The sequence below is a fragment of the Phyllobates terribilis genome, unplaced genomic scaffold, assembly GCF_046119375.1.
Source record: "Phyllobates terribilis strain yellow unplaced genomic scaffold, ASM4611937v1 Scaffold_4__5_contigs__length_816908805, whole genome shotgun sequence".
Taxonomy (NCBI): domain Eukaryota; kingdom Metazoa; phylum Chordata; class Amphibia; order Anura; family Dendrobatidae; genus Phyllobates; species Phyllobates terribilis.
Window position 1 is genome coordinate 569,525,426 of NW_027362764.1, and position 144,179 is coordinate 569,669,604.

Genomic DNA, 144,179 nt, shown 5'->3' on the forward strand with positions numbered 1-144,179 from the left:
TCAGCGTTCCATTATACATGTGGCCAGAAGGGTAGGAGGCTCACTGTAGCTCTGCTCTCTACCCTATATTTTAAATGATCCCCGATGAACGCCTTGATTTGACACAGAGGGGGGGAAACGCATCGGGATCCTATATGGATTTGTATTAAACTGAATGCAATCAATGTTTGATGGTGTACCCATCAGGGCTGGCGTCACCACCCGGTGAACCCGGGCAAGTGCTGGGGCCCAGGACAAACAGGGGGGCCCACTCGCCATTGGGGACACCAGCATGCTATGAGCAAGGGAGTCGTGGGGCCAACCACCCCCCGCATCGTACTTTCAACTGTTTCGGCATCCTGGATACAGGGCACAGGTTACTGCATACAGCTGAAGACAATGATGGGAGAGGGAGCAGTCAGCGCCTCTCCCATCATTGCGCCCTCTTTGCTGAGCAGTGCAGAGTGTCAGAAGATGCTGAGGAGACTGGGGGAACGGGGAAAGGTGAATATTTGATTATTTATTTTTTATGTATGGAGCATTATATGGGGCCCATTATACTGTATGGAGCACTATGTGGTGCCCATAATACTGTATGGAGGCTTATACTGTCCGGTCCAAAATGAGAAGTCTGTAGTCACTGTGTGACTGCAGACTTTTGAAACCCCCCAGCACACACACTGTCCACTGCAAGGATTGGCCGGTTGCTGAGGTATTGTATAATTTACAATAGATATCGCTCATGTAATGTAGGAAGGGAAATGCATGACAAGTATCAGCAGTTATCTCTACTGTCTTTCCTTCACTACTCGCTCTTGTACCAAATACAAGTTATCCAGGACTTGACAAAGAATACTTTGAAGGATCTAAGAGAACTATGACCACAGTATTATGGCATATCACCAGAGAATTATCATAATATGCAAAACTCTGAAATGGAATCATTTGGGCAGCACGGTGGCTCAGTGGTTAGCACTGCAGCCTTGCAGCGCTGGGGTCCGGGGTTCAAATCCCACCAAGGGCAACATCTGTAAGGAGTTTTTATGTTCTCCCAGTGTTTGCGTAATTTATATCCTTTGTTAAGACGCCAACTATAACATGGAAATTCTTTGCAATCTATAGTAGTCATAATATTAAATAAAAAGCTCCCTGAAATGCAGTTCTTTAAATTTTATCAATTTTCCATTTGTTTTGGGTTTTTTGTGGGATTGTATGATGGCTAGTTAAGAGCTTGGTTGCAGAGTCTCTATTTAGTCAGGGGAGAGTTTGCAGTTGTACCTGGACCCTAGAGCCTATAAGACCAATATTACTAAAGACTCACGTTATTTAGGAACCCTGTTGGAGAATTTGCATTATGGCCAACAAACTTCTTGCTATGCCACTGTCTGCAGCTCAGATAACCAGAAGGGACAGAAACAGTAAAGTTCTCAAAGGGTTTATCCCATCCTATTTGTTATGGATTTCACAGCTTCTGAGCTAGCCAACTTACTGACTGCTGTGGACTGACCACTTCTGTTTGACTGTCAGTACAGATCAATGACTACAGCGGCTGCTGGCATGAACTGTACACATTCTGATGCTGCTATATGGAGCAACCTTACCTCTGCCGCATCAATAAGTAAGATAGTGTCACACGGGAGTTTTTCATTAATAGTTTAACATTTAAGAAGGTATTGTCTCTCTCAGATAAAATAAAAAAATAACTATAAAAAAATAGCATATACTCATCTCCTTGGTTGCTGCTGTTCCAGTGATGTTGGCAATTGTTTCCTAGAGGACACTTCCATCAGATGGAACAGTTATGTCTGACAAATTTGTGAAGGCTGCAGCCCGTCAGTGGAAGACAAAACTGATGAACAGCAGTGCTCACGTGACCACTGCCAGACACAGAACCCACATTCACTGGAATGGCCCCAGTCTGGGAGGGGAGTATATCTATTTTTTTTGTTTTTTTATCTGCGTAACTATAGCATTTAAAATGAGGGTTGTCCAGCTGCAGTGACCAGCCAAAAAACAAAATTAGCAATATTTTAGGAACAGGGAACATTTTAATATATAGTAAATTGCAAAGCAAACAATATCCATCATCAATTCAAATGGGACTAATCACTTTAATATAAAAGGACTTTCCAAGACACTATACCTGCAATTTTAGACAATAGTTCATGTTCTGTTATCTTTATGTATACAACTTGGTTATTAAACTGGCCTATTCCATGAAAAGGTAGTCCGAATGGTTTATCATGCAAAAACTTTTTAATTTCTTTCTTACTCTGCAACATAGCAGAGATAGCTCTACAAAACAGAATAATAGCAGATATTGTGAAGACAATCATAAAAAGAGGAAGTATTCAACGATTTTTAAATCTTACTTTCCACCTGCACTACTTATTTTTGAGCCCTTTGCATAATTTGCCCCCCATTGTTTATATCCTAACAAACAGCCCCCAATAGCTTCTGGTAGCATAACAGTTTCATGTAATGATTTACTACATGTGAAATATTGGTTTCACTGTCAAGAATAGTTCAAAAAAGAAAATTATATATACGGTACATAAGCACATACAAATCAACCATCATCTTTAAAATTAAACCCTTCTAATACTGCATTCAGTAGGTGCCCTTCGTGCTGGCAAAACCATTCTACTTACCTCTTGGACGGTCACCATTCCCCTCACAGAACGGAGTTCCGCTATAGTCATTAAAAATAAAAATAAAAAGTCCCATAACAACTGCAGCCTTCACTGTTGTGAAAGAGTGGAAGTTTTGATTGGTGAAGTCCGCTATGACAGATTAATGAAGTCTTCAGTGGATTAGCAGCTATTGATTGGCGGCAAATGACCGTGTCACATGACCAACGGGGTGGACAGAGGAATGGTGCTGGTCTGGGAAGTATGTAAATCATTTTTTGTATTGTGTGATGGCGATGAAATATGAAACAAAATATAATGTGGACTATTCATCTTTCTTCTCTTCTTACAGGTATATATTTTTCACTGCTTGTGTGATCTATCCTGAAAACTGCCTTGTATCTCCATGCAATGCTCTGCAGCCTATCAATTTCTGGTATATATTTTTTCACTCCTCTACGTTTTTTGTATTCCATGATACTTAAAGGTCATCACACTTACTTTAAGAGTTTATGATCCATGCGAGTTTGTTAGTCTGTTTTTTTTTGGTTTTTTTTCCCCTGCACTTTATGGTCTCCTGTTGTCTTTTAAGCTAGTGATTGATTGCTAACGAGTTAAATCTGTGTAGATCTAAGCAGATACGTCCCTATATATTGAGACTTAGTTAAGGGGCAGCATTTATGCGGGGGCATTTATGCATATAGCATTTATGCATACTTTATCGAAGTGGCATAATTTATCAAAGTGCCCTGGCAGTTAGAAAATGGCAGTTGGACAGGGCAGGAGATCGGTAAGACATGCAAGACAAACAAACAAACTTGCTTCCAGGTCATGTTCTTGGAAAACACTATTCACCATTTGTATCTGTGCCATTTATTTTCTGGTTGCTACAATCATACACATTCACCGTTCTCCCACAAATGCGGCACACTTCATCCATATTAATCCCTCTCTCCTCTCTTCTCCTATGTACAGTTGTCATGCTCTCTTCACAATGTTATACCACGCAGATCCATTCATTCCCACCATACAACGCAGGAAACGCTCTCACAAATCAATCATCTGCTCACTCTCTGTATCTTCCTTCTGTTAGTCGCAGGTGATATTTCTCCCAACCCAGGACCCTCCAGTTATAATAACACTAACTCTTTCCCTGTTACATTCAGAAACCCTGCTAATCTCATTAATATTCCCTGCATATCTTCTGTCTCATTCAACTGTGCCCTTTGGAATGCACGCTCAGCTTGTAATAAACTCTCTTACATCATGACTTTTTCCTCTCTAATTCCCTCAACCTTCTGGCTCTCACTGAAACCTGGATCCAGCAGTCGGACACCACCGCCGCTGCAACGCTCTCCTATGGTGGCTTACATTTCTCTCATACCCCGCGACCTGACAACAGATCAGGTGGAGGTGTTGGTCTGCTTCTTTCAACAAAATGTACTTTTCAGGTTATCCCCCCTGTACCCTCCCTTATCTTCTCGTCCTTTGAGGCCCACACAGTCAGACTCTACCGGCCCTTTTCCCTGCGAGTGGCGGTTGTCTATCGCCCCCCAGGTCCCCCCCGTCAATTCCTGGATCACTTTGCTGCCTGGCTTCCAAATTTTCTATCCTGCGACATCCCCACGATAATCATGGGAGACTTTAACATCCCAATTGGCGATCCTCTTTCCCCATCTGCCACGCATCTTTTATCACTAACCTCCTCCTTCGGCCTTTCACAGCTTGATAATTCTCCTACACATGAAGACGGGAACACATTGGACCTGATCTTCTCCCGGCTTTGCTCAGTACATGACTTTACTAACTCTCCCCTTCCACTCTCTGACCATAATCTTCTTTCATTCTATGTCAAGAACTGTGACTCTACTCAAGACACTCCCACCGTCCACACTTATAGAAATTTAGGCGCCATTAACACCCAGAAATTTATAAAAAGGTTGCAATCATCATTGGCCCCAATCTCCTCCCTCTCATGTCCCGACTCTGCATTGAAGCATTATAACAAAATAATGCTATGCTCCCTGGATGAAGCCGCACCTCCTACGCAAAGAACAATTCGGCATAGACGGCGACAACCCTGGCACACGCCTCAAACACGTCTTCTCCAGAGGTACTCCAGGTGCGCTGAACGGCTGTGGAGAAAATCAAATCTGCCCGAAGATTTCCTCCACTATAAATTTATGCTGAAAACATATAACTCTGCCCTTCACCTCTCCAAACAAACCTACTTTAACAACCTCATAATCTCACTTTCCAATAATCCTAAACGACTCTTTGACACGTTTCATTCTCTCCTCAATCAAACAGCACAGGCCCCGACCACCGACCTCAGCACTGACGATCTGGCCAATTATTTCAAAGAAAAAATTGACCATATCCGACAGGAAATTTTCTCCCAATCCCCAAATGTTATGCATGCTCCCCCCCGCCACATTGTATCTTGCTCATTTTCTGACTTCGAACCAGTCACGGAAGATGAAGTGATCAGGCTCCTTGCATCTTCTCGCCCTACCACCTGCACCAGTGACCCTATTCCCTCACATCTCCTTCAGTCCCTTGCTCCAGCTGTCACCACTCACCTAACTAAAATTTTCAACCTTTCCCTCTCATCTGGTATCTTTCCCTCTTCTTTTAAACACGCCAGCATACAACCATTACTTAAAAAAACATCCCTCGACCAGAACTGCACGGCCAACTACAGACCTGTTTCCAATCTTCCCTTTATCTCTAAAGTCCTGGAACGTCTGGTCCATTCCCGTCTAATCCGCTATCTCTCAGACAACTCTCTTCTTGACCCTTTACAATCTGGTTTCCGCTCTTTACATTCTACTGAAACTGCTCTCACTAAAGTCTCTAATGATCTACTAACAGCTAAATCTAATGGTCACTACTCCCTGCTGATTCTCCTGGATCTCTCTGCAGCATTCGACACTGTGGATCACCAGCTCCTCCTCACTATGCTCCGCACTATTGGCCTCAAGGACATTGTTCTCTCCTGGTTCTCCTCCTATCTCTCTGACCGCTCCTTCTCTGTGTCTTTTGCCGGCTCCTCCTCCTCCCTACTTCCTCTTACTGTCGGGGTTCCTCAAGGATCAGTCCTAGGCCCCCTTCTTTTCTCCTTATACACCGCTCCTATTGGACAAACAATCAGTAGATTCGGTTTTCAGTTCCATCTCTATGCTGATGACACCCAATTATACACCTCTGCTCCGGACATCACCTCTGCATTACTACAAAAGACCAGTGATTGTCTTTCTGCTGTGTCTAACACTATGTCCTCCCTCTACCTAAAACTGAATCTGTCAAAAACTGAACTACTCGTCTTTCCTCCCTCCACTAACCTACCTGTGCCCGATATTGCCATTTCTGTTTGTGGCTCCACCATTACTCCCCAGCAACAAGCCCGCTGTCTTGGGGTCATTTTTGGTTCAGATCTTTCTTTCACTCCTCACATCAATTCACTCGCTCGTTCATGTCATCTACACCTCAAAAACATCTCAAGAATCAGGACTTTTCTCACCTTTGACTCGGCAAAAACTCTTACTGTAGCTCTTATTCATTCTCGTCTTGACTATTGCAACGCTCTACTTATCGGTCTCCCTCTTACTAAACTCTCCCCTCTCCAATCCGTCCTGAACGCAGCAGCCAGGATCATATTCCTCGCCAACCGCTACTCAGATGCCTCTTCCCTGTGCCAGTCATTGCATTGGTTGCCCATCCAATATAGAGTTCATTTTAAACTCATCACGCTTACCCACAAAGCGCTCCATGCTTCAGTACCCCCCTACATCTCCTCCCTCGTCTCAGTCTACCACCCTACACGTGCCCTCCGTTCTGCAAATGACTTGAAACTAAAATCCTCCATAATCCGAACTTCCCACTCCCGTCTCCAAGATTTCTCGCGTGCTGCGCCAATTCTCTGGAATGCACTACCCAGGACAGTTCGATTAATTCCCAATACCCACAGTTTCAAGCGAACCCTAAAAACACATTTCTTTAGACTGGCGTATCACCTAAACACACTTTGTCCATCCCAGCTTTCCCCCATATTAAAATCTTCTTCAACTTCGGGTTCAAACCAACCATGCACATAAAAGCCTCTGTCAGGACTGCACACATACTGGCTGGCGACCAGTCAATGTATTATTATTTATCCTATTCAGTATATCAAGGCTGCATTATACAATATATGTACTTTTTACCTTTTGTGTCTCCCCCACTTTCTCATAGACTGTAAGCTCGCGAGCAGGGCCCTCACTCCTTTCGATATGAGATATGCTTATTCTGTATTGTCTGTACAAGTCCCCCCTAAAATTTGTAAAGTGCTGCGGAATATGTTGGCGCTATAAAAATAAACTATTATTATTATTATTATTATTCCTGCCAAATAAATTGAATGTAAGGGACTTCTGAACCCCTGCTTTTCCCTACTCTGTTTGTCTTCCTTCCCCTGCAGTGATATCAAAACTTATACATTTGTAGTACAGAAGATGGCAGTTAAAGATCAGCACCTGTCTCCACCTCTGCTTGTTGTACTTAAAAGTGGTTCATGGAGAATTGTTATAAAATAAACAAACAATACACAATTTATATATATTTTTTTTATAAAATACCTGTATTTAGCAAAAAAGGTATGCTTTATCTTGTGCACTCTGTCAGGATTTTAAAGATGGCAGCTGCCATAAATCAGTGACATTCAGAGGAGACGCAGTAGGACGGGCTGTGTAAAGAACATCTGCTCTAGACATGCGTCGGGTCAGAGCAGCGTCCTGTCAAGCATCCTGAACTCGCGTTCCTCTGTTTAGTCAACCTGACAGCACACTGAACAGAGTGGACTAAAGGAGAAGATAAACACCATTCATTAATGGGGTTGTTTTTGTTTTTGTTTTGTTTTTTGTTTTTTTACTGCAATGAAGACAATTTCCCTTATGAAGTAATCTGCATAAAGTGTTTATCTTTCCATGCTGGGCAAAATTATAAAAATGTTTATTTACCAGAAGACATACAGTAGTTGTAGATTTATTGCATTAAAAAGAAAGGTACAAATAATTTTACTATTTTAGTTAATGAAAATTGAAATAATTTTGCATGATTGTGACTGTAAAAATTGCAATATAAAAACACTATCATATTAAATTTCAACCTTTGGTAAAAGCAAATGCCAAAAAAGTCCGAGTGCTCTTTGCAACTCTAGTACTAAAAATAGTTTTACGATCTGAAACATTCAAGTGTAACAATTATTGTAAAAAATATAGAAAAAAAAAATGAGAAAGAGAGCAAATGCTTTATAACTGCATTTTATTACAGCTTTATTACAAAGTAAAGTTGAAAAAGACAAGTCTGAGGGATGGCAAAGGTCAACTGAGGAATGGCAAAGAAGAGTGGAAAGGGTTATAGGTAAATATAAAATGCATGACCCATTCTGCCCTAAAGAGCAAGTTTTTTTCTCCTGTCAATCAATTGGATCAACATTCAGAACAAGAATTTTATACTTTTACATAAAGTATTAAAGGGAGTCTGTCACCACATTTGACCTATATAAACTATTAATATGGGCATACAGGGTATAGAATGCTGAAAAATAGGATACCTGTATGCCTCATATCCGATGTCTTGTTGCTGAGAAATCATCTTTTAATCACTTTATTAAAATTACCTCTTTCAGGATATGAGGACGAAGTTGCCTGGAAGATAATATTTATTTTAAAAATAGAAGGGGAGTTACCAGTGTGATGTGTGATGGCCGCTCTCTGCTCTCCTGATCTCACTGCAGAGCTGTGTGTGATTATAACTGACTTCCATCTCACATGCAGACAGTGGTGCAATACAACAAGAGAGCTGCAAAAAATGTGTTGTTTGCAAGAACACAAAGTTAATTTCTCCTGTTCTGTGTTAGTTACATGTCTCACTGGTAATTCCCCCTTCATATAAAATAAGCTCTGGATGCAGAATTATCTTCAAGGCAACATCCTCCCCAGAGCCTGGAAGAGGTAATTTACATATAAGAAAAACATGGATTTCTCTAGAATAAAACATCAGATCACAAATATCAAGGAATCATTTTATTCAGCTTCCTATGACCTATAGACGGCTTAAAAGGATTGATCCTACTGACAGATGCCCTTTAAGGTTTTTAGAAGAAAATTAACCTCTTTTTGAAATCATTGACGGTTCTCGCTGTTATCAGCTACCGAGGTATGCTTTTCCAAAGATTAATAGTTTTCATGATAAGAAAGACTTGCCTCCTTTGGAAACCATTTTATCTCCAAATGGAGGGAGCGTTACTGTCACGGGTGTGTTGCCACGAAGATCGTCACGAGTACACAGCCTGACTTCTCGCAGCTGACTTGTTGGTGCTTTGTGTTTTCTCGGCAGTGTAGGAGTTAATTCTCTCTCTCTCTCTGGGCTAGCTGAGGTCCAGCCTCGCCCAGCTGCAATCAATGCTTCTTTAGTGAGACTCCTTTATATTCCTGCAGGTCTGTTTGGGAGGTGTCGGTGAAAGCTTTTCATTCAGACTTACAGAGCGGATCGTGGTGTTTGGAGTTGCTGAGATAAGTGTATTTGGAAGTGTTTTTTCCCTTTCCTCGCTTTATCATTTATCTCCTTTCCCGTTGGTGTTCCCTCTGTTGTAGTTGTGTAGAAGTTGTATGCAAGGTGGTTTTGTTTTTTCCCTTGTACTGTCTCGTTCGTCTAAATACGGTGTGTGGGCATATTATTTCTGGTTCCCTATTGTTGTGATCGGGGTCCTTCTCAGGACTAGATTACTTAGGTGCAGGGATCCTCAGGAGGTAGGGGTTACGCTGGCGGCCTGGACCTCTGTACCTTTAACAGTACCTCCAGGTTGAGGGGTTAGTCAGGGTCCCAGCTTAGGGTCAGCTTAGGCCCCCTACCTCCAGTATTCTGTGACAGTGTGACATTTTCACCGACCCACTTAGTTTTCTCCAGCTACCATGGATCCAGTAGCCGGTCTAGCTCGGCAGTTGCAGAGTTTGTCCATGGGGCTGGCGGACGTTAAGTCCAAGGTTTTGCATCCTCTGGAGCAAGCCGGACCAGAACCTAAAGTAGCTCTCCCTGACAAGTTCACTGGGGGGCGGGACAAGTTTTTTGTTTTCCGGGAGGCATGCAAATTGTACTTTCGGCTGCGGCCTCGGTCATCGGGCAGTGAAGAACAAAGGGTGGGAATTGTCATCTCGCTCCTACAAGGGGACCCTCAATCTTGGGCGTTCTCTCTTCCCCCAAGCTCCCCGGTTCTCCAGTCAGTGGATAGGTTTTTCGCTGCTCTGGGACTCGTATATGATGACCCAGATCGGATCTCCCTTGCTGAGTCTAAGTTACGTAGGATTCAGCAGGGAGATCGTCCGGCGGAGGAATTCTGTTCGGAGTTCCGTAGGTGGGCCACGGACACCCAGTGGAATGACCCGGCTCTTAGGAGCCAGTTTTGTCATGGTTTATCCGACAAATTACAGGATGTGTTGGCACAGTATGACTCTCCCGCGTCACTGGAAGCCGCTATGGCCCTTGCTATTCGTGTTGACAGACGGCTTCGGGAGAGGTGCGGGATAACTCTACCCCCTGTAATGTCTCCACCTCCTACAAGGTCCCCTCATATGGTGGTTCCCCTGGTCAGTCCGGAGGAGCCTATGCAATTAGGAGGGACATCATTTCGGGGAAGGGGACCGGTGGTGTGCCATAAGACAGGAAGGTGTTTCCTCTGCGGGAAAAAGGGACATTTTATTGGGGGGTGTCCATCCCGTCCCTTGCAGAGTAAAGAGTCGTCGAAAAAACTGTTGATCCCAGGTTGTGTGGTGGACGGCAATCTGGGAGTAGGTATTTCGTCCCTAGGTTCGTCTCAGTTTCTCGTACCGGCGGAGGTGGTGGTGGGTACGAGAACTGAGAGGATATCTGTTCTTCTGGATAGTGGGGCCGGGGCTAATCTGGTTGATGCTCGGTTTGCCCGGGTTCAAGGTATGCGATTGAGTGAGTTGGCTAAACCCATCCCCATATTCTCGATCGATGCCAGGCCTCTCGGTCAGGGAAGTTTTTTGCAAGCTGTGCATGGTGTAAAACTTCAAGTGGGGGCAATACATAAAGAACTGTTGTCTTGCTACGTGTTGGAGGGTCTTCCCACTCCTATAGTGTTGGGCCTTCCTTGGTTAGCTAAGCATAACCCGGTTATTAATTGGCAAACCAGAGAGATAAGCCAATGGAGTAAATTCTGTAATAAAAACTGCATGAACACGGTCATCGGTGCGGTTACTCCTTGGGTCTTACCTCCATTTCTGGCGGACTTTGAGGATGTATTCTCGGAGAATGGGTGTCAGGAACTACCTCCTCATCGCGAGTATGACTGTTCTGTAAAACTGCTCCCTGAGGCCAAGTTACCTAAAGCTAGGTTGTATAACCTTTCTGGTCCTGAGAGGCAGGCCATGAAGGATTATATTTCTGAAAGTCTGGCTAAGGGGCATATTAGACCTTCATCTTCACCGGTGGCCGCGGGGTTCTTCTTTGTTAAGAAGAAAGATGGAGGCCTACGCCCTTGCCTGGATTTCCGTGAACTTAATCGGATTACGGTCCGAGATCCGTATCCGCTCCCACTTATTCCCGATCTCTTTAATCAGATCGTGGGCGCCAAATGGTTCTCTAAGTTGGATCTCAGGGGGGCGTACAATCTGATTAGGATGAAGGAGGGGGATGAGTGGAAGACGGCTTTTAACACTCCGGAGGGGCATTATGAGAACCTTGTCATGCCATTCGGTCTGACTAATGCCCCGGCGGTGTTTTAACACTTTGTTAATGATATTTTTCGCCACCTGGTGGGACAGTTTGTTGTCATATATCTGGATGATATCTTAATTTACTCGCCGGATCTGGTGTCTCATCAGGAGCACGTTAGACAGGTGTTACAGATCTTGCGGGATAATAAACTGTATGCCAAGTGGGAAAAGTGTGTGTTCGCCGTACAGGAACTCCAGTTTTTAGGCTTCCTGGTTTCAGCGTCCGGTTTTCGTATGGACCCTGGGAAAGTGCGGGCAGTTCTTGAGTGGGATCGGCCGGAGAATCTTAAGGCACTACAACGTTTCCTGGGGTTTGCTAACTATTACCGGAAGTTCATTCGTAATTTCTCGTCCATGGTTAAGCCTCTCACAGACATGACTAAAAAGGGGACGGATTTTTCTAGGTGGTCTGACAAGGCTTGTCAAGCATTCTCCTCCTTGAAAAAATGTTTTGCCTCGGCACCCATACTCATTCAACCTGATGCGTCTCAGCCATTCTTTGTAGAGGTAGACGCTTCCGAGGTAGGGGTGGGAGCAGTATTGTCACAGGGTTCGTCCCCTGGTAAGTGGCATCCGTGCGCCTTTTTCTCTAAAAAGTTGTCGTCCGCTGAGAGGAATTACGATGTCGGCAATAGGGAACTCTTGGCCATTAAGTTAGCTTTTGAGGAGTGGCGCCATTTTTTGGAGGGGGCAGTTCATCCGGTCACCGTCATCACCGATCACAAGAACCTGCTATATCTGGAGTCCGCTAAACGTCTGAATCCCAGACAAGCTAGGTGGTCATTGTTTTTTACCAGGTTTAATTTCGTCGTTACATATCGTCCTGGGTCTAAAAATGTAAAGGCGGATGCCTTATCTCGCAGTTTCCCTGGGGCCGGGAATACGGACGACCCGATTCCTATTCTTCAGGAGGGGGTGGTGGTTTCGGCAGTATGCTCTGAGCTGGAGGAGGAGATATTGGAGGCTCAGGGGGACGCCCCTGTTGGACCTTCGGGGAGACTGTTCGTTCCAGATCAGTTGCGACAAAAGGTGATCGAGGCACACCATAACTCAGTTTTTGCAGGACACCCGGGGAGTAAAGCAACTGTGGATCTCCTCTCGCGTCGGTTTTGGTGGCCTAACTTACATAAAGAGGTGGTAACTTTTGTCGCGTCCTGTGGGGTTTGTGCGCGCTCTAAGACCTCACATACCCGTCCGTCTGGGGCCCTCTTACCTTTGAAGATCCCGGAGCGTCCTTGGACTCATCTGTCTATGGACTTTATTACGGACCTCCCTCCGTCTTCGGGTAAAACGGTCATACTCGTTGTAGTGGACAGGTTCAGCAAGATGGCACATTTTATCGCTCTTCCGGCTCTCCCTAATGCGAAAACTCTTGCGCAGGTGTTCATTGGGGAGATTGTGAGGCTTCACGGGGTACCCTCCGAGGTGGTGTCTGATCGGGGGTCTCAGTTTGTGTCCAAGTTCTGGAAGGCGTTTTGTGCTCGGCGGGGGATGCATTTGTCATTCTCGTCGGCTTTTCATCCTCAGACCAATGGTCAGACGGAACGTATGAACCAGAGCTTGGAGACATATCTTCGGTGTTTTGTGTCAGAGAACCAGGAGGACTGGGCTTCTTTCTTACCTCTGGCAGAGTTTGCTCTCAATAATAGGCGGAGCGAGTCCACTGGTAAGTCCCCGTTTTTTGGGGCATATGGTTTTCACCCCCAGTTTTGTACTTTCAGTAGGGGGGGCTCTTCGGGGGTTCCGGAGGAGGAACGATTTTCCTCATCTCTCGCTTCAGTATGGAGAGGGGTGCTGAAGAATCTGAATACTATGGGGAACCGATACAAACGTATGGCTGATAGGAGGAGAGTGTCTGGTCCGGACCTAAGTGTGAACGATCAGGTATGGTTGTCTACCAGGAATATTAAACTTAAGGTTCCCTCCTGGAAACTGGGTCCCAGGTTCATCGGGCCGTACAGAATCAGTTCTGTTATTAATCCGGTGGCATTCCGTCTTGACCTCCCCCCTACGTTTAAAATTCACAACGTGTTTCACAGATCATTGCTTAAGAGGTATGTGGCGCCGGTGGTACCGTCACCTTTACCTCCCCCTCCTGTGGTTGTCAATGGTAACTTGGAGTTCCAGGTATCGAGGGTCATTGATTCACGCTTTAATCGCCGGTCCCTTCAGTACTTGGTTCATTGGAAGGGGTATGGTCCTGAGGAGAGGATGTGGGTTCCTGCATCGGATATTAACGCAGACCGATTAGTTCGGGCCTTCCACTCGACTCACCCGGATAAACCTGGCCCTGAGGGTCCGGAGGCCCCTCGTAGAAGGGGGGGTACTGTCACGGGTGTGTTGCCACGAAGATCGTCACGAGTACACAGCCTGACTTCTCGCAGCTGACTTGTTGGTGCTTTGTGTTTTCTCGGCAGTGTAGGAGTTAATTCTCTCTCTCTCTCTGGGCTAGCTGAGGTCCAGCCTCGCCCAGCTGCAATCAATGCTTCTTTAGTGAGACTCCTTTATATTCCTGCAGGTCTGTTTGGGAGGTGTCGGTGAAAGCTTTTCATTCAGACTTACAGAGCGGATCGTGGTGTTTGGAGTTGCTGAGATAAGTGTATTTGGAAGTGTTTTTTCCCTTTCCTCGCTTTATCATTTATCTCCTTTCCCGTTGGTGTTCCCTCTGTTGTAGTTGTGTAGAAGTTGTATGCAAGGTGGTTTTGGTTTTTCCCTTGTACTGTCTCGTTCGTCTAAATACTGTGTGTGGGCATATTATTTCTGGTTCCCTATTGTTGTGATCGGGGTCCTTCTCAGGACTAGATTACTTAGGTGCAGGGATCCTCAGGAGGTAGGGGTTACGCTGGCGGCCTGGACCTCTGTACCTTTAACAGTACCTCCAGGTTGAGGGGTTAGTCAGGGTCCCAGCTTAGGGTCAGCTTAGGCCCCCTACCTCCAGTATTCTGTGACAGTGTGACATTTACATGAAACATCCATTGTCCATATTTTTTGGTCTACTTATATATTTGCACAAGTTAATCATGTCACCGTTTTTTGGCTCTTTTCAAAATTAAATAAATGTAATTCTTTTAAATGTTTCCTCTTAAAAAGGACCTTTCTCCAAAATTTTCATGCTGAACTGGACACACAATGTAAAAGGGTCGGCAGAATGGAAAAAAAGTTTTTGTTTTTAATTTGCTTCTCGTTGTGGATTTATTTGCAATCAAAGTATTTGACACCTAATGAGTTATTTTTTTAAAAAAAATTGGTGTCATCAGGCAGTTTTCACCGTGGGTGTGTACTTGTTCTCCCTGTAAGCAAGCTGCAACACAAAGGAATCATTGGTCAGAATCATACAGGGAGAATAAGTACATGCTTTCAGGGAAAACTCTGATAATACCTACTTGGACTTTAAAAAAAAAAGAAAAAAAGGTAATCCAAGTGGGTGTAATCCAAGATTTCACTGGGGAATGTATTTATTCTCAATATGTGATGCTGACCAATGATGCCTTGGAGTGTTGGTGACTGCTTATGATTGATCAGCATACAAGGAGAACAGTACATGTCCACGGTAAAAATTGTTTGATAACATCAACTTAAAAAGTTAACTCATTAGGATCCAAATATTTTGATTGCTAATATCTATGAAACAGAGAGGCAAAATTAAAAAGAAAAAAAAGAAAAAAAGTTTTATTCTGCCCAGTAGCCAATATTACATCTTGTGTCCAGTCCAACTTGAAAAATTTGGATAAAAAGTCCTGTTCAAAAGGGTAACCCTCCGTAATTTAAGTAATTTATGCACTGCAGAGCTGGCTGTCAATCCAAGTAACGGGGTGTGCTTAGTAGAGATGAGTGGATAAGGCAAAATTCTAATTAGTTTGTATGGGGTTTTTTGAGAAATTCGAATTGCAAAGAAGTTCTAATAAAACGCAAGATGTAAAAAAAAAACAAAAAAAAACGCACACTTATACTTACCCTCCGCTCCTCACCACATCTTCAGATTGCCACCGCTTGTATGGAAATGCCCATACCATTAGTTTTGACATGACCTGGGAGGGTTTGTCGCATGCGCACAAGGTCAAGGCATATACTAAATTCATGACACAATGACTTTTTGTGTGTTTTGTGCAGAACTTTCCAAGCCTCCTTAGCGCAAAATGTCCTGGCCCATTGTGAGAAGATTTCAGCTTAAGAATCGGCAATCAGAAAAGGTGTGATGCGGTGGGGTTGTAGAGGTCAATGGTAATGAGTGTATAAAGGAATTCTTTGTTGTTTTTTTTTGTTTGTTTGTTTTTTTTAACATTTTGTTGAGCTTTTATGGCTCACAAAAATGGCCATTAAATCCGCACGGAAGGGAATTAGAAAAAAATAAATAAAAATTTTTGAATGCGGGTTTTTGTAAAATTCAAATAAAATTTAATTTTATTTGAATTTATGCGCTCATTTATAGTGCTTGCCGACGCAACTCAACGTGCTGCCAGCAGAGTAGCCACACTGGCATGCCGGTGTTGCAGAAAGCCAGGAACACAAGGGAAGAAGAAGGTTAATTTTCTCCTAGGTGCTGCATTTTTAGCATGGAAGATGGGCACCGTTCTAACACCATTAACCTGAAAGATATCTGATTAATCTGCAGACTAATAGAGTAATAAAAAAGGACAGGTTCCCTTTAACTATTTTGGAATTTATTCCTGAAACCACTTTGGATCACTGTTGTAGGTTGATCCATAGTAGAGAATTCTTTTTATTTTTTTTAAACTCTGTACACTTGAACCAGAAGGTTTAAATGAAAGAATAGAAAATAAAAGGATACCACTTATTCCCTTTATAACTTTGTGAGAATAATCTAATAATTTTTTTATTTTATGCCATTCTCAATATGTATTTCTGTATTCTGTTTCTAACAAAGTTTGTAAACACTTTTACGATATACTATGTGCTAGTTTTGACAAGCATTTATATAGTTTGGCGTTGTAACCCCATTAGCTCTTATTTTTTTAAACATAGCAAGCTTTCGAGACAGCTCAGGTCTCTTCTTCAGGCTGATTAATGACACCAAATCTGAAAACACATACATATATACATAGGCAAAAGAAGAAGAAGAAAAAAAGGGGGGGGGGGGGGGAATCAGTGCTATGTGCTGTCGTAAATACGACAGGTGACGTAAAGCAGAGTCAGGCTAGGGAGGGGGAGAGGAGCTGGGAAAGTGAAAGCTAGATTCTAAGATAGGCGGAACAAATTGTATTATTGGTATATGGTTAGTAACTAGTGTTGAGCCACCCCCGTAGTGTTCGAGTTCGGTTCGGTTCGTCGAACACCCGTGTGTTCGCCGAACTGTTCGTCGAACTGTTCGTCGAACACCTTCAAACACCGTTAAAACCAATGGCAGGCAAACAAAAACACATAGAAACACATAGAAAACACCTTCAAAGGTGTCCAAAAGCTGACAAACTGCTCAGAAGACACAACTAACACATGGAAAAGTGACAAGTACATATAGTCATGCGAAAAGAAAAGAGGTGGAGGAGTAAAAGGAGGGGGAGACACAGATATAGGCATGTCATGCCCTTCTAAAATCCAAAAAGTGAGAAGCCGACACGTTCAGTCCGCTCCTGCCCGTGCCACCTCCGTGTCGCCGGGTTTGTGCCAGAGCCGCGGTGAACCCTGACGGCCAGCCCATCTCTCCCAATACTGGTGCCTGTCCGCTGGTGGGTCGAGCGAGCCCCCCTGTGGTGGAGGCAGCTCTAAGCTTTTTAATTTAAATTGTCTCTCTAATTTGAATAAATACACTTTAAATCCATTTACAAGGATCTATTGGAGGGCAAGTCTCATGCCAGCAGCCGCGTAATTCCAGCTCCAGTAGCGTCCACTAAAGCTGCTGCAGTTAAAAAGCTTTTATAAGGATCGAGCTCGGCTGTCCACCGCAAGGCATCCTACTGCCAGTCCGAGCCCCTATGCCTTGGGGTGCCTCCTGATGCTCTTCACTGAGTATCCCGTGGTCCCGAAGCATTTCCTTTGAAAAAATGAAGTGTCCAAACTACAGGTGGTGTAGCTTGCTTAACAGCCGGGATAATCCACTGACTAGCAGACCCTGCTACTAGGCACAAAGTATTTCCTGGGCTAGATGCAGTTAAAAATTTGTAATTAGATACTCTCGTTGGATGCTGAGAAAGCATTCCATAGAGTCTCCTGGCACGCCATATATGATTCTCTTAAAAAGCTTGGGGTAGGGGTCTAGGGGACCCTTTTATAGCCAAAATCACGGCCCTGTATCGCAATACGTCACCTAGGCTGAAGATAAATGGAACTGTAGCACCCTGAGGGCTCGGTTGCTACAGAGGTATTGCACCTCACCCAGAGGTGTGATATCTCACTCTCAGGTAAGGATGTAGTGTGGATCAGGACCCGACACCTGCATGCATTACACCACATTGCCGTGGGGCAGGGCGACCAATATGCCCCTGAGATGGGCACGGCAGTCCCTGTCACTGGCTGGAGTGGGGGGAGGGAACACTGAGGAAGGGGAACCTTGTAGTGCAGGAGCAGGGAGGAAGCAGTTCCTGGGTGCATTGAGAAGGGAGTATAAAAGGTGGGCACCATCTTAGTTCAGTGCAGAGAAGTCTGAGCAGAAGTGGCAGGGAGCAGGGGCTCTGCATGAGCTCTGCTCCGGAGGCGGGCCTAGTAACAGAGGCCCAGGCCTGGAAGAGGGAGAAGGAAGGAAGAGGAGCGGAGAAGGCTCCAGGAACGAGGAACGAAGGGATCTCAGGGGTGCGGACGGGCGAGTCGCCACCGCACGCCCGAATCCACCTGCGTGGAGGGGTCAGGCCAAAGGGGGAGACCGGTCCCCGAAACTAGTGGAGGCAGGAAACGACCCTCAGCTAGAAACAGGAGGCTGTGACATTTTATGTGGCGCAGCCCCTCGCTACACCCGCTAGGAAGGCACCACATAGGGTCAGGGAAACTGGCGCCAAGTTTACCAAGAGGAGGCCCGAGGCAGCCGGACAGAAGGGTTGGTAAGAAAGGCCAGACAAAGGACACACAAAGGGGGTCCTGTGAAGCACTCCAAAGTTATCTGGGAGTTGTCTGAGCCCCTCACCTGGTGAGCACAGTACGACGTGGGCAGCCGTTACCTGCAGACGTGGTCTGGATAATAAGAACTGTGAGTAAAGGCCCTGGACTGCATCACTGACTCCGTGTCATTACTGCTGCTGCCCTGCACCATCACCCCCATCCTCCGCATACACTGCCCTGAGGCTATACTCCTCCCGTGGGGAGTTATGCTACGCTCTGCTGCACCCACAACACCAGCCTCAGCGGTCTGCCCTGGAGCGGCGGTTCACTCTGACCGCAATCCACGGGTGGCGTAGTCGGACATTTAAACATCAAAACCACATAAATAGTTCCGCCACTGGTTTGACCGCCCTGAGCCACGGAACCGGGTTGCCGCCACGGAGACTACAACCACCAGCATCCACCAAAAAGGGTCCGGCTCCGGGTGTCCCAAGGCCCAGGGGGCGCGTCAGAACATTTTCATCACCTTTCACAATCACCAATGGGACAAGGCAGGGATGTTCTCTGTCCCCTCTCTTATACATCCTAGTGACGGAGCACCTGCTCTCATCAATTCGCCATAACCCCAATATTAGGTGGATTGAGGTGGGAGGCACCGAGTACAAGTGCTCTCTATTTGCTGATGATGTCCTAGTATATATCACTCAATCACATATATCCATCCATGCTGTTATGGCTGAAATAGAGATCACTTTGTTACATGGTCAAATTTTAAAATCAATGCAGCGAAGTCTGAGGCCCTCGATGTCTCCCTCCCCAAATCCATATAGGATTCCATCCAGTCCAACTTTCCCTTTGCCTGGCCCTCACAGGGTATCAAATACTTAGGAATTCCTATTCATAGAGACCTCTCCCATCTATGTTATCTTAATTTTGGGCCCTTTATTGAACAACTCCATACAGACCACGGTTGGCAAGTTAGAACTGTAAGATTCACTACGTGAACCACTGGTGTTTTGTGGAAAAGCACATGTACACTGTGTTCCAAATTATTATGCAAAAAGTGTTTAGGAGTGATAAGGGAAGAATTTGTTTGTTTGTCAGTTAAACTCATTGATGGTGATGTGTGTCAGGGCTCTTTATATCACTGTAAGCAATTGCAGACACCTGTGCTAATTAGTTTGGCAGGTGTGTCCAATGAAAGGCAAGACTACTTAAGAAGGCTGTCTCACATTATTAAGCAGCCTACATTTTCTGCCAAAATGGGAAAGAAAAAGGATGTGTCGGCTGCTTAGAAGCAACAAATTGTGGAGTGTTTAGGTCAAGGCATGACTACAATCAACATTGTGCGATGATCAGGATGAAGTGTCTTGGCAATCAAGAAGTATGTAGCTGATTCACAGTACACACGTGTGCGTGCTGATAAGGGCAAATTGAGGACTCTTTCCTACAGGCAATTACGTCAGGTTGAAAGAGCAGCGGCAAAAAAGCCTTGTCATAGCAGCAGACAAGTTTTTGAAGCTGCTTGTGCCTCCAACGTCCCCCGAACAACAAGATGCAGGGTCCTTCAGAGGTTTGCAGCTGTGCATACGCCATCCTGTCGACCTCCTCTATCCACTTCACACAAGCAGAAACGGCTCCAGTGGGCCAAACATTACATGAAGACTGATTTCAAAACTGTTTTGTTCACGGATGAGTGCCATGCAGCGCTCGATGGTCCAGATGGATGGAGTGGAGGATGGCTGGTTGATGGACACCCCACGCAAACACGGCTACAGCGCCAACAAGGAGGAGGTGGAGTAATGTTTTGGGCTGGAATCATGGGGAGAGAGATTGTCGGCCCCTTTAGGATCCCTGAAGGCGCTAAAGATGAACTCCATAATGTATGTGGATTTTCTCAAACAGCACTTCCTGCCATGGTTCAAGAAGAAGAACCGTGTATTTCACAGCAAGATCATTTTTCTGCATGATAATGCACCATCTCATGCTGCACATAAAACATCTGCATCTCTGGCTGATATGGGCATAAAAGGGGACAAACTTATGGTGTGACCCCCATGCTCCCCTGACCTCTACCCCATTCAGAACCTTTGGAGCATCATTAAAAGGAGTGTCTATGATGGCGGGAGGCAGTTCACATCTAAGCAACAGCTCTGGGAGGGTATTCTGTCCTCATGCAAAACAATTGAAGCAGAAACCATCCAAAACCTGACATTCAATGGACGAGAGAGTTCAGAAGCTCCTTTCGAACAAGGGGTCCTATGTGAAAATGTAACATCACCTAGAATAAAGTTTTGAGTTGAAAACTGTTTGATTTCAGTTTCTAACAACCTGCTAATGCTTATAATTTCAAAAATGACCATTTTTTTGGTCTTTATTAAAATGAAAAGGTTGATCGAAAAGTTTGGGGGATCTAAGAGTGTGGCAACCCAGTAGTCATGATTACTTCGAATTCTGACAATATGAGGGTCATGCCGCAGGTAGTGCAGCAAGAAGGCACTTATGTGTCTTGCGCATCTCGGAGCCCCAAAATTATTTTCCGGGCTAGATGCAGCTAAAAATTATTATTAATTTTAAATCTGGTGAAGCTTTAGTATAGATGGCCTAATAGGATCAGTGCTGCACACTGCTACAAAGCCCAAATTATTTTCCAGTCAAGATACAGATAAACATGATTAGTAATTTTAAATCTGGTGGAGCTTATTATAGATGGCCTAATAGAATCAGTGCTGCACACTGCTACAAAGCCCAAATTATTTTCCAGCCAAGATACAGATAAACATGATTAGTAATTTGAAAGCTTAAAACGGTTGGTAGGGTGATTTTAACCAATCATCAAGCTTTTACTCTCCCCAGGATGACACAGGGGTAGAAAAGTCGTTTCGGATCCATGATTTGTTCATCTTTATGAACGCGAGTCTGTCTACATTATCAGTGGAGAGCCGCGTGCGCTTATCTGTCAGCACACCACCAGCAGCACTGAACACACGTTCAGACAGAACGCTGGCTGCGGGGCATGACAAGATCTCCAAGGCGTAAGTGGCTAGCTCCGGCCATTTATCCAGATTGGAAGCCCAAAAAGAGCAAGGGTCCAGTGACACAGTCGTGGCTTCAATGTTTACTTGGAGATACTCCTGTACCATCGTCTCTAGGCGTTGACTATGTGTCAGACTTCTTGTCTCCTGTGGCCTTGCAAAGGATGGGCTAAAAAAGTGGTGAAATGATTCCGCAAAATTGATGTTACCAGCAGATACTGTGGTTCTGTTACGGTTTGAGTGCTTAACACTTGACGGTCCCACGGTTGGCAAGTTGGAACTGTGAGATTCACTACGTGCACCACTGGTATTTTGTGGAAAAGCACATGTAAGATTCTGCAACAGTCTCTGCTGATACTCCTGCATGCGTGCATCCCTTTCTATGGCAGGAATAATTTCTGCAAATTTACTTTGGTACCGGGGATCTAACAGTGTGGCAACCCAGTAGTCAGGATTATTTCTAATTCTCACAATTCGAGGGTCATGTTGCAGGTAGTGCAGCAAGAAGGCACTCATGTGTGTTGCGCATCCAGGAGCACCAAGTCCCTGTTGTGTTGGTGGCGAGGTAACAATCATGCTTCCTTCCTCTGTCCTCTCCCCCCAACCTCGCACAACAGAAATGTGATCAAGGTCTCCCTCATCTGATGAGTCTTCCATCAGTTCGTCCTCCACTTCTTCCTGGGCTCCTGCACCTTCCTCACTAGTTTGGCTGCTACCATGCGCCCTGGTAAAACCATCTCCCCCACCCTCACATGCCTGCCGCCTTGGTGCTGCCGACCGTGTGGACCTTGCAGATGTTAGCCCTTCCGCATACAACTCCTCCTCCTCTACTTCCTCCACCTCCTCTTGTGCCACCACCTGACTCCGAATTCTGTTTAACATGTGCTCCAGCATGTAAATCACTGGAATAGTCATGCTGATAATGGCATCGTCAGCACTAAACATCTTCGTCGCCATTTCAAAACTGTGCAGAAGGGTGCATAGGTCCCTGATCTGAGACCACTCCTCCAGCGTGATTTGCCCCACCTCTGGATCTCGTTGGCCCAGGCTATACGTCAGAACGTATTGCACCAGGGCTTGTCGGTGCTGCCACAGTCGCTGCAACATGTGCAGAGTTGAATTCCACCGGGTAGGCACATCGCATTTTAGCCGGTGAAGTGGCAGGCCCAACGACTTCTGTAGAGATGTAAGTCGCTGAGCTGCGGGATGCGAACGGCGGAAGTGAGCACACAGCGACCGTGCCCTCTGCAGAAGGCCATCTAGTCTGGGATAGTGGGCTAAAAATTGCTGGACAACCAGGTTCAACACGTGAGCCATACAAGGCACGTGTGTGACATTGCCCCGGTGAAGGGCCGCACCCAGGTTTGCAGCATTGTCGCACACGGCCTTCCCTGGTTTCAGGTCCAGTGGAGACAACCATTCATGAAATTGGTTCTCCAGAGCTGACCACAACTCCTCAGCTGTGTGACTCACATTTCCCAGACATTTCAATGTAAAAACCACCTGATGACGTTGAGCCCTACTGCCAGCATAGTAAGGAGGTGTGCAGGATCCCTTCTGCGCAGTTAGAAAGCTTGTGGCATGACCAGACAGGCTTTGGGTGCAGGTGGAAGACCGAGAGGAGGTTGAGGAGGCAGAAGCAGTGGAGGAACTTTGACATAAAGAGGATTGACGCACAACTCGTGGGGACGGCAAGACTTGGACAGCAGCCCCTTGTCCTGCTGTCACCATAGTTACCCAGTGCCCAGTCAGCGACATGTAACGCCCCTGTCCATGCCTACTCGTCCAAGTGTCTGTGGTGAAATGCACCCTGTCACACACAGAGTTTCTCAAAGAAGCGGTGATGTTGTGTGCGACATGCTGGTGGAGCGCAGGCACACCTTTCTTTGAGAAGTAGTGCCGACTGGGCATCTGGTACTGGGGCACTGCGACGGACATAAGGTCTCGAAAATCCTCTGTGTCCACCAGGCGGAAAGGCAGCATTTCTGTAGCCAAGAACTTGCAGATGGTGAAATTCAACCTCTTAGCTTTCTCATGGCTAGGAGGAAATGGTCTTTTACTTGTCCACATCTGAGGGACCGAGGGCTGGCTATTGTGCTTAGACGGGGTTGATAAGGGTGTCCCCGGCAAACTGCCGGTCTGTGAGGAAGATGCAGGCGGACATGTTAGGTTGCCTTGATCCAAAGGTGGTGCTATCGATGTCAGACAGCGCTCAACACCAGCTGGTGTTACCACCTCCAAAGAAAATGATGACCTGCCAATCACGCTGGCTGTTGCGGGTAAAGAGGTGGCAGGTCTGCGCCCCAAAACAGGTGTGACTGCTGTCCCCCCAGTCACAGAGGATGAAGAGGCCGCGGATGCACAAGATATGGCAGACGGTGGTTGGCCCGGCCGGCTAGGCCGCATTGTAGCACACTGAGCTTCCCACTGCAACTTATGCTTCATGTCCATGTGCCGGTTCATGCATGAAGTACTCAAACTATGTATTTTTTGGCCTCTACTTAGCTTTTGCTGACAAATGTTACAGATAACACGAGTTGGGTCATCTTTATCGATCTGAAAAAATGCCCAGGCTATGCAAGGCTTAGCACCCATGCGACCTGAAGAGCCACCACGACTTGTGGTGAGAGGCAGAGTTGTGTTTGAGGATGCAGTTGTTGACGTGCTTCCAGTACTACGTCTCTGTCCAGGAAGGCGCAACCTGAACTCGTCGTCACTAGCATCTTCCTCCACCTCCTCTGCTGACCTCATCTCTTGGCTGACTGTGGGTTGACAGTAAGTGGGATCTCCAACCTCATCATCATCACCCTGTGTGTTATCACACCCGTCGTCCTCAGAGCCAACCTGTTCCTGCCCTGACAAAAAACTAAAGTTGTCGCTCCAATCAGGTATTTGAGTCTTATCATAGTCTTCCTCATTGTCTCCACCAACAGGAGTTACAGTTTGGGAATGAGGGTCTACATTATGGTCAGAACCTTCTGCGTCTGGTCCTGGATCCGACTCATAAAGATTCTGGGCATCAGTGCAGATCATTTCCTCGTCTGGATTCACAGAAGCGCTGGAGTCGACCTCTGATTCCCAGGCTATAGTATGAGTAAACAGCTCTGCAGACTCAACCATCTGTTCTACCTCATACTCAGACGGGCAGCTGGAGATTTGGGAGCTGTGAGGAAGCAAGTGCGATTGGGGTGACACCTTTGAGGACTGGAGTATTTGTGATGTTGAAGTTGATGTGGAGGAGAGCCCACTTAAAGGAGCACTTGATATCCGTTGAAGCACCTGCTGTTTTTGTGCCTCATCTGGAATTTGTAGCGATTGGCGTGGCCGTAAGAAAGGGATCTTATCACATTGTCCGCTAAAAGAAGTAGACATTTTAGTTTGACTGGAAGATGGTCTTTCTTCTGCAGATGTTACTGTTGCTTTAACACCTACCCCACGGACACAACCTTTTTTCCCCTTCCCAACACGCCTATTCCCCTTTCCACCAGCAGCAGGCCTTTTTCCACTCATTTTGGTGGTTAACTAATTCACAACTCTGGAGTTGTTTGCACAAAAAAACAATGGATGGGAACCGAGCAGAGCTGAGTGGCCAAACTGTGGTATTAGGCCAAAACTATTGGCTGGGTTAGATGCAGAAAAAAATGATATTCAATTTGCAACCTGATGGAGGTCAGTATAGATGGACTAATAGAGAAAGTCCCACACACTGCTAGAAGGCCAATATTTTTTCAGAGGTAGATGCAGAAAAAAAATATATTCAGTTTGCAACCTGATGGAGGTCAGTATAGATGGACTAATACAACAAGTCCCACACACAGCTAGAAGCCCAATATTTTTTCAGAGGTAGATGCAGAAAAAAATATATTCAGTTTGCAACCTGATGGAGGTCTGTATAGATGGATTAATAGAACAAGTCCCACACACAGCTAGAAGCCCAATATTTTTTCAGAGGTAGATGCAGAAAAAAATATATTCAGTTTGCAACCTGATGGAGGTCTGTATAGATGGATTAATAGAACAAGTCCCACACACAGCTAGAAGCCCAATATTTTTTCAGAGGTAGATGCAGAAAAAACTATATTCAGTTTGCAACCTGATGGAGGTCAGTATAGATGGACTAATACAACAAGTCCCACACACAGCTAGAAGCCCAATATTTTTTCAGAGGTAGATGCAGAAAAAAATATATTCAGTTTGCAACCTGATGGAGGTCTGTATAGATGGACTAATACAACAAGTCCCACACACAGCTAGAAGCCCAATATTTTTTCAGAGGTAGATGCAGAAAAAAATATATTCAGTTTGCAACCTGATGGAGGTCTGTATAGATGGATTAATAGAACAAGTCCCACACACAGCTAGAAGCCCAATATTTTTTCAGAGGTAGATGAAGGAAAAAATATATGCAGTTTGCAACCTGATGGAGGTCAGTATAGATGGACTAATAGAACAAGTCCCACACACAGCTAGAAGGCCAAATATTTTTTCAGAGGTAGATGCAGAAAAAAATTATATTCAGTTTGCAACCTTATGGAGGTCAGTATAGATGGACTAATAGAACAAGTCCCACACACAGCTAGAAGCCCAATATTTTTTCAGAGGTAGATGAAGAAAAAAATATATGCAGTTTGCAACCTGATGGAGGTCAGTATAGATGGACTAGTACAAGTCCCACACACAGCTAGAAGCCCAATATTTTTTCAGAGCTAGATGCAGAAAAAAATTATATTCAATTTGCAACCTGATGGAGGTCAGTATAGATGGACTAATAGAATGATGCTATGCCCAAAAGATTTTACTTCACTAGGTGCAGTAAAAAAATTGGTATTCTATACACAGGTGGTATATCTTGCAACACAGATAGGCTACTCCACTGACTAACACACTCTGCAATAGGCCAAAAAGGATTAGCTTTGCTAGATTCAGCCAAATGCTGTGAAAAAAACTTGCACAGCACTGGCACAGACCTGCCTGGCAAAAACTGATAGGAACTGATGTAACCTAGTCCTGAAAAGGACTCCAATTACAATTAGTCTTTACTCCCACAATCTATCTATTTAAGAGCACAGACCTGCCTGATAAAAGTCGTAGGAAATGCTGTAACCTAGTCCTTAAAAGGACTGCAATCACAACTATTCCCTACTCCCAAGCTATCTGTAGATTTGTGCGAAAATTGGCTTGAAATTAACAAGGTATAGCGCACACAGCAACAGCGGTGCCGTCTAACACGCAGCTGCAGCAGTGAGAAAATGGTGGCGACGGGGAAAATGGCTTGGTCTTATAGGGCAAGGACATGTGACATACACTGCCAATGACACATGCCCTTGCTTGTGTGAAAAAAAGCACTTCGCTCCGTGTGTGCGCTGCTGATAGGCTGACAGATTGCACCTCCCCACTGTAAATGCGGGAAAGAGAAAAAAAAAATGGAGATCTTCATTATTCCTTCAGAGATCCATCCCCTGCCCCTCCCCCCACCCCGCTGTACACTCAAACTGCGTATTAACATTAATTTTCATCATTACTGAGAAAAAATCCAGTTATGATTTTGGTGCACGAACAGTTATCGAACATAACCTCGAACAGGCGAATTTTTCTCAAATTGTTCGTGTTCGCCGAACGGCTCGAACACCGCCCAAAACAGCTCGAATTTGAGATTGGCGAACAGTTCGAGTAGAACAACGCTCATCTCTATTAGTAACCTATGGAGATCTGAAAATACTTAAGCGAGTAGTGGAAAGTGATAAATCAAAGCAAGAGAGTTCACATACATGTCAAAAGTTCGTTGTCCTAAAAATGGAGTCTCTTGGAGATGTGATATCACCAGTTGTCCTTTAACCGCTTCCTGACCGCCCACTGTAGATAAACGTCCACGCTGCCTGGGCTCTGTGCAGCGCGGATGTTTAAAAATGGTGGGTGGTCCCGCAGCGCTCAGGACCCCCAGGGTCTTGCAAGCGCTGCGGGAGTGGTGCAGAGCGATAGCTCTGACAGGGAACATCATCGGGACCTGATTGGATCAGGTCCCTGTGATGTTAACCCTTTGCTGTCTTCTATATGCCGCGATCTATAGTGATCGCGGCATATAGAAGACAGCAGGAGGAGAGGGGGTCGCCCACTTACCTCTCCGACGGCCCCCTTATACCTTCCAGGACCTGACGTTGCTATGGCAGCTGGAGGTCACATGACCGCCTCCAGATCTGCCATATATGGTGTCCTGCCTGGCTCAGCCTGCAGCTGAAGCCAGGCAGGAGACTGACTGTGAAACAGTCAGGGAAGATCTCATGTAATGTAACACGTCTATTAGATTACATGAGATCAGTGATCAGAAAAATAAAAATTAATGTTCCATACAGGGACTAAGTAAAAATGTAAAAAAAAAAGTAAAAAAAAGGTTTTTAAATTGTTAAAAAAAATTACAAAATAAATAAAAATAAATAAAATATTAAACCGATAAATCCGTATATTTATGCAAAAATAAAAAAAGTACACATATTTGGTATCACCGCATCCAAAACAACCCGAGCTATAAAACTGTCACACTAATTAACTCCTTCTGTGCACACCGTAATAAAAATAAATAAAAAACGGAGCAAAAAACTATGCTTTTTCCTCATATCGCCAAACAAAAAGTGGAAAAAAATGCGATCAAAAAGCAAAATGGAAATAAAAATGGTACCGCTGAAAACGACATCTTGCTCCGCAAAAAACAAGCCACCATACAGCTCCATCAGCCGAAAAATAAAAAAAGTTATACCTCTCAGAATAAAGCAATGCAAAAAAAATATTTTTTCTATAAAATGGTTTTATTGTGTAAAAGCGCCAAAACATAAAAAAATATACAGTAAGTGTAGTATCGCTGTAAACATACTGACCCGAAGAATAATGCTGCCTTATCACTTTTACCACACGCAGAACGGCATAAAAAAAAATCTCAAAAAACAATTCCTGAATTGTTGGTTTTTGTTAATTTTACCTCCCAAAAAACGGAATAGAAAGCGATCAAAAAATGTCACGTACCCAAAAATGGTACTAATAAAAATGTCAACTCGTCCCTCAAAAAACAAGCCACCACATGACTGTCGGCCAAAATCTGGAAAAATTATAGGTCTCAAAATATGGCGATGCAAAAACTAGATTTTGCAAAAAAAGCGTCTTTTAGTGTGTGACAGCTGTCAATCATAAAAACCAGATATAAATCTGGTATCTCTGTAATCGCACCGACCCGAAGAATAAAGTAATCTAATCAGTTATATCACACTAGGAACGGCGTAAAAAATAAATAAAACCAATTCTTCACCTGCTACTGATTAGTTCATTATGTCTCCCAAAGATCGCAGTAAGGCGCAGAGCCTTACATTTATCCTGCACTCTGCGTGAGCACTTACACCAGAGTTTCCGTGTAAATCTCTGAAATATGATTCAGCCGGAACCCATGACGGAAGATTCCCTGTAATGAGGCAGATATAGGCCACTGTGGATGCAGTCTGGCCTGGGATCCCACGGTGTCATTTGTTTTAGACGGTCATAAAAGTTCGGTTGGCCACAGTTTTGTGCACTTCTGAAAAAAAGGACACCGCTAAACAGAGGCCAGACGGAGTCCAGAGTAACTCTGCTGCCTCATTACAGTGAATGGATCCCGCAGGGGTTTCATCTGAATTACATCACTTGGAAATTTAGATGGAAACCCCGATGTAAGTGCTCAGCCTAGAGCGCCGGATAAATGTTACGTAAAATGTTCCCAATAAAAGCTTCAACTCAGTCCTCAAAAAAAGCTAGTCCCCACTCAGGTCCGTCATCTGTTAAAAATATAAGGGACTTCCAAGTTACTGGTAGCAGAAAGGCTCTGGAAAAGCGAAATGGCCCTTGCCCCCCAAAAGAAATTCAGAAAATTTTGTGCTCCCAAATCCAAATGCCTATACTACAATAATTTGTTCTCCAATTGTCAAATAGCGCTCTGTCCCCCCCAGATCTCGCCGTATGGCTGAGCGGTATGATACAGCCACATATGGGGTATTGACACTTTTAGAAGAAATTGTGTGACACATTTCGGCACCATTTTTACCCATTGCCCTGTGTGAAAATGTAAAATCTGAGGGTAAAACATTTTTTTGTGGTAAAAATATAATTATGCTTTTTTCACTGCCCAATGGTAGAAATTAAAAGATTAAAAAATACTCACTACTTCCCTAGATGAATTCCTTGAGAGGTGTAGTTTACAAAATGGGGTCACTTGTGGGGGTTTCTGCTCTTTCGGCATGTGAGCGACTCTTCAAATGTGACATGGTGTCTGCAACCTATCCCAGCCAACATAGCGCTCCTTTCTCTTCCGAACCCTGCCGTACACCAAAGCAGTGGTTTTCCCCCACATATGGGGTATCGGCGTACTCAGGAGAAATTGCACAACAAATTTCATGGTGCAATTTATCCTGTTACCCTTATAATAATGCAAAATTAGGGAATGAAAAACATTTTTTGTGGGAAAAATGTGAAAATTTTATTTTTACGGCTCAATATTATAAACTTCTGTGAAGCAGCTGGGGGTGCAAGGTGCTCACCACACATCTAGATAAGTTCCCTAAGGGGTCTAGTTTCCAAAATGGTGTCACTTGTGAGGGGTTTCCACTGTTTAGGCACATCAGGGGCTCCCCAAATGCAACATGGCATCCGCTAATTATTCAAACAAATTTTACATTCAAAAAGTCTAATGGCGCTCCTTCCCTTCCAAACCCTGCCGTGCGCCCAAACAGTGGTTTGCCTCCACATATGGGGTATTGGCGTGTTCAGGAGAAATTGTACAACAAATTTCATGGTGCAATTTTTCCTATTACCCTTATGATAATGCAAAATTAAGGGATGAAAAACGTTTTTGTGGGAAAAATGTGAAAATTTTATTTTTACAGCTCAATATTATAAACTTCTGTGAAGCACCTTGGGGTTCAAGGTGCTCACCACACATCTAGATAAGTTCCCTAAGGGGTCTAGTTTCCAAAATGGTGTCACTTATGGAGGGTTTCCACTGTTTAGGAACATCAGGAGCTCTCCAAACGCAACATGGCGTCTGTTAATTATTCAGACAAATTTTACATTCAAAAAGTCTAATGGCGCGCCTTCCCTTCCGAACCCTGCAGTGCGCCCAAACAGTGGTTTTCCCTCACATATGGGGTATCAGCGCACTCAAGAGAAATTGCACAAAAAATTTTGGGGTCCATTTTTTCCTGTTACCCCTGTGAAAATAAAAAAAATTGGGTCTAAAGTAACATTTTTGTGAAAAAAGTTAAATGTTCATTTTTTTCTTCCACATTCCAAAAATTCCTGTGAAGCACCTGAAGGGTTAATAAAGTTCTTGAATGTGGTTTTGAGCACCTTGAGCGGTGCAGTTTTTGAATGGTGTCACTTTTTGGTATTTTCTGTCATAAAGACCCCTCAAAGTGACTTCAAATATGATGTGGTCCCTAAAAAAATGTTTTTGTAAATTTTGTTGGAAAAATGAGAAATCGCTGGTCAACTTTTAACCCTTATAGCTCCCTAACAAAAAAAAAAATTTGGTTCCAAAATTGGGCTGATGTAAAGTAGACATGTGGGAAATGTTGTTTATTAACTATTTTGTGTGACATATCTCTCTGATTTAAGGGCATGAAAATTCAAAATTTGAAAATTGCAAAATTTTCGCCAAATTTCCGATTTTTTCACAAATAAACACAAGTGATATCGAATAAATTTTACCACTATCATGAAGTACAATATGTCACGAAAAAAAAACCTCAGAATCAGGGGGATCCGTTGAAGAGTTCCAGAGTAATTACTTCATAAAGTGACAGTGGTCAGAATTGAAAAAATTGGCCCGGTCACGAAGGCAAAAATAGGCTCTGGTGCGAAGTGGTTAAATTTATGTAACACATGAATATATGATATCCCCAAATGCCCATTTATTTTGTATAAAAGCTCATGAATCCATGTGATACATTTAATCCTGTTTTGAATGTGTCAAAGGTTGTTCTCAGTTTGTATTCCCAAATTCTTCTCTCTCTCCGAGATTTGAAGTTGCTTTTTAAGATGAGCAGATTCATATCTGTTAAACTGTGGTCAGGGCTGGAAAAGTGCTTTGCTACAGGTAGGTGCATACGCTTTTCTTTTATTGTGTGGTGATGAGAATTCATTCTTGTTCTGAATTTCTGCCCAGTCTCCCCTATGTACATGCCACCTGTAGGACATCTGGTACATATAATTAAATACACCACATTGCTTGTGACGCAACTGAAGTTACCTGGGATCTTGTATTCCTGATCTGTCCCAGAAATCTTTATCTGGTCCGTTGTCATTATAGATGGACAGGTTTTGCACCTGTTCTGGTTGCAGGGAAAGGTTCCTGTAACTGTAACATCTGACAATGATGCTTTTTAGATTCGGAGGTTGTCTAAAACACAAGAGTGGGGGATCTGGAAATATTGATTTTAGTTGGGCATCTTTTTGTAGGAGTGGTTGCAGTTTCCGTGCAGCTCCTCTTAGCACCTCCAGACAAATCCTGACAACTTGGTCAACCACTCCTGTCAAGACACAAAAACATCTAATTGTGTCATCAACCTTTCGGATTACAAACCAAACAAAGTGGAACTTGCTGTGCTTTCTAGGGGACTCTCATTTTGTCCTACTAAAGCTCTGGATAAAATCGAACTGTGCAGAGACATGGAGGATTACTTCAGTAGACTACGCCTAAGGGAATTTTTCAGCGACAGAGAGAATTCCGAAACCAACTGGGCCGAAAGAAGAAAGATCCTGGCAACCAAGAAAAGGTCAGACTTTACACCTGATCCTAATCGTAACTCCCATTTGGATAACTATATAGACACTTTCAGACATTTGGTAAAATCCACCATTTTAGATAAACACAAGAGTCAACCATCAAACATCAATGTCCAGGAGAGAAGGGCCATACAATCTTTGAAAACCAACAAAGAAATCATCATTAAACCTGCAGACAAGGGTGGTGCAATAGTAATGATGAACAAATCAGACTACCTGAAGGAAGCAAACAGACAACTGATGGACACACACTACTACAAGAGATTGGAGTCTGACCCCACACAGGACTATCGCAAGGAAATAAACAAGCTGGTTTCTTGTGTACCTGACATATCCTTAAAAGCTGGTGACCTGATACCAGAAAGTCCAAGAACAGGCACGTTTTACATGCTTCCCAAAATCCACAAATCAGGAGATCCAGGTAGACCAATCATTTCATGTGTGGGCACCCTCACTGAACAAATTTCTGGATGGGTAGAGGGTGTTCTCAAACCCCTGGTAAAAGAGACACCCAGCTACATTCAGGACACAATGGACCTATTGAATAAACTGTCAGCAATAGGTCTTCTACCAGAAGGAACCATCCTCGCCACCATGGATGTGGAATCTCTGTACAGTAACATCCCACACGAGGATGGATTGAATGCCTGCAAAACCTTCCTGGAAAACACAGGAATTGATGCTGACTCTGTGGTTAAACTTACTAATTTCATCCTTACCCACAACTACTTCACGTTTGATGACAACATATATCTACAGGAGACCGGCACAGCAATGGGAAGCAAAATGGCACCACAATATGCAAATCTTTTCATGGCCAAGCTTGAAGGTGACTTTTTATCCTCTTGTCCTATCAGACCTCAGGCCTACTACCGCTATATCGATGACATTTTAATTATCTGGACGGAGTCTGAGCAGCAGCTGAAGACGTTCCATGAACACTTTAATCAGTTTCATCCCACCATCAACTTAACACTCAACTACTCACGCACTGAAATCAGCTTTCTGGATACCATCATCAAGCTACGGAACAATGACATAGAGACATCTCTGTGCCGGAAACCAATTGACCGTCCAACATACCTCCGATGGGACAGTTTCCATCCAAAGCACATAAAAAACTCTATTGTGTATAGCCAGGCTATCAGACACAATCGGATATGTTCCAACCCTACGGATAGAGACAATCACCTTGAGGACCTCAGAAAGATTTTTTTGAACCAGGGCTACCATCCAAGAGAACCAGATTACAAGAGCCACCAGAATATCAAGGAATCATCTCCTACTCTACAAAACTAGAGAAGACAACAACCGGGTTCCTCTCGTAGTCACCTACAACCCTAGTCTGGAGGTGCTAAGAGGAGCTGCACGGAAACTGCAACCACTCCTACAAAAAGATGCCCGACTAAAATCAATATTTCCGGATCCCCCACTCTTGGTGTTTTAGACAACCTCCGAATCTAAAAAGCATCATTGTCAGTAGTGCCCTGTCCTCTCTAGCAGTTACAGGAACCTTTCCCTGCAACCAGAACAGGTGCAAAACCTGTCCATCTATAAAGACAACGGACAAGATAAAGATTCCTGGGATAGATCAAGTAATGTGGTGTATTTCATTATATGTACCAGATGTCCTACAGGTGGCATGTACATAGGGGAGACTGGGCAGAAATTCAGAACAAGAATGAATTCTCATCGCCCACAATAAAAGAAAATCATATGTGACTCGCCCCCTGGGCCTGTGTTGTGCGTGCACGTGTATGCGGGGAATACCCGGAGCCGGATCGCTGGGGGTTGTAGTTTCCGTGGCGATGACCCGGTCCGTGCCCAGGGTGGTCAAACCAGTGGCAGACTTAGTAGTATTATAATTGTCCGACTACGCCACCCGTGGATTGCGGTCAGTGGGGGACCGCCGCTGCGATGCAGCCCACTGAGGCTGATGTTGTATGCGCAGCCAAGTATGGAATGACTCCCCACGGGAGAAGTATAGCCTCAGGGCAGTTAGTGCGGATGATGGGAGTGATGGTGCACGAGCGTCCCAGCACTGGTGGTGCTGGTGCGGCGAAGAAGCACAGAGACGTGTGGTTGCAGTTTCCAATGCTTTACTCACAGTTCTTTACTGGTCCTAGTCACCTCGGCACCGGCGGCGACTGCCCAAGCCGTGCTGCGTCCACCAGGCAAGGGGCTCGACCAACTCCCAGGCAATTCCAGAGCGTGGCACAGGGCTCCCTTCTCTTCCCGTGCCCCACCAGTGACTCTACATTTGTCCGGCTGCCTCAGGCCTTCTCTGGGTATGCTGATTTCTGCATCCCTGACCCTATGTGGTGTGCCTTCCTGGTAGGTGTAGTGAGGGGTCGCGGAGATATAGTCACGACCGCCGGTCTTTGGCTGAGGATTAGTCGCCTCCACCAATTTGGGATCCGGTACCCTGTTCTGCCAACCCGTCACCCGCAATTTCCTGGGCCTATGGGGTTCCTTCTTCTCTCGTGTCTCTGGGCCTCTCTTAATGTTCTGTTCCTTGTTTCCTTTTTCTTCTGTTCCTGTTCTCTCTGCTGTTTCTGGCCTCCACTCCAGGCCTGTCTCGTGGAGCTGGGCCCAGACTGAGCCACAGCTCCCTGTCAGCCCTCTCTGGCTGAACTCCTTCTCTCACTCCTCTCCTCTGACTGTCTTGTCTGAACTTCTAAGATGGTGCCCACCATATATACCTCCCTCTCTGTGTGAGCCCAGGTGACTAGCAACCAATGGGCTCCTACCTATGCCCAGTGACCCACCTCTATCTGCTCCTACACCACTGGGTTTTTCTTCCCCTCCCCACTCCAACCAGGGACAGATGCTGTCGTGCCTGCACTTCTGTCTAGTGGGAGCACCGTTGAGCTGTCCCTCGGAAATGGGGTGTGTGTGGTGCATGCAGCTTACTGAGTCCTGGTCCACACTCCATCCTTACCCGGGAGTGGAATATCACACCTCTGGTTTGAGGTGCAATACCCCTGTAGCAGCCGAGCCCTCGGGGTGCTACATATGCACCTACCTGTAGCAAAGCACTTTTCCAGCCCTGACCACAGTTTAACAGATATGAATCTGCTCATCTTAAAAAGCAACTTCAAATCTCAGAGAGAGAGAAGAATTTGGGAATACAAACTGAGAACAACCTTTGACACATTCAAAACAGGATTAAATGTATCACATGGATTCATGAGCTTTTATACAAAATAAATGGGCATTTGGGGATATCATATATTCATGTGTTATATAAATTTAAAGCACAACTGGTGAGATCACATCTCCAAGAGACTCCATTTTGAGGACAACGAACTTTTGACATGTATGTGAACTCTCTTGCTTTGATTTATCACTTTCCACAACTCACTTAAGTATTTTCAGATCTCCACAGGTTACTAACCATATACCAATAATACAATTTGTTCCGCCTATCTTAGAATCTTGCTTTCACTTTCCCAGCTCCTCTCCCCCTCCCTAGCCTGACTCTGCTTTACGTCACCTATCGTATTTACGACAGCACATAGCACTGATTCCCCCCCCCCTTCTTTTTTCTTCTTCTTTTGCCTATGTATATATGTATGTGTTTTCAGATTTGGTGTCATTATTAGCCTGAAGAAGAGACCTGAGCTGTCTCGAAAGCTTGCTATGTTTACCATCTTTTCAGTTAGCCATTAAAAAGTATCAACCACTGAGGACTCTCAGATTCCAATATTGTTCTATCTACTGGCTAACACGGTATAAATATTCTTTACCTTATATATAGCAAGTCAAACCTGATAGGAAAAAAAAAAAGAAAAAAAAGATTGCTAAAAACATACAATGCATTTCAAAACCACAGTAAAACATTTTTTTTATTTTTGTTATATACTGCATTTGTTTTGTGTTGCACTTCCCATTTACCTGACAAGATAGATTGCAAAAGATTCTTACACCCGCCTGTATTATTGCAAAATTTGTTGAAAGTACAGTTACGTTTTTAACTTACATCTTCCATACACCTTATCAGTTTTGTGGTTCTTTGTACTTTTACTAGCTCTAGGGAATCCTTTTTATGAAATGGTGCCCAGAACTGAACTGCATATTCCAGATGAGGTTGCACTATCGCTTTGTAAAGAGGTAGGATTATGTCCCTGTCCCATAAATCCTTGCCTCTTAATACATGACAAAATCCTGCTGGCTTTAAAAATCACTCATTGGCTTTGCATGATGTCTAATCTGTGGTCTATAAAGTACACGCAGATCCTTCTCTGCAAGTGACTATCCTAGTTGACAGTGATTTGTTCTGCATACTGCAGTACTGTGGTATTGCAATGTATTCTATACTATAAGCAATCAAACAATCAAAGGTTCAAGTCCCCCAAGGGGACTAAATAATAATGAATGAATATTATAAAAGCAAAAACTCAAAAAACAATGATTATAGTGTTTGTTCAATGTAGGTTTAAAATTGCATTGCAGGAAGAGGCGCCATTTCATTTTCCATCTCAGGCAGCAGAAAAGCTAGAAATCATCCCTAACTATATCCCATACAATGTGTTGTGCTTGCAATGAATGTACGAATGTGATATCTTAGGATCCATAAAAAGAAGGAATAATGAATACAATTTTCGCCTATAAAGAAGACCAGAAGACCGAGGCCTGATTAATTAAAGATGGTGTGCATCATGTCAAATAGCTTTAGGCTGTGTGCCCACGATGCAGAAATGCTCTGGATTTTTTCTGGATTTTCTCCCTGCAGAAAAAAAAACGCATGCGGATTGTACAGTACATGCGTTTTTCCTGCCAAGGACAAGCGGATGTGAAGCGTTCTTCACATGCATTTCCGCATGCGGGTTGACAAGCGCTTTCCAAGCGATTTTAGCAGCACTTGGAAAGTGCTTGACAACTTGGTCACACTATATAAATCCATGCAGCCGGGATGTGACCATAAAGAATGTTAAAAAATAAATATATACTTACCTTCTGATGGCCCCCGGAGTCTTTATTCGATGCGTCTCGGCTTGCCGGCAGCTCGCGGTACACTAAAGGACTTGCCGACGTCAGCGGTCGCGTGACCCGTCACATGACTAAATGACATCATGGCATGTCCTTCAGTTCACCGCGATCTGCCGGAAAGCCAAGACAAAGACATCGGGGGCCATCAGAAGGTAAGTATAATATTTATTTTAAATTTTTTTACAGGTTCTATGGTATCCGGGTCCGGAGGAGAGTCTCCTCTTCTCCAGACCCGGGTACCATCCGTACATTGAAACGCATGGATTCCGCATCTACGGATGCAGTGATGCGGATTCCATGCGTTCCAATGCAAGTCAATGGCGGCGAAAACGCAGCGCTGCCGCAAAATAATTGGTAGTGCTTTGTATTTTTCCGCAATGATAAAACGCAGCATGTACACAGCACATGCGGATTATCATTGGGGAACATGGAAGACCTTCTACCAAGCATTTTTTAAGCGCTTCTGCAGCGGAATTGCCGCTGCGGAAACGCTTAAATAAACGCATCGTGGGCACACAGCCTAACACTTTGCACCACATTTATCATCTGTTCTAGAACAATTTTTCAATATATCCGAAGTGAAGGTGGGAGGGGGATGGAGTGGCATGTAAAAAAGTGGCAGGGAAAGGCACAACCTAAATCATAATCCTGTGTGCCAAAATGGTTTCAAAGTTTTGCATTGCTTAGCGTAGTTTGCCAAAATAAGCAAAAAAAACAGGTGGTGTAAACTTGGACTAGACAGTATAAAAGTGAGTCAAGTTTATTAAACAAGATTCCCCTGATTCTGGGATGAAGAGTGAGCTTTTTTTAATATATTTGAGCCTCTTTATGAATTTGGTGCATATTGCAGCTCCGTGCGTCACCACAAGAAATGTACTACAGTCAGGTACTAGTACAGAAGTAGATTTTGGTTATAATTTATGCCAGTTTTGTTGTATAAATTATAGTTATAATAAATTATAATTTGACATGCTGCAATCAGCCATGCCCATGAAGATGTGCCCACTTTTCAAACAGATGGCAGAGCTAGCAGAAACTGACGTAAACATGATAAAGGCTGCAAAATGTTTGCACAACTAAGAATTGCCCAAACATGTTTTTATATTTCGATTAGTTTTATGCAGATTTAGTAAATAGTAGAAATGAGCATATCAGGCAAAATTTAAATTCACCTGCATGAGTCTTTTTTTTGCTCAAACAGGTGAATTTGGGTATGCAGAAAAGTTATTTTCTACAAATGTAATGTCCCTTACTATACTTTGTAGTCTTTCTAGACCATAAAAGCATAATAAATGTAAAAAAAATAAATAACCAACCTTATACTCACATCACTGTTCACTTTTCCAGGCCCTCCACTCCTCACCGCCACCCTTTTGATCCTCGTTGCATTTTTTTTTTTTTTTTTTGGATCGCTGTCAGCCGCACTGAAATATAACCCCAGGCCTCTCATACTAGGCCAAGGCTTATAGGCTTGATAGGCACGGGAGGTTTCTGCACATGCGCCTACAAAGGTCAGAGAGATGATGTAAGCAATTTTTCCCCTCTTCAACCTTTTAATGGCCCTTTACGGTTAAAAACAAACAATGAAAAATAAAAATCTGCATTTTGGCAAATGCTGATTTTTGTAAAATTCGAGTGGAATTTTAAATTTCTAGCCATTATCCTTGCTTCCTATTACTCTTCAACAGCAATGCATCTCACTGTACATTTCTATAGTATACAATACATACACACACACAGTTCCAAATTATTATGCAAATTGGATTTAAGTGTCATAAAGATGTCATTTTTTGTTTTCCAATAATGACATGGATGGTATTGGTGTCTCAGGTCTCTTTGAATCACTGAAATTAATCTAAAAAAACTGTGTTAATTAGTTTGTCAGATGAGCCCAATTAAAGGAAAACTACTAAAGAATGTTTCACATTATTAAGGTTACAGGTTTCATGCAATATGGGAAAGAAATAGGATACCTTTGCTGTCGAAAAGCGTCAAATAGTGGAATGCCTTAGACAAGGTATGAAAACACTAGATATTTCTTGAAGACTTAAAAGTGTAACTTATTTTTATTTCAGAAATCAACATTTTAGGTTATAGGTTGAACTTGATCGACTTATGTTTACCTTCAACCTTAAAAGCTATGAAAATAAGAAAACTTGGTAATATATCTTATCAGAGAAATATGCTTTTTTCTATGCCAGGCCTAATCTTTCATTTTCAAAATTCTCAAATTCACAGGTAAAACCTGTATTCAGTGAAGACAGGTTGTTACGTACCAGAGATAGAAGATGACAGTTGCTACTAATAAACTATGGAAAGAGGGAGAAGTAGAAGGAGGAGATAGAGATGGAGCTCCTCCCCCATCCTATCTATATAGAATCTTATAAGTACCAACTGCCATGTCCTATCTCAGGAATGCAACAATCTGTCTTCACTGAATACAGATTTTACCCCTGAATTGAGAATTTTGAAAATTAATCATCAGTCCTGGCAAACAGAAGCAGATTTATCTGATGAAAATAAATAACTGTAATAGGTCTTATGTGAACTATAGATTTATGAAATAAAAATTAAAACGATAGTTAATTACTCTTTAAAAGGGACCAGACCGGACTGACAGGAGTAACATACAGCACGGGAGAACTTCAGAAGGCGTCATCCATGTCAATGCCAATACAGCAGGAGGACGGCCATCAGCAGCCGGGATGGAGACCACAGAAACCAGGCCCATCGGACCGGACTGACAGGATTGACATACAGCCTAGGAGAACTTCAAAAGTTTTTTTGGGGTTTATACAGGGGGAGCCAGAGGATTATATAACCATTCATGGACTGCAGCACAGGCACTGATTAAGGTTATAGTTTTAGTTGACACAGGACAAAACGTGTGACAGGTTCCCTTTCAGCGTGATCATTGTACTGGGAAGAGATCGTGGCTGATACAGAGCACATGCAGGTTCGTGCAGATAACAGAATAATGAGGAAGGTTTCTACCAAACAAATTTATCAGATTAAGAGAGCAGCTGCTGAAATATCATTACAAAATAGCAAACCGGCATTTAAAGCTGCTGGTACCTCTGGAAAACTAAATTTTAAAACAGTCTTGTTTACTGATGAGTGCCATGCTATACTTTATGACCCAGATAGATGGAGTAGTGGATAGCCACCATGTCCCAACATCAGCAAGGAAGTGGTGGAGCCATATTTTGGGCAGGAATAATGGGGAGAGAGCTGACAGGCTCATTTAAGAAAATTACCTCTGTAAAGTACATAGAGTTTCTGACTGACCATTTTCTTCCATGGTACACAAAGAAGAACCATGCCATCCATAGCAAAATCATCTTCATGCATGACAATTCAATATCTCATGCTACAAAGAATACCTCTGAGTCATTGGCTGCAATGGGCATGAAAAGGAGATAAACTCATGATCTGAGGTTGGGAGGCAGTTCACATCAAAACAGCAGCTCTAGGAGGCTATTCTGACATCCTAATAAATTCAAGCAGAAACTATCCAAAAACTCACAAGTTCAATGGACGCAAGAATTGTGAAGGTGATATCAAAGAAGGGGTCCTATATTAACCCGTAACTTAGCTTGTTAAGATGTTTTCGATTGAAAAAGCTTGTGATTTCAGTAAATGTGACCTCTTAAGGGGTGGTCTGAAGGTCAAACATTTTAATCTAAACTATTTTCTAAACATACTTGCATTAAAAATTCCCAAATGTTCCCCAACTACACTAACTGCTATTACATTTTTTTCCTACTTCCTGTGTGATGCTTTGAGTATCCCAGTGCATGCTGGGATACTCAAATGAAAAGTCATCAGGGGCAGAGGCTGCAGTCACTGTCACAGCCCCTGCCCCCTCCCTGAAATTAAGTGTTATCAATGACGCTCATTTCAAGGATGGGCCTAGTCCCTGCTGTGTCTATGTGCACTGTTATTGTGAGATGTGCACAATCACAGCACGCTCTGTACTGCCGTCCCGCAAGTGATGTCACAGGTCTTTAAAAACTGGGTATCAAGACAGCTTGCAGTGTCAGTGCATGTGTAGCGCCCCAAGGGTTCGGCCGCTACAGGGGTATTGCACCTCTGCCAGAGGTGTGGTATTCCACTCCCAGGTAAGGATGGAGTATGGACCAGGGCTCAGTTAGCTGCATACAGCACACACACCCCATTTCCGAGGGACAGCTCAATGGTGCTCCCACTAGACAGAAGTGCAGGCACGACCGACTATGTCCCTGTCTGGAGTGGGGAGGGGGGGTGGAACACCCTGTGCTGTAGGGGCAGATAGGGGTTGGTTCCTGAGCGTAGGTAGGAGCCCATTGGTTGCTGGTCACCTGGGCTCATGGCTAGAGGGAGGTTTAAAAGGTGGGCACCATCTTAGATCTAGGTCGAGTTCAGTTCTGTCCAGAGAAGAGAAGACAGGGAGCAGAGGCTCTGTAGGAGTTCTGCTCAGAGGCAGGCCTAGAGAAAAGGCCGGAGCCTGAGAGGAGAAGGAGAAGTGGGCCTGGAGAAGAGGCCAAGGGAAAGAGGAGAAGACAGAACAGAAAAGGAGAAGAAGAGACAGAGAAACAGAAGGGCTCAGGAACAAGAAGGTGGAAGGGACCCTAAGAACCCACGAGAATCCAGGGTGCAGGGTCAGGCAGATTAAGGGTACCGGATCCCAAGTTGGTGGAGGAGAAACAACCCTCAGCCAAAGACCGGAGGCTGTGACCATTTATTGGTGCAGCACCTCATCAAACCTGCTAGGAAGGCACCATATAGGACAGCGGAGAACGGGGTCCACGTTTACCCGCGCAAGTCCGCGGCAGCTGGACAAAAGTGGGTCACTGGTGAGGCAGGCCAGAGAAAGGATTGAAGGGGGTCCTGTGCCATGCTCCTGAACTGCCTGGGGGTTGACAGAGCCCCTCACCTGGTGAACACTGCACTGCTTGGGTGGTCACTGCTTGCGCAGAAGTAACCCGGAGCACCTGAACTGTGAGTAAAAGACATTGGACTGCAGTACGTTGTCTGTGTGCTCTTTCGCTCCTCCAGCACTAACGGTAATGGGACTCCCACCACCATCACTCCCACCATCCACTACACTGCCCTGGGGCCGCACTCTTCCCGTGGGGAGTCACACCATCCCAGCTGCATCCATCATCGGCCCCAGCGGTCTGCCCTGCAGCGGCAGTTCCTAATAACCGCAATCCACGGATGGCGTAGTCGGACATTATCTAAAACATCTAAAAGACTGCCACTGGTCAGACCACCCTGAGCCACGGGACCGGGTCACCACTACTACTCCCCCATCGTCTCCCTATTGCCCGGTTCCGGGTGCCGGACGGCCCAGGGGGCGAGTCAGCTTTGGCGTAGTCGGCAGGATTTCGTGCCCGCTAACAACGGGTACTGCGCGCCTGAAAAGAGACTGTTTCATTGTACTAAAGATGGCGCCCGCCCCAGAAGAACGAGCGCCATAATGTGCGCGCCATAAGACCACAGGAGGCCGCCTCCCATCGTGGGCCGGGTCCCAGAATGGCGCCAAAGAGGAAGCCCGCCCCCAACAACCATGAGCACGGCTGTAGAAATGTCCGTCAACGTGGGGGGGCTGCCCCTGAGAGTGATTGTCAGCAGAATGCCCCAGGACCACCCCCATGGGGGCGGAAAGAGAAGAAAACTGCAGGGCAGGGGATGGTCTTGATCAGTCCAGACAGACCGCACCCGGGAATGGACGCCTTCAGCAGCACCATCCTCCTGGCCCGAAGCCTGCTGCGGGCCGAACCGCCCTGCAGCTTAGCAGAGGTCTTAGCGCAGCTCCCCCGGGAACCGGAGCGTGCGCTAGCTGCACTGGAGGATCTGGAGAGGAGGATGGTCCAAGCGCAGCGGGGTGCGCTCAGCGAGTGGAGAGAAGAACTGGCCCGGCAGGCTGGAATCCACCAGCGACAAGCCTCAACCGCACCCCGGAGTTTGCCTGCCTCGGAGGACGGCGCAGGAGGAGAGAGGACCGGAGGCGACGCCGCGGAGGGAGCCACGAGGACTGAGGCAAGTGAAGGGGACGTCACCACCCCAGGCCCAGCAACCGCAAGCCTGCCCCAGCCTCCCGTCGCAGCACCCGAAGCCCCACTCACCGCACCTGTTGCCGCGCCGCCACTGTTCCCAGCTAGGCCTCAAGCGGCGAGCGCCGCGGCCACACTACGCCCCTTGACCCCGGGCGCTGTAAAGCGAGAAGCGTCATCGGCCCGGTCACAAGGCCTGGATGACCCGGGCGCCATTGCTCAGCCTGCGCCCCTGTCCCGGATGGGACTGCCACCTAGCGCAGCCAAGAGACCCCCGGCCTGGTCTCAAGGCCGAGTGCCCCGGGGCGCTGCTCCCAGATCAGGTCCTTCTACTATACCACGGCTGGGTGTGGACCTGATTGCACATCATTCCGGTCCGGATGGGCTGCCACTGGAATGGCCGGCTAAAGTGACCAGCAGTCAGCCATGGAAAACCCAGCCCCCGCGCGAGCCTCTGATACCGGCTCCAGAACCCGTAGAGGTCACCCTACCCCCACTGGAGGACGTCCAATTTGAGTGGGACCCCACCGGCGAGAACTTGATGGGGTTCACTCAAGAGACCCGGGCAGACGCGGTCCGTCTTCTGGAGGCCTGTCATCAACAACTGGCGACCTTTGAGCGGGAACGACAAGAAAGGCGCGTCAGAGAGGAGCGGCTGCAGGCTCAGAGTGCCGAACAGAAACGCAAGGCCCGCCAAGACCCCCGAGCAGCCCACGGTCCCCGAATCACCAGGACCATAGTTAAATTCCACATGGAAAACGGCTGGGGTTTCATCAGGGGCCTAGAAACCGCAGGCGACGTCTTTGTGACCCGCAGGGACGTTGAGAATCATCTACCTGAGGGACACCGTGGCCGTGACCTATACCCTGGAGATGTGGTCACCTTCACCCGCCACGTAGGCGCAAAAGGACCGTACGCCCTACATGTTCATCGGCTCACTGAGGAGGAACTACAACACCGCGGCTATGAGGAGAGCCAAGAGTACCCGGACGGGTCTGAAGAACAGTATGAGGAAGAAGGAGCATATGGAGGACACCGCTACTAGTAAGTAGCCACGTACCTGTGTACATAGTTACCCGTCAGGGTACAGAGAACTGTTTACTGTTAAGAGACTGTTACCAGTGTGCCCCTCATCCCCTACCAGGCTGAGGACTGTGAGCAGCCATTCCCCTGTAAATAGTTGCGCTTCCTAAAGCGCCCCCTACTGGTTTTATAAAAAGACTACCACGTCTACCTCGGGACAGCAAGTCCCTCGTGTTTACAAGTTTGCCAAAGTTCCTGCACTTACAAGAAGAGTGCACACCTGGTCGCAAGTTGCACCGCCGCCAGGATCCAAGAATGTGTTGTAAAAATGTTTTCTTGCAAAAGTTTTATATGAATAAGTTTTATATGCTGCTAAATAGTATTGTGAATGTTTTCCATACTGTTTATATGTCAAAAGAGTTCCAGGAGTATTAGTATGTGTTTTATAATAGTGTGCCAAGAAAAGAAAAGTGTTTCCCATAAAGGGAACTGAACCGTGTTGCCTGTTTCCTGATGTGAAAAGTTTTAAAAAGTTTGCATGTCCTGTAATTATCTGTTTTTGCTCTTTTCCAGCCCGAGGATGTGCTGTGGTTTACCAGGGGGGAATGTAGCGCTCCGAGGGTTCGGCTGCTACAGGGGTATTGCACCTCTGCCAGAGGTGTGGTATTCCACTCCTAGGTAAGGATGGAGTATGGACCAGGGCTCAGTTAGCTGCATACAGCACACACACCCCAATTCCAAGGGACAGCTCAACGGTGCTCCCACTAGACAGAAGTGCAGGCACGACCGACTATGTCCCTGTCTGGAGTGGGGAGGGGGGGTGGAACACCCAGTGCTGTAGGGGCAGATAGGGGTTGGTTCCTGAGCGTAGGTAGGAGCCCATTGGTTGCTGGTCACCTGGGCTCATGGCTAGAGGGAGGTATAAAAGGTGGGCACCATCTTAGATCTAGGTCGAGTTCAGTTCTGTCCAGACAGGAGAAGACAGGGAGCAGAGGCTCTGTAGGAGCTCTGCTCAGAGGCAGGCCTAGAGAAAAGGCCGGAGCCTGAGAGGAGAAGGAGAAGTGGACCTGGAGAAGAGGCCAAGGGAAGGAGGAGAAGACAGAACAGAAAAGGAGAAGAAGAGACAGAGAAACAGAAGGGCTCAGGAACAAGAAGGTGGAAGGGACCCTAAGAACCCACGAGAATCCAGGGTGCAGGGTCAGGCAGATTAAGGGTCAGGCAGATTAAGGGTACCGGATCCCAAGTTGGTGGAGGAGAAACAACCCTCAGCCAAAGACCGGAGGCTGTGACCATTTATTGGTGCAGCACCTCATCAAACCTGCTAGGAAGGCACCATATAGGACAGCGGAGAACGGGGCCCACGTTTACCCGCGCAAGTCCGCGGCAGCTGGACAAAAGTGGGTCACTGGTGAGGCAGGCCAGAGAAAGGATTGAAGGGGGTCCTGTGCCATGCTCGTGAACTGCCTGGGGGTTGACCGAGCCCCTCACCTGGTGGACACTGCACGGCTTGGGTGGTCACTGCTTGCGCAGAAGTGACCCGGAGCACCTGAACTGTGAGTAAAATACATTGGACTGCAGTACGTTGTCTGTGTGCTCTTTCGCTCCTCCAGCACTAACGGTACTGGGACTCCCACCACCATCACTCCCACCATCCACTACACTGCCCTGGGGCCGCACTCTTCCCGTGGGGAGTCACACCATCCCAGCTGCATCCATCATCGGCCCCAGCGGTCTGCCCTGCAGCGGCGGTTCCTAATAACCGCAATCCACGGGTGGCGTAGTCGGACATTATCTAAAACATCTAAAAGACTGCCACTGGTCGGACCACCCTGAGCCACGGGACCGGGTGCCCCACGGCCCAGGGGGCGAGTCACATGCTGCTCTGTCGCCACCTCATTTCTAGTGATCTGAGCCGGCAACACAGAGCACTGTGATTATGCTTTTAGTTTTGAAAAAAAATACTGTTATCATTCGGAAGTTTGTCCAATAAAATTTGATTAAAACAGTTGGTTGATAATTTGAACATTAAACTGACTTATTTGCACCGACCATTTAGGAAAATCAGAGAAAAAAATAGCATTTGCATAATAATTTGGAAAGCGGGATATATTGATCACTTCTGGTCTCTGAGTATAAATTACCTTCTGATATCATCTTTTGTCTGTAAATGAGCCACTAAAATTGTGATATGCACTTTTTCAACTGGTATTAAAGCTTTAAGAAGTTTAGGTTCCTTCAAAACAATGTGTTCTTGAACATCTTCAATTAAATCTAAGATCTGAGGAGGTAATAGTAATTATCAAAAAAGATCATCAACCGGAAAAACATTCAATTTTCATCACAAATATAATGCATGAAAAGACAGTATAGTCTCTTTTTAAAATACATATGATACAACTAATAAAATGTAGTGATTTAACAACAGTGTAGCAGTATATGGCTTTATGGGAGGTCTAAAGGGCAGATAATCTCTGAGTACAGATCACATAGTAGATTTTTTTCGGCAGTCCTATGGAACACCAGAAGTATGGGCGGCACGGTGGCTCAGTGGTTAGCACTGCAGCCTTGCAGCGCTGTGGTCCTGGGTTCAAATCCCACCAAGGACCACATCTGCAAGGAGTTTGTATGTTCTCCCTGTGTTTGCGTGGGTTTCCTCCGGGTTCTCCGGTTTCCTCCCACACTCCAAAGACATACTGATAGGGAATTTAGATTGTGAGCCCCGATGGGGACAGCGACGATAATGTATGTAAAGCGCTGCGGAATATGTTAGCGCTATATAAAAATAAAGATTATTATTATTATTATTAACAGTGATAACAATCATTAACTGTGCACAGGGTTAACTGCAGTCCTGTGCACCTCATAGTGATAACTCTTTGTACAGATAATGTACTAGATATCAGCTGCAGTGCTATGTGCCACCAATTCTTCTCATGTAGTCGTCGAGTGAAGCACAGATGACAAACGTAAAATTGTGTGGCAATTTTTATTTTTCTATGAAAAATTGATTAAATAATCAATTTTTTAGTGAAATGTAGCAAAATGAAATGCAGTGTTTTAACCATTTTTAATTTTATTTTTTTTTTCAGCAGCTGGAGGTTGCCATTTTTTGTTGCGGTTGTTCAAGTGTCTGAGCACCCCACTTACACACCACAAATACAGCAGCCCCTGAGCATAAGAGACTGCAGTTGGTGTATGATCTCCTATACTGTGGCTGCCTCAGCTGTGGGCAAGTCCCCATAGCTGTCCAGTTCACAGTTGTGGCGACAGCTATGCACCATTTTGTCGTAGTCCACAACTGCGCTGTGAGATACAATATCACCCTGTCATCGCTCACACTGTACAGCAGTGACTAGTGATGAGCGAACGTGCTCGCCACTACTCTGTACAGTCATGGCCAAAAGTATTGAGAATGAGACAAATAGTAATTTTTCCAACGTTTACTGCTTCATTTTTTGTAATGGCAATTTGCATATACTCCTGAATGTCAAAGAGTGATCAGCTTAACAGCAATTACTGTACTTGCAAAGTCAATATTTGCCCAGAAAATGAACTTTAACCCCCAAAACACATTTCAACATCATTGCAGTCCTGCCTTAAAAGGAGCAGCTAACATCGTTTTAGTGATTGATCCATTAACACAGGTGTGGGTGTTGATGAGGACAGGGCTGGCGATCAGTCATGATTAAGTAAGAATGACATCACTGGACACTTTAAAAGGAGGCTGGTTCTTGTTATCATTGTTTCTCTTCAGTTAACCATTGTTATCTCTAAAGAAACACGTGCAGCCATCATTGCACTGCACAAAAATGGCCTAACAGGGAAGAGTATCACAGCTACAAAGATTGCACCTCAGTCAACAATCTATCGCATCATCAAGAACTTCAAGGAGAGAGCTTCTATTGTTGTCAAAAAGGCTCCAGGGCGCCCAAGAAAGACCAGCAAGCGCCAGGACCGTATCTTAAACTGTTTTAGCTGCGGGATCGGACTACCAGCAGTGCCAAGCTTGCTCAGGAATGGCAGCAGGCTGGTGTGAGTGCTTCTGCACGCACTGTGAGGCGGAGACTCTTTGATCAAGGGCTGGTTTCAAGGAGGGCAGCAAAGAAGCCACTTCTCTCCAGAAAAAACATCAGGGACCGACTGATATTCTGCGAAAGGTACAGGGAGTGGACTGCTAAGGACTGGGGCAAAGTCATTTTCTCTGATGAATCCCCTTTTCGATTGTTTGGGACATCTGGAAAACAGCTTATTCGGAGAAGAAGAGGTGAGCGCTACCACCAGTCTTGTCTCATGCCAACTGTAAAGCATCCTGAAACCATTCATGTGTGGGGTTGCTTCTCAGCCAAGGGAATCGGCTCACTCACAGTCTTGCCTAAAAACACAGCCATGAATAAAGAATGGTACCAGAATGTCCTCCAAGAGCAACTTCTCCCAACCGTCCAAGAGCAGTTTGGCGCCCAACAATGCCTTTTCCAGCATGATGGAGCACCTTGCCATAAAGCAAAGGTGATAACTAAATGGCTCATGGAACAAAACATAGAGATTTGGGGTCCATGGCCTGGAAACTCCCCAGATCTTAATCCCATTGAGAACTTGTGGTCAATCATCAAGAGACAGGTGGACAAACAAAAACCAACAAATTCTGGCAAAATGCAAGCATTGATTATGCAAAAATGGACCGCTATCACTCAGGATTTGGTCCAAAAGTTGATTGAGAGCATGCCAGGGAGAATTACAGAGGTCTTGAAGAAGAAGGGGCAACACTGCAAATATTGACTTGCTGCATTAACTCATTCTAACTGTCAATATAACCTATTGGTACTCATAATATGATTGCAATTATATTTCTGTATGTGATATAAACATCAGACAAGCACTAATAAAAACCAGAGGCCAGGAGATCATGTGAAAATATAATTTTGGTGTCATTCTCAATACTTTTGGCCATGACTGTACTCGCCCGAGCATCATGGTGCTCGACAAGCTTGGCGATCGGCGACTATTTCCGGGTTGCTCGGGCGGGAACTCGGGTCCCCTACCTGCATGTTTGGAGCTCTTTAGAGAGCCAATGAACATGCAGGGATTGCCTGCCATGCACTGTAATGCCGTAGCCATGTTGGTTGTGGGCATTACAGTGATTGGCTGGCCGCACAGCGTCATCAGGTCTAAATCAGACCTGGCGCCGCCATGCTCGTCAGTCACTCCGGATCAGACGGTGTAGGGAGAGCTGCTGCTGTGTCAGGAAGAGATTTGATCGTGTATTAGGTAGTGTAGGGATAAAAACCGTACATTACACATATCCATCTTAAGAAACAGTCCTTCTGAGGACTAATCCATCTGCAGAGATATCAGGCAGGCAGTGTATATAGCAGACTGCAGTGCATATAACACAAGAGGCTCCATTCCAGTTCTGTCGGCTGCTGCTGTTAGATATTCCTGGAAATAGGCCCAGGTCTCAGAGGCCAGGAGTAATTTTTTTTGCATCTTAATCCTCATTATTTGCTTAAAAAGCAATCCAGAGAACACCGTTTTTCTGCGCCATTTGCTTGTTGGCACGGCAGAATACAGCCAGGTCCTTTCCATATTACAGCGCTAAAAATCCATCTATGTAAAACTGTGTTTTCTCCGTCACACGGATTACATATACGTTGTCACAAAATACTGCCATTTCTGGCCTCCATTAAAATTTTCTTTCAGTGTGTCAGTGAAGCAATTCACAGCAGTTTGCTGGTCAAACTACTTACCTACAGGCCAGGTATTAAAAACTCTGTTTTCTCTGTCACAAGCATCACATATAAATTTGCTCAGTCATTTGTAGTGAGCGTGGAAGATACTGTCCTCCATTTAAAATGGGCAAGGCACGTGGCAAGGGACAGGGAATTGGATGTGATGGTAATGGTGCATGCAGAGGCCGAGGACAAGGCCGTGGGCAAGAAGAAATTGTGCCACAACAAACACCCACTTCTTCTCACCTGACCTTCCTGTCCCAATTTCTAGGGGAACGCAACAAACCACTATTGAACCCAGAGCAGTGTCAAAAGGTTGTTGGTTGGATAGCGGATAATGCTTCCAGTCACTTAGCCACCACCACCCTGTCTTCCACACGGTCAAGTCTCAGTAGCCGTGAGTCTGGACTGCATATTGATCCTCCTTCCTCCAACCATGCCGAGTACCCAGAGACAACTGATCCCACACTTGGACACTCTGAAGAGCTGTTCATTTTTCCATTTATAGATTCGGGCCTCTCGCCCGGTCCACTTGAAGCGGGGCAAGAGGAGATAGCATGTAGCGATGCCCAAATATTTGAGCAGCCACGGTCACACGAAGGCGACGGTGGGAAAGTGTCACAAGAGGTGGACAATGATGAGACAATTGCCAGAAAGTCTGGAGGAGGACCAGGGTGCGGAAGTGGAAGACGAGGTGGTGGATGATATAGTAACTGACCCAACCTGGCAGAAGGAAATGCAGAGCGAGGACAGCAGCACACAGGGGGAGGGAGACAGAGCACCCCAACAGGCAAGAAGAAGCAGTGTAGTGGCCGCAGACAGAAGGCAGGCAACCGTTCCCCGTAACACCAACACAAATAAAGTTGCCAGTACAACTGTTAGTCTTTAAAAAACAATCAGATTTGGGAAGACCTCTGCCGATAACCCCAAAAAGGCTATTTGCAACACCTGCCAGGCCAGCATCAGCAGGGGTGGCAAAACGACCAGCCTGACCACCACCAGCATGATCAGGCACATGACAGCAAAGTACCCGACTTTGTGGGCATAACCCCAGGGTCCAGGAACAGTGTCTGCTGGTGGCACGATTGCTTCTTCCGCTGTTGTGCATGCAAGCCAATCCCCTGTCCATGGTGCATGCGAAGATGCCTCCCGCACTGCACCTGTCATTGCACCAAGTAGCAGCATCAGGAAGCATGTCCTTGTCCCAGCGCAGTGTTCAGTGGTCCATACCCCAGTCCTTGGAATTCAAGCGCAAATATGCAGCCAACGCCCCACAGGCCACACTACTAAATTCTCACATTTCACGACTGATTGCACTCGAAATGTTGCCTTTTAGGCTCTTGGAGACGGAAGCATTCCGCAACCTGATGGCGGCGGCAGTCCCTTGGTACTCGGTCCCCAGCAGCCACCATTTCTCCCGGTGTACCGTCCCCGCATTACACAAGCACGTGTCCCAAAACATTAGCCGTGCTCTCAACAACACAGTTACCGGTAAAGTCCACCTAACCACGGACACGTGGACAAGTGCTTGTGGGCAGGGACGGTACATCTCGCTGACGGCACACTGGGTTAACATAGTGGAAGCCGGGACCCAGTCGGACCTTGGGACGGAACACGTCCTCCTGACGCCAAGGATTGCGGGCCCTAGGTCAATCAGGGTTGCCCCCATTGTTTACAGCTCCTGCACCTCATCCTCCTCAGCCTCCTCCTCCTCTTCAGCCGCCATCTCCAAAATGACCACATCAGTCACAAGCTGAAAGCACTGCAGCACTGCCTCGGCCAAGCGGCAACAGGCTGTGCTGAAGCTAATATGCTTAGGTGAAAAAACGCACAAAGCTGAAAAGTTGTGGACAGCTCTGAAAGAGTAGGCAGATCTGTGGCTCACACCACTGAACCTACAGCCTGGCATGGTCGAGTGTGACAATGGCTGGAACCTGGTGGCGGCTCTGAGGCGAGGCGAGCTCACACACATACCATGCCTGACCCATATCCTTAACCTTGTGGTTCAGCGGTTTCTCAAAACCTACCCGGAGCTGCTTGTTAAAGTACGCCGCCTGTGTGCCCATTTTAGAAAGTCAGCAACAGCTTCCGCCGCCCTTGCAGTGTTTCAGCAGCGTTTGCAGCTTCCGGCTCACAGACTGGTGTGTGATGTCCCCACGCATTGGAACTCTACACTGCAGATGTTGGGAAGGATTTGTGAGCAGAAGAGGGCAGTTGTTTAGTACCAGCATCAACAAGGCCGTCGGTATTCAGTTCAGACTCCACACATAAGACCTCAGGAGTGGACATGGATGTCAGACATATGTACCATTCTCCAAAACTTTGAGGACTCCACCAAGATGGTGAGCAGCGATGATGCCATAATTAGTGTCACCATCCCGCTTCTCTGTCTTCTGAAATGCTCTCTGCTCACAATTAAAGAGGACGCATTGCAGGCGGAGCACGATGAGATGGAGCAAGGAACCATACAGGGTGATTACACACAGCCAAGCCTCATCTCATCCCAACATGGATTGGTGACAAGAAGGAGGAGGAGGAGGAGGAAGGACAGGTGCTAGTTTCATGCACTATAGACGGTACTACCTGCACAGCTGTCATACCGTCTGTTCAGCATGGCTGGCCAGAGGACAGAGAGGAGGAGGAGGAGGAGCAGGAGGAGGAGGAGGAGAGCATGGTCAGTCATCCTCTTGGTGAGGACACGGAAGTCTTGCCTGTTAGTAGTCTGGCACACATGGCCGAGTTTATGTTATGCTGCCTTTCACATGACCCTCGCGTTCTCAAAATTTTGGGTGACAGTCATTACTGGTTGGTGACACTTCTAGACCCACGCTACAAGGAGAACTTTCTATCTCTTTTTCCTGAGGCGGACAGGTCTACAAAAATGGGGCTGTACCAGAAGGCCCTTGTGGAACTATTAAAAAAATTCCCATCTGAAAACGCTGGCGGCAGAAGGCACACTTGGTTGGACAACCAAGGAGTACAAGCGAGAGAGACACAACTTCAATCCAGCAGAGGCAGGGGAACACTGTCAAAGTTCCGGGAGAGTTTTCTCAGACCCTCCCATCGCACAGGCCCTGAGGCGCAGGGTACTCTCACAAGGAGTGCAAAGTTTGGGAAGATGCTGAGGGAGTACTTTGCCGACCGTACCAACGTCCTCCGTGATTCCGCTGTGCCTTATAATTATTGAGTATCCAAGCTGGATACGTGGAATGAACTGGCTCTCTATGCCTTTGGAGGTCCTGGCCTGACCTGCCACCAGCGTTTTATCAGAGCGGGTTTTTAGTGCCGCTGGTGGAATTATAACTGGTAAGCGCATCCGCCTGTCAACTGAAAATGCTGACAAGCTGACTCTTATAAAAATGAACAAGGGCTGGATTGGGCCAAACTTCTCAACACCACCAAATGATAGCAGCGTAACAAACTCAAATCCAGTGTCTTTTCTTGGGAGGTGTATTCCCATGCACCTTTTCACACCCAGACATGGGTATACGCTTCCTGATTTTGGCTATTTGCTCTTGTCCTCCTCCTTCTCCTCATCCTCCACCACCACATCACCAGGGTGACCGTGGACCGTGATGCAACACCCACCTAATTTTTTTAAAGGGTGTTTATGATGCCCGGAAAAAATTTTTTTTTGATATTATGTTCATGTATACCCCCCAGGGGTAAAGGTTTGTCAGCCCATACACTTAGTGCACGGGCATTACAAGTATAGGAGGTCCGCTCCTTTCTAATGGGAACATTTTGTTTATGAGGCCCTCCTCCACGTCTCTTCCAAGGGGCATTGAAGTGCCTCCAAATTTTTGGCAGCCCTTGCATTCACTGCATAGGCCAACACTATGGGAGACTCTCGCCTTTCTAATGGGAACACGTCGTACCTTGTTACTGTGGCCCTGCTCTGTGTGTCTTTAAATTCTTAGTGGGGTTTTTCCCAAATTTGGCAGCCCTTGCTGTCACTGAATAAGCAAGAACAGTGTAGGAGACCCACTTGTTAATAATGGGAACAACAAAGCATAGCCGGCTGATGGCTCTCTAGCAATAGCTAGGGCCGTCTGATGTCCCTATAAAAATAGGCTTTATGACTTTCAGCATCTCTTCATCATAAATGAAGCAGGATGTGTCTGATGTGTCACACACCACATTGCCAGATAAGGTTGTAAAATGACATTTCCCGGTGAATGCATTTGTCTTAAAAAATAACGTAAAAAAAAACAAAACAATAGGATTTTTCTTTAGTATAAAAATACAGTGTCACCAATTTAACAACAATGTAATCACATTGTTCAGCTCATGCACCTCCTCCTCCATCTCCGTAATGACCACATCAGTCACAAGCTGACAGCACTGCAGCACTGCCTTGGCAACAGGCTGTGCTGAAGATAACATGCTTAATTGACAAACCGTCCATCACTGCAGAGTTGTTGAAAGCTGTAACACAGCAGCCTGATCTGTAGCTCTCACCTCTGAACATACAGCCAGGCATGGTCGTGTCTGACAATTGGTGGAACCTGGTGACGGAGAAATGACAGCCGGAGTAGATACGGTTTCCCTCTATGCCAGTCCTTTCACCGAGCTAAAGAATATGGCTGTGTTGAAATACAACTCCCACTGAGAAGCTGTTTCAGATTGAAAAACATTAGCCCTCAGAATCAAATCCTCTGGTGGGCACAACCTTTCTCCCCCGCTCAAGAGCCCCATAGCAGCTGCAAGGTTAGCGCTATCATCAACTCTCCTGAGGTAGAAGCCAAGGCACACCAGAGGATTCTCTGGTGGGTCCGTCCAACCCTGCCAATAAGCAGTGCTGGCTAATAAAAGTGTGTGGTAAGGTTCCGGGACACTCTATGGCTGCTTTTTTACTGAGGAGGAAACACACGCAAACAAGGGAGGAACATACAAAGTCCTTGCAGATGTTGTCCTTGCTGGGATTTGAACCCAGGATCCCAGCGCTGCAAGGCTTCAGTGCTAACTAACTGATCCAATGTGCTGCCATTCACCCTCTAATATCTAACAGGCTGGAGATACTTGCACCTACTGCCACTTTACCTTCAGCTCCTTTGTGAGAAAATGTATTTGGGCAGCCACTCAGTCTACCAAATAAAATTTCTGAGAAGGAAATTGGGGATGGCTTCTCTACTGGTACTGGAGGCAGTGCTAATGCCATGGCGTCGTACCATAGTTAGCTGGAAATATTCCAGGCTGTTAGAAGGCAAGCAAATTCCCACAGAAAAGTACCAGCAGTAATGTTCAGGGACCCGCACTTGTAGAAGGCGGAGACAACACCGGGAGAAATAGTGACGGCTGGGGACCGAGTGTGGACATGAGGCATGTGGTTGTGAAAAGCTTCCGCCTCCACGAGCCTAAAAGGCCACATTTCAAGTGAAAGCAGCTTTACAGGACTTCCTGTGAGAAATGACCCGCAGGGTATATAGGGTTTCCCTCTATGCCAGTCCTTTCACCGAGCTAAATACAACGATCAGCAAAAAAGTTGTGGACTGGCTCCGTACCGTCCCTGGCCACATTCACCTGTCCACGTGTTTGTGGTCAGGCGGTCCTTCTGAGTAAGTGCACTGGGGAGGGCATGGGTAATGTTGTGGGACCCGTGCTTGTGGATGGCGGAGACGATACCGGGAAATATAGTGGCGGCTGGGTACAGAGTATGGACACCCGTCTGCCGCCGGCATGAGGTTATGAGAAGCTTCCGCCTCCACGGGCCTAAAAGGCCACATTTCCACTGCAAGCATCTGTCAAAAATTTGGCAGTATAGTATTGCAGCCTGTGGGTGCATGTCTGTATGCATGTCTGATGATGTGTCATACACCACATGGCCAGATAAGGTTGTAAAATGTTAAAATGAAATTTCCTGGTGAATGCATTTGTCTTGGTTGAAAGCAATGCAAAAGTGCAAAAACGCATCAAAAACGCTACGTGTGAACATAGCCCAAGGTGAGGAGGAGTATTTTTGTTTTTGGTTATTTATTTTGCTTTATATACATTTTATATGTCATGGAAAGGATGTTCCTTAACATATTTCCCAGGAAAATCCATTTTGGTTTCGTTTTGGTATGTTTTATTGTGAGTCCGTAAAAGTGGCGTAATACCTCTGACAACGTTGTGGACAGAAGTAACCTGGGAGTCAGAAATGCTTCCAGGGATCTTCCCCATGCTGTCCCCATGTCATTTGAGCACTGTTCCCATAGATTTGGGCAATTTTTAGGCCCTCTGCAAACCGCCGGGGGGGGCGCCTGAAAAATGCTCGAGTTTCCCATAGACTTACATTGGGCTCGTTGCTCGGGTCGAGCACCCGAGTATTCCAATTTGCTCAACCCGAGCAATGAGTACCCAAGAATTTTAGTGCTCGCTCATCACTAGCGGTGACCATTAACAGGTGGCCCGTGTGAGCAGAACATCTGGGCGATGAGCAATGGTCGGCCACCTGACATTGAACTACTGTCAGGCCAAAAAACATCACAGATGTGATGTTTTTTTGAAAGTTTGGCCTATGTTTGCCATACTACTGTCAGGCCACCAAACTGTTCTCACCACTGGAATTAGTCTAGAACATTGCATACGACAAAGACTTCTTCCAGCAGTGAAAACAGCTCAGTAGCCTGGTATTTGTAGTACAATACAAGGCTGCCGACCTGTGCTCATCGCCGTTTTAATCACTCTGGTGTTTAGAGCACAGTAATGTTATAATCACGCAGCAGCGCTCTGAACACAGACCGAGCTCTGCTATATCATCTTAAGCTTCATTCAGATGTTCCTGCAATACAGATAGCTGAAGGAGGCTTTACGCCAACATAGCAGAGCAGTGCGTCTAATCCCATCATGTGATACAGCCTAAGTATCTAATCCCAGTATACGATACAGAGTGCAACACCAACAGAATTGGCGCTGCCAACCATCATCGGTGATACTGTGTACATCATTATCACTTTGCAGTCACCAACAAAATATCTCTGAACTGTGATCCTAAACTTCATCATCCTTTATCTTTTTGCAAATCCACAGAAAGGGAGAGGAGCACACATAACACATGTCAGCAGATAATTCCCACATCCCCATAGTGTAAAATATCAAAACTTTAAAAAAAAAAAAATTCAGATATTATACCAACATAAACGTAAATATTTAAAAAATACACTGCTCAAAAAAATAAAAGGAACACTTAAACAACAGAATATAACTCCAAGTAAATCAAACTTCTGTGAAATCAAACTGTCCACTTAGGAAGCAACACTGATTGACAATCAATTTCACATGCTGTTGTGCAAATGGAATAGACAATAGATGGAAATGATTGGCAATTATCAAAACACCCTCAATAAAGGAGTGGTTCTGCAGGTGGGGACCACAGACCACATCTTAGTACCAATGCTTTCTGGCTGATGTCTTGGTCACTTTTGAATGTTGGTTTTGCTTTCACACTCGTGGTAGCATGAGACGGACTCTACAACCCACAGATAGTGATCAGGTAGTGCAGCTCATCCAGGATGGCACATCAATGCGAGCTGTGGCAAGAAGGTTTGCTGTGTCTGTCAGCGTAGTGTCCAGAGGCTGGAGACGCTACCAGGAGAGAGGCCAGTACACCAGAAGACGTGGAGGGGGCCATAGGAGGGAAACAACCCAGCAGCAGGACCACTACCGCCGCCTTTGTGCAAAGAGGAACAGGAGGAGCACTGCCAGAGCCCTGCAAAATGACCTCCAGCAGGCCACAAATGTGTATGTGTTGCACAAATGGTTAGAAACCGACTCCATGAGGGTGGTATGAGGGCCCGACGTCCACAGATGGGGGTTGTGCTCACAGCCCAACACCGTGCAGGACGCTTGGCATTTGCCACAGAACACCAGGATTGGCAAAGTCACCATTGGCACCCTGTTATCTTCACAGATGAAAGCAGGTTCGCACTGAGCACATGTGACAGACGTGAGAGCCTGGAGACGCCGTGGAGAGCGATCTGCTGCCTGCAACATCCTTCAGCATGACCAGTTTGGCAGTGGGTCAGTAATGGTGTGGGGGTGGCATTTCTTTGGAGGGCCGCACAGCCCTCCATGTGCTGCCAGAGGTAGCCTGACTGCCATTAGGTACTGAGACGAGATCCTCAGACCCCTTATGAGACCATATGCTGGTGCGGTTGGCCCTGGGTTCCTCCTAATGCACGACAATGTCAGACCTCATGTGGCTGGAGTGTCAGCAGTTCCTTCAAGGTGAAGGCATTGAAGCTATGGACTGGCCCACCCATTCCCCAGACCTGAATCCGATTGAGCATATCTGGGACATCATGTCTCGCTACATCCACCAACGTCACGTTGCACCACAGACTGTCCAGGAGTTGGCGGATGCTTTAGTCCAGATCTGGGAGGAGATCCCACAGGAGACCATCCGCAACCTCATCAGGAGCATGCCCAGGCGTTGTAGGGAGGGCATACAGGCACGTGGAGGCCACACACAATACTGAGCCTCATTTTGACTTGTTTTAAGGACATTACATCAAAGTTGGATCAGCGTGTAGTGTGTTTTTCCACTTTAATTTTGGGGGTGACTCCAAATCCAAGCCTCCATTGGTTAATACATTTGATTTCCATTGATGATTTTTGTGTGATTTTGTAGTCAGCACATTCAACTTTGTACAGAACAAAGTATTCAATGAGAATATTTCATTCATTCAGATCTAGGATGTGTTATTTGAGTGTTCCCTTTATTTTTTTGAGCAGTGTATATTGTATGTATTCATTCAGGTAGGTGTTAGGCAGCATTCACACAGGTATGCAGTTTCTTTGTCCAAGCAGGCAAATTTATTAAAAGTTCATAAATCTTTTCCAGCAAAACACATAAATGGCCATTCAGCATCAGGGAAAACAAAATAGTCCATACAGTTGTACAGGGCTCACCCCTTCACAATATTGTCCACCAGAATCTCACTACACAGTCTGACCAGAAGTAGGAGGTCTCTCCAGTGGCAACAGAAACCATGTCTCAGAGATGTTTCCACCTCTACACACAGACAGTCATGAGCAGGACAGCAGCCCTTTTAACCCAGCTGCATCTGATGGATTGAACGATGGGACTGACCAGTCTGCCCATCACTTACCAGTCATTCCTGACACCTTAATCCTTCGCTGCTCCACTAAGTAAAACCTCTCAGCACTCTATCAGTCCTTTTTCAGGTTTCATATCACCGAGGCCAGGTACCTCAGTGACACATCACTCCATCCCTGACTCTGCCATCTTGCTGCTGGCCATCACCATAATCATACAGTTATACTGTACGGTGAATGCTGCCAGAAAAATTTAAAACACTTCTAGATTTAAATATATTTTATTCATTCCAACTACCAAAATAAATTAATTATAAAGTGATTAAAAAAGTTGTATTTCCCAAAATTTGTGCCATCAAAAAATTGTTTGTCCCTCAAATAAGGAGCCCTCATATAGTTCCATATGCAGGAAAATAAAGTTATGGATGTGATGGGTTGTGTGAGAGCACAAAAGGAGGAAAAGTGACAGTGGACTGGTGAGCAATCAAACAAACAGATACAAACTGTGGAATTGTAACAAATTGGAACAAATCTGGTGGCGCCACCCTTCCATCCAACACCAAGGAAAATAAAACACTTGAATTTAGAATAGCTTCTCAAATCCAGCAGGGTAGGCAAGGCAGGTAGTAATGGTACGTGGCAGATTATCCTCAGTCTCGAACAGTCCAAGTAGTGGTGCCAGGATCTGGCCGGCAGCAATAGATCCTAGCCCTTCAAAGCCACAGCACCAACAACAACCTCAAACATGTACCTTTTTCCTATCTACCTCTTGGGATCAGCCCCCTGATTGGGCAGAGGTGCTCACACCCATCCCTTTAATTATTTCTTACATACTACTCAAAAAATGAAGAAAGTCACTGAAGTCTAGTCTCTGGACAGTCTGGAAAGTTGTGTAACAGGGAAGAGCCCCCTGCAGAGAGGGGAAAAAAACAGCATACATACCCACCACCAGATGCAGGACAGGCAATGTTAATGGAGGTCTTGAGTACCTACCTCATCATTAGTGACTGGAATCGCAACAAAGTAATTTGGACGGAGTCTTTTATCACTAGAAATTTTATCAACATTATTCATTTGCACATTTGAGTTAGTTTCTCCTGAACCTTTTGTTCCATTTTCTTGAGATGGGTTATGTAGGATATCACACTCCATTTTAGGCTTATCAGCAGCTTCACTTGGTTGACAGTTCTCATCGCTTTCATTTTTGTTAAGACTTTCTTCTTTAATGCCTACAGTATGCAGTGATTGTTCTTGCATATGAGGATTTTTATTAATAGATGATTTTGTATCTCCAGTAACAAAACTTTCTGGCTTCATCTCTTCATCATATAATTGTTGTGTAATATTGTGAACGTTTAGAGTCTGATTTGTGGTTTGTGCGGTTTCTAAATTATGCACTTTCCCCTCACCTGGCAGAAGGTCAGGAGACCATTCTTTACCATTTTCAAGATTTTCTTCTTTCTCTTTACTAGTGTTCTGTCCAGTGTGTCTATTCTCTTGAGTAGTAATCCTCTTTTGTTTTACACTAGGACACCGATACTTTCTACAGTACCATTTTCTTTTCAAAATTGTTTTTTTCTTTCTTTTTTTGGTTCGTAAATTCATTTTAACTAAAACAGAAACAAACAGGAACAGTTAAGCAGGAATCGCTTTAGAAAAAAAAAAAATTGGGGGGGCGGGGTGGGGGTGTTGGGGGAGTTTTTGAGGAGTTTATTTTCCTAAACCTGTTTTGAGCCATGTAGACACAGTTTCTGCTCCAAAAATGCAATGAAAACCTGAACAGTAGCTGCATAAATCCTCCTTCAAATCTCAAAACTGATCAAAAACTTTTGAACTTAATTTTTTCTGCTCAGCAAAAAAACTGTGTGCACATACCCTTGAAGGATTTTTGAAAAGTTTTGAAAAACTTCTTCCCTGAAGAGATTTTTTGCAGCTTTTTGTTTGCACAAGGTTTTGTTTGAAGAGGTTTCTCTCAAAATCTACTTCAAAAGAAGTGACATGGACTCCCCCCGCCCCCCCAAAGGAATTTTTCAGAACCTCTTTAGGGAAAAAAAAGCTCTTTATTTGAATAATAAAGTGGATTTGCCATAGAATTGAGTTAGAAGGTTTTTCCAGAAAGAATTTGGAATGTTTCTTCATCAAAAAGTCTTGAAAAAAAACTGACAGCATAGCTTAAATGCTATGTGCACATGATGTCTCTTTCAGGCAGATTTCACCTGGAAACTGCCAGAAAAAGTGCCACAAAAAAAATTAACGCGCTAGAAATGTAAAAATGACATTCCTGTACACAAGTTCAGTATTTTGGTCACTTCTTTTAACTGGTTCAGGGTTCAGAAACGGTGCAGCAGTTAAAACTGGTAACTAGTGTTGAGCGAACATGCTCGACACTGCTCTGTACTCGCCCGAGCATCACGCTACTCGGGATGTTCGGCGAGCACCGAGCATTTCCGGGTTACTCGGGCGGGAGCTCGGGTCTCCGCCCTGCATGTTTGGCGCTCTTTACAGAGCCAATGAACATGCAGGGATTGCCAGCCAGTCACTGTAATGCCGCAGCCATGTTGTTTGTGGGCATTACAGTGATTGGCTGGCCGCACAGCGTCACCTCGAGTATTTAAAACCGGGCGCCGCCATCTTGGACACAGTCGCTCCGGATCAGACAGTGTAGGGACAGCGCTGCTGATTTAGGGAGAGATATATACTGCAAAATAGTTAGTGTAGGATCTGTAAAGGCTGCCAGATCAAACAAACAGTCCTTCTCAGGACTAATATCCATCCCAGGTATATCAGGCAGGCAGGCAGGCTGTATAGGAGACGCAGTGGTTATACCAGCAAACGCTGCATTACAGTCCTGTGTGCTGCTCCTGTTGCTGAACTTAGCTCCAGGTCCCGGGGGCCAGGAAAAATCCTTTTTTTTTTTTTTTTTATCTAAATCCTCTTTTTTTTTCCTCCTTCACAATGTACAAATACCCATCTTATTAACCTTTTGGTGTCCCCTCCCCCCCCCAAAAAAAAAAAAAAAAGTGTGCCTCTGATTTTTCAGACACAAATAGATCTGTTGAAAATAGTCTGGTGTAGGCCAGAGAAATACAAATGTGGTTTTGCAGTTCCACGGTTCAAACCTCTGTATTATCCACTTTTGGGCCATTTGTATCTAAAAAAAACAGTTTGAGTGTGTCGCTCACTGTTCAGCCACAAATATATATATATTCAAAAAAGTCTGGTATACACCAGTAAATTATAACTGTGGTTTTGCTGTTCCACTGTAAAACATCTCTATTATCCTGCTTTAGGCATTTTTTGCCGTAAAAAATAAATAGTGTCTCCTGATTGTTCTGACACAAATATATCTGTTGAAAATAGTCTGGTGTAGGCCCGACATCCCAGTGTGGTTTCGCAGTTCCACGGGTCAAATCGCTGTACTATCCAGTTTTGGGCCTTTGGTATCTAAAAAAAAAGCAGTTTGAGTGTGTTGCTCACTGTTCCGCCGCAAATATCTCTATTTAAAAAAGTGTGGTATACCCCAGTAAACAACTGTGGTTTTGCCACCCCACGGTAAAAAATCTCTTATTCAGGTTTTGGTAGTTTTTTCCGTAAAGAAAAACAGTAGTGTCTCCTGACTGTTGTGACACAAAAATATATCTGTTGAAAATAGTCTTGTGTAGGCCCGACATCCCAGTGTGGTTTCGCAGTTCCACGGGTCAAATCGCTGTACTATCCAGTTTTGGGCCTTTGGTATCTAAAAAAAAAGCAGTTTGAGTGTGTTGCTCACTGTTCCGCCGCAAATATCTCTATTTAAAAAAGTGTGGTATACCCCAGTAAACAATAACTGTGGTTTTCCTCTTCCGCGGTTCTAATATACTCTTTATTACCCTTTTTCCATTGATAGTGCAAGTGTAAGCTATTTTACTTCATTTACAATGGGCAAGGCGCGTGGCAAGGGACGTGGCAGTGGACGTTCTGATGATGGTTCGTGCAGAGGACGGGGCCGTGGCCAAGGTGAAAATGTGCCACAACCAACAGCCACATCTTCTCGCTCCCACTTCTTGACCGAATTACTAGGGAAGCACAGAACACCACCAGTATTGAGAACTGATCAGTGTGAACAGGTTATTAATTGGATAGCAGACAATAATTACAGTTACCTGGGCACCACCACCTCCGGTCTGTCTTCCACACGGTCAACTCTTAGTAGCCGTGAGTCTCGACCGCATACTCCTCCTCACCCTGATGCTCCTCCCTCCCACCATGCCGAGTGTCGTCAGACAGCAAGTGATCCCACACTTGGACACTCTGAAGAGCTGTTCACTGGTCCATTTCCATATTTGGGCCCCTCGCCTGCTCCGCTTGAAGTGGTGGAAGAGGAGATCCCATGTTGCGATGCCCAAATATTTGAACAGCCACGGCCACAGAAAGTCGACGTTGGCAATCTGTCACAAGAGGTGGACGATGACGAGACACAATTGCCAGGAAGAGAGGAGGAGGATCGTGGTGCGCAAGTGGAAGATCTAGTAACTGACCCAACGTGGAAGGAGGACATGCAGAGTGAGGCCAGCAGCACACAGGGGGAGGGAGGCAGAGTACCCCAAAAGGCAGGAAGAAGCAGTGTGGTAGCCGCAGACAGAAGGCAGGCAACCGTTCCCCGTAACACCAACACGAGGGACGTTGCCAGTACAAGCGGTAGGTCTTCCAGAGTCTGGAATTTTTTTAAAGACTCTGCTGATAACCCCAAAAAGGCCATATGTTCCACCTGCCATGCCAGCATCAGCAGGGGTGACAAAACTACCAGCCTGACCACCACCAGCATGATCAGGCACATGGCAGCAAAGCACCCGACTTTGTGGGGCGAAACCCAGGGTCCACGACCAGTGTCAGCGGGTGTCACCACTGCTTCTTCCACTGTTGTGCGTGCAATAGAACCCCCTGTTGTGTGTGCAAGCCAATCCCCTGTCCATACTGCATGTAAAGATGCCCCCTCCTCTCAGTCTTCACTTGTTATGGCAGTTTCTCAAGAAACAGCATCAACGTCCAAGTCCACGTCCCACCGCAGCGTTCAATTGTCCATATCCCAGACCTTTGAACGAAAATGGAAATTCGCTGCTAACGCCCCACAGGCCACAGTCCTAAATTCGCACATTTCACGACTGCTTGCATTGGAAATGCTGCCTTTTAGGCTGGTGGAGACGGAATCCTTCCGCAATAAAAGCAGGCAGATCTGTGGCTGAGACCGCTGAACCTACATCCCGACATGGTCGTGTGTGACAATGGCCGTAACCTGGTGGCGGCTCTGAGGCGAGGTGAGATCACACACGTACCATGCCTGGCTCATGTGCTTAACCTCGTGGTTCAGCGGTTTCTTAAATCGTACCCCGAGTTGCCAGATCTGCTCGTGAAAGTACGCCGCCTGTCAGCTCATTTTCGCAAGTCGGCTACAGCTTCCGCCGCCCTTGCTGTGTTGCAGCAGCGTTTGCAGCTTCCGGCACACCGACTGGTGTGTGATGTCCCCACACGTTGGAACTCTACCCTCCACATGTTGCAAAGGATTTGTGAGCAGAAGAGAGCAGTTGTGGAGTACCAGCTGCAACAAGGCCGTCGATATTCAGGTCAGACTCCACACATAAGACCTCAGGAGTGGACCTGGATGTCTGACATATGTACCATCCTGACAAACTTTGAGGAGGCCACCAAGATGGTGAGTGGTGATGACGCCATCATTAGTGTCAGCATCCCACTTGTCTGTCTTTTGCAACGCTCTCTGCAGAGAATTAAAGAGGAGGCATTGCAGCCAGAGTATGATGAGATGGATCAAGAAGCCGTAGCGGGCGATTACACACAGCCCAGCCTCATCACATCCCAACGTGCATTGGGGGACAATGAGGGAGAGGAGGAGGAGGAGGAGGAGGAGGAAGAACATGAGCTGCTATCATGCGCTGTAGACGGTAGTACCTGTACAAGTGTCATACCGTCGGTTCAGCGTGGGTGGCCTGAGGACAGGGGGGGAGGAGGAAGAGGAGGAGAGCATAGTCAGTCGTCATCTTGGTGAGGACACGGAAGTCTTGCCCGTTACCAGTCTGGCACGCATGGCTGACTATGTTACGCTGCCTTAACCGTGACCCTCGCTTTGTCAAAATATTGGGTGACAGTCATTACTGGTTGGTGACACTTGTAGACCGCCGCTACAAGGAGAACTTTCACTCTCTTATTCCTGAGGTGGAGAGGTCTACAAAAATGGGGCAATACCAGAAGGCCCTTGCTGCAGAACTCTTAAAAAAATTCCCATCTGAACACGCTAGCGGCAGAGGTCACAGTTCGTTGCCCAACCAAGGCGTACAGGCGAGAGAGATGCAACTCCAATCCAGCAGAGGCAGGGGAACACTGTCAATGTTCTGGGACAGTTTTCTGACACCCGCCCAGCTTACAGGCCCTGAGGCGCGGGGTACTCTCACAAGGAGTGGAAAGTTTCAAAAGATGGTGAGGGAGTGCCTTGCCGATCGTACCAGCGTCCTCCGTGATTCCTCTGGGCCTTTTAATTATTGGGTATCCAAGCTGGACACTTGGAATGAACTCGCTCTGTACGCCTTGGAGGTTCTGGCCTGCCCTGCCGCTAGCGTGTTATCGGAGCGTGTTTTTATTGCCGCTGGGGGAATTATAACTGATAAGCGCACTCGCCTGTCAACTGACAATGCTGACAAGCTGACCCTTATCAAAATGAACAAGGGCTGGATTGGGCCAGACTTCTCATCACCACCAAATGACAGCAGAGTAACATAAAGTCAAATCCACTGTGTTATTTCGAGAGGTGTATTCACATGCACCGCTTCACATCCACACATGGGTATACGCTTCCTCGTTTCGGCTGTTTAATCTTCTTCTCCTTATCCTCAGCCTCCACCACCACTATACCACCAGGGTGCCAGCATTCCAAGTTGCTCCGTCCTAATTTTTGGCAGCTTTTGCTGGGAAAGCATAAGCAAATACTATGGGAGACCCACTCCCCAATAATGGGACTTATGTTTGTAATATGCTGTACTGCATGTGACACGCCCCCTGGGCCGTGTGTACACGTGTGTGGGATACCCGGTGCCGGGTCTCTGGGGTTTGTAGTCTTCGTGGCGGTGACCCGGTCCCGTGGCTCAGGCTGGTCAAACCAGTGGCAGTCTTTCTTAGGTTTTGAGGTTAATTGTCCGACTGCGCCACCCGTGGATTGCGGTCAGGGAGTACCACCGCTGCGAGACAGACCGCTGAGGCTGGTGTTGGGTGCGCAGCATAGAATGGGATAACTCCCCTCGGGAGGAGTATAGCCTCAGGGCAGTGAGTGTGGATGATGGGGGTGATGGTGCACGAGCGCAGCAGGAACGACTCAGTCTTTGCAGTGCAGTTCAGGGTCTTTACTGATGATTATAAGGCAGACCCTCCCGGGAGTACTGGCTAGCATAAGAGGCCTGGTCAGTCTGTGAGCAAGCAGGAGTTCCCCTGGCCAGGTGGAGTTGTAGGCCTCCCCGTCTGTCTGCACTCTTCCTGGCTACCTTGCTGTAAGCGAGTAGAAGTAGCCCACGTCCCTGAGTGTACCGTGGAGTGCTCACCCGTATGGCTGGTGACTTGGGGCCTTCTGTTAGCCTCCGCTCCACGACGGCGGTGCTGGTCACTTGCTTGTGACTGAGCCTCCGGACTTCTATGGCCAGAGGACCTGAAATCCCCTGCCGGCTGGTTTCTGCTGCTGGATATATAAGTCCTCACAGCTTCGGTCTCCTGTGTCCGGTTCCTATTGTCTTCTGCCAGGGCGAGCTCTGCTCAGCTTCCAGCCCCTGGTCTTTAGCTCCTAGCTCCTACAGAGCTCCTTGCTGTTACTTTCCCTTGCTCTCACTCTGACTCTGACTGTTCTCTGTTCTCTGACTCACTCAACCCCGCCCCAGATCCAGTTTATAAGGGCAGAATTCTCCCCTCCCAGGACTGGGGCAGGAGGATGTTGCATGTTTAAGGGATCCTGACCAGGAAACCTCCCACTTGCTCTCCGACGTAATATCTCTATTAGTGTGGTGACCAGACCCCTGGGGTGCCACACATGGCTCTTGTAAGGGGCATTGCAGTTCCTCATAATTTTTGGAAAGCCTTCCATTCACTGCTTAGGCCAACAGTGCACGGGAGACCCAGTTGCTATAAATCGAAAAAAAGGTTTAGTTAACGCCCTCTGACCTCCATGTCATTTCCAAGGGGCATTGGAGTGGCTCGAAATTTTTGGTAGGCATTGCACTCACTGTATGCCCTATAACTGTGTAGCCGAACAGCTCCTTTTGTTACAGAAACATATCCTACAAGACATATCTGGTTGACTGGCCTGATATTGATGTGAATGGTCCCTGTTCCTCCTGCTCTTTCTCCTTTGTCACCACCTCATCCATCATTTATCACCTGAAGCTTTGTTTTAACGGGAGTCATAGAACTGGGATAGTAGCAGGAAAACATCCAGCAATCCTCGGAGGAGGTAGTTTATGCGCCAAAACGCGGACCACCTCAGGCCTAGCCACTACTACATACATGCGCTTGCATTCCAAGAAAACAAAGCAGATGCTAACTTCTATCATCATCATCATGCTCCTCACCTTGGCACTCTCAACTCCCCTGATGGAGAAGCCAGGGCCCACCGGAGGAGTCTGGTTCTCTGGTGGGCTCGTCCAATGCTGCCCTAAAGCAGGCCAGGCTAAGAAAAGTGTGGGGGAAGGTGACAGGAGAAATCAGGGCAGCTGGGGACCGAGTATGGACACCTGGCCGCCACCTGGTGGCTGGGGACCGAGCGTGGACACCCGGCCGCCGGGCGGCTGGGGACAGAGTATGGATACCTCGCTGCCGAAGCGGCCATGAGGTAGTGGCCAGCTTCGGCCTCCTCCAAACTAAAAGGCCCCATTTCAAGTGAAAGCTAGCAGTATGGTATTGCAGCATGCGGGTGGGTGGGTGGTTGGCTGCATATTTTCGCTTGCATTGCAAGGAATGGGGGAGGTACAATTGAACACTGCCCTGGGACAAGGACTTGCACGGGGATAGTTGCAAGTCTGCATCTTCTGATGCGGCAAGGATCACTTCTGATGGGCACACTTTTAGACAGTGACCTGGGGGTCAGAGATGCTTCCAGGGGTCTTCCCCATGCTGATCACTTTTCTTTTCAGCACTGTATGCATGTGTCACACAGCACATGGCCAGATAAGGTTGTAAAATGTTAAAATGACATTTCCCGGTGAACGCATTTGTCACGGTTGAAAGCAATACAAAAGTGCAAAAACGCATGAAAAATGCTACTTGTGAACATAGCCCAAGGTGTGGAGGAGTATTTTTGTTTTTGGTTATTTATTTTACCTTATACACAAGTTTTTACCGTAGAAAGGAAATTCCTTAACATATTTCACAGGAAAACCGTTTCAGTTTCGTTTTTGAACGTTTTATTGTGAGCCCGCAAAAGTGGCTTAATACCTCTGACCACGTTGTTGACAGCAGTGACCTGGGGGTCAGAAATGCTCCCAGGGGCGATCCCCATGCTGCCCCCATGTCTTTTGAGCACTGTCACTATCGTTTTGGGCACTTTTTAGGCTTTCTACAGACTGCCGGGGGTGCGGCCGCAAAAATGCTCGGGTCTCCCATAGACTAACATTGGGCTCGTTGCTCGGGTCGAGCACCCGAGTATCAAGGTAAGCTCGGCCCGAGCTTCGAGCACCCGAGCATTTTAGTGATGGCTCAACACCATCAGTCGTCATCTTGGTGAGGACACGGAAGTCTTGCCCGTTACCAGTCTGGCACCCATGGCTGACTTTATGTTACGCTGCCTTAACCGTGACCCTCGCATTGTCAAAATGTTGGGTGACAGTCATTACTGGTTGATGACACTTTTAGCCCCCCTCTACAAGGAGAACTTTCACTCTCTTATTCCGGAGTTGGAGAGGTCTACAAAAATGGGGCAGTACCAGAAGGCCCTTGCTGCAGAACTATTAAAAAAATTCCCATCTGAACACGATAGCGGCAGAGGTCACAGTTCGCTGCCCAACTAAGGCATACAGGTGAGAGAGACGCAACTCCAATCAAGCAGAGGCAGGGGAACACTGTCAATGTTCTAGGACAGTTTTCTGAGACCTGCCCAGCTTACAGGCCCTGAGGCGCAGGGTACTCTCACAAGGAGTGGAAAGTTTCAAAAGATGGTGAGGGAGTACCAGCGTCCTCCATAATTCCTCTGTGCCTTTTAATTATTGGGTATCCAAGCTGGACACTTGGAATGAACTCACTCTGTATGCCTTGGAGGTCCTGGCCTGCCCTGCCGCTAGCGTGTTATCGGAGCGTGTTTTTAGTGCCGCTGGGGGAATTATAACTGATAAGCACACTCGCCTGTCAACTGACAATTCTGACAAGCTGACCCTTATCAAAATGAACAAGGGCTGGATTGGGCCAGACTTCTCATCACCACCAAATGAAAGCAGAGTAACAAAGTCAAATCCACTGTGTTATTTCAGGAGGTGTATTCACATGCACCGCTTCACACCCACACATGGGTATACGCTTCCTCATTTCGGCTGTTTTTTGCTCTTCTCCTTATCCTCAGCCTCCACGACCACTATACCACCAGGGTCACCGTGGTCCATGTTGCCAGCATTGCAAGTTCCTCTGTCCTAATTTTTGGCAGCTTTTGCTTGGAAGGCATAGGCAAAGACTATGGGAGACCCACTCCCCAATAATGGGAATAATGTTTTTAATATGCTGTACTGCATGGCTCTTGTAAGGGGCATTAAAATCGTCTTGTTAAGCTACTGTGACCTCCACGTCTCTTCCAAGGGTCGTTAATATTGTCTTTTTATTCCACTGCGACCTCCACCACTCTTCCAAGGGGCATTAAAAGCGTCTTGTTAAGCTACTGTGACCTCCACCACTCTTCCAAGGGGCATTTAAACGGTCTTGTTAAACCACTCTGAACTCCACAGCTCTTCCAAGGGGCATTGACATGTTGTTTTTAATTACCTCTAACCTCCACGACTCTTGCAACGGGCATTGCATTTCCTCCTAATTTTTGTCAGCTTTTGCTTTTCAATGCATAGGCGAACACTAAGGGAGACCCACTCCCCAATAATGGGTAGAAGGTTTTTAATACGCTGTAATCCACGTCTGTTTCAAGGGGCATTGCAGTGCCTAATAATTTTTGGAAAGCCTTCCATTCCCTGCTTAGGCCAACAGTGTACAGGAGACCCAGTTGCTATAAATGGAAAAAACGGTTTAGTTAAGGCCCTCTGACCTCCATGTCACTTCCAAGGGGCATTGGAGTGCCTCAAAATTTTTGGTAGGCATTGCATTCACTGTATGCCTTATAACTGTGCAGCTGAACCGCTCCTTTTGGTACAGAAACATATCCTACAAGACATGTGTGGTTGGCTGGCCTGATATTGATGTGAATGGTCCCTGTTCCTCCTGCTCTTTCTCCTTTGCCACCACCTCATCCATCATTCATCATCTGAAGCTTTGTTTTAACGGGAGTCATAGAACTGGGATAGTAGCAGGAAAACATCCAGCAAACCTCGAAGGAGGTAGAATATGCGCCAAAACGCTGACCACCTCAGGCCTAGCTGCTACTACATACATGCGCTTGCATTCCAAGGAACAGAAAACTAAGGAGGTGGATGGCCTCATGATCATGAATAATTTACTCCTTGTGTAAGAGGCCGACCACTGCTGCTGTCTACCTCCTGAACTTTGTGTTGAAGCCTGATTGACCCAGGACCCGCAATCCTCTATGTCTGGAGGACGTGTTGCATCCCATTGTCCAACTGTGTCTCGGCTTCCACAATATTAACCCAGTGTGAAGGCGTCAGTGAGATGGACCATTCCTGGCCACATTCACTTGTCCACGTGTTTGTGGTTAGGCTGTCCTTCCCACTAAATGCACTGGGGAGGGCACAGGTAATGTTTTGGTATGCGCGCTTGTGTATAAGGCGCACCGGGACAAATAGGGGCGGCTGGGGACCATTTATGGACACCCGGCCACCCCCACGCGGCTGGGGACTGTGTGTGGGCACCCAGCCGCGGGGCGGCTGGGGACCAAGCGTGGACACCCAGCCGCTGGGCGGCTGGGGACTGAGTATGAATACCAGGCTACCGACGCAGCCATGACGTGGTGGCCAGATTCCACCTCCACATGCCTAAAAGGCCCAATTTCAAGTGCAAGCAAGCTAGCAGTATGGTATTGTAGCCTGGGGGTGGGTGGGTGGCAGGCAGCATACTTGCGCTTGTATTGCAAGTTATGGGGGAGGTACAATTGAACACTGCCCTGGGACAAGGACTTGCACGGGGATAGTTGCAAGTCTGCATCTTCTGATGCGGCAAGGATCACTTCTGATGGGCACACTTTTAGGCAGTGACCTGGGTGTCAGAGATGCTTCCAGGGGTCTTCCCCATGCTGTTCCCATGTCTTTTTAGCACTGTATGCATGTGTCACACAGCACATGGTCAGATAAGGTTGTAAAATGTTAAAATGACATTTCCCGGTGAATGCATTTGTCACGGTTGAAAGCAATACAAACGTGCAAAAACGCATAAAAAATGCTACTTGTGAACATAGCCCAAGGTGTGGAGGAGTATTTTTGTTTTTGGTTATTTATTTTACCTTATACACAAGTCTTTACCCTGGAAAGGATGTTCCTTAACCCCTTTCCGACCTGGTCAGTAATAGTACGCACCAGGTCAGGAAGGCCGGTTCAGCGGGGGCTCCGGCGGTGAGCCCGCACTGAAGCGAGCACATGTCAGCTGATTATTGGAATCGCAATCCACCCGCGGCTGTTAACATGTTAAATCTCTGACAGTGGCATTTAACTCGCGCTTCCGGGAGTCCTAAGCCCCGCCCATCAGTGACCCCGTCACGTGATCGCGGGTCACCAATGGGTGGGCATGACAACTCAGGGTCTGCAGCAGACGCCTGTGGTTGTCATGTCTCAATTGCTATGAGCGCCACCTAGTGGTCAGCGCTCATAGCAAGTGAGCATTTCTCCTGCATACAAGCGATCTGCTCATCGCTTGTATGCAGTAGAAGCAATCAGACAACTGCTGCTTCTAGTCTCCTCTGGAGACTATAGAAGCAAGCAGAAAGTGTAAAAAAAGTTTTTAAAAAAATAAAAAAAATAAAAAATATATAAAAGTTTAAGTCACCCCCCTTTCGCCCCATTCAAAATAAAATATATATATATTAAAAAAAAACACATACACATATTTGGTATCGCCGCGTTCAGAATCGCCCGATCTATCAATATAAAAGAAGAATTAATACAATCAGTAAAATGCGTAACGAGAAAAAAACTTTAAACGCCAGAATTAAGTTTTTTTGGTCACTACAACTTTGCAATAAAATGCAATAACGGGCGATCAAAACATTGGATCTACCCCAAAATGGTATAAATAAAAAAGTCAGCCCGGCACGCAAAAAATAAGCCCTCACCTGGTCCCAGATCCCGAAAAATGGAGAAGCTAAGGGTCTCGGAAAATGGCGTCATTTTTTTTTCTTTTTTTTAGCAAGCTTTGGATTTTTTTTTCACCACTTAAATAAAAAAGAACCTATACATGTTTGGTGTCTATGAACTCGTAACAACCTGGAAAATAATGATGGCAGGTCAGTTTTAGCAATCTGTGAACGTGGTAAAAAAAGGACCCAAAAAACAACTGTGGAATTGCATTTTTTTTGCAGTTTCACTGCACTTGGAATCCCATTTTCCAGCACACGATATGGTAAAACCAGTGATGGTGTTTAAAAGTACAACTCATCCCGCAAAAAATAAGCCCTCACATGGCCATATTGAACCAAAATTAAAAAAGTTCTGGCTCTGGGAAGAAGGGGAGCAAAAAAGGAAAACACAAAAACAGAAAGACCCATGGTCGTTAAGGGGTTAACATATTTCACAGGCAAGCACTTTCACTTTCGTTTTTGAATGTTTTATTGTGAGCCTGTAAAAGTGGCTTAATACCTCTGACCACGTTGTTGACAGCAGTGACCTGGGGGTCAGAAATGCTTCCAGGGGCGATCCCCATGTTGTCCCCATGTCATTTGAGCACTGTCACTATCGTTTTGAGCACTTTTTAGGCTTTCTACAGACTGCCGGGGGAGCCGCCGCAAAAATGTTCGGGTCTCCCATAGACTAACATTGGGCTCGTTGCTTGGGTCGAGCACCCGAGTATCACAGTGAGCTCGGCCCGAGCTTCGAGCACCCGAGCATTTTAGTGCTCGCTCAACACTACTGGTAACATGTTTACTTTTCAGGCAACTGTCTGGAAGCCGCACACATTTTATAATTAAACAATAATGAAAGATGAACGCTTCAGAGATGAAACAAAAGAAAAAACAAAAACAAAAAACTGACAATACTAACAATGAAGCCACTTCAAGAAAAAGGCTACTGGCTTTTCCCTGAAGCAGCTTTGCAAAGGAGAACCTTGGTGGCTCCGCCGTTGGAATAAAGACATTGTGTGCACATACCCTAAGAGAGTGCTATACCTTCTCATAACTTTAACAAACATGCTTTAAGCTATAGCTTTTCAACTTGTGGTATGTGTACCCAATGGGCCATAACTCAAAGTATTTCTACTGCTCTCATTCAGTACTTTTAACGCAAAGCACAGCATGTTCCCAGTGCATTGAGAGTACTTTGATGCCTTTTAGATAAGTAGGGTGCACTTGATTTATAAACTATAACAGTGTTTTACATTATTTTTATATTCCCCACAAGAAATTAGTGGGTGGCCACTAGTTTTAAGGGTGGACAGAAAAAGGGAACATTTAAATTTCGCACCTGCACTGCCCTAGCCACAGGCAGCGCTTTCGCAACTTGATTTCACGAAGAGGCTTCAGTAAGATGGCACCAGTGGTGGCGAAATGTGCAGATTGAATTTTCAGCTCAGTAACAAGCCAAGATCTCAATCTGTGCATTTGCCGGCAGAGGTGACATTTTCCTGATGATTGTGAGAAGGTCAATCTGCGCAAACACCGTCCATGGCCAAGACGGGGCAAGCACTAAATTAAAAAAGGGAGAGGATAAAAGACACCAGAGGCAGAAGAGGGGCCGTGGCAGAGCCAAAGACCCTACCCACTGTCCCGCCCCACAGTCTAGCCCCCATGCACGAAGACCAAAACTTCTAATTATGATTTTAAAACAAAACAGACCGCGGATTTCTTCACTGAATGTATGCACTAAATAAGTATAGCAGAGCCAATATGGGCATAGCTTTAGTTTCATATGCATAACCTTGATGACGAGTTCTCTTTAAAAGGTTCGCCTATCCAATATGGGGCGTGGTATAATAACGTTGTTAATGATGTAATTTTCTGCTCATAGGTTCTGCATAATGATATAAGGATTGGATGTACATTAAATATTTAGAACAAATTAGTTTTGAATGCTCATTTAATACGTCTGGACAAGACATGAGGGGATTAGACAATGTTTGAATTCTCCTACTCATGCAGATTTTCCCAGTAAATCCAGTTTTCAGAAATTCTCTGCAATTTGAATGCCCTTCATTATGCCCTGGGCAGGGAGCAGCAAGATAAGTATGATTTTTTGTTGTTTTTGTTTTTTAAACGCAATCTTTTGCAATCCCTCTATTGTTAAGAAAGATTGCAGAACGAATTACAAAAATAATGTGGAGAAAAGCCCAAAAAAAGCCATATTCTCGAGAACTTATACAGAGTATTTTTGTAAAATCTGAACAGAATTCAATTCCAATCTAATACATTCATTCATCTGTAGTCTGAACTATGTTTTAAAACATATCAAAAAAAGGTTTCAAATTCTGGATTAACAATTTAAAAAAGGGATATAGCGTTTTCCACAGTGAATCATTAAATTAGTAGAGTTATATCCTCTACACTTTGAATTGCGCAGTGGTAGCCATGCAATTAAAAATTCAAGGCTCCCTGCACAAATAGCCTAGGCTACAATGATGGCATAAATGCGTTACTTCTATATCTTAATATATCTATATCTATCTATCTATATATATATATATACACACATACATACATACACACACACTGCTCAAAAAAATAAAAGGAACACTTAAACAACAGAATATAACTCCAAGTAAATCAAACTTCTGTGAAATCAAACTGTCCACTTAGGAAGCAACACTGATTGACAACCAATTTCACATGCTGTTGTGCAAATGGAATAGACAATAGATGGAAATTATTGCCAATTATCAAGACACCCTCCATAAAGGGGCTGTTCTGCAGGTGGGGACCACAGACCGCATCTCAGTACCAATGCTTTCTGGCTGATGTTTTGGTCACTTTTGAATGTTGGTTATGCTTTCACACTCGTGGTAGCATGAGACGGACTCTACAACCCACAGAAGATGCTCAGGTAGTGCAGCTCATCCAGAATGTCACATCAATGAGAGCTGTAGCAAGAAGGTTTGCTGTGTCTGTCAGCGTAGTGTCCAGAGGCTGGAGGTGCTACCAGGAGACAGGCCAGTACACCAGGAGACGTGGAGGGGGCCGTAGGAGGGCAACAACCCAGCAGCAGGACCACTACCTCCACCTTTGTGCAAGGAGGAACAGGAGGAGTGTAACATACCTGGCGGCGTCCTTGCATGGTGGTCCATCTCCCACTGTGCAAGAGCGCGCACTTGATCTCCAGTCCAGAATGTCTCTCTGGCTTCCCTCCTTGCTGTCTGTTTGTCTGTTTTGGCTGCATAGGGCGACGCCCGCTGAACTTCCTGTTTCTTGTACCTTCTGCGGACACGCCCCTGTTGCACCTTCAGCCTATTGCTGTCCATCTTTGGGTATTTATACCACCTTCTTCCTCAAGATGGCGCCTGAGCATAGTGTTTCATTCAGTGTGTGCTTGCACTCTGAAGATGCCAGGTCCTGTTCTTTGTCTCCTGTCTTGCGGTATCAGTTCCCGTGTCTGAACTGAGTCCTGTCTGTGTCTCCTGCCTTGTGGTATCAGTTCCCGTGTCTGAGCGGAGTCCTGTCTTTGTCTCCTGCCTTGCGGTATCCGTTCCTGTGTCTGAACTGAGTCCTGTCTGTGTACTCTTGCCTGCTGCCTTTCCTGGAGGCTGTATTTCCAGGCCTGTCTGAACACGCTCCTAGCCTGCTCCTCCCGCCTTCTAGGGGCCGATTACCTAGATCCGTTCCTGTATCTTGTCTGTCCTGTATGAACACGCTCCTTGCCTGTTTGTCCCGCCTCTCTGGGGGCCGATTACCCAGACCTGCTCCTGTATCTTGTCTGTTCTGTCTGAACACGCTCCTTGCCAGTTCGTCCCACCTCTCTGGGGGCCGTATTCCCAGACCCGCTCCTGTGTCCCACTCCTGTGTCGGTCTCGTCCGTACACTCAGTTCCAGTCTGTACTCTCTCCTATCTTTCATCTGTCTTTTCTCTATGTCCGTTCCTTTTTCTGCAGAGTCTGAACTCGTACCTAACTCCTGCCTGTTGTCTCTGTACTCCCGTTTGTGAGTTTGTGGTCCACTCGCTACTTCACTGCAAGTACCCTGTGGGTGTCTGGCTCTGCCTTTCCCTTCCTGTCTGTTCCGTGTGAACAGAGCCCTGTCCCCCCCTACTCAGCCTTGCCTGCTCTGACTCCTTTGCTCACTGCTCCGGCGGTTCTAGCCTGCTCTGACTCCTTTGCTCACCGCTCCGGCGGTTCTAGTCTGCTCTGACTCCTTTGCTTACCGCTCCGGCGGTTCTAGCCTGCTCTGACTCCTTTGCTCGCTGCTCCGGCAGCCTTGCTCCGCTCTGACCCTTTTGCTCGCTGCTCCGGCAGTCTCGCTCCACTCTTGCTCACCGCTCCAGCCGGCCTCGTCCTGCTTTACTCTTGCTCACTGCTCCAGCAGTCTCGCTCAGCTTTGATCCTTTGTTCACCGCTCCTGGCGGCCTTGTCCTGCTCTACTCTTGCTCACCGCTCCAGGCGGCCTTGTCCTGCCCTGTTCTCGCTCACCTCTCTGGGCGGCCTCACTCTGCTGTGTTGGTCCGCCACATCTGTGGCTCTGTTCCTGAGTCCCAGTGTGTACTGGGTCCTATCCCGCCAGTGTCCCTACCTGCTAGTGCCTCCCTGTCTGCACTCTAGCTGTGCTTGCCTGTACCCCTATGCCTGTATTGTTCCTGAGTCCCAGTGTGTACTGGGTCCTATCCCGCCTGTGTACCTACCTGCTAGTGCCTCCCTGTCTGCACTCTAGCTGTGCTTGCCTGTACCCCCCTGCCTGCTTACCCGCCTGCCTGCATACCAGTCGTGCCTGCCTATACCCACCAGTCTGTGTGCCAGCCTACCAGTCTGTTCCTGTATTCCCCTGTGTGGGTCAACAGCCGTGTCCGGGCTCTGTCCTGGAGTAGCACCTGGTCCCTCTGCTCGGTTCCTCCTTGGTGCACTGGCGTCGTATGCCGTCGTGCGACCCTGGTCGGATCGGGTGAATACCTAGTTAAGCCCCTCCAGGCATTCACTCTCCGGCACGGTCCAGTGGAATCACTACAATCACACGCACACGCCGCTCAGCCCGGGCGTGTGCATAACAAGGAGTACTGCCCGAGCCCTGCAAAATGACCTCCAGCAGGTCACAAATGTGCATGTGTCTGCACAAACGGTTAGAAACCGACTCCTTGACGGTGGTATGAGGGCCCGACGTTCACAGATGGGGGTTGTGCTCACAGCCCAACACCGTGCAGGACGCTTGGCATTTGCCACAGAACACCAGGATTGGCAAAGTCGCCACTGGTGCCCTGTGCTCGTCACAGATAAAAGCAGGTTCACACCGAGCACATGTGACAGACGTGACAGTCTGGAGACGCCGTGGAGAGCGATCTGCTGCCTGCAACATCCTTCAGCATGACCGGTTTGGCAGTGGGTAAGTAATGGTGTGGGGTGGCATTTCTTTGGAGGGCCGCACAGCCCTTCATGTACTCGCTAGAGGTAGCCTGACTGCCATTAGGTACCGAGATGAGATCCTCAGACCCCTTATGAGACCATATGCTGGTGCGGTTGGCCTTGGGTTCCTCCTAATGCATGACAATGCCAGACCTTATGTGGCTGGAGTGTGTTAGCAGTTCCTGCAAGATGAAGGCATTGAAGCTATGGACTGGCCCGCCTGTTCCCCAGACCTCAATCCGATTGAGCACATCTGGGACATCATGTCTCGCTCCATCCAGTGTCACGTTGCACCACAGACTGTCCAGGAGTGGGCAGATGCTTTAGTCCTGGTCTGGGAGGAGATCCCACAGGAGACCACCCGCAACCTCATCAGGAGCATGTAGGAAGGTCATACAGGCACGTGGAGGCCACACATAATACTGAGCCTCATTTTGACTTGTTTTAAGGACATTACATCAAAGTTGGATCAGCCTGTAGTGTGCTTACACTTTAATTTTGGGGGTGACTCCAAATCCAGGCCACCATTGGTTAATAAATTTGATTTTCATTTATGATTTTTGTGTGATTTTGTAGTCCGCACATTCAACTTTGTACAGAACAAAGTATTCAATGAGAATATTTCATTCATTCAGATCTAGGATGTGTTATTTGTGTGTTCCCTTTATTTTTTTGAGCAGTGTATATATAGTGACAAATTCATTGACAAAGTACTGGAGGGGAGATATGTTTCGCTGAGGCTATTCGCTTCTGTTATGTGAAACCTAGAAGTTTGCTCCAGCATACTATGTGTCTAGGGGTTAATCAGCCATTTTTAATGGGCTAGGATTTTATGTGAACATCTGTAGAGAGGGTGGGAGGCTGTTCAACATATCTCCACCTCAGAGTGTGGCCTGTGCTATAAATAGCCAGCCTTTTGAATCAGTTTTCGGTAGGGCTGGAGAGGAACTCCAGTGCTTGGTGTCCTGACAAGGAAAAGCTGAACCCTTTGTTTGCTAAACTCTGAGCGGGCAGATCCCCGCTACCACAAGTACTGTGCTTTGTGCTTTCCCTTGGTTTTCTTTTCCTGCTTTTGCTTAAAGAGCCGTGTTTATTTTTACTTCACCACGGTTTATGCTACCTGTATAATAAACCTGGAAAGAATTTAAAGAGACAGTGTTCCCGTATCTACCACAGATGCTGTCGAATGAGCCGATCTACCACTATATATGCTGCAAATTCCTAAACATCCACTAGTGAAGGCAGCAGAAATCCAGCAAAACAGTCAGACCTCTGTTTAAATTAGAAAAACATACAAGAAGCAAAATGAACATAAACCCTGCTGTAAGTAAATAAAAAGCAAGTGCATTTAAATGAAATAGGTTTCTTAGTACCACGGTTACACAAAAATAGTATATAAGCTATCCCACCATCGACAAGGTGAACCCATTTGGGATAGTCCTACACGGTCTAATATTAAAAACATTACCATGTGTCAAAGTTGACCTCTGTGTGAATAAGGGCAGACAAAGGACTGGGTCCCGAACTATGAACACCAGCCAAGGGAAGCTTTTTAAATGTATTATCTAGCTCTATGAAGGGAGATCACATGCAGGTTTGCACAGAATGCAAAAAATACAAAGAAAAAAACAGAATTTGACCTTGATTTCAGGTGGCATACATGCAGCACATAAATGCATGTTTCACAATGGCCATGAATCAGAAACACCTACCCAGTCCTTTGCCTGCCCTTATTCACACAGAGGTCAACTTTGACACATGGTAAGGTTTTTAATATTAGACAGTGTAGGACCATCCCGACCAGGTTCACCTTGTCGATGGTAGGATGGCTTATATACTATTTTTGATCAAAAACAGTGTTACTAAGAACCCTAATTTATTTAAATGCACTTTCTTTTTATTTATATACAGCAGGGTTTATGTTCATTTGGCTTCTTCTAGGTTTTTCTGACTCATGGCCATTGTGAAACATGCATTTATGTGCTGCATGTATATCAACTGAAACCAAGCTCAAATTCTGTGTTTTTTCTCTGTTTAAATTAATAATAATAATAATAATAATAATAATAATAAACAACAGCTCTGGTGGTGATGAAAAAAGAAAGAAATGATGAACATGGTTCACTAAGGTAGCTTTTAGCCAACATTAGCAATGGAACATATAAAAGGAGAAAATTCCGGTGAGCACTTATATTTTCCTGTTTTTGCATCTCTTCCTGACTTTAGTTGAAAAAAAAAAAACCTGCATCAAAAGACTGTTGTCCTTTCCACTCCCCATTAAAAAAAAAAAAAAAACATACTGGCTAAATGGGACAAAACAAAATGTAATCTATCGTTTTCTGTGTTACAACTCCTAACCAGCAGGTCCTGAAACCATTCAGTGGGTGTATTTAGCGCTAAGCAGGTCTTTTATTCCACATTCATCCAAATAGATGTCCTAGTTGAGGTCTTGTCCTAGTCTCAAATTTCACTTTTAATTATCCTAATTAGTTAATGTCTTAAAGAAAAACCTTTATCTTTTAGTTGCAGATTGCTAGAGATCAATTATGTATGCCTCATGAGTTTAAAAGGAATATTAGTGTAAGAAGCACATAGCAAAATATAACTCAGACAGAAAAGACAATTCATGCTTTCTGGTATTACTACTGAAGACTGATGTTTTGACATACTTTCAAACACTTTTGAAATGTCTTCTTCAAAGAATGGAAGTTCTAGTAATTCAGATTCTGCCTTGAAACAGCTGCACATTCCTATGAAGAAGAAAGTGAGTTAATAATTTATACGCTCTGTACTGTGGAGATAGCTACATGTTATTAGTAAAGGAAAAATCATTAAATCACCAATCTGATACCCATTTACTTCCATGTAGAAAGGCAGATCTAGATACTAGAACTTAAAATGTCCCCAAAGGCCAGATTATTGCTGGTGATCGATTTATTTTAGTAAAGACAATATATAGTAAATGTGATTCTCTGCTCTAACAAGGGTCTTAATGGACCATACCCCCAAAAAATTTTAGAAATGTGCCGTTACATTACCAAAAAGTTAAATATTGGGAAAAAAAAAAAAATCTACTTTATGTACCACTATTGAGTACTAAATAATATTAACCAAAGCATGTAGAAGATCTACCACTGAAAAATCAAGAATCATTTGTTTGGGAAAAGTGAATATAGATCACAGGTTTGTACACAGTAGATCTTCCATTCATAGCGCAATAAGTGAAATATGTGGCAAACTGTTGCAGTTTTTACTCTACAGAAATGTCATAGTTAATATGTCCTTCGTGACCTTGTACCTTTAACCTGTACCGTACCTTTAAGACTGCCCTTAAACTTCAAGGAAAAAAATAATCAACAGCGTTTAAGAAAATTAAACTCTATCTAGCCATTAATAACTATAAAGAGGAACTTAAGCCTTAAAAGGAAAATCCTTTTTTTTCTTCCCTATGGGAGAGTAAAATGATTGGAATCGGGGTCTCTGCCCCTACGTGTCACTTACTGGGCTGTTTGCTGCTGTTTAGATAAAATCACTGTTTTATCAGCTATAGATCTATCTGCTTTCTAGACACTGACAACTTTCTGCATAAACTGTGAATAAACAGAAAGATGCCAATCAGTGATAGGGCAAGATTATACTGAGCTCATGAACATGGATGACTACGTCAGCCAGTTTACTAGTCTTCTAGTGATAACCTCCTGATGATTTTATCAAAACTACAGTAAGCAGCGCAGTAAGTGACATATCACTGGAATCAGGGCAGTGCTTCTTTCTATATACTATGATGCTCTAAGATTGGGTAGTAAAAACTTGGCGACAGATTCCCTTTAAAAAAAACTTGCTTCTAGCAATACTAATTATGTTTTACAGAGTGTTCAGTTCTAGCAGTGACTTTGCCGTTATATAGGAGCTTAAATTTTCCAAAGATTTTTGTTGTCCTTGAGCTAATGAAAACAGGTGAAGACTCCTTTCAGACAGACAGTCATAACAGCTCTGGGTGTGACCGTTCTATTTTGTGTCAAGAAACTGATTTGATTCCATCAGAACAAGTATAAAATCCCTTTGTAAATAATATGTTTGGGGAAGGTTTTCATGCTTTGATTCTCATCGGATCCCATTCATGGTACGAAACACAAATAACTAAAAGGCACTTTTTTCCCCTCAAAACTAATTCTAGCATACCAAAAAAAATGAATCTATGAATATAGATTGCTTTGGTAAAGAAAAATATAAATAAATCACTAAAAGTTACATAACCATAGATTGGACTATTAAAGTGTAGTGACTGCTCTTAAAAGGTTTTCATGCTTTAATTCTCTTCCCATCATATCCACATTATTACAACCATCTGAATACAACCTTACTTTTCAGACATATTACCAAATCACTTATGCACTTTAGCTCATGGACAGAAGCAATATTTTTCTTATAAAGTATTGCTGTTATTTTCTACTAAACACTTTCACTCCATCTGAAAGGTCATTTTGTTTCATCAGACATTCAATTTCTATCCCCTCAATCAAGAACAGAGCCAAGAATGATGTGAAATGGCCTATAATATTGACTCATTTCACAAAGCCATTTTCTTTACCATCTCTCCTCTTTCCTAGGTCTTGCGAATCCTATTTTAGATCATACCATTGAACAGTACATGGCTATTTCCTATCATTCTTTATTTGTATTTCTGTGGCTATCAAGATAATCATAAGTATCTTCATCACAGCTAGAGGAAAATTAGAGTGTGCACCCAGCAGAGCTTATTGAGACAAATGTTCATCCAATTATGAGATTTCTTCTGTTTATGCATTACAAGCATGGAAATCTTAATAGAATTGATGTATCAAAGGAAGTTATATTAAATATGCTCCTAATAAGCCAGTCATTAGTTTAATATAGTGGTCTCATTTTGTAAGAAAGAAAAACAGTGCTGTGACCATTAGCAGAAAAGCTTGTAATAGGTCTAGTAATATTGTAATAATAGCCAGAATAGTGACCATATTAAAAAGGAGTTCAATTTGCTGACATTTTTTATTCAATTGTCTCCAAATGCACCATTTTTTTTTTTTACATGTACAATACCATTGTTAGGAGGCATCAAAACTCGCCTAACATTTGTATCAATGGTAACTAAAAGTCCCATCTACTTTAAAGTTTCTACACTATACATACTACCACGACATGGGAAAAAAAAACAAAAAAAAAAGCTTTTTCTAAGTTAAAAGGGGTATTCCCATTTCCAAGATTGCATTCCAATATGTAGTAGGTGTACTATAAATAAGATTAGCTCCAATTAGAAAGGTAGTATAGTTCTTTTCATTCTTTATGTCACCCCATGTGCAGAACATTGTAGTCGTTCGGTTACAACCACTCATATTGCGACAGTTAGTTGCTAATGGTCGTAACTATGGATATCCAAGCTACTGTACTACAATGGCCTGCACATGAGGGAAGCTATATAGGTTATCAGAATTACTATACTACATTTCTAATTGGAGGTAGATTGGCTTTCTCTGTGCTGCGGTGGCGGTGTCTCTGGAGGGGGCTGTGTCCCCCAGCGCGTGGCTCAGATTCAAATGTCCTTATTATAGGGACCCGAACACTCGAGCACCACGAGATACTCGGCACTGCTCAGTAGAGATGAGTGAACCTTTCAAGGTTCGGTTCAGTTCAGATAGGCGAACGTCCCAATGTTTGGCAAACATATCCGAACCCCATTGAAGTCAATAGGAGGCAAAAAACAGACAACACCTTCACGGGAGGGGAGGGGGGGCAAAAAAGATGCCAAAACAGCTCAAATTAGGGGCAGATACCAGGAAATGTGGCATCAATTGACCCAAAGTACAAATAGTATAGTTGTGCGGCTTGGATGTATAGGAGAGGGCCTGTGTAGTAGTGGGGAAGGAAGTAGCTTCCCTCTGGCATCAAAAGGGTTAAAGAGTATGTTCCAACAGTTAGATCTCTCTGGGCTGTAGTTAGGTCCAGTTAAGGGGTTAGCTGTGATAATCTAGCCCAGTAGAGTAAAGGGGAACCCAGTGCTATGGTTGGGCACAGGATGTGAATAAAGTTGTATCAAGTAGCTATGCAAAAGAGGACAACCCGTTGGGCCTCATCCATTATATCTGCCTGTAAATATTGTACATATTCCTCCCCCCACTCCCCCCCCCCCCCCCCCCCTCCCAAGTAAAGTCCCAGTTATTGTTATGAACCTAGTGCCCTCTGAATTTATTGCTGCCCTGGTTCCAGAAGAGAAATACCTGGAGTCAGACGCGACTGGCTGGTCTGAAGTAAGTGGAAAGCACCATATACACTGCAGCACACCAGATGGAGGCTACACCTTGTCTGTAGGGTGCCAGAGTGAGCAGGGGGCCACAGCTCGCCTGTGACTAACTCACTGGGGCACCTTACACCGGGACAAGCATTTCTAGCTTAAACATTGATCATTAACAGGTGGATGAGTGACAGCTGTAGACCTCATGCTCTGAGAGCCCTGCCAAATTCAGGTAACACATGAAGGAGACTCAACTTGGACTCGAAACATTTCCAAAAATTAGAGGCAGACAAGAAAAAGGGGCATCAATTGACCCACAGGAGAAATTTTATAATGGCAAAGCAGCAGTCAGGCATGGGCCATGCATGAGGTATCAGTGTCTGGGCCAGCATTTACAGCTTTTAAATTTAAGTTCAAATTAAGATGAGGTGGGTGAGGGACCAGTGTAGGCATACTGTGCTGAGAGAGGGTGGAGTAGAGTGAAGAATGCAAACTGCTGGACTGTGAGTGAACTGCAGGCAGAGATGTTATGGTGGATTGAGAAAGATGAGGTGTGCTCGGTGTCTGAGATCAGTCAAAAACAGCAGGCATGTCCCCTTCCATAACAGCTGACAAACTCTCACTCACCCCGACTGTAGAGGGTAAACAAGTAGAGGTTCTGCGGCCAGAGACCTGTGTGAGAAGACTTGCCATGGTGACCGAGGAGGAAGAAGCAGCAGATGCAGTTGATGGGGCAGCCGCTGGTTGACATGGCCAGTTAGGCCTTATTTTATCACAGTGAGAGTCCCAGACTAACGCATGTTGATCGCGCATGTGCCGGATCATGCATGTAGTAGTCAAATTATTGGAGAAATTTTGCCTCGGAGTGTTTTATTTTTATTTTTTAACAAAGTTGGCAGATGACGTGAGTCGAGTCATCCTTTGCAGTCTCAAAAAAGGCTCAGGCTAGACAGCCCTTGCCGCCGCTGAGAACTGCAGACCTGTGAGCACTGCTGTCCACAGCCAGTGTTGTGGCTGAGGATGCAGTGCTCGTCGTGATTGCGTAAGATGCCCCAGCAAGGTAGTCGTGGGTGAGCTTTGGCTCCGGCTCGCTCTGGCACCCTACAAACAAAGTGTGTCCTCCCTCTGATGTTCTGCAGTGCATGTGGTGCTTTCCACTTACTTCTGACCAGTCGGTCACATCTGCCTCCAGGCATTTCTCTTCTGGAGCCAAGGCAGCAATAAATTCAGAGGACACAAGGTTCATAACAATAACTGGGACTTTACTTGGAAAAGAGGAATATGTACAATATTTACAGGCAGATATAATGGATAAGGCCCAACGGGTTGTCATCTTTCCCACTGGTACTTGACACAACTTCAACCCTGGTTCCCAATTTAGGTGAAGCATCTCTGTTGCCCTATTCTCTAGCCCTAGAGAATCTTCCTCACCAATGATAGTATATCCGGATCCTAGTTCTCCCCACATCTTAGGTTTGAGTCCTGATTACTTCTGCAGCCTGCATACAGAATGTGCCCCCGGGTCCTCAATGACTCTCTTGAGGTTCCCAGGCCAGCTAATGGGACTCTTGTGGAGGGATTCTTCTCCTTGGTGATCCACTGTCTGGGGTATTGGGCTCACGTCTGCCCTGGCATCCAATATACCGAGGCTGCCTGTACTGTCCCAAGTACTCGCTCTCACTGAACTCTCACTCCCTGTTCCTGGAAACTAACCAGAGATTTCCTACAGTGCCCACCCTCTATGGGCTGTCCTAAATGCCTACAATGCTACTGACCAACTTCACCTGTCATCTGCATTCTAGACAGTGGCATCTTGTGGCTGGTTACTAATACTACAGTCCACAAGGAAACACAATCAGGAACATATCATTTGTTCACATCCTGTGCTCAACCATGGCACGGAGTTCCCTCTCCTACTGGGTTGGATTATCACAGCTAACCCCTTAACTGGACCTAACTGCAGCCCAGAGAGATCTAACTGTCAGGAACATACTCTTTAAACCTTTTAGTGCCAGAGGGAAGCTACTTCCTTCACAACTACTGCAATTGCATCACTCAGTGTCTGTGCAGGAAGCCATAAAGTAACATCCTCGTCTTCCTCCTCCTCTGCTAAGCTACTCAGCTGCATGTCTCTGGGTTCACACCAAGTTGAATCTACAACCTCAGTCATCCTCTCTGTTCTCCCACTTCTCACCCTGAGAATCACCCTCCTTCTCTTCTTGCCCTGACAGCACAGTACAGTCCGCATGTGCCTCAGGTATCAGTCTCATCAGGATCACCTCCAACCCCAGGGGTTAATGCCTGGTGACGATGGTCTAGATTCCACTCGGACCCTACTTTGTCGGGCCTGGATCCAAGTGAAAAAAATTTGAGCATCGGTACACATGCTTTTCTCCTCTTGCGTCTGTGAATCTTTGGAGCAGACCTCTGATGCTCATGGAATAGAATGTGTGAACAACTCTGCAGACTCACCCATCTGTGGTTCCCCACAGTCAGTTGGGTGGTTGGAGAGTTGTGACGTGGGGGGAAACAAGGGTAATTGGGGGGGGGGGCACCTCTGAGGATTGTACAAAGTGTGATGTTAAGGTGGAGGAAGAGGAGGAGAGGCCACTTGATGCAGCGCTTGCCATCCACTGCAGCACATGCTCTTTCTGGCCACTATCCTAGCCAAAGTGCTAACAAAAGCATCAGTGGAAACTATCATTTACCAAACTTTGGCCGAATTTTGCAGGATTTGAGGAAAATGCTCAGGAATCCGAACACGAATCCGAATGTGCAATGTTCATGCTGACTGGGATTGGCAAACGTTTTCCAAGCAAGTTCGCTCATCTCTACTGCTCTGTACTCGTCCGAGCACCCAAATGCTCGATCGAGTATTGCAGAGCATGCTCGTCTATCACTATTTATAGCCCTTTTGACTGTGTTTGGCCTCTTGGCTATTTGACAGCAGTGTGTGAGACTCATCATCCAATATGGCGAGTGGTGGAAGTCTGTTATGTATCTGGGGTTTTTGGACTATGTTAGGGTGTGATTTATCCTCAAATTGCAGCCCAAGTAGAAGTTGAGAGCATGATTGAGTTAGTGGAGATAGCATGTGATGTGATGCAAGGGGTTAATCTGATAAGTGTAAATGTGACATTATTCTTTAATGAAATGCCAGCATAACTACTATGCTGTCTCCATCGATGTCAGATGCCTGTCAGGCACGGGTAGTAGAATAGGTTGAGCATTCATAAGGTGATCTATTTAAAATGCGTAACTAAAGGTTTTTTTTGTCTTTTTGCGGATGAAGGAGAGGGTGTGTGGGGGGGGGGGTCAGAAATAATATCATAAGATGATAAAAAACTGTGCATTATGTTTTTCCCTAGACTCACTCCACCGGCCAGCAAATACTCTGAGAAGGTCTTCTTTGAGCCCATGCAACAAAGACCATATGCACTGTATACTGGTTAAAAGTTGGACACCAAGGAATTCTTGAGATCTGCTACACAAATGCATGCTTTGCATCTGTCTGTAGCCATTACAGTTGACAGATATCCCAACTGATATAGGGTTTAACTATAAAATTCTTGCTGCATACAGTTAACACAGGGTAAGCTGCGAGACTAACTACATATGGATTTATATAGCGAATATTGAACACATAGTAAGCTGTATAAATCCTTATTACATTATTCCTCTTCACAGAGAAAGACGTCAAGCCACATCTGACAATTGATTCAATTGCAGTCAAGTGATGCACTTTTGAATCAAACACTGGTACCATTGTCAGTCTGTTATAATTTTCCTTGTTGTGAATTTACGCTTTCATTTTTTTTTGTTCTATTCCTGCCTTCCAGCCTTATGCTAGCGTTAAGGATATTGAGCCCAGTGTTTTCTGCCACATTTGATAAATGTTTCTAGATCATTAAATTGTATCTGTTATCACATGTGGCAGGAAACAATGGGGTGTGTCTTTGATTTTGTTTTTAGTATAAATTAAGCTATGTACATATTGTATGCTTTATGGACTATCACTAAGTACCGTATTTTTTCTCCATATTGATTGTGCCTGCTTTTAAACATGTTGGGGTATGTATGTATGTAATTTCATTATTTTTGAAAGAAAAGCACATTTTTTTTTCAATGAAGCTAACATTATATGAATCAGAAATACACTATACATTGTTAATGTGGTAAATGACTATTCTAGCTGCAAATTTCTTGTTTTTATTGCAATATCTACATGGGTGTATAGAGGCCCATTTCCAACAACCACCACTCCAGTGTTTTTAAGGCACATTGTGTTTGCTAACTGTGTAAGAAGGCTAATGGATGTTTCAAAAACCCTAGAAAACCCTTGCACAAGTATGTTAGCCCAGCTGAAAACGGTTCGGGTGATTTGAGAAGCTATAAGATAAGATTGACCTTCCTTTGAGCTAGTTGAGAATCTGGAGCATTACGTTTGTTTGTTCTATGAAACACTCAAAATGGCCAGAAAAAGAGAACTTTCATGTGAAACTCGACAGTCTATTCTTGTTCTTAGAAATGAAGGCTATTCCATGCGAGAAATTGCCAAGAAACTGAAGATTTCCTACAACGATGTGTACTACTCCCTTCAGAGGAGAGCACAAACAGGCTCTAACCAGAGTAGAAAGATAAGCGGGAGGCCCCGCTGCACAACTGAGCAACAAGACAAGTACATTAGAGCCTCTAGTTTGAGAAATCGACGCCTCACAGCTCCTCAACTGGCAGCTTCATTAAATAGTACACGCAAAACGTCAGTGTCAACGTCTACAGTGAAGAGGCGACTCCGGGATGCTGGTCTTCAGGGCAAAGTGGCAAAGAAAAAGCCATATTTGAAACTGGCTAATAAAAGGAAAATATTAATATGGCAAAAGAACAGACATTGGACAGAGGAAGATTGGAAAAAAGTTTTATTGACAGACAAGTCAAAGTTTGAGGCGTTTGGATCACACAGAAGAACATTTGTGAGACGCAGATCAACTGAAAAGATGCTGGAAGAGTGCCTGATGCCATCTGTCAAGCATGGTGGAGGTAAAGTGATGGTCTGGGGTTGCTTTGGTTCTGGTAAAGTGGGAGATTTGTACAAGGTAAATGGGATTTTGAATAAGGAAGGCTATCACTCCATTTTGCAACGCCATGCCATACCCTGTGGACAGCACTTGATTGGAGCCAATTTCATCCTACAATAGGACGATGACCCCAAGCACACCTCCAAATTATGCATGAACTATTTAGGGAAGAAGCAGGCAGCTGGTATTCTATTTGTAATGGAGAGGCCAGCGCAGTCACCAGATCTCAACCCCATTGAGCTGTTGTGGGAGCAGCTTGACCATATGGTGCGCAAAAAGTGCCCATCAAGCCAATCCAGCTTGTGGGAGGGGCTTCGGGAAGCATGGGGTGAAATTTCTCAAGATAACCTTAGCAAATTAACAGCTAGAATGCCAAAGGTCTGCAATGCTGTAATTGCTGCAAAGGGAACATTCTTTGACGAAAGCAAAGTTTGAAGGAGAAAATTATTCTTTCAAAATGGCCTGCTGGAGGTCATTTTGCAGGGCTCTGGCAGTGCTCCTCCTGTTCCTCATTGCACAAAGGCGGAGGTAGCGGTCCTGCTGCTGGGTTGTTGCTCTCCTACAGCACCATCCATGTCTCCTGGTGTACTGGCCTGTCTCCTGGTAGAGCCTCCAGCCTCTGGACACTATGCTGACAGACACAGCAAACCTTCTTGCCACAGCTCGCATTGATGTGCCATCCTGGATGAGCTGCACTACCTGAGCAAATTCTGTGGTTTGTAGAGTCCGACTCATGCTAACACGAGTGTGAAAGCACAACCAACATTCAAAAGTGACCAAAACATCAACCAGAAAGCATTGGTACTGAGATGTGTTCTGAGGTCCCCACCTGCAAAACCAATCCTTTATTGAGGGGGGGGGGTCTTGATAATTGCCAATAATTTCCATCTATTGTCTATTCCATTTGCACAACAGCAGGAGAAATTGATTGTCAGTGTAGCTTCATAACTGGACAGTTTGATTTCACAGAAGTTTGATTTACTTGGAGTTATATTCTGTTATTTAAGTGTTCCCTTTATTTTTTTGGAGCAGTGTGTGTGTGTGTGTGTGTGTGTGTGTGTGTGTGTGTGTGTGTGTGTGTGTGTATGTGTGTATATATACATATATATACACACACACACACACACACACACACACACACACACACACACACACACACTGCTCCAAAAAAATAAAGGGAATACTTAAATAACAGAATGTAACTCCAGGTAAATCAAACTTCTGTGAAATCAAACTGTCCAGTTATGAAGCTACACTAATTGTGAATCAATTTCTCCTGCCGTTGTGCAAATGGAACAGACAACTGGTAGAAACGATAGGCAATTAGCAAGATACCCCCTATAAAAGAAGTGGTTGTGCACGTGGTCACTACAGACCATTTCTCTGTGCTCATCCTTTTTTCGCTGTTTTGGTCACTTTTTCATTTTGCCATTGCACTCACCCCTAGAGATACAGTAGCATGAGGCGGTGTCTATAGTACAACCCACAGAAGTTGCTCAGGTAGTGCAGTTCATCCAGGATGGCACATCAGTGCGAACTGTGGCAAGAAGGGTAGCTGTGTCTGTCAGCACAGTGTCCAGAGCATGGGGCAGATACCAGGAGATGTGGAGGGAGCCATAGGAGGGCAACAACCCAGCAGCAGGGCCGTTACCTCCTCCTTTCTGCAAGGAGGTACAGGAGGAGCACTGCCAGAGCCCTGCAAAATGACCTCCAGCAGGCCACAAATGTGCATGTGTCTGCACAAGCAGTTAGAAACCGACTCCATGAGGGTGGTATTAGGGCCTGACATCCACAGATGGGGGTTGTGCTCACAGCCCAACACCGTGCAGGACGCTTGGCATTTGCCACAGAACACCAGTGTTGGCAAAGTCGCCACTTGCGCCCTATGCTCTTCACAGATGAAAGCAGGTTCACACTGAGCACATGTGACAGACGTGACAGAGTCTGGAGACGCCGTGGAGAGCAATCTACTGCCTGCAACATCCTTCAGCATGACCGGTTTGACAGTGGGTCAGTAATTGTGTGGGGTGGCATTACTTTGGAGGGCCGCACAGCCCTCCATGTGTTCGCCAAAGGTAGCCCGACTGCCATTAGGTACCGAGATGAGATCCTCAGACCCCTTGTGAGACTATATGCTGGCCCTGGGTTCCTCCTAATGCAGGACAATGCTAGACCTCATGTGGCTGGAGTGTGTCAGCAGTTCCTGCAAGATGAAGGCATTGAAGTTATGGACTGGCCCGCCCGTTCCCCAGACCTGAATTCAATTGAGCACATCTGGGATATCATGTCTCGCTCTATCCACCAACGTCACGTTGCACCTCAGACTGTCCAGGAGTTGGCGGATGCTTTAGTCCAGGTCTGGGAGAAGATCCCACAGGAGACCATCCGCAACCTCATCAGGAGCATGCCCAGGCATTGTAGGGAGGTGAAACAGGCATGTGGAGGCCACACACAATACTAAGCCTCATTTTGTCTTGTTTTTAGGACATTACATCAAAGTTGGATTAGCCTGTAGTGTGTTTTTCCACTTTAATTTTTGGGAGTGACTCCAAATCCAGGCCTCTATTGGTTAATAAGTTTGATTTCCATTGATGATTTTTGTGTGATTTTGTTGTCAGCACATTCAACTTTGTACAGAACAAAGTACTCAATGAGAATATTTCATTCATTCAGATCTAGGATGTGTTCCCTTTATTTTTTTGAAAATATATATTATATATATATATATATATATATATATATATATATATATATATATATATATATATATATATATATATATATATATATATATATATATATATATATACACACAGTTATATGAAAAAGTTTGGGCACCCCTATTAATCTTAAGCTTAATGTTTTATAAAAATTGGTGTTTTTGCAACAGCTATTTCAGTTTGATATATGTAATAACTGTTGGACACAGTAATGTTTCTGCCATGAAATGAGGTTTATTGTACTAACAGAAAATGTGCAATCTGCATTCAAACAAAATTTGACAGGTGCATAAGTATGGGCACCCTTATCATTTTCTTGTTTTAAATACTCCTACCTACTTTTTACTGACTTACTAAAGCACTTTTTTTGTTTTGTAACCTCATTGAGCTTTGAACTTCATAGCCAGGTGTATGCAACCATGAGAAAAGCTACTTAAAGTGGCCACTTGCAAGTTGTTCTCCTGTTTGAATCTCCTCTGAAGAGTGACATCATGGGCTCCTCAAAACAACTGTCAAATGATCTAAAAACAAAGATTATTCAACATAGTTGTTCAGGGGAAGGATGCAAAAAGCTGTCTCAGAGATTTAACCTGTCAGTTTCCACTGTGAGGAACATAGTAAGGAAATGGAAGAACACAGGGACAGTTCTTGTTAAGGCCAGAAGTGGCAGGCCAAGAAAAACATCAGAAAGGCAGAGAAGAAGAATGGTGAGATCAGTCAAGGACAATCCTCAGACCACCTCCAGAGAGCTGCAGCATCAACTTGCTGCAGATGGTGTCACTGTGCATCGGTCAACTATACAATGCAGTTTGCACAAGGAGAAGCTGTATGGGAGAGTGATGCGAAAGAAGCCGTTTCTGCAAGCACGTCACAAACAGAGTCGGCTGAGGTATGCAAAAGCACATTTGGAGAAGCCAATTTCTTTTTGGAAGAAGGTCCTGTGGACTGATGAAACCAAGATTGAGTTGTTTGGTCATACAAAAAGGCAGCAAAAAAACACAGCATTCCAAGAAAAACACTTGCTACCCACAGTAAAATTTGGTGGAGGTTCCATCATTCTTTGGGGCTGTGTGGCCAATGCCAGCACCGGGAATCTTGTTAAAGTTGAGGGACGCATGGATTCCACTCAGTATCAGCAGATTCTTGACAATAATGTTCAAGAATCAGTGATAAAGTTGAAGTTACGCAGGGGATGGATCTTTCAGCAAGACCATGATCCAAAACACCGCTCCAAATCTACTCAGGCATTCATGCAGAGGAACAATTACAATGTTCTGAAATGGCCATCCCAGTCCCCAGACCTGAATATCATTGAACATCTGTGGGATCATTTGAAGAGGGCTGTCCATGCTCGGCGACCAAACTTAACTGAACAGGAATTGTTTTGTAAAGAGGAATGGTCAAAAATACCTTCATCCAGGATCCTGGAACTCATTAAAAGCTACAGGAAGCGACTAGAGGCTGTTATTTTTGCAAAAGGAGGATCTACTAAATATTAATGTCACTTTTCTGGTGAGGTGCCCATACTTATGCACCTGTCAAATTTTGTTTGAATGCAGATTGCACATTTTCTGTTAGTACAATAAACCTCATTTCAAGGCAGAAACATTACTGTGTCCAACAGTTATTACATATATCAAATTGAAATAGCTGTTGCAAAAACACCAATTTTTATAAAACATTAAGCTTAAGATTAATAGGGGTGCCCAAACTTTTTCATATAACTGTATATATATATATATATATATATATATATATATATATATATATATATATATATATATATATATATATATATATATATATATATATATATATATATATATATATATATATATATATATATAGTTCTTCAAAGTAGCCACCTTTTGCCTTGATGACTGCTTTGCACACTCTTGGCATTCTCTTGATCAGCTTCAAGAGGTAGTCACCGGAAATGGTTTTCACTTCACAGGTGTGCCCTGTCAGGTTTAATAAGTGGGATTTCTTGCCTTGTAAATGGGGTTGGGACCATCAGTTGTGTTGTGCAGAAGTCAGGTGGATACACAGCTGATAGTCCTACTGAATAGACTGTTAGAATTTGTATTATGTCCCCAAGTGCAGTTGCAAAAACCATCAAGCGCTACAAAGAAACTGGCTCACATGAGGACCACGTAAGGAAAGGAAGACCAAGAGTCACCTCTGCATCTGAGGATAAGTTTATCCGAGTCACCAGCCTCAGAAATCGCAGGTTAACAGCAGCTCAGATTAGAGACCAGGTCAATGCCACACAGAGTTCTAGCAGCAGACACATCTCTTCAACAACTGTTAAAAGGAGACTTTGTGCAGCAGGCCTTCATGGTAAAATAGCTGCTAGGAAACCACTGCTAAGGACAGGCAACAAGCAGAAGAGACTTGTTTGGGCTAAAGAACACAAGGAATGGACATTAGACCAGTGGAAATCTGTGCTTTGTTCTGAGGAGTCCAAATTTGAGATCTTTGGTTCCAACCACCGTGTCTTTGTGCGACTCAGAGAAGGTGAACGGATGGACTCTACATGCCTGGTTCCCACCGTGAAGCATGGAGGAGGAGGTGTGATGGTGTGGGGGTGCTTTGCTGGTGACACTGTTGGGCATTTATTCAAAATTTAAAGCATACTGAACCAGCATGGCTACCACAGCATCTTGCAGCGGCATGCTATTCTATCCGGTTTGCGTTTAGTTGGACCATCATTTATTTTTCAACAGGACAATGACCCCAAACACACCTCCAGGCTGTGTAAGGGCTATTTGACCAAGAGGGAGAGTAATGGGGTGCTACGCCAGATGACCTGGCCTCCACAGTCACCAGACCTGAACCCAATCGAGATGGTTTGGGGTGAGCTGGACCGCAGAGTGAAGGCAAAAGGGCCAACAAGTGCTAAGCATCTCTGGGAACTCCTTCAAGATTGTTGGAAGACCATTTCCGGTGACTACCTCTTGAAGCTCATCAAGAGAATGCCAAGAGTGTGCAAAGCAGTCATCAAAGCAAAAGGTGGCCACTTTGAAGAACCTAGAATATAAGACATATTTTCAGTTGTTTCACACTTTTTTGTTAAGCATATAATTCCACGTGTGTTAATTCATAGTTTTGATGCCTTCAGTGTGAATCTGTATTTTCATGACTATGAAAATTGTACAAAAATCTTTAAATGAGAAGGTATGTCCAAACTTTTGGTCTGTACTATATCTATCTATCTATCTATCTATATTTTAGTATTTTTCAGACTATAAGACGCACCGGACCACAAGACGCACCCCACCAAATTTTGGGGTGGAAAATAGAAAAAAAATATTTTTTATAAGATGGGGGTCCATCTTATAGTCTGAATAGGTATGGTGTCTTACCTGGGGGGGCAGTGAAGTGAGGGTCACAAGAGGCAGGGTCCCTCAGGAAGTCGGCAGATGCTGTGAAGCCTGTGCCGGGCCGGCGCCTGTGTCTGGCTGTGGCCCATAGTCTGGCCGGTTCCTGTGTGGGGGCCTCTGGCAGGGGCATGTACCAGGCTGCGGTCAGTGCTGGGCTGTGAGCAGCGAAGCAGTGCAGCCTGCGCAGGTTTCTGGTGTGTGCGGCCATCTTCCTAGAGCTGTGATCTACAGGAAAACGGCTCGGGCAGCCATTTTCCTGTAGATCACAGCTCTAGGAAGATGGCCGCGCACACCGGAAACCTGGCAGGCCGCACGCCGCACACAGCCCGACATTGGCTCCAGCCCCAGTACCGGCCAGGCACAGGTGCCGGTCCCAGCTGCTCACCTCTGCTGCCGCTGACGCTACCATAGCCGCTGCTACCACCACGTTCCTGGAGGGCCCTGTAATGCCACTTTACCACTGCCGAGGGTAACGTTCGGACCATAGGACGCACCCCCCATTTTTTCTCCCAAATATTGGGGGGAAAAAAAAGTGCGTCTTATGGTCAGAAAAATATGGTGTATGTATGTATGTATATATATATATATTTATTTAAGTACAGCACATAGTTGTAGAGGATATACGAGGTGGTAATTAAGAGTGTTAGTTGCATTTGGGAAATTAGTAAATACAGAGGTTTCTCACAAAATTAGACTATGATCAAAAAGTGAATTTATTTCAGTTCTTCAATACAAAAAGTGAAACTCATATGGAGTCATTACAGAGTGATACATTTGAAGTATTTGTTTTTGTTAATGTTGATGATTATGTCTTACAGCCAATGAAAACACAAAAGTCATTATCTCAGTAAATTAGAATACTTTATAACACAAGCTTGAAAAAGGTTTTTAAAATCCAAAATGTTGGCCTACTGAAATGTATGTTCAGTAATGCACTCAATACTTGGTAGGGGCTCCAATTACTGCATGCAGTGTGGCATGAAGGCAATCAGCCTGTGGCACTGCTGAGGTATTAAGGAAGCCCAGGTTGCTTTGATAGCAGTCTTCAGGTCGTCTGCATTGTTGGGTCTTGTGTCTCTCATCTTCCTCTTGACAAGAGTTTGCTGGCCAATCAAGCATAGTGATACTGTTGTTTTTAAACCAGGTATTGGTACTATTGGCAGTGTGGTAGGTGTCAAGTCCTGCTGGAGAATGAAATTTTCATCTCCAAAAAGCTTGCGGACAGAGGGAAGCATGAAGTGCTCTAAAATTTCCTGGTAGACGGCTGCGCAGACTTTGGTCTTGATAAAACACAGTGGACCTACACCAGCAGATGACATGGCTCCCCAAACCATCACCGATTGTGGAAAATTCACACTAGACCTCAAGCAGCTTGGATTATGTGCCTCTCCACTCTTCCTCGTGACTCTGGGACCTTGATTTCCAAATGAAATGCAAAATTTACTTTCATCTCAGTCCAGGTCTTTTTCTCCTTGGCCCAGGTAAGATGCTTCTGGGGTCTATTGATCGTGAATGGCTTGACACAAGGAATGCAACACTTGTAGCCCATGTCCTGGATACGTCTGTGTGTGGTGGCTCTTGAAGCAATGACTCCAGCAGCAGTCCACTCCTTGTGAATCTCCCCTAAATTTTTAATGGCCTTTTCTTAATCCTTTCAACGCTGCGATTATCCCAGTTGCTTGTGCACCTTTTTCTACCATACTTTTTCCTTCCACTCAACTTTCCATTAATATGCTTGGATACAGCACTCTGAACAGTCAGCTTCTTTAGCAATGACCTTTGTGGCTTACCCTCCTTGTGGAGTGTGCCAATGACTGCCTTCTGGACATCTGTCAAGTCAGCAGTCTTCCCCGTGATTGTGGAGCCTGCTGAAACAGACTAAGGACCTTTTTAAACGCGTAGGAAACCTTTGCAGGTGTTTTTTTTGTTAATTATTCTAAATTTACTGAGATAATGATTTTTGTGTTTTCATTGGCTGTAAGCATCAACATTAAACAGAAATAAACACTTGAAATAGATCACTCTGTTTGTAAGGACTATATAATATATGAGTTTCACTTTTTGTATTTTTAGAACTGAAATAAATTAACTTTTTGATGATATTCTAATTTTGTGAGAAGCACCTGTATGTTTATAAAGATGAATGCCAACCTCGCACTAGGGCCATTTATTAATTGCTCCGATTTTTAAATTTAAAAGTGCACTGAGTCATAGTAGCGATTTAGAGATTTGTCAAGAATTGCAAAATCTTCTACAGTGCTTTTTTATTCAGAATTCTAGACTACCATGTGAGCTGGATGCAATTTGTTCTGTGGAGCAGAATTTGCAGGCAATAGATTAAACAAGTCATTGAGTCTCCATTATTTTATTAGCCAGCAGCATCTGAACAATGAAAACAAATGTAAAATATTAGCAAAGTTAACAGGAAAGTGAAGCAACCATTTAACTTTAAATTGATCTTTAAATCACATTAATGTCTTTGTAAAAGCAGAAAAATGTTCAGTGAGAACAGTTTTTGGTTACAACACTTACTGCGTTGTGCCAAGATTACACAGTTCAAAATATGGCTTTTAAATTAGTCCAATTAAAGTGACAATAATTTAAATATCAGGCTCTTAGTGTTAAACAATATATGTGACATTAGCACTGAAGCGATCTAAGTGCAAATGAACCAGAGACACAATAGAACACTAAAAACTCTAACTAATGACTTCTTGTGAACATTACAAAATAAAATGTCCAAAAGATGTAGAAATGTTGACTGAGCATTGAAGCCGCTAATTAATGTTCATGTTAGTTTATTGTTCTGGAACTCAGTCTAAACTCCCATCAGAAGAAAGTGTGTTCTAAAGACAATTAGAAGGAGTGTTGGGGGGGGGGGGGGGGTTAATGTGAAATTATTTTTATTAATTCAAAAGTAAGCAACATTTTACAGTGATAAAAATCTATCAAAATTAATCACTGATGTATAGTATAATGTAGTGAAGAGGAATATGCAGTGGTTAAAGAGACACATGCAGCTCAATAGTCTATTGTGGCTTTAATGACTGCAGAGATTGGTACAGCAAGAGAAGCTACACTTTATTGGTTAAAATGGCAAAGTACTTAGAAAAACAAGCAACTTTGCAATTTACTGGTTATTAAAAATCTTAGTGATTTCTTAATGTTATTATTTACAGCTCATTGCATACGTTATCGGGCATGGCTTCAGTATAGCAACTCTTACTGAACACTCAAAGTGCGTACAATCTCTTTTTAATAGGGCTCGTAAGTGCTGCTCTCAAGCTGCCAAAAATCACTGCAGGTAACAGTCAACTCCTAATTCTGGCTAGCCTAATTTCAACTGTGCTCCTCCAATGCCTTGTAATTTCTCCAGCCTATGAAGTAAATAGTCTTATTGTCAACCACAGACCTTTAGTAGTAACACTGGACAAAATCATCTCTTTTGATGCACTTTGCAGATGCAGCAGTAAAGCCTCATTCAAACATTCCTGTATTACACAGATATCTGAATGAGGCTTTACGCTGGCGGAGCAGATCCATGTTTTTAATCACATTATGTGTGATACAATGATCAGCACAGCACCAGCTAACAGAATCAGCGCTGCCAGCTGTTCTCTAGGTCACTTGTCAGTATTATTTTTTATTCGCCAACAAAGTGATGTTTAACTGTGATCCTAAACTTCAGCCTCCTTTATACTTTTGCAAATCCATATGGGGGAGGGAAGGAGAAACTGACACATACAAGCAGAGCCTCTCCCCATTAACTACAATTGCAATATTAATTCGACCTAGCAGTACCTTTGACTTTCAAGGCAAATTTCAAAGAATTGCTCCCTCTAGTGTTCACAAATAACATTTTTAATGGTATAAAATCTGAAAGCCAATTAACTCCCTCATACCAATCCTGTGTTCACCTTCCTGACTAAGCCAAATTTTTATGATGTAATAATTCTGGAACGTGTCAACAAATCCCAGTGATTCTGAGACCATTTTTCCTGACATTGTACTGCATGTTAGTTAATTTAGCAAATTTTCAAACTTTGAATTTTTATGCTTAAAACCTTTTATGTCCTTAAAAGAGACACACGAGCCCTACCACAGAAAAAGTTAAATAACATTTGACACGTCTACTTTACATCAGCATAATTTCTGAAACAATATTTTATGTTAATAGAGTTAAAAGTTTATCAGCAATAGTAATTTTCCAACAAAATTTACAAGGCCATTTTTTTAAGGACCACATTACATTTGAAGTGACATTGAAGAGCCTATGTAACAGAAAATGCCCAAAAGTGACACAGTTTTAAAAAAAAATGTATCCCTCAAAGTGCTCAAAACCACATTCAAGAACACCAAAATGTTGCTCTGGCCTTTAGTTTTTAATTTTCAAAAGGGATATTAGCAGAAAATGAATTGTACAAATTTGTTACTCCATTGCTCCTCTGTACACCAATACCTCATGTGTGCTTTAAAAACTAGTTTTGAGGCATAGTGAAAATTTCAGAAGGAAAGGAACGCCATATTTGGGTTCAGATTTTGCTGGAATCATTTGAGGGTGCCTTGTCACATTGGCAAAGCCTCCGAATTGCCAGAGAAGCAGACCCCCATAAGGGACCCCATTTTATACGCTATACCCCTCAATGAATTCATCTAGGTTTGCAGTGAGCATGTTGACACCACATGTGCCTCACAGAATTTTATACTATCAGGTGGTGACAAAGGAATAATTACATTTTTACTAATAAAATGTTGTTTTAGCCCCAAGTTTTTAATTTGTATAATGGCTAATAGGAATAAATGGACCTCACAGCTCGTTGTCCAGTGTTTCCTGAGTACGTCAATACTGTACATGTAAAATCAGAAACTACTTTTCAGGCAAAATGGAAGGAAGCGCCATATTATAGTGCAGATTATGCTGTTATGGTTTATGGGTGTCATTTCACATTGGCAGAGCCTCGGAGTCGTCAGAACCCTCCATATGTGACTAGTTTTACAAGCTATACCTCTCAATGAATTCATCGAAGGATGCAGAAATAATATTGACAAAACAGGTGTGTCACAGATTTTTATACCATTGGGCGATTAAAATATTTGAGGTGTGCGTTAAGGGACAGGGAAGTAGAAGTGCTGATGATGGTGCACACAGATGGCGATGACGTGGGGTAGGTGCGACTGTGCCTGTTGCTGGAACACAAACAACACGCCCATCCACGAAACAGCTTCCTTTCCCACTTTGCAGGGATGCACGGGACACCACTTCTGAAGACACCAGTGCCAACAGGTCGGTAGGATAGCAGATAATGATTCCAGCACCACTCAGTCTTCCACACGGTCTAGTCTCACCAGCCAAGAGTCTGAATAACTTAATTCTCATCCTGATCCTCATTCCTCTCACCATCTCGAGTCCCTAGAGACCAGTGATCCCACACTAGAACACTGAGGAGCTCTTTACAACATAAATTCTTCATTTGGAATATGCAGGGTGAGAGGTCACAGAGGGACAGGAGGACATGCCATTTAGTGATGCATAAAACAGAGCAGCCACAGTCACAAGATGATGGTGGGGAACGCCAAATTTTGTCTAAGGAGGTAGATGATGAATCACCAAGTCAGGAGGACCAGGGTGCGGCGGTGGAAAACGTAGGTAGATGACAAAGTCACAGACCCAACCTAGGAAATTGGCAAGCAGAGCGAGGACGGCAGCACTAAGGGGGAAGGATCGGCAGCACTGAAACAGGAAGGAAGTGGCAGTGGGGTTAGCAGAGGGAGAAGGAGGGCAACTGTTCCGCAGAGCACTGACACTTGTGAATTTCTCCGTCAAAGAGTTAGGTATTCCCCAGTCTGGGACTTTTTAAAAAGAGATCCGAGACAAAAAAAAAAAGGATAGTCATTTGCAATCTGTGCCATGTCAAGTTCAGCAGGGGCCTGACCACTAAGAGACTAACCACCACCAGCATGATAAGGCACATCATCCAAGCACCCAACTCTGTGGTCCAAATGCATGCATCCACAATTGGTGCCAGCTGGTGACCCCAATGCTTCTCCTCTCATGCGAGGTGCTTGCCAATCCCCTGTCCGTGACACTGGTGCAGATGCCTCCCGGCTTGCACATTCTGAGGCACAATCATCAGGCACTTCCAAATCCTTGTCCCAGCACAGAGTTCAGCTGTCCCTACCCCTGGCCTTGGAATGAAAAAGAAAGTTGCCAACCACCCACCCACAGGCACAAACGCTAAATGGGAACATTTCCATGGCAAGTGGCCTGGAAATGTGGCCATTTAGGCTTGTGGAGATGGATGATTTCTGACGATTCATGACGGCAGCCGTTCCTTAGTACTCTGTCCCCAGCTGCCACTGCTTCTCCCTGGAGTAGGAGGATGTTGGCTGTAGGGAGCTTGGTACATATGGCCCACTTTATGCATCGCTGCCTTTCCAGTGACCCTCGCATTATATTCATCTCTTAGCCAAAAAAAAAAAAAAAGGAAGGAGGAGTACTGGCTGTTCACCCTGCAAATCTCTTTCCTGAGGCGGAGAGGTCTACTGAAATGGTGCTATACCAGAAGGCCATTGTGGAAAATAAGTTGAAAAAATTCCCATCAGACAACGCTAGTGGCAGGAGGTAAGCTTCTTTGCCCAACAGAGGCAGGGGTACACTGTCAAAGGCCTGAGCCAATTTCATGACATCCTCCCAGCGTCCAGACCCTGATGACTAGATATTTTTGACAAGGAGGGAAAGTTTTTAAAGATGGTTAAGAAATATCAGGCCGACAAAACTAGCATACTCCCTAATTCTTCTGAGACCTTCTACTATTGGGTCTCAAAGCTGGACCCCTGAAATGAGCTGTCCTTCTATGCCTTGGAGGTGTGGTGCTTCTCTGCTACTAGCATCTTTACAGAGCAGATTTTCAGTGCCATCGGTAGGGTGTCATAATAGAAAGGTGCTTTCGCCTGTCAACAGAAAATGCTGACAGGCTCACTCTGATAAAGCCTGGATTAGCCCTGACTTTTCCACACCACCAGATGATAGCAGCACAAAGTTTTTTAATCTTCAATATTTGAATGAAGGGTCTATGGATTACCCTGCTTGCAATTTTTGGCAGGCTTTGAACTGTGTGCAGATCTTTTATAAGTGTAGGAACACAACTACACTTTTTTCGCAATATTTGAATGAGTTACTACAGTTGGTGCCTTCAAGAGTGTATGGATGACCCTGCACTTAGCGCATAGCCTGTATGAGTCTAGAAGTTCCATTACATGAGAATTTTAACAGAATGTGTGTGAGGCCCTCCTTTCTGTGTAATAAAGGGTGTATCCGAGTCCCTCTTCCATCTAATTTTTGGCATTTCTTGCTTCTGTCAAATTACACGGAAACTTAAATTTTTTTTATAAAAACTTCAATTATGGTTTACTTAAAAAAAATAAAAAAAAATGTTTAAATCCTTTTTAGATTTTTTCCTTATATACAAGTCATTATACAGGAAAGAATGTTTAACTTTTGATTTCCTGTCGATTTTAAAATGTTTTGTCAGTCCTTAAAGTGGAGTGAAAGTGTGTCACCATTGTACTCAGCAGCAATCTGGGAGTCAGAGATGCTTACAGGAGTCTTCCCATGCGGTTCTCTTTCCAGTCATTGCAACATTTTCACTGACCCCCAGATGTCCTTGTAGGGTCTGCCAGAAAAATGCTCGGAGTTCCAATTGACTGCCACTATACTCGTTACACAAAACAAGCATCAGAGCATTAGGAATCGCTCGGTTCGAGAAAAGAGCATTTTAGTGCTTGCTCATCACTAGTCATTATCCATTTGCATAAGCCATCCTCTTTTAAACTTCAGCTTTTTCACAGACTGTTAGCTTTGCACCAAGAATCTGTTGACATTTCATTGAATCCATTTTTCCTCCCTCTATCCATGAAATGTTCCCCATGGTATTGTCTGCAACACCACCCCAAAGCATGGATTGATCTACCCCCATGCTTAAAGGATTTCCGAGATGTTCTTTACATGAAATTCAGTGCCCTTTTTTCTCCACACATACCTTTGATCATTGTGAGCAAAGAGTTCTACACTGCTCAAAAAAATAAAGGGAACACTCAAATAACACATCCTAGATCTGAATGAATGAAATATTCTCATTGCATACTTTGTTCTGTACAAAGTCAAATGTGCTGACAACAAAATCACACAAAAATCATCAAATTTATTAACCAATAGAGGCCTGGATTTGGAGTCACCCCCAAAATTAAAGTGGAAAAACAAACTACAGGATGATCCAACTTTGATGTAATGTCCTTAAAACAAGTCAAAATGAGGCTCAGTATTGTGTGTGGCCTCCACGTGCCTGTATGACCTCCCTACAATGCCTGGGCATGCTCCTGATTAGTGTTGAGCCAACCCCGTAGTGTTTGAGTTCGGTTCGGTTCGTCGAACACCCGTGTGTTCGTCGAACTGTTCGTCGAACACCGTTAAAACCAATGGCAGGCAAACAAAAACACATAGAAACACATAGAAAACACCTTCAAAGGTGTCCAAAAGCTGACAAACTGCTCAGAAGACACAACTAACACATGGAAAAGTGACAAGTACATATAGTCATGCGAAAAGAAAAGAGGTGGAGGAGTAAAAGGAGGGGGGAGACACAGATATAGGCATGTCATGCCCTTCTAAAATCCAAAAAGTGAGAAGCCGACACGTTCAGTCCGCTCCTGCCCGTGCCACCTCCGTGTCGCCGGGTTTGTGCCAGAGCCGCGGTGAACCCTGATGGCCAGCCCCCCTCTCCCAATACTGGTGCCTGTCCGCGGGTGGGTCGAGCGAGCCCCCCTGTGGTGGAGGCAGCTCTAAGCTTTTTAAATTTAAATTGTCTCTCTAATTTGAATGAATACACTTTAAATCCATTCACAAGGATCTATTGGAGAGCAAGTCTCATGCCAGCAGCCGCGTAATTCCAGCTCCAGTAGCGTCCACTAAAGCTGCTGCAGTTAGAAAGCTTTTATAAGGATCGAGCTCGGCTGTCCACTGCAAGGCACCCTACTGCCAGTCCCAGCCCCTATGCCTTGGGGTGCCTCCTGATGCTCTTCACTGAGTATCCCGTGGTCCCGAAGCATTTCCTTTGAAAAAATTAAGTGTCCAAACTACAGGTGGTGTAGCTTGCTTAACAGCCGGGATAATCCGCTGACTAGCAGACACTGCTACTAGGCACAAAGTATTTCCTGGGCTAGATGCAGTTAAAAATTTGTAATTAGATACTCTCGTTGGATGCTGAGAAAGCATTCCATAGAGTCTCCTGGCACGCCATATAGGATTCTCTTAAAAAGCTTGGGGTAGGGGTCTAGGGGACCCTTTTATAGCCAAAATCACGGCCCTGTATCACAATACGTCACCTAGGCTGAAGATAAATGGAACTGTAGCACCCTGAGGGCTCAGTTGCTACAGAGGTATTGCACCTCACCCAGAGGTGTGATATCTCACTCTCAGGTAAGGATGGAGTGTGGATCAGGACCCGACACCTGCATGCATTACACCACATTGCCGTGGGGCAGGGCGACCAATATGCCTCTGAGATGGGCACGACAGTCCCTGTCCCTGGCTGGAGTGGGGGGAGGGAACACTGAGGAAGGGGAACCCTGTAGTGCAGGAGCAGGGAGGAAGCAGTTCCTGGGTGCATTGAGAAGGGAGTATAAAAGGTGGGCACCATCTTAGTTCAGTGCAGAGAAGTCTGAGCAGAAGTGGCAGGGAGCAGGGGCTCTGCATGAGCTCTGCTCCGGAGGCGGGCTTAGTAACAGAGGCCCAGGCCTGGAAGAGGGAGAAGGAAGGAAGAGGAGCGGAGAAGGCTCCAGGAACGAGGAATGAAGGGATCCCAGGGGTGCGGACGGGCGAGTCGCCACCGCACGCCCGAATCCACCTGCGTGGAGGGGTCAGGCCAAAGGGGGAGACCGGTCCCCGAAACTAGTGGAGGCAGGAAACGACCCTCAGCTAGAAACCGGAGGCTCTGACATTTTATGTGGCGCAGCCCCTCGCTACACCCGCTAGCAAGGCACCACATACGGTCAGGGAAACTGGCGCCAAGTTTACCAAGAGGAGGCCCGAGGCAGCCGGACAGAAGGGTTGGTAAGAAAGGCCAGACAAAGGACACACAAAGGGGGTCCTGTGAAGCGCTCCAAAGTTATCTGGGAGTTGTCTGAGCCCCTCACCTGGTGAGCACAGTACGACGTGGGCAGCCGTTACCTGCAGACATGGTCTGGATAATAAGAACTGTGAGTAAAGGCCCTGGACTGCATCACTGACTCCGTGTCGTTACTGCTGCTGCCCTGCACCATCACCCCCATCCTCCGCATACACTGCCCTGAGGCTATACTCCTCCCGTGGGGAGTTATGCTACGCTCTGCTGCACCCACAACACCAGCCTCAGCGGTCTGCCCTATTCATAGAGACCTCTCCCATCTATGTTATATTAATTTTGGGCCCTTTATTGAACAACTCCATACAGACCACGGTTGGCAAGTTAGAACTGTAAGATTCACTACGTGAACCACTGGTGTTTTGTGGAAAAGCACATGTACACTGTGTTCCAAATTATTATGCAAAAAGTGTTTAGGAGTGATAAGGGAAGAATTTGTTTGTCAGTTAAACTCATTGATAGTGATGTGTGTCAGGGCTCTTTATATCACTGTAAGCAATTGCAGACACCTGTGCTAATTAGTTTGGCAGGTGTGTCCAATGAAAGGCAAGACTACTTAAGAAGGCTGTCTCACATTATTAAGCAGCCTACATTTTCTGCCAAAATGGGAAAGAAAAAGGATGTGTCGGCTGCTGAGAAGCAACAAATTGTGGAGTGTTTAGGTCAAGGCATGACTACAATCAACATTGTGCGATGATCAGGATGAAGTGTCTTGGCAATCAAGAAGTATGTAGCTGATTCACAGTACACATGTGTGCGTGCTGATAAGGACAAATTGAGGACTCTTTCCTACAGGCAATTACGTCAGGTTAAAAGAGCAGCGGCAAAAAAGCCTTGTCATAGCAGCAGACAAGTTTTTGAAGCTGCTGGTGCCTCCAACGTCCCCCGAACAACAAGATGCAGGGTCCTTCAGAGGTTTGCAGCTGTGCATACGCCATCCTGTCGACCTCCTCTATCCACTTCACAGAAGCAGAAACGGCTCCAGTGAGCCAAACATTACATGAAGACTGATTTCAAAACTATTTTGTTCACGGATGAGTGCCGTGCAGCACTCGATGGTCCAGATGGATGGAGTGGAGGATGGCTGGTTGATGGACACCCCACGCAAACACGGCTACAGCGCCAACAAGGAGGAGGTGGAGTAATGTTTTGGGCTGGAATCATGGGGAGAGAGATTGTCGGCCCCTTTAGGATCCCTGAAGGCGCTAAAGATGAACTCCATAATGTATGTGGATTTTCTCAAACAGCACTTCCTGCCATGGTTCAAGAAGAAGAACCGTGTATTTCACAGCAAGATCATTTTTTTGCATGATAATGCACCATCTCATGCTGCACATAAAACATCTGCATCTCTGGCTGATATGGGCATAAAAGAGGACAAACTTATGGTATGACCCCCATGCTCCCCTGACCTCTACCCCATTCAGAACCTCTGGAGCATCATCAAAAGGAGTGTCTATGATGGCGGGAGTCAGTTCACATCTAAGCAACAGCTCTGGGAGGGTATTCTGTCCTCATGCAAAACAATTGAAGCAGAAACCATCCAAAACCTGACAAATTCAATGGACGAGAGAGTTCAGAAGCTCCTTTCGAACAAGGGGTCCTATGTGCAAATGTAACATCACCTAGAATAAAGTTTTGAGTTGAAAACTGTTTGATTTCAGTTTCTAATAACCTGCTAATGCTTATAATTTCAAAAATGACCTTTTTTGGTCTTTATTAAAATGAAAAGGTTGATCGAAAAGTTTGGGGGATCTAAGAGTGTGGCAACCCAGTAGTCATGATTACTTCGAATTCTGACAATATGAGGGTCATGTTGCAGGTAGTGCAGCAAGAAGGCACTTATGTGTCTTGCGCATCTCGGAGCCCCAAAATTATTTTCCGGGCTAGATGCAGCTAAAAATTATTATTGATATTAAATCTGGTGGAGCTTAGTATAGATGGCCTAATAGGATCAGTGCTGCACACTGCTACAAAGCCCAAATTATTTTCCAGCCAAGATACAGATAAACATGATTAGTAATTTGAAAGCTTAAAACGGTTGGTAGGGTGATTTTAACCAATCATCAAGCTTTTACTCTCCCCAGGATGACACAGGGGTAGAAAAGTCGTTTCGGATCCATGATTTGTTCATCTTTATGAACGCGAGTCTGTCTACATTATCAGTGGAGAGCCGCGTGCGCTTATCTGTCAGCACACCACCAGCAGCGCTGAACACACGTTCAGACAGAACGCTGGCTGTGGGGCATGACAAGATCTCCAAGGCGTAAGTGGCTAGCTCCGGCCATTTATCCAGATTGGAAGCCCAAAAAGAGCAAGGGTCCAGTGACACAGTCATGGCTTCAATGTTTACTTGGAGATACTCCTGTACCATCGTCTCTAGGCGTTGACTATGTGTCAGACTTCTTGTCTCCTGTGGCTTTGCAAAGGATGGGCTAAAAAAGTGGTGAAATGATTCCGCAAAATTGATGTTACCAGCAGATACTGTGGTTCTGTTACGGTTTGAGTGCTGAACACTTGACGGTCCCACGGTTGGCAAGTTGGAACTGTGAGATTCACTACGTGCACCACTGTTTTGTGGAAAAGCACATGTAAGATTCTGCAACAGTCTCTGCTGATACTCCTGCATGCGTGCATTCCTTTCTATGGCAGGAATAATTTCTGCAAATTTACTTTTGTACCGGGGATCTAACAGTGTGGCAACCCAGTAGTCAGGATTATTTCTAATTCTCCCAATTCGAGGGTCATGTTGCAGGTAGTGCAGCAAGAACGCAGTCATGTGTGTTGCGCATCCAGGAGCACCAAGTCCCTGTTGTGTTGGTGGCGAGGTAACAATCATGCTTCCTTCCTCTGTCCTCTCCCCCCAACCTCGCACAACAGAAATGTGATCAAGGTCTCCCTCATCTGATGAGTCTTCCATCAGTTCGTCCTCCACTTCTTACTGGGCTCCTGCACCTTCCTCACTAGTTTGGCTGCTACCATGCGCCCTGGTAAAACCATCTCCCCCACCCTCACATGCCTGCCGCCTTGGTGCTGCCGACCGTCTGGACCTTGCAGATGTTAGCCCTTCCGCATACAACTCCTCCTCCTCTACTTCCTCCACCTCCTCTTGTGCCACCACCTGACTCCGAATTCTGTTTAACATGTGCTCCAGCATGTAAATCACCGGAATAGTCATGCTGATAATGGCATCGTCTGCACTAAACATCTTCGTCGCCATTTCAAAACTGTGCAGAAGGGTGCATATGTCCCTGATCTGAGACCACTCCTCCAGCGTGATTTGCCCCACCTCCTGATCTCGTTGGCCCAGGCTATACGTCAGAACATATTGCACCAGGGCTTGTCGGTGCTGCCACAGTCGCTGCAACATGTGCAGAGTTGAATTCCACCGGGTAGGCACATCGCATTTTAGCCGGTGAAGTGGCAGGCCCAACGACTTCTGTAGAGATGTAAGTCGCTGAGCTGCGGGATGCGAACGGCGGAAGTGAGCACACAGCGACCGTGCCCTCTGCAGAAGGCCATCTAGTCTGGGATAGTGGGCTAAAAATTGCTGGACAACCAGGTTCAACACGTGAGCCATACAAGGCACGTGTGTGACATTGCCCCGGTGAAGGGCCGCACCCAGGTTTGCAGCATTGTCGCACACGGCCTTCCCTGGCTTCAGGTCCAGTGGAGACAACCATTCATGAAATTGGTTCTCCAGAGCTGACCACAACTCCTCAGCTGTGTGACTCACATTTCCCAGACATTTCAAAGTAAAAACCGCCTGATGACGTTGAGCCCTACTGCCAGCATAGTAAGGAGGTGTGCAGGATCCCTTCTGCGCAGTTAGAAAGCTTGTGGCATGACCAGACAGGCTTTGGGTGCAGGTGGAAGACCGAGAGGAGGTTGAGGAGGCAGAAGCAGTGGAGGAACTTTGACATAAAGAGGATTGACGCACAACTCGTGGGGACGGCAAGACTTGGACAGCAGCCCCTTGTCCTGCTGTCACCATAGTTACCCAGTGCCCAGTCAGCGACATGTAACGCCCCTGTCCATGCCTACTCGTCCAAGTGTCTGTGGTGAAATGCACCCTGTCACACACAGAGTTTCTCAAAGAAGCGGTGATGTTGTGTGCGACATGCTGGTGGAGCGCAGGCACACCTTTCTTTGAGAAGTAGTGCCGACTGGGCATCTGGTACTGGGGCACTGCGACGGACATAAGGTCTCGAAAATCCTCTGTGTCCACCAGGCGGAAAGGCAGCATTTCTGTAGCCAAGAGCTTGCAGATGGTGAAATTCAACCTCTTAGCTTTCTCATGGCTAGGAGGAAATGGTCTTTTACTTGTCCACATCTGAGGGACCGAGGGCTGGCAATTGTGCTTAGACGGGGTTGATAAGGGTGTCCCCGGCAAACTGCCGGTCTGTGAGGAAGATGCAGGCGGACATGTTAGGTTGCCTTGATCCAAAGGTGGTGCTATCGATGTCGGACAGCGCTCAACACCAGCTGGTGTTACCACCTCCAAAGAAAATGATGACCTGCCAATCACGCTGGCTGTTGCGGGTAAAGAGGTGGCAGGTCTGCGCCCCAAAACAGGTGTGACTGCTGTCCCCCCAGTCACAGAGGATGAAGAGGTCGCGGATGCACAAGATATGGCAGACGGTGGTTGGCCCGGCCGGCTAGGCCGCATTGTAGCACACTGAGCTTCCCACTGCAACTTATGCTTCATGTCCATGTGCCGGTTCATGCATGAAGTACTCAAACTATGTATTTTTTGGCCTCTACTTAGCTTTTGCTGACAAATGTTACAGATAACATGAGTTGGGTCATCTTTATCGATCTGAAAAAATGCCCAGGCTATGCAAGGCTTAGCACCCATGCGACCTGAAGAGCCACCACGACTTGTGGTGAGAGGCAGAGTTGTGTTTGAGGATGCAGTTGTTGACGTGCTTCCAGTACTACGTCTCTGTCCAGGAAGGTGCAACCTGACCTCGTCGTCACTAGCATCTTCCTCCACCTCCTCTGCTGACCTCATCTCTTGGCTGACTGTGGGTTGACAGTAAGTGGGATCTCCAACCTCATCATCATCACCCTGTGCGTTATCACACCCGTCGTCCTCAGAGCCAACCTGTTCCTGCCCTGACAAAAAACTAAAGTTGTCGCTCCAATCAGGTATTTGAGTCTTCTCATCGTCTTCCTCATTGTCTCCACCAACAGGAGTTACAGTTTGGGAATGAGGGTCTACATTATGGTCAGAACCTTCTGCGTCTGGTCCTGGATCCGATTCATAAAGATTCTGGGCATCAGTGCAGATCATTTCCTCGTCTGGATTCACAGAAGCGCTGGAGTCGACCTCTGATTCCCAGGCTATAGTATGAGTAAACAGCTCTGCAGACTCAACCATCTGTTCTACCTCATACTCAGACGGGCAGCTGGAGATTTGGGAGCTGTGAGGAAGCAAGTGCGATTGGGGTGACACCTTTGAGGACTGGAGTATTTGTGATGTTGAAGTTGATGTGGAGGAGAGCCCACTTAAAGGAGCACTTGATATCCGTTGAAGCGCCTGCTGTTTTTGTGCCTCATCTGGAATTTGTAGCGATTGGCGTGGCCGTAAGAAAGGGATCTTATCACATTGTCCGCTAAAAGAAGTAGACATTTTAGTTTGGCTGGAAGATGGTCTTTCTTCTGCAGATGTTGCTGTTGCTTTAACACCTACCCCACGGACACAACCTTTTTTCCCCTTCCCAACACGCCTATTCCCCTTTCCACCAGCAGCAGGCCTTTTTCCACTCATTTTGGTGGTTAACTAATTCACAACTCTGGAGTTGTTTGCACAAAAAAACAATGGATGGGAACCGAGCAGAGCTGGGTGGCCAAACTGTGGTATTAGGCCAAAACTATTGGCTGGGTTAGATGCAGAAAAAAAATTATTTTTAATTTGCAACCTGATGGAGGTCAGTATAGATGGACTAATAGAGAAAGTCCCACACACTGCTAGAAGGCCAAATATTTTTTCAGAGCTAGATGCAGAAAAAAATTATATTCAGTTTGCAACCTGATGGAGGTCAGTATAGATGGACTAATAGAATGATGCTATGCCAAAAAGATTTTACTTTACTAGGTGCAGTAAAAAAATTGGTATTCTATACACAGGTGGTATATCTTGCAACACAGATAGGCTACTCCACTGACTAACACACTCTGCAATAGGCCAAAAAGGATTAGCTTTGCTAGATTCAGCCAAATGCTGTGAAAAAAACTTGCACAGCACTGGCACAGACCTGCCTGGCAAAAACTGATAGGAACTGATGTAACCTAGTCCTGAAAAGGACTCCAATTACAATTAGTCTTTACTCCCACAATCTATTTAAGAGCACCTACCTGCCTGATAAAAGTCGTAGGAAATGCTGTAACCTAGTCCTTAAAAGGACTGCAATCACAACTATTCCCTACTCCCAAGCTATCTGTAGATTTGTGCGAAAATTGGCTTGAAATTAACAAGGTATAGCGCACACAGCAACAGTGGTGCCATCTAACACGCAGCTGCAGCAGTGAGAAAATGGTGGTGACGGGGAAAATGGCTTGGTCTTATAGGGCAAGGACACGTGACATACACTGCCAATGACACATGCCCTTGCTTGTGTGAAAAAAAGCACTTCGCTCCGTGTGTGCGCTGCTGATAGGCTGACAGATTGCACCTCCCCACTGTAAATGCGGGAAAGAGAAAAAAAAATGGAGATCTTCATTATTCCTGCAGAGATCCATCCCCTGCCCCTCCCCCCACCCCGCTGTACACTCAAACTGCGTATTAACATTAATTTTCATCATTACTGAGAAAAAATCCAGTTATGATTTTGGTGCACGAACAGTTATCGAACATAACCTCGAACAGCCGAATTTTTCTCAAATCGTTCGTGTTCGCCGAACGGCTCGAACACCGCCCAAAACAGCTCGAATTTGAGATTGGCGAACAGTTCGAGTCGAACAACGCTCATCTCTACTCCTGATGAGGTTGCGGATGGTCTCCTGTTGGATCTCCACCCAGACCTGGACTAAAGCATTCGCCAACTCCTGGACAGTCTGTGGTGCAACTGGACGTTGGTGGATGGAGCGAGACATAACGTTCCAGATGTGCTCAATCGGATTCAGGTCTGGGGAACGGGCGGGCCAGTCCATAGCTTCAATGCCTTCATCTTGCAGGAACTGCTGACACACTCCAGCCACATAAGGTCTGGCATTGTCCTGCATTAGGAGGAACCCAGGGCCAACCGCACCAGCATATGGTCTCATAAGGGGTCTGAGGATCTCATCTCGGTACCTAATGGCAGTTAGGCTACCTCTGGCAAGCACATGGAGGGCTGTGCGGCCCTCCAAAGAAATGCCACCCCACACCATTACTGACCCACTGCCAAACCGGTCATGCTGATGGATGTTGCAGGCAGCAGATTGAGCACATGTGGCAGTCTGGAGATGCCGTGGAGAGCAGTGTGAATCTGCTTTCATCTGTGAAGAGCATGGGGCGCCAGTGGCGATTTTGCCAATCCTGGTGTTCTGTGGCAAATGCCAAGCGTCCTGCACAGTGTTGGGCTGTGAGCACAACCCCCATCTGTGGACCTCGGGCCCTCATGCCACCCTCATGGAGTCGGTTTCTAACCATTTGTGCACATTTGTGGCCTGCTGAAGGTCATTTTACAGGGCTCTGGCAGTGCTCCTCCTGTTCCTCCTTGCACAAAGGCGGAGGTAGCGGTACTGCTGCTGGGTTATTGCCCTCCTACGTCCCCCTCCACATCTCCTGGTGTACTGGACTGTCTCCTGGTAGCGCCTCCAGCCTCTGGACACTACGCTGACAGACACAGTAAACCTTCTTGACAGAGCTCGCATTGATGTGCCCTCCTGGATGAGCTGCACTACCTGAGCAACTTCTGTGGGTTGTAGAGTCGGTCTCATGCTACCACGAGTGTGAAAGCACAACCAACATTCAAAAATGACCAAAACATCAGCCAGAAAGCATTGGTACTGAGATGTGGTCTGTGGTCCCCACCTGAAGAACCACTCCTTTATTGAGGGTGTCTTGCTAATTGCCAATAATTTCCATCTATTGTCTATTCCATTTGCACAACAGCATGTGAAATTGATTGTCAATCAGTGTTGCTTCCTAAGTGGACAATTTGATTTCACAGAAGTTTGATTTACTTGGAGTTATATTCTGTTTGAGTGTTCCCTTTATTTTTTTGAGCAGTATATTTTAAACCTCATTGGTCCACAGGATTTGTTTCCAAAATGTATCAGGCTTGTTTAGATGTTCTTTTGCATACTCCTGGCGCTAAATTTCACGGTGAAGACGCAGGAGAGATTTTCTCCTGACGACTCTTCCATGAAGGCCATATTGGTGCAGGTGTCTCTGAACAGTAGAACAATGTACCACAACTTCAGAGTCTGCTCAATGCTTCTGAAGATTTTTTGTAGTCAAGCGGGGGTTCCGATTTACCCCTTTAGCAATTCTACGAGCAGCTCTCACTTTAATTTTGCTCGGTCTTACAGACCTTATCTTGACCTCCACTGTTCCTTTTAACTGCCATTTCTTAAATTACATTTTGAACTGAAGAAAGGGCAACTTGAAAATGCTTTGCCATCTTCTTATAGCCTTCTCCTGCTCTGTGGGTCTCCACCATTTTCAAAGTGCTAGGCAGCTGATTAGAAGAGCCCATGGCTACTGCTTTTGGTACAAAGTTAGAGGAGGTGTCAAGGGTGTTTCAGGGTTGACAATTGTCTCTTCAGCGAGGAAGAGGACTAGAACTCTAGAGCCACCTACAGGAAGTAGCAAACCTAAAAGTCAATAGTGACCCTTTAACGAGCCTTATCACATGACTTAGGATAAAAAGCCAAGACCAGAAACTCAATTTGCCGACACTGTGTTTCGGGGTACTCACCTCGTCAGTGCAAAGTGTGAGTTCTGGTTTGGCTGAGAGGTGTCAGACCGGTATCTAAGGGGTAATATTTCTCCTTGCGGAGAACGACATGTTTGTCAAGGTGAGGAGACTTTTAAAGCTGCAATGCTCCTCTGGGCAACTAACTTGCAATTGTCATGAGTGATAATGCCCAGAACATTTTGGCTACCTTATGGTTAGGAAAAATAATGCACGCTCAATGCATGGCCCACATCCTGAATTTAATAGTGCAAGATGTCTTTCACAAATGTCAGCTCACTTCGATAGAGAATATATGGCAAAGCACGTAGTCTTGGCTACGCAAAAAAAAAAAATGGTGGCATAGCACTAGAGATGAGCGTTGTTCTACTGGAACTGTTCGCCAATCTCAAATTCGAGCTGTTTTGGGCGGTGTTCGAGCCGTTCGGCGAACACGAACAATTTGAGAAAAATTCGGCTGTTCGAGGTTATGTTCGATAACTGTTCGTGCACCAAAATCATAACTGGATTTTTTCTCAGTAATGATGAAAATTAATGTTAATACGCAGTTTGAGTGTACAGCGGGGTGGGGGGAGGGGCAGGGGATGGATCTCTGCAGGAACAATGAAGATCTCCATTTTTTTTTTCTCTTTCCCGCATTTACAGTGGGGAGGTGCAATCTGTCAGCCTATCAGCAGCGCACACACGGAGCGAAGTGCTTTTTTTCACACAAGCAAGGGCATCTGTCATTGGCAGTGTATGTCACATGTCCTTGCCCTATAAGACCAAGCCATTTTCCCCGTCGCCACCATTTTCTCACTGCTGCAGCTGTGTGTTAGACGGCACCGCTGTTGCTGTGTGCGCTATACCTTGTTAATTTCAAGCCAATTTTCGCACAAATCTACAGATAGCTTGGGAGTAGGGAATAGTTGTGATTGCAGTCCTTTTAAGGACTAGGTTACAGCATTTCCTACGACTTTTATCAGGCAGGTCTGTGCTCTTAAATAGATAGATTGTGGGAGTAAAGAATAATTGTAATTGGAGTCCTTTTCAGGACTAGGTTACATCAGTTCCTATCAGTTTTTGCCAGGCAGGTCTGTGTCAGTGCTGTGCAAGTTTTTTTCACAGCATTTGGCTGAATCTAGCAAAGCTAATCCTTTTTGGCCTATTGCAGAGTGTGTTAGTCAGTGGAGTAGCCTATCTGTGTTGCAAGATATACCACCTGTGTATAGAATACCAATTTTTTTACTGCACCTAGTGAAGTAAAATCTTTTGGGCATAGCATCATTCTATTAGTCCATCTATACAGACCTCCATCAGGTTGCAAATTGAATATATTTTTTTCTGCATCTAGCTCTGAAAAAATATTGGGCTTCTAGCTGTGTGTGGGACTTGTTGTATTAGTCCATCTATACTGACCTCCATCAGGTTGCAAACTGAATATATTTTTTTCTGCATCTAGCTCTGAAAAAATATTGGGCTTCTAGCTGTGTGTGGGACTTGTTCTATTAATCCATCTATACAGACCTCCATCAGGTTGCAAATTAAAAATAATTTTTATCTGCATCTAGCTCTGAAAAAATATTTGGCCTTCTAGCAGTGTGTGGGACTTTCTCTATTAGTCCATCTATACTGACCTCCATCAGGTTGCAAATTGAATATAATTTTTTTCTGCATCAAACCCAGCCAATAGTTTTGGCCTAATACCACAGTTTGGCCACTCAGCTCTGCTCGGTTACCATCCATTGTTTTTTTGTGCAAACAACTCCAGAGTTGTGAATTAGTTAACCACCAAAATGAGTGGAAAAAGGCCTGCTGCTGGTGGAAAGGGGAATAGGCGTGTTGGGAAGGGGAAAAAAGGTTGTGTCCGTGGGGTAGGTGTTAAAGCAACAGTAACATCTGCAGAAGAAAGACCATCTTCCAGCCAAACTAAAATGTCTACTTCTTTTAGCGGACTATGTGATAAGATCCCTTTCTTACGGCCACGCCAATCGCTACAAATTCCAGATGAGGCACAAAAACAGCAGGTGCTTCAAAGAATATCAAGTGCTCCTTTAAGTGGGCTCTCCTCCACATCAACTTCAACATCACAAATACTCCAGTCCTCAAAGGTGTCACCCCAATCGCACTTGCTTCCTCACAGCTCCCAAATCTCCAGCTGCCCGTCTGAGTATGAGGTAGAACAGATGGTTGAGTCTGCAGAGCTGTTTACTCATACTATAGCCTGGGAATCAGAGGTCGACTCCAGCGCTTCTGTGAATCCAGACGAGGAAATGATCTGCACTGATGCCCAGAATCTTTATGAGTCGGATCCAGGACCAGACGCAGAAGGTTCTGACCATAATGTAGACCCTCATTCCCAAACTGTAACTCCTGTTGGTGGAGACAATGAGGAAGACGATGATAAGACTCAAATACCTGATTGGAGCGACAACTTTAGTTTTTGGTCAGGGCAGGAACAGGTTGACTCTGAGGACGACGGGTGTGATAACGCACAGGGTGATGATGATGAGGTTGGAGATCCCACTTACTGTCAACCCACAGTCAGCCAAGAGATGAGGTCAGCAGAGGAGGTGGAGGAAGATGCTAGTGACGACGAGGTCAGGTTGCGCCTTCCTGGACAGAGACGTAGTACTGGAAGCACGTCAACAACTGCATCCTCAAACACAACTCTGCCTCTCACCACAAGTCGTGGTGGCTCTTCAGGTCGCATGGGTGCTAAGCCTTGCATAGCCTGGGCATTTTTTCAGATCGATAAAGATGACCCAACTCGTGTTATCTGTAACATTTGTCAGCAAAAGCTAAGTAGAGGCCAAAAAATACATAGTTTGAGTACTTCATGCATGAACCGGCACATGGACATGAAGCATAAGTTGCAGTGGGAAGCTCAGTGTGCTACAATGCGGCCTAGCCAGCCGGGCCAACCACCGTCTGCCATATCTTGTGCATCCGCGGCCTCTTCATCCTCTGTGACTGGGGGGACAGCAGTCACACCTGTTTTGGGGCGCAGACCTGCCACCTCTTTACCCGCAACAGCCAGCGTGATTGGCAGGTCATCATTTTCTTTGGAGGTGGTAACACCAGCTGGTGTTGAGCGCTGTCCGACATCGATAGCACCACCTTTGGATCAAGGCAACCTAACATGTCCGCCTGCATCTTCCTCACAGACCGGCAGTTTGCCGGGGACACCCTTATCAACCCCGTCTAAGCACAATAGCCAGCCCTCGGTCCCTCAGATGTGGACAAGTAAAAGACCATTTCCTCCTAGCCATGAGAAAGCTATGAGGTTGAATTTCACCATCTGCAAGTTCTTGGCTACAGAAATGCTGCCTTTCCGCCTGGTGGACACAGAGGATTTTCGAGACCTTATGTCCGTCGCAGTGCCCCAGTACCAGATGCCCAGTTGGCACTACTTCTCAAAGAAAGGTGTGCCTGCGCTCCACCAGCATGTCGCACACAACATCACCGCTTCTTTGAGAAACTCTGTGTGTGACAGGGTGCATTTCACCACAGACACTTGGACGAGTAGGCATGGCCTGGGGCGTTACATGTCGCTGACTGGGCACAGGGTAACTATGGTGACAGCAGGACAAGGGGCTGCTGTCCAAGTCTTGCCGTCCCCACGAGTTGTGCGTCAATCCTCTTTATGTCAAAGTTCCTCCACTGCTTCTGCCTCCTTAACCTCCTCTCGGTCTTCCACCTGCACCTAAAGCCTGTCTGGTCATGCCACAAGCTTTCTAACTGCGCAGAAGGGATCCTGCACACCTCCTTACTATGCTGGCAGTAGGGCTCAACGTCATCAGGCGGTTTTTACATTGAAATGTCTGGGAAATGTGAGTCACACAGCTGAGGAGTTGTGGTCAGCTCTGGAGAACCAATTTCATGAATGGTTGTCTCCACTGGACCTGAAGCCAGGGAAGGCCGTGTGCGACAATGCTGCAAACCTGGGTGCGGCCCTTCACCGGGGCAATGTCACACACGTGCCTTGTATGGCTCACGTGTTGAACCTGGTTGTCCAGCAATTTTTAGCCCACTATCCCAGACTAGATGGCCTTCTGCAGAGGGCACGGTCGCTGTGTGCTCACTTTCGCCGTTCGCATCCCGCAGCTCAGCGACTTACATCTCTACAGAAGTCGTTGGGCCTGCCACTTCACCTGCTAAAATGCGATGTGCCTACCCGGTGGAATTCAACTCTGCACATGTTGCAGCGACTGTGGCAGCACCGACAAGCCCTGGTGCAATACGTTCTGACGTATAGCCTGGGCCAACGAGATCCAGAGGTGGGGCAAATCACGCTGGAGGAGTGGTCTCAGATCAGGGACCTATGCACCCTTCTGCACAGTTTTGAAATGGCGACGAAGATGTTTAGTGCTGACGATGCCATTATCAGCATGACTATTCCGGTGATTTACATGCTGGAGCACATGTTAAACAGAATTCGGAGTCAGGTGGTGGCACAAGAGGAGGTGGAGGAAGTAGAGGAGGAGGAGTTGTATGCGGAAGGGCTAACATCTGCAAGGTCCAGACGGTCGGCAGCACCAAGGCGGCAGGCATGTGAGGGTGGGGTGGTTTTACCAGGGCGCATGGTAGCAGCCAAACTAGTGAGGAAGGTGCAGGAGCCCAGGAAGAAGTGGAGGACGAACTGATGGAAGACTCATCAGATGAGGGAGACCTTGATCACATTTCTGTTGTGCGAGGTTGGGGGGAGAGGACAGAGGAAGGAAGCATGATTGTTACCTCGCCACCAACACAACAGGGACTTGGTGCTCCTGGATGCGCAACACACATGAGTGCCTTCTTGCTGCACTACCTGCAACATGACCCTCGAATTGTGAGAATTAGAAATAATCCTGACTACTGGGTTGCCACACTGTTAGATCCCCGGTACAAAAGTAAATTTGCAGAAATTATTCCTGCCATAGAAAGGGATGCACGCATGCAGGAGTATCAGCAGAGACTGTTGCAGAATCTTACATGTGCTTTTCCACAAAATACCAGTGGTGCACGTAGTGAATCTCACAGTTCCAACTTGCCAACCGTGGGACCGTCAAGTGTTAAGCACTCAAACCGTAACAGAACCACAGTATCTGCTGGTAACATCAATTTTGCAGAATCATTTCACCACTTTTTTAGCCCATCCTTTGCAAGGCCACAGGAGACAAGAAGTCTGACACATAGTCAACGCCTAGAGACGATGGTACAGGAGTATCTCCAAGTAAACATTGAAGCCACGACTGTGTCACTGGACCCTTGCTCTTTTTGGGCTTCCAATCTGGATAAATGGCCAGAGCTAGCCACTTACGCCTTGGAGATCTTGTCATGCCCCGCAGCCAGCGTTCTGTCTGAACGTGTGTTCAGCGCTGCTGGTGGTGTGCTGACAGATAAGCGCACGTGGCTCTCCACTGATAATGTAGACAGACTCACGTTCATAAAGATGAACAAATCATGGATCCGAAACGACTTTTCTACCCCTGTGTCATCCTGGGGAGAGTAAAAGCTTGATGATTGGTTAAAATCACCCTACCAACCGTTTTAAGCTTTCAAATTACTAATCATGTTTATCTGTAACTTGGCTGGAAAATAATTTGGGCTTTGTAGCAGTGTGCAGCACTGATTCTATTAGGCCATCTATAATAAGCTCCACCAGATTTAAAATTACTAATCATGTTTATCTGTATCTTGACTGGAAAATAATTTGGGCTTTGTAGCAGTGTGCAGCACTGATCCTATTAGGCCATCTATACTAAAGCTTCACCAGATTTAAAATTAATAATAATTTTTAGCTGCATCTAGCCCGGAAAATAATTTTGGGGCTCCGAGATGCGCAAGACACATAAGTGCCTTCTTGCTGCACTACCTGCAGCATGACCCTCATATTGTCAGAATTCGAAGTAATCATGACTACTGGGTTGCCACACTCTTAGATCCCCCAAACTTTTCGATCAACCTTTTCATTTTAATAAAGACCAAAAAAATGGTCATTTTTGAAATTATAAGCATTAGCAGGTTGTTAGAAACTGAAATCAAACAGTTTTCAACTCAAAACTTTATTCTAGGTGATGTTACATTTGCACATAGGACCCCTTGTTCGAAAGGAGCTTCTGAACTCTCTCGTCCATTGAATTTGTCAGGTTTTGGATGGTTTCTGCTTCAATTGTTTTGCATGAGGACAGAATACCCTCCCAGAGCTGTTGCTTAGATGTGAACTGCCTCCCGCCATCATAGACACTCCTTTTAATGATGCTCCAAAGGTTCTGAATGGGGTAGAGGTCAGGGGAGCATGGGGGTCACACCATAAGTTTGTCCCCTTTTATGCCCATATCAGCCAGAGATGCAGATGTTTTATGTGCAGCATGAGATGGTGCATTATCATGCAGAAAAATGATCTTGCTGTGAAATACACGGTTCTTCTTCTTGAACCATGGCAGGAAGTGCTGTTTGAGAAAATCCACATACATTATGGAGTTCATCTTTAGCGCCTTCAGGGATCCTAAAGGGGCCGACAATCTCTCTCCCCATGATTCCAGCCCAAAACATTACTCCACCTCCTCCTTGTTGGCGCTGTAGCCGTGTTTGCGTGGGGTGTCCATCAACCAGCCATCCTCCACTCCATCCATCTGGACCATCGAGCGCTGCACGGCACTCATCTGTGAACAAAACAGTTTTGAAATCAGTCTTCATGTAATGTTTGGCCCACTGGAGCCGTTTCTGCTTGTGTGAAGTGGATAGAGGAGGTCGACAGGATGGCGTATGCACAGCTGCAAACCTCTGAAGGACCCTGCATCTTGTTGTTCGGGGGACGTTGGAGGCACAAGCAGCTTCAAAAACTTGTCTGCTGCTATGACAAGGCTTTTTTGCCGCTGCTCTTTTAACCTGACGTAATTGCCTGTAGGAAAGAGTCCTCAATTTGTCCTTATCAGCACGCACACGTGTGTACTGTGAATCAGCTACATACTTCTTGATTGCCAAGACACTTCATCCTGATCATCGCACAATGTTGATTGTAGTCATGCCTTGACCTAAACACTCCACAATTTGTTGCTTCTCAGCAGCCGACACATCCTTTTTCTTTCCCATTTTGGCAGAAAATGTAGGCTGCTTAATAATGTGAGACAGCCTTCTTAAGTAGTCTTGCCTTTCATTGGACACACCTGCCAAACTAATTAGCACAGGTGTCTGCAATTGCTTACAGTGATATAAAGAGCCCTGACACACATCACCATCAATGAGTTTAACTGACAAACAAATTCTTCCCTTATCACTCCTAAACACTTTTTGCATAATAATTTGGAACACAGTGTACATGTGCTTTTCCACAAAACACCAGTGGTTCACGTAGTGAATCTTACAGTTCTAACTTGCCAACCGTGGTCTGTATGGAGTTGTTCAATAAAGGGCCCAAAATTAAGATAACATAGATGGGAGAGGTCTCTATGAATAGGAATTCCTAAGTATTTGATACCCTGTGAGGGCCAGGCAAAGGGAAAGTTGGACTGGATGGAATCCTATATGGATTTGGGGAGGGAGACATCGTGGGCCTCAGACTTCGCTGCATTGATTTTAAAATTTGACCATGTAACAAAGTGATCTATTTCAGCCATAACAGCATGGATGGATATATGTGATTGAGTGATATATACTAGGACATCATCAGCAAATAGAGAGCACTTGTACTCGGTGCCTCCCACCTCAATCCACCTAATATTGGGGTTATGGCGAATTGATGAGAGCAGGTGCTCCGTCACTAGGATGTATAAGAGAGGGGACAGAGAACATCCCTGCCTTGTCCCATTGGTGATTGTGAAAGGTGATGAAAATGTTCTGACGCGCCCCCTGGGCCTTGGGACACCTGGAGCCGGACCCTTTTTGGTGGATGCTGGTGGTTGTAGTCTCCGTGGCGGCAACCCGGTTCCGTGGCTCAGTGAGGTCAAACCAGTGGTGGAACTATTTATGTGGTTTTGATGTTTAAATGTCCGACTACGCCACCCGTGGATTGCGGTCAGAGTGAACCGCCGCTCCAGGGCAGACCGCTGAGGCTGGTGTTGTAGGTGCAGCAGAGCGTAGCATAACTCCCCACGGGAGGAGTATAGCCTCAGGGCAGTGTATGCGGAGGATGGGGGTGATGGTGCAGGGCAGCAGCAGTAATGACACGGAGTCAGTGATGCAGTCCAGGGCCTTTACTCACAGTTCTTATTATCCAGACCATGTCTGCAGGTAACGGCTGCCCACGTCGTACTGTGCTCACCAGGTGAGGGGCTCAGACAATTCCCAGATAACTTTGGAGTGCTTCACAGGACCCCCTTTGTGTGTCCTTTGTCTGGCCTTTCTTACCAACCCTTCTGTCCGGCTGCCTTGGGCCTCCTCTTGGTAAACTTGGCACCAGTTTCCCTGACCCTATGTGGTGCCTTCCTAGCGGGTGTAGCGAGGGGCTGCGCCACATAAAATGTCACAGCCTCCTGTTTCTAGCTGAGGGTCGTTTCCTGCCTCCACTAGTTTCGGGGACCGGTCTCCCCCTTTGGCCTGACCCCTCCACGCAGGTGGATTCGGGCGTGCGGTGGCGACTCGCCCGTCCGCACCCCTAAGATCCCTTCGTTCCTCGTTCCTGGAGCCTTCTCCGTTCCTCTTCCTTCCTTCTCCCTCTTCCAGGCCTGGGCCTCTGTTACTAGGCCCGCCTCCGGAGCAGAGCTCATGCAGAGCCCCTGCTCCCTGCCACTTCTGCTCAGACTTCTCTGCACTGAACTAAGATGGTGCCCACCTTTTATACTCCCTTCTCAATGCACCCAGGAACTGCTTCCTCCCTGCTCCTGCACTACAGGGTTCCCCTTCCTCAGTGTTCCCTCCCCCCACTCCAGCCAGGGACAGGGACTGTCGTGCCCATCTCAGGGGCATATTGGTCGCCCTGCCCCACGGCAATGTGGTGTAATGCATGCAGGTGTCGGGTCCTGATCCACACTACATCCTTACCTGAGAGTGAGATATCACACCTCTGGGTGAGGTGCAATACCTCTGTAGCAACCGAGCCCTCAGGGTGCTACAGTTCCATTTATCTTCAGCCTAGGTGACGTATTGCTATACAGGGCCGTGATTTTGGCTATAAAAGGGTCCCCTAGACCCCTACCCCAAGCTTTTTAAGAGAATCATATATGGCGTGCCAGGAGACTCTATGGAATGCTTTCTCAGCATCCAACGAGAGTATCTAATTACAAATTTTTAACTGCATCTAGCCCAGGAAATACTTTGTGCCTAGTAGCAGGGTCTGCTAGTCAGCGGATTATCCCGGCTGTTAAGCAAGCTACACCACCTGTAGTTTGGACACTTCATTTTTTCAAAGGAAATGCTTCGGGACCACGGGATACTCAGTGAAGAGCATCAGGAGGCACCCCAAGGCATAGGGGCTCGGACTGGCAGTAGGATGCCTTGCGGTGGACAGCCGAGCTCGATCCTTATAAAAGCTTTTTAACTGCAGCAGCTTTAGTGGACGCTACTGGAGCTGGAATTACGCGGCTGCTGGCATGAGACTTGCCCTCCAATAGATCCTTGTAAATGGATTTAAAGTGTATTTATTCAAATTAGAGAGACAATTTAAATTAAAAAGCTTAGAGCTGCCTCCACCACAGGGGGGCTCGCTCGACCCACCAGCGGACAGGCACCAGTATTGGGAGAGGGGGGCTGGCCGTCAGGGTTCACCGCGGCTCTGGCACAAACCCGGCGACACGGAGGTGGCACGGGCAGGAGCGGACTGAACGTGTCGGCTTCTCACTTTTTGGATTTTAGAAGGGCATGACATGCCTATATCTGTGTCTCCCCCTCCTTTTACTCCTCCACCTCTTTTCTTTTCGCATGACTATATGTACTTGTCACTTTTCCATGTGTTAGTTATGTCTTCTGAGCAGTTTGTCAGCTTTTGGACACCTTTGAAGGTGTTTTCTATGTGTTTCTATGTGTTTTTGTTTGCCTGCCATTGGTTTTAACGGTGTTCGAAGGTGTTCGACGAACAGTTCGACGAACAGTTCGGCGAACACACGGGTGTTCGACGAACCGAACCTAACTCGAACACTACGGGTGTGGCTCAACACTACATAGCACCACTTGTTTTGTGATATCGCAAACTGTTGGGAGTTCCAAGCTGTATAGGTTACATCCTTAGTACTAACAGCGTACAGTAGTAACAGACTACATCATGCAAAAGTCAAACTAGAGCGTGGGTTACTTTGAGATAATATTTGCAGCTAATGAGGGATGCGTGTTGCCTGCTTTAGCTTTTTGAAGTAGTAACAAATTTTGTCAGTAGAGATATGTGTGGAATCAGTGGCGTAATCCCACTGATATTTATCCTAGAAAAAACATTCACCAGCATGCAAGAGGTGATGAGAGGAAGAAAACCCATTTTGCACCTGTTTGGCATCACCCTGTGTTTGCTAGGAACACATTCTAGGTGCATGCCACTTACTGCAGAATTTGGAGGAGCAGGTAGAAGAGGATGACAGACAGAGTGAAAACTATGACCACTACGATTTTGTCCATGAAAACCAACTCTCACAGTGGGGTTATGACAATGAAATATGGGTCCCTCGGTCTTGCTGGTGGACATGGAAAGCCGTATGCTGCAATGCTTGTGAGAGGACAGGCATATTGTAAACATGAAGCACAGTAAAGGATTATTGGATAGTCATGCTTTTAGACCCTTGCTAAAAATGAGACTAGAGGGAATTTTTTCCAGCTTCCAAAAAAAAAAAAAGTCCAAAATGGCACACTTCCAGGATAAGTTCTATTACCTGCTCTGCAAATCTTTCACCAAGCAAACACTTATTCTCCACACGATTGACCAGCAGACCAGTTTACGATTCAGACACAAAGTTACTCCGCCTGTGCCAGCATTAGGGGTGCAAACAGTAGCCGAGGCAGCATTGTCAACACCTACAGCATATTTGAGGTTGTTTCTGCCACTGCAACAATCTGGTGCACTTCAGCAAACACACATGCATCCAAGTTCAGTCATACTAGACTGCATTTTTTCTCAGGCAGATACCCTAAGCCCCAATCCCATGATTTTCTGGGTTAACAAACTGCACCAGTTGAAAGAACTTTCTCAGTTTGCTATGGGAGTACCCATCCAGCCTCCAGGGTCATGTCAGAGAGGATATTCAGTGTGGCTGGTGGTTTTTTCACACCAAAGTGGAGCAGGTTATCTGCCAAAAGCATAGCAAGCCTAACATTTGTTAAAAGGAGCCAGGCATAAATCAGTGCAGAATTTCATGCACCAACAGCTGATGCCAATGATTGAATCAGCCATACCATCTGTTTGCCTGTTGACTGTCATAAGCACCATTCTGCTGCCGCCAGTGCTGATGTACCACTATCCCGGGCATCTACTCATGGTTCATATTCTGTAGTACTACAGCTGTCCGAGCTGGCTTTAAACTGTCAAGTACCTCCTTGTCTGCCCTGTCTTAACCCTCAACTGGTGAGGTGGGGTTTTTGTCACGCAACTGGTGATGTGGGTTTTCCTATACCCTAGTGTTTAGAAATCTCTTATTTTTACAGAAAATGCAAAGTTCACATTTGTTTTAATCGTTTTCTTATTGGCGATTGATTACACATGAGTATAACAAATTTTTGACACCCACAAATGGATGGAAGCTAGTGAGAGACACGTATCCTCATACCAGCATTTTTCAATGAATGGCAGCCGAACAAAAATTCCCTGGGGTGTGGCAAATCCCACCTCACCAGTTGAGGGTTAACTCTCCACCATACTTCACCTGCCGCAGCCACTGCACAGCCATGCCACACACACACACACACCTCCTTGCAGCCCGCTGGGTTTCATAGTGAGACAGTACTATTGATGCCAGAATACAGTGGTGGCCAAAAGTATTGGCATCCCTGCAATTCTGTCAGATAATACTCAGTTTCTTCCTGAAAATGATTGCAATCACAAATTCTTTGGTATTATTATCTTCATTTAATTTGTCTTCAATGAAAAAACACAAAAAGAATTGTCCTAAAGCCAAATTGGATATAAGTCCACACCAAACCTAAAAAAGGGGGTGAACAAAAGTATTGGCACTGTTTGAAAAATCATGTGATGCTTCTCTAATTCGTGTAATTAACCCTAGAACGCATGACCATAAAAATCTACACTTTCACATACCTGGGGCCTTTTAGGCCCGTGTGCAAATAATAAATAAATGACCAACTGGAAATGACAAACAACTATATACCTGAGGAATACCTAGAGTTTCAAAATTCTAACTAAAGAAATCTTGCAGAAAATATAAAACAATTAACAGGGCGGGCCTGCGAGGCCCCAGGTATGCGTTTAGGGTTAACAGCACCTGTAACTTACCTGTGGCACCTAACAGGTGTTGGCAATAACTAAATCACACTTGCAGCCAGTTAACATGGATTAAAGTTGACTCAACCTCTGTCCTGTGTCCTTGTGTGTACCACATTGAGCATGGAGAAAAGAAAGAAGACCAAAGAAATGTCTAAGGACTTGAGAAACCAAATTGTGAGGAAGCATGAGCAATCTCAAGGCTACAAGTCCATCTCCAAAGACCTGAATGTTCCTGTGTCTTCCGTGTGCAGTGTCATAAAGAAGTTTAAAGCCCATGGCACTGTGGCTAACCTCCCAAGATGTGGACGGAAAAGAAAAATTGACAAGAGATTTCAACGCAAGATTGTGCGGATGGTGGATAAAGAACCTCGACTAACATCCAAACAAGTTCAAGCTGCCCTGCAGTCCGATGGTACAACAGTGTCAACCCGTACTATCTGTCGGCGTCTGAATGAAAAGGGACTGTATGGTAGGATACCCAGGAAGACCCCACTTCTTACCCAGAGACATAAAACAGCCAGGCTGGAGTTTGCCAAAACTTACCTGAGAAAGCCTAAAACGTTTTGGAAGAAAGTTCTCTGGTTAGATGAGACAAAAGTAGAGCTTTTTGGGAAAAAGCATCAACATAGAGTGTACAGGAAAAAAAAAAAAAAAGAGGCATTCAAAGAAAATGCGGTAGCAGCAGGGAAGGGGGAAGAGGCCGGGGAACAACTAGCTAAATTAACAGGGGGTGAAATAGATCATTTCTCGGTCTCCAAAAATGACGTGAGGGACCAGTTTAGTAAGCTGGCCATTGGCAAAAGCAGTAGAGCCTGACGGTCTCAGTCCACGTGTCCTCAGAGTGTGTGCAAATGAGTTGTGTACTGTCTTCCAGCATCTCTTTAACCAGAGCTTACAATCAAAGAGAGTACCAGTGCTATGGAAGACTTCCTGCCTGGTGCCGGTTCCCAAGACTACCTTCCCGGCTTCCCCGGGGGACTATAGACCGGTGGCCTTAACATCGCATGCGATGAAGTCCTTGGAGAGAATAGTACTTGCTCACTTGTGTCCAAGGGTGATGGCGCATACTGATGCTCTTCAGTTTGCGTACCGGCAGGGACTGGGGGTGGACGATGCTGTAGCGTCTCTGCTACAAACAGTACATTCCTTTTTGGACAATGATGGAACCACAGTGCGTGCTTTATTCTTTGATTTCTCTAGTGCGTTCAACACATTACAGCCACTCTTACTGCGTGGAAAGTTGATTAAAATGGCGGTGGATGAGGGACTTGTGAATTGGATAATTGACTACCTGTCGGATAGGCCACAGTTTGTTAGGTGGGGGACGGCTACATCAGATAGTGTACTGAGCAGTGTCGGAGCCCCGCAGGGAACAGTGCTGTCGCCATTCCTCTTTACATTGTACACAGCTGACTTTCAGTATAAATCAGACCGTTGTCACCTCCAGAAGTACTCGGATGACTCTGTGATAGTTGGCGGTATTGGGAAGGACCAGGTTGAAGAGGAATATAGAAGGGTGGTTGCGGACTTTGTAATATGGTGCCAGGCTAACCATCTAGAACTAAATGTTAAGAAAACCAGGGAGTTGGTGATGAGCTATGGAAGGTGCAAGAAGGTATGCCTACCTGTTACCATTGACGGTCAGGATGTGGAGATGGTGGACAGTTTCAAATATTTGGGGGTTTACCTGGATAGCAAGCTAGACTGGAAGTGCCACATGGAGAAGGTCTACAAGAAGGGGATGAGTAGATTGTACTTCCTAAGGAAGTTAAGGTCTTTTAATGTGTGTGGCAAAATGCTTGAGGTGTTCTACCAATCCATTGTGGCTAGTGCCACCTTTGCGGCAATAATTTGCTGGGGTAACAGTGTGCGTGTTGCTGACGCCAACAAGCTCAACAAACTTATAAAGAAGGCTAGCGCGACGGTGGGCCTATAGCTTGGGACTTTTGAAGAGGTGGTAGAGGATAGGATTAAGAAGAAGTGCAGAGCTATAATGGGCAACAACACACACCCGCTTTATGAACTGTTTGCGAAACAGAAGAGCACATTCAGCAATCGCCTAATACAACTAAGGTGTAAAAAGGAAAAATACAGGAGATCGTTTGTTCCAACAGCTATGGGGGTGTTTAACAAATGTCTGAAAAGCAATGTCTAAAGCATTCCAAATGTTATGTTATCATATGTGTCATGTTCGAGATCTGTGTTCTGCTGCTGTGATACCGCAATTTCCTCCGGGATAAATAAAGTATATCTTATCTTATCTTAAAAGAACTCGGTCCCTACAGTCAAACATGGCAGAGGTTCCCTGATGTTTTGGGGTTGCTTTGTTGCCTCTGGCACTGGACTGCTTGACCGTGTGCATGGCATTATGAAGTCTGAAGACTACCAACAAATGTTGCAGCATAATGTAGGGCCCAGTGTGAGAAAGCTGGGTCTCCCTCAGAGGTCATGGGTCTTCCAGCAGGACAATGACCCAAAACACACTTCCAAAAGCACTATAAAATGGTTTGAGAGAAAGCACTGGAGACTTCTAAGGTGGCCAGCAATGAGTCCAGGCCTGAATCCCATAGAACACCTGTGGAGAGATCTCAAAATGGCAGTTTGGAGAAGGCACCCTTCAAATATCAGGGACCTGGAGCAGTTTGCCAAAGAAGAATGGTCTACAATTCCAGCAGAGCATTGTAAGAAACTCACTGATGGTTACCGGAAGCGGCTGTTCGCAGTTATTTTGGCTAAAGGTTGTGCAACCAAGTATTAGGGTGCCAATTCTTTTGTCTGGCCCTTTTTTGGAGTTTTGTGTGAAATGATCAATGATTTGATTTTTGCTTCATTCTCTTTTGTGTTTTTTCCTTGCAAGCAAATTAAATGAAGATAATAAGACCAAAGAATTTGTGATTGCAATCATTTTCAGGAAGAAACTGAGTATTATCTGACAGAATTGCAGGGGTGCCAATACTTTTGGCCACCACTGTATATGCTCTAATTTTTTATTTATTTATTTATTTTTTTTGTATCCTCAAGAAACAGACCATAAAATAAAACAATTTATTTTTTTCTCAAGGCTTGGTGATTAGTGATGAGCGAGTGTACACGCAACTGCTTGGCACTCGCCCGAGCATCTCACTGTTCGAGATGCTTGGCAAGTGCTTCCTGGATGCTCGGGCAGGAGCTCGAGTTCCCGCCCCGCATGTTTGGCACTGTTTAGACAGCGAATAAACACGCCGAGATGGCCTACCACACACTGTAATGCCACAGCCATGTTGGTTGTGTTATTACAGTGATTGGTTGGCCTCATAGTATTATCGGGTCTATATCAGACCCAGTGACCCCATGATCGTCATAGTCTACCCTTCAGACAGGCAGAGTAGGGAGAGGTGCTGCTGAGCTAGGGAGAGAATTGGCGGTTTATTAGTGAAGTATTAGGTATTACACAGCTATATATGTACACAACTTAACTAACAGTCCTTCTAAAGACTAATCCAGATCCATATCAATCCTGGTGAGGAGAGGTGTTAGATGGAGAACGGAAGAAGGAAAGAGGGCGAGGGAGGTAAGGGAGTATGGTGGAAGGCCGACCTGAGCTCCCCCACGTTCCTGCTGGGCGGGGAACAGCCCTGGGAAGAAAAGCCGCTTGGGCATCCCTTTGAGGTTACAGGTGCGAGCGGGCAGAGGGACTACGCTGGAGTGCGAAGCCGACACGGCCAGTCCGTTTCTGCCCGTCAGACCTCCGTGTCGCTGGGTTTGTGCCAGAGCCGCAGTGGACCCCGACGGCCAGCCCCCCTCTCCCAATACTGGTGCCTGTACGCTGGTGGGTCGAGACCCCCCGCGGTGGAGGCAGGTCTAAGCTCTGTAATTCAAATTACAGAGCCAATGTTAAATGAGTACACTTTAAATCCTTTGACAAGGATCTATTGGAGGGCAAGTCTGGTGGCAGCAGCCACGGTAATTCCAGCTCCAGTAGCGTCCACTAAAGCTGCTGCAGTTAAAAAGCTTTCATAAGGATCGAGCTTGGCGGTCCGCCGCAAGCCGTGCTACCGCCAGTCCCAGCCCCTTTGCCTTGGGGCATCTGCCAGATGCTCTTGACTGAGGGTCCCGGGGGCCTGAAGCGTTTCCTTTGAAAAAATTAAAGTGTCCAAAGCACAGGTGGTGTAGCTTGCTTAACAGCTGGGCTACTCCGCTGACTAGCAGACACTGTTACTAGCCCAAAAGGATTTCCTGGGTTAGATTCAGTAAAAAAATTGTTATTCGATACACAGGCGGTGTAGCTTGCTTCACAGCTGGGCTACTACGCTGACTAGCAGACACTGAAGCTTTGGAGAAGACCTCTGATTCCCAGGCTATAGTATGAGTAAACAGCTCTGCAGACTCAACCATCTGTTCTACCCCATACTCAGACGGGCAGCTGGAGACTTGGGAGCTGTGAGGAAGTGCTATTGGGGCGACACCTCTGAGGACTGGAGTATTTGTGATGTTGAAGTTGAGGTGGAGCAGAGCCCACTTACAGGAGCACTTGATATCCGTTGAAGCACCTTCTGTTTTTGTGCCTCATCTGGAATTTGTAGCGATGGGCGTGTCCGTAAGAAAGGGATCATATCATATTGTCCACGAAAAGAAGTAGACATCTTAGTTTGGCTGGAAGATGGTCTTTCTTCTGCAGATGTCACTGTTGCTTTACCACCTACCCCACGGACACAACCTTTTTTTCCCCCTTTCCAACACGCCTATTCCCCTTTCCACCAGCAGCAGGCCTTTTGCCACTCATTTTGGTGGTTAACTAATTGGCAACTCTGTAGTTGTTTGCACAAAAATTGATGGATGGAAACAAAGCAGAGCTGAGTGGCCAAACTGTGGTACTAGCCCAAAAGGATTGGCTGGGTTAGATGCAGTAAAACAATTTTATTAGATACACAGGCGGTGTAGCTTGCTTCACAGCTGGGCAACTCCAATGACTACGAGACACTGCTATTAGGCCCAAAAGGATTTCCTGGGTTAGATGCAGTAAAAAATTGTTATTAGATACACAGGTGGTATAGATGGCTTCAGATGGGCTACTCCAATGACTACCAGACACTGCTACAGGCCCAAAAGGATTGGCTGAGCTACATTTCGCCAAATGCTGTGAAAAACACTTGCACAGCCCTGGCACAGACCTGCCTGGCAAAAAGTGCTATGAACTGCTGTAACCTAGCCCTCAAAAGGGCTGCAATTACAACTAGTCCCTACTCCCTAAACCTAACTGGAAATTCGCTCGCAATTCACACAGTTATACTGTATAGCGCCCACAGCAGCAGCAGTGAGAAAATGGTGGCGACGGGGAAAATGGCAGGGTCTTATAGGGCAAGGACATGTGACATACACAGCCAATGACACATGCCCTTGCTTGTGTGAAAAATAAGCACTTCGCTGCGTGTGTGCGCTGCTGAAAGGCTGACAGACTGCACTTCCCCACTGTAAATGCGGGAAAAAAAAAAATGGAGATCGACATTATTTCTGCAGAGATCCATCCCCTGCCCCTCCCCCCGCCCACTTTACACTGAAACTGTCTATTAACATTGATTAACAGTATTACTGTGAAAAAATCCAGTTACGCTTTTGGTGCACGAACAGTTATTGAACAGCCGAATTTTTTGCAAATCGTTCGAGTTAGTCGAACGACTCGAACACCGCCCAAAACAGCTCCAATTTGAGATTGCCGAACATTTCGAGTCAAACACCGCTCATCTCTACTCTTAATCCTGATTATTTGTTTAAAAAGCAATATAATACACCATTTTTACTGCTCCATTTGCTTGCTAGCAGAATACAGCCAGATTTGGTTGACTTTAATAGCATTGCTGTATTCTGGAAGCAGAGAAAATTGTCCATCAGTTCAGGTGATTCGATATTACTGCAGCAATAATCGTAAAATTTTTTGAAGCGTGCCAAATATTATACTCCATTTAAAAATCTGCCAGTTGTGTGTTGTTCAAACTATTCACATTTGGTCTCTGACCAATACCATACTATAAGGCCACTGCCTAAAACCGTGGTCATCAGACGTGATCCGATATTACTGCGGTAATAATCGCGACATTTTTTTGGAGCGTGCTAAATATTATATTCCATTTAAAATGGGCAAGGCACGTGGCAAGGCACCCAATTAGTTGGGCTGAAAGCCAGGGTCAAGAAACAGTGTCTGCGGTTGACAACACTGCCTGTTTTGCATGTACGCCTATCCCCTGTCCATGGTGCAGGCAAAGATGCCTCCCACCCTGCACACCTGTTGTTGCACACTTGCATCCACCACCATCAGCAACCACGTCCACGCCCTTATACCAGGGCAGCGTTCAGTTGTCCCTACGCCAGTCATTAGAACGCAAGCGCAAATACGCAGACAACGCCCCACAGGCTACAATGCTAAACTGCCACATTTCTCAAATGCTTCAACTTAAAATGTTGCATTTTAGACTCGTGGAGACGGAATCTTTCTGCAACCTTATGGCGGCGACCGTCCCTTGGTACTCGGTCCCCAGCTGCCACTATTTCTCCCGGTGTGCCGTCCCCGCCTTCCACAAGCACGTGTCCCAAATTATTACTCGTGCCCTCACCAACCCAGTTACTGGGAAGGTCCACCTAACCACGGACACATGGACAAGTGCTTGTGGCTAAGGACGGTACATTTAACTGAAGGCACACTGGGTTAATATAGTGGAAGCTGGGACCTAGTTGGACCCTGGGACAGAAAACGTCTTCCCGATACTGAGGATAGCAGGGCCCTGGGTCAGTCAGGGTTGTCCCCACAGTCTACAGCTCCTGCATCTCCTCCTCCTCCTTTTCAATGACCACATCAAGCTGGAAGCACTGCCCTGGCCAAGTGGCAACAGGCTGTGATGATGCTAATGTGCTTAGTGACAAACTGCACACCGCTGCAGAGTTGTTGACAGCTGTATCAGAGCAGGCAGATAAGTGGCTGTCACTGCTGAACCTACAGCCAGGCATGGTCGTGTGTGACAATGGCCGGAACCTGTTGGTGGCTCTGAGGATTGGCAACCTCAGACATGTAGCATGCCTGGTGTTAGAACTCTCCTGTTAGGTTTTTTCTAGTTTGCTGGTCACATGACCATTTTTGCCTATTTAATCCGGCTCCGCCCTCCTGGCCTTGTGGACTTCATTGTATTTACTACTCTTGAGCTAGCTTGGTGCTCTGTTCCCTTTCTCGGTTAGTTGTGCTAGGTCTTCGGACCTCTATGTTCTTTGTTGTGTGTTTGTCTTTGACTGCTACAATTTCTGCTAGGAGGTGTCCAACTTTATCCCAGTCCCTAGTTCTTGTAGGGATCCCTCCCTTGCATCTATAGGTCTTCGTACAGACTAGCCGAGGACTTTAGCGGGTCTGATCGCAGGATCAGGTTCCCCGTTACATCGTAGGGATCCAGTTTAGTTCTATTGTAGGGACAGATCTCCTGTCTTTCCTTAGTGCTTGTAGCAGATCATAACACCTGGTCCATGTGCTCAATCTAGTGGTTCAGCGGTTTCTCAAAACCTACCCGGATCTGTCTGAGCTGCTTGTGAAAGTACGCCGCACACCCATTTCAGAAAGTCATCTCCAGCTTCCGCCGCCCTCGCCATGGTTACACACATTTTGACCTCCGTAATAAAAACACAGCTTAAAGTCATTTATACAATAAAAAGGCTATCTGGCTAGGGGAAAACTGATGGTAAACAACATAATATTTAACACATTGCAGTATCAGACTTTTTAGGCTACCTACATTTTATGAACAGTGTAAACATTTTCGGTTCGAATGGAGGAGGGCAGATGCACGAATTGCTGTTTTATAGACCAGTAGACAAAAGAAGCGGTGGCATTTTCACATGGTTGGGTGCAACAATTAACCCTGTTTGGAGAGTAGAAAGAGCTTTGCACAATGAAGAAGCAATAGCTTTTTCATAAACTGTCCAAAAAATGATCCCTATAATAAGACAAAACGGGTCTACTGTGCTTTCCTGAATGTGAAGCAGTAATGGCCTTTAAACCAGAAGTGAAATAAGATATTTATTTTTGGGGGTTTGCAAACTGCAAACTGATTAGTCAATTACAAAGGCTTTTCATCAAGCTGTCCAAAATTTTCTTTTTTTCCCCCAGAAATAAAACAGTTGCAGTATTTAGAACATGAAGTAGTTATGGCTTCTAATCACCAACAGTGATGGGCGAGCACTAAAGTGCTCGTTGCTCGGGTCGAGCAAATCATAATGCTCGAGTGCTCGGTCCGAGTTACGAGCCCAATGTAAGTCTATGGGAAGCTCAAGCATTTTGCGGCGGCTCCCCCTGGTGATCAGCAGAGGGCCTAAAAATTGCCCAAATGGATGGGAACAGTGCTCAAACGACATGGGAACAGCATGGGGGAAGACCCCTGGAAGTATTTGACTCCCAGGTCACTGCTGTCAATGTTGTCAGAGGTATTACGCCACTTTTGCAGACTCACAATAAAACATTCAAAACGAAACCAAAATGGATTTTCCTGGGAAATATATTAAGGAACATCCTTTCCAGGGTAATGACTTGTATATAAGGCAAAATAAATAACCAAAAACAAAAATACTCCTCCACACCTTGGGCTATGTTCACATGTAGCGTTTTTGATTTTTGATGCGTTTTTACACTTTTGCATTGCTTTCAACCAAGACAAATGCATTCACTGGGAAATGTCATTTTAACATTTTACAACCTTATCTGGCCATGTGGTGTGTGAAATATCATCAGACAGATCCTGTTTCATTTATGAAGGAGGGATTGTGAGAGTCACAAACATTATTTTCACAGCCTTACTATTCTTAAAGGGCCAGCAGTCGGCTATGCTTTGTTGTTCCCATTATTAACGAGTGGGTCTCCTATACGGTTATTGCATATGCAGTGACTGCAACGGCTGCCAATAATTTGGACGCAACCCAATACCCCCTTGAAGAGACAGAGGAGGGTCTCCGTAAAAAAAAAAAAATTATATATATTATATATTCCCATTATAAAAGGAGTGGGTCTCTTATACTGGTAATGCACGTGCTCTGACTAACGGCTGTCAAAATGTAGGAAAAACCCCCACTAACAATTTAAAGACACATGGAGATGGGCTACATTAATGAGTACAACATGTTCCCATTAAAAATGAGTGGGTCTCCTATACTGTTATTGCATATGCAGTGAATGCAACGGCTGCCAAAAATTTGGAGGAACTCCAATGCCCCTTGCAAGAGACAATATGGTGATATGGAGGAGGATGTGGAAGATGAGGATGAGGAGGAGAATGACAAGAGCAAATAGACAAAATCAGGAAGCATATACCCATGTTTGGGTGTAAAGACAGAGGTGCATGGGAATAGAGTTACACCTCCCAAAAAAATAAAAAAAGACACTGTATTTGAGTTTGTTACGCTGCTATCATTCGGTGGTGTTGAGAAGTTTGGCTCAACCCAGCCCTTGTTCATTTTTATAAGAGTCAGCATTTTCAGTTGACAGGCGGATGCGCTTATCAGTTATAATTCCACCAGCGGCACTACAAACCCGCTCTGACAAAACGCTAGCGGCAGGGCAGGCCAGGACCTCCAAGGCGTAGAGAGCCAGTTCATGCCACATGTCCAGCTTGGATACCCAATAATTATAAGCACAGAGAAATCACGGAGTTCGTTGGTATGGTCGGCAAGGTACTCCCTCACCATCTTCCGAAACTTTGCACTCGTTGTTAGAGTACACAGCACCTCAGGGCCTGTGCGATGGGAGGGTCTGAGAAAACTGTCCCAGAACTTTGACAGTGTTCCCCTGCCTCTTCTGGATTGCATTTGTAGCTCTCTTGCCTATACTTCTTGGTTGTCCAACGAACCGTGACCTCTGCCGCCAACGTTTTCAGATAGGAATTTTTTCAATAATTCCGCAACAAGAGCCTTCTGGAACTGCCCCATTTTTGTAGACCTGTCTGCCTCAGGAATAAGAGATATAAAGTTCTCCTTGTAGCGTGGGTCTAGAAGTGTCACCAACCAGTAATGACTGTCACCCAAAATTTTGAGAACGCGAGGGTCATGGGAAAGGCAGAGTAACAAACTCAGCCATGCGTTCCAGACTACTAACAGGCAAGACTTCCGTGTCCTCACCAATTGAGTGACCATGCTCTTCTCCTCCTCCCTCTCCTCAGGCCATCCACGATGAACAGACGGTATGACAGTTGTGCAGGTAGTACCGTCGATAGCGTAGGAGATTAGCTCCTGTTGTTCCTCATCCCAACGTGAATTGGGTGACAATGAGGAGGAGGAAGAGGAGATGAGGCTGGGGGACATTGCAGATCAGTCAGTGAGCTGGAAGCTGCAAATGCTGCTGAAGCATGGCAAGAGCGGCGGAAGCTATAGCCGACTTTCTAAAATTGGCACACAGGCGGCATACTTTGACAAGCATATCTGACAGATCCGGGTAGGTTTTGAGAAACCGCTGAACCACAAGGTTAAGCACATGGGCCAAGCATGGTACGTGTGTGAGCTCACCTCAAAGCCGCCACCATGTTCTGGCCATTGTCACACACAACCTGCCTGGCTTTAGGATCAGCAGTGTCAGCTACAGATCTGCCTGCTCTTTCAGAGCGGTCCACAACTCTTCAGTATTGTGCGGTTTGTCACCTAAGCATATTAGCTTCAGCACAGCCTGTTGCCGCTTGGCCAGGGCAGTGTGCAGTGCTTCCAGCTTGCAACTGATGTGGTCATTTCGGAGATGGAGGCTGAGGTGCAGGAGCTGTAGACTGGCAGCAACCCTGATTGACCTAGGGCTTGAAATCCTTGGCGTCGGGAGGACGTGCTCCGTTCCAAGGTCCGACTGGGTCCCGGCTTCCACTATATTAACCCAGTGTGCGATCAGCGAGATGTACCGTCCCTGCCCACAAGCACTTGTCCACGTGTCTGTGGTTAGGTGGACTTTTACCAGTAACTGCGGGGACGGCACACCGGGAGAAATAGTGGCGGCTGGGGACCGAGTACCGAGGGATGGTCGCCGCCATCAGGTTGCGAAAAGCTTCCGTCTCCACGAGCCTAAAAAGCAACATTTCGAGCACAAGCATTCGCGAAATTTGTGAATTTAGTAGTGTAGACTGAGGCATTGGCTGCATATTTGCGCTTGCGTTCCAAGGACTGGGGTAGGGACAAATGAACGCTGCGCTGGGACAAGGACATGGGCGTACTTGCTGATGGTGCTACTTGAGAGTGTTCAACGACAGGTGCAGGGCGGGAGGCATCTTGGCATGCGCCATGGACAGGGGATTGGCGTGCACGCACAACAGTGGAACAAGCAGTGGTGTCACCCGTAGACACTGTTGCTGGACCCTGGGGTTCAGCCCACTTAGTTGGGTGCTTTGCTGCCATGTGTCTGATCATGCTGGTGGTGGTTAGGCTGCTAGGTTTGCTACCGCTGCTGATGCTGGCCTGGCAGGTGGTGCAAATGGCCTTTTTTGGGGTTATCTGCAGAGTCTTTAAAAAAGAACCAGACTCGGGAAGACCTAACAGTTGTACTTGCAGCTTCCGTCATGTTGGAGTTACGAGGAACGCTTTCCCACCTTGTGTCTACGGTCACAACACTGCTTCTTCCTGCCTGTTATGGTACTACGACTCCCTCCCCCTGTGTTCTGCTGTCCTCGCTCTGCATGTCCCCCTGCCAGGTTGGGTCAGTTATTATATCATCCACCACCTCTTGATTCGCTTGAAGCTGGCCAGGCAAGAGGCCTGAATCTACAAATGGAAAAGTGAACAGCTCTTCTGAGTGTCCAAGTGTGGATCAGTTGTCTCTGGGCACTTGGCATGGTGGGAGGAAGGTGGATCAGGGTGAGGAATATGTGGTCCAGACTTACGGCTACTGAGACTTGACCATGTGGAAGACAGGGTGGTAGTGGGGGTGGCAAAGTGACTGGAAGCATTTTCTGCTATCCAACCAACAACCTTTTGACACTGCTCTGTGTTCAATACTGGTGTACTGCGGTCCCCTAGCAATTGGGACAGGAAGGTCGAGCGACAAGATGTGGGTGTTTGCTGTGGCACAATTTCAGCCGACACACTAACGAAATGAAAATGGAAGAAATGGCTGATTTTGGAACAGTTTTATAGGTAATATTTCTGACACAGAACCACGGTTTTAAATGGCAGGCCTGTAATTTACTAATATTCCACACAGACCTAGTGTGAATAGCTTCACCGACACACTGCTACAGAATGGAAAAGGAGGCCAATATTTTCCACGTTCAGTTCAAGTTTCTGGATTTTTATATTGCTGAAATATGGAATGGATCTGGCTTTATTCTGCACTGAGAACAAGCAAATGGAGCAGAAAAATGGTGTACTCTGGATTGCTTTTTAACCAAATAACCAGGATTAAGATTAAAAAAAATAATAATAATAAAATTGCCCTGGTCCCTGATATCTGGGGCTGTCTAGAAATATCTGTAATTATTACAGCAGCAGCAGACAGGACGTTCAATGGGCCATCTTGCGCTATATGCACTGCAGTCTGCCACAAACCCTGCCTTCCTAACTCCTGCTATCACCACTGAATATATGCAGCTGGATTAGTCCCCAGAAGGACGATTAGTTTAGTTGGAACTAACTATAAACAAGCAAAATTTGTCCCTGACAGCAGCAGCTCTACCTGTTTCCGGGGTAGACTGACGAGCATAGCGGCGCCAGGTCTTCTATAGACCTGATGATGCTGTGCGGCCAACCAATCACTGACATGCCACAACCAACTTGGTTATGGCATTACAGTGTGTGGCAGGCAATCCCTGCATGTTCATTGGCTCTCTAAAGAGCGGTATAACATGCAGGGAGGGGACCAGAGTTCCCGCCCGAGCAACCCGGAAATACTCGCCGAGCACCGTGATGCTTGGGCAAGTACTGAGCACGTTTGCTTATCACTAATCAGGACGTGTGAAACCGGCCTTACTCTGGAATCCGTCTTGCCTCTGTTTAGCGGTGTCCTTTTTTTTCAGAGGTTCACAAAACTGTGGCCGACTGCACGTTTATGCACGCCTAATAAAAAGACGGACACTGTGGGATCACAGGCCAGATGGCGTCCACGGTGCCTCCATTTGCCTTATTTCAGGGAATCTTCTGCTGGGGGTTCCGTCTGAATCATGTCTTTCAGAGATTTACACGGAAATCCCGGTGTAAGCGCTCAGTGCAGAGCACAGGATAAATGTGAGCCGAGCCTTACGGAGATGTTCGGGAGGCAGAATGAACAAATCAGCTGCAGTTGAAGAATTGGTTTTATTTCTTTTTTACCACGTTCCTCATGCGGTATAAGTGATTAGACGACTATTGTTCGGTTGGTGCGATTACAGCAATACCAGATTTATATCGGTTTGTATGATTGGCAGCTGTCACACACTAAAAATCATGGGGTTTTTTGCATCGCCATATTTTGAGAGCTATTATTTTTCCATATTTCAGCCGACAGTCATGTAAGGGTTTGTTTTTTTGGGACAAGTCGACGTTTTTATTGGTACCATTTTCAAGCACATGACATTTTTTGATTGCTTTCTATTCTGATTTCTGGATGTCAGAATAAACAAAAATCAACAATTCAGTTTTTTTTTTTTTTTTTTTTTTTTTAAATGCAGTTTTGCGTGTGGTAAAATTGATAAGGCAGCGTCAGTACCTGTACAGCGATATAAATGTAGTATCAGTTTTTTATGTTTTGGCGCTTTTATACAATAAAAACTATTTTATAGAAAAAAAAATTTTTTGCATCGCTTTATTCTGAGACCTATAACTTTATTTTTTGGCTGATGGAGCCGTATGGCAGCTTGTTTTTGCTGAACAAGATGACTTTTTTTAATCACATTTTATTCGGCGGTTTGAGAAAGCACCATTTTCTCTTTTTTTTTTTTTTTTTTTTTTTTTTTTTAACAGCGTTCACAAAAGGGGTTAACTAGTGAGAGTTTTATAGGTCAGGACGTTCCGGAAGCGGCGATACCAAATATGTGTACTTTTAATGGTTTATTTTCATAATATTTATGGGTACAAAATTATATATTTATTACACACTTTTTCACTTTTAGCAGTCTGATCGCAGTTATAAAAGGTATAGCAGTGCAGCATCACTGCTATACCTCATAACTGTCAGTTCTGCACTGACAAGTTTAGTTTGATTATGCATAGTGCATGATCAAACTAACTTGCTGGTACCTGGTGATCCAGATGTCATCACCATGGCAACGATTGGGACCCCGCAATGTTATCGCGGGGTCTCCGATTCAAGAGCAGAGGGACTTTTGTCCCTCTGCTTACTTGCTAAATGCTGCTATCAAAGTGATTGCAGCATTTAGGGGGTTAACGTGTCAGAATCAGCTGACACCCGGCGGCGATCACGCTCACACAGCTTGTATGCAGGCCCGATCGCTGGGTTGTAATAATACATACCTGGTCCATAAGGTCCAGAACACAGGGACGTATTATTATGCACAATGTCAGAAAGGGGTTAAATTTCCAGTGTGGTTTTTGTTCTTTACTTTACAGAAATTATTCAATTCACCATATAAAAAAACCCTAAAAAGGTCCTTACAGCAGGAATTAATTTTCCTTTTAAGAAAAAGCAGGGACTCCTGCTGATATAAAAGCAGTCATGTAATGAAAACAATTTTAAAGAAAAAATAATTATATACCATTATGTTGTTCCCAATAACAAAATTATATAGTTATATTATATACCCCAATCTGGTTCCTAAACAAAGCCACAGTGCACAAATAATCTTGCCCAAAAATATACACAAACATTTTTTCACCAGATCAAACAGCAATAATTAAGTGTTTTTCACTTGGTAATGCAGACAGATTTCGGCTTAGAGTCTACTATTTGCTTCAAGCTAACCAGAGATACCAAATAAGATTGAATGATTTTTTTTAGAAATTGTAAACTCATCCGCTTTGATAAAAATAAAATTATTAGTGGCAAATAAATTCAGAGCAAATCTCATTACTGCAAGAATTTAATTGCCCAGAAAAGAAATGTATGACAAGGAGGTCTCCTAAGACTGTATTGAACCTCTTGAGATTTTTATTGCAAACATAGCCTGGGTAATGACTATGTGACCGCAACAAATCTGGCTAGAAGAAAATGGATCGTAACAGCTAACAGTCTACTAAACAGTGTAGTAAAACTTTTTCACGCTTTTTAAATTCTAAAACAGTTAAAAATATTATATTATCCCTTTTTCAAGAATATGAATAGCGTTGGCTACTGGGGGTAGCAGAGACCCTGGAAAACATGATCAGGGCCGGATTTTCCAGTCCCCAATCACATGATCGCTGTTATTAAGGGAACAACGGCAATCAAGAAAAAAATTAAAAAGTGCCCACAGTTAAAATCATTTTTCTCTCTTCTGACATGATATACATGTCAGAGGAGAGAGAAATGATGTCCCCCGAGCCACCCTCACTACCTCTGCCGGTCCCTCCTGTTCTGTCCCCCTGCCCTCTGTGTCATCTTCCTGGAAAAAAAACAAATAAATAAATGGTGGGCGCATGCACAGTGAGCCCGCCGAGATCTGCAGGCCAGTACCAATAGGGAATTTTTCCTATTGGTTCCATTTGATCACTGATAGGGTCTATAAGTGATGAAAAGTCAAAAATTAGTAAATAAAATACCCCTTTGTCATCACTTTAGTTAGATAAAAGTTATAAAATGAAAAATAAATCAAACAACCCAAAAACCTATGATGATGACTAGTGTTGAGCGCAAGTGCTGGCTACTTGAGTTTCCATCGGGTGCTCGGGTATGCACCAAATATGGCGGATCTCCGCATGTTTTTTTGGGTGTCTAGCAGCTGCAAAACATGCGGGGTGGGAACTTGAGCATGTCACTCGATTACCCACGATCTGCATACCCGAGTATACTGGAGTACCAAGCACTTGCACTCAAAACTAATGAGAACGCATTCGATATAATGATCTAATGTTATCAAATTTCCCTGGATAAAAAAATTGAGGGGTGTGGTTTCCAAAAAATGGATCTTTTTTTTGGGGGGGGGGGGGGCGGGGGTTTCCACTATTTAGGCACATCAGGTGCTCTCCAAATGCGACATGCTGTCAGTTCTCGATTCCAGCCAATTTTCCACTCAAAAAGTCAAATAGTGCTCCTTCCCTTCAGAGCTCTGTTATGGGAGAGACTGCAAAACAAATTTTGTGGTCCATTTTCTCTTGTTACCCTTGTGAAAATGAAAAAAAAAAAAATAAAAAATTCGGTCTAAAGTTAAAAAAAAAAAAAAAAAAATTAATTCACAAAAAAGTGTAAAAATGTTAATTTTTTTCCCTCCACATTCCCTTAATTTCTGTGAAGCACCTGAAGGGTTAATAAACTTCTTGAAAGCGGTTTATAGCACCTTGATGTGCAGTTTTTAGAATGATGTCACTTGTGTATTTTCTGTCATAAAGGCCCCTCAAAGAGACTTCAAGTGTGATGTGGTCCCAAAAAACAAAACAAAAAAAAAAAAACAAACACACACACACGTTCCAAAATTGTACTGATGTAAAGTAGACATGTGTGATGAAAGCCGGCCGGTGGGTGCAGCTCTCTGGCGCCCCCTTACCTCTCAGGTCAGTCAAGGTACTGCACCTAGAGAAAGTAGTGCCAGGAAGCTGCAACCAGCGCAGGGAACACGGTAGTGTGTTATCCCTTCAACGTCACTAAACCGTAACGTCACTACACAGCACAACTCGCTAGCGCCCTCTTAGCCTCAGGTCAGTCAAGGAACTGCACCTAGGATAAGCGGTCGCCAGGGAGACTGTCCTGTAACCTACTGGGTATCGGGGCCCTCTGTAGTGAGGGCGGTATATATATCTTCCTTGGCCGCGCCAGGAATATATATGTCTGAACCTCCGACCGTCACTACCAGCCTTCCCCAATCCCCAGTTGGTATGCTGCCACCAGTCCCTATTTTAGATATACGCCCAGTCCGTGAATGGGCCTATATCGGGTCAGGAACCAACCCTGGGTAGCGTTTTTGGCTTGAGCCGAGCTCACACGGACGTGCGTTCGTTATGCAGAATAAAAGGCAGGCCCACAATTACTTGAGGTAATTGATTATAATAATACACTAGATACACGATATACAACTAAATATACACAGGTATAAGGTCAGGCTAAACTATACAACAATGGAATACAACACACAGAATCACCACAGCATATCAGTTACCGGTTTCTTGATTTTCTTGTGACGCAGGGAGAGGATTCTGCGGTCGCAGGCACGGTTCTTTGTTACAGGCTGAGGCCTACCACCGCATGGTCAAACTGCTCCTCCCCTTGGTGGCCTCAGCTGGTGCTCAGATGTTCAGCACACCACTCTTGGGTCAAAAACTGACTTGTCTCTTGTCTGTCCTGCTATCTTACCTGCCCCGTCCCGCCCACTGCTGGTGAGGTCAGCTGGCTCAGTCTCCACCCTCAGGTCTA